General features: G+C 42.3%; 16 protein-coding genes across 17 annotated transcripts; 6 read left to right on the plus strand and 10 right to left on the minus strand.

Annotated features, from left to right (window-relative positions):
• Window positions 1-978: 978 nt before the first annotated feature.
• LOC107185870 (ER membrane protein complex subunit 6) lies at window positions 979-2270 on the plus strand. Its single transcript, XM_015573642.1, has 5 exons — window positions 979-1084; window positions 1370-1530; window positions 1600-1692; window positions 1786-1805; window positions 1924-2270. The coding sequence occupies exons 1-5, from the start codon at window positions 1048-1050 to the stop codon at window positions 1952-1954; spliced, it is 342 nt and encodes a 113-aa protein (XP_015429128.1). The 5' UTR covers window positions 979-1047; the 3' UTR covers window positions 1955-2270.
• A 279-nt stretch (window positions 2271-2549) lies between these two features.
• Window positions 2550-5915, minus strand: LOC107185832 (excitatory amino acid transporter-like). The gene is made up of 10 exons (XM_015573598.1): window positions 5800-5915; window positions 5396-5586; window positions 5236-5323; window positions 4949-5147; window positions 4649-4859; window positions 4103-4384; window positions 3766-3999; window positions 3318-3512; window positions 3111-3245; window positions 2550-3044 (listed from the first exon to the last, which is right to left on the minus strand). Exons 2-10 carry the CDS (start codon window positions 5467-5469, stop codon window positions 2837-2839), a joined length of 1626 nt encoding a protein of 541 aa, XP_015429084.1. The 5' UTR covers window positions 5470-5586; window positions 5800-5915; the 3' UTR covers window positions 2550-2836.
• A 3337-nt stretch (window positions 5916-9252) lies between these two features.
• LOC107185734 (serine-rich adhesin for platelets-like) lies at window positions 9253-11921 on the minus strand. The gene is made up of 4 exons (XM_015573489.1): window positions 11904-11921; window positions 11581-11821; window positions 10135-11277; window positions 9253-9796 (listed from the first exon to the last, which is right to left on the minus strand). Exons 1-4 carry the CDS (start codon window positions 11919-11921, stop codon window positions 9387-9389), a joined length of 1812 nt encoding a protein of 603 aa, XP_015428975.1. The 3' UTR covers window positions 9253-9386.
• Window positions 11922-12135: 214 nt separating this feature from the next.
• Window positions 12136-13771, minus strand: LOC107185912 (putative tRNA (cytidine(32)/guanosine(34)-2'-O)-methyltransferase). Its single transcript, XM_015573688.1, has 5 exons — window positions 13549-13771; window positions 13398-13467; window positions 13116-13315; window positions 12573-12967; window positions 12136-12497 (listed from the first exon to the last, which is right to left on the minus strand). Exons 1-5 carry the CDS (start codon window positions 13667-13669, stop codon window positions 12189-12191), a joined length of 1095 nt encoding a protein of 364 aa, XP_015429174.1. The 5' UTR covers window positions 13670-13771; the 3' UTR covers window positions 12136-12188.
• Window positions 13772-14166: 395 nt separating this feature from the next.
• LOC107185914 (probable U3 small nucleolar RNA-associated protein 11) lies at window positions 14167-15182 on the plus strand. Of its 2 annotated transcripts, none has more exons than XM_015573690.1 (2): window positions 14167-14306; window positions 14404-15182. In XM_015573690.1, the coding sequence occupies exon 2, from the start codon at window positions 14421-14423 to the stop codon at window positions 15180-15182; it is 762 nt and encodes a 253-aa protein (XP_015429176.1). In that variant the 5' UTR covers window positions 14167-14306; window positions 14404-14420. The 2 variants fall into 2 exon arrangements, with proteins under 2 accessions (XP_015429176.1, XP_015429175.1); XM_015573689.1 differs by having other exon boundaries at window positions 14413-15182.
• A 201-nt stretch (window positions 15183-15383) lies between these two features.
• On the minus strand, window positions 15384-16739 carry LOC107185735. Its single transcript, XM_015573490.1, has 5 exons — window positions 16658-16739; window positions 16431-16565; window positions 16233-16319; window positions 16079-16169; window positions 15384-15747 (listed from the first exon to the last, which is right to left on the minus strand). Exons 1-5 carry the CDS (start codon window positions 16737-16739, stop codon window positions 15384-15386), a joined length of 759 nt encoding a protein of 252 aa, XP_015428976.1.
• Window positions 16740-17429: 690 nt separating this feature from the next.
• LOC107185916 lies at window positions 17430-18474 on the minus strand. The gene is made up of 3 exons (XM_015573693.1): window positions 18087-18474; window positions 17688-17836; window positions 17430-17615 (listed from the first exon to the last, which is right to left on the minus strand). The coding sequence occupies exons 1-3, from the start codon at window positions 18472-18474 to the stop codon at window positions 17430-17432; spliced, it is 723 nt and encodes a 240-aa protein (XP_015429179.1).
• A 588-nt stretch (window positions 18475-19062) lies between these two features.
• On the minus strand, window positions 19063-20595 carry LOC107185915. The gene is made up of 3 exons (XM_015573691.1): window positions 20365-20595; window positions 19937-20221; window positions 19063-19430 (listed from the first exon to the last, which is right to left on the minus strand). The coding sequence occupies exons 1-3, from the start codon at window positions 20453-20455 to the stop codon at window positions 19063-19065; spliced, it is 744 nt and encodes a 247-aa protein (XP_015429177.1). The 5' UTR covers window positions 20456-20595.
• Window positions 20596-21387: 792 nt separating this feature from the next.
• LOC107185851 (zinc finger protein hangover-like) lies at window positions 21388-25414 on the minus strand. The gene is given in 5 exon segments (XM_015573622.1): window positions 21388-22489; window positions 22883-23051; window positions 23854-23878; window positions 23943-24205; window positions 25332-25414. Coding segments are annotated over 5 exon segments (1635 nt in total). The 5' UTR covers window positions 25408-25414.
• Window positions 25415-31052: 5638 nt separating this feature from the next.
• Window positions 31053-33776, plus strand: LOC107185898. Its single transcript, XM_015573672.1, has 4 exons — window positions 31053-31125; window positions 31807-32034; window positions 32560-32764; window positions 33281-33776. Exons 1-4 carry the CDS (start codon window positions 31053-31055, stop codon window positions 33774-33776), a joined length of 1002 nt encoding a protein of 333 aa, XP_015429158.1.
• A 2963-nt stretch (window positions 33777-36739) lies between these two features.
• On the minus strand, window positions 36740-62549 carry LOC107185824. The gene is made up of 5 exons (XM_015573591.1): window positions 61286-62549; window positions 38848-39084; window positions 37849-38765; window positions 37473-37755; window positions 36740-36982 (listed from the first exon to the last, which is right to left on the minus strand). Exons 1-5 carry the CDS (start codon window positions 62547-62549, stop codon window positions 36792-36794), a joined length of 2892 nt encoding a protein of 963 aa, XP_015429077.1. The 3' UTR covers window positions 36740-36791.
• An 8724-nt stretch (window positions 62550-71273) lies between these two features.
• Window positions 71274-74759, minus strand: LOC107185736 (glutamate receptor ionotropic, delta-1-like). The gene is made up of 8 exons (XM_015573491.1): window positions 74586-74759; window positions 73660-74205; window positions 72870-73196; window positions 72524-72680; window positions 72126-72334; window positions 71967-72056; window positions 71744-71901; window positions 71274-71670 (listed from the first exon to the last, which is right to left on the minus strand). Exons 1-8 carry the CDS (start codon window positions 74757-74759, stop codon window positions 71274-71276), a joined length of 2058 nt encoding a protein of 685 aa, XP_015428977.1.
• Window positions 74760-82208: 7449 nt separating this feature from the next.
• Window positions 82209-84426, plus strand: LOC107185842 (sequestosome-1). Its single transcript, XM_015573613.1, has 4 exons — window positions 82209-82270; window positions 82603-82791; window positions 82933-83894; window positions 83974-84426. Exons 2-4 carry the CDS (start codon window positions 82617-82619, stop codon window positions 84214-84216), a joined length of 1380 nt encoding a protein of 459 aa, XP_015429099.1. The 5' UTR covers window positions 82209-82270; window positions 82603-82616; the 3' UTR covers window positions 84217-84426.
• A 138-nt stretch (window positions 84427-84564) lies between these two features.
• LOC107185871 (28S ribosomal protein S29, mitochondrial) lies at window positions 84565-86384 on the minus strand. Its single transcript, XM_015573643.1, has 6 exons — window positions 86237-86384; window positions 85755-86078; window positions 85493-85585; window positions 85286-85422; window positions 84880-85227; window positions 84565-84801 (listed from the first exon to the last, which is right to left on the minus strand). The coding sequence occupies exons 1-6, from the start codon at window positions 86253-86255 to the stop codon at window positions 84565-84567; spliced, it is 1158 nt and encodes a 385-aa protein (XP_015429129.1). The 5' UTR covers window positions 86256-86384.
• A 309-nt stretch (window positions 86385-86693) lies between these two features.
• On the plus strand, window positions 86694-88654 carry LOC107185835 (retinoblastoma-binding protein 5 homolog). The gene is made up of 7 exons (XM_015573602.1): window positions 86694-86804; window positions 86878-86903; window positions 86974-87146; window positions 87228-87456; window positions 87528-87983; window positions 88057-88465; window positions 88539-88654. The coding sequence occupies exons 1-7, from the start codon at window positions 86786-86788 to the stop codon at window positions 88622-88624; spliced, it is 1398 nt and encodes a 465-aa protein (XP_015429088.1). The 5' UTR covers window positions 86694-86785; the 3' UTR covers window positions 88625-88654.
• A 612-nt stretch (window positions 88655-89266) lies between these two features.
• On the plus strand, window positions 89267-90575 carry LOC107185887 (seipin). Its single transcript, XM_015573661.1, has 4 exons — window positions 89267-89490; window positions 89628-89773; window positions 89864-90391; window positions 90478-90575. The coding sequence occupies exons 1-4, from the start codon at window positions 89267-89269 to the stop codon at window positions 90573-90575; spliced, it is 996 nt and encodes a 331-aa protein (XP_015429147.1).
• Window positions 90576-141346: the final 50771 nt, after the last annotated feature.

Here is a 141346-nt window from a genome sequence, read left to right on the forward strand (position 1 = left end):
GTAAACCGAAGATAATATCGAGCTAATGGCTGCGAACTTCGAATCTATTTCATAAAACCACGTTCTATATTACATCGAACTAGGATTATTTTAAAAATCGTTATGAGATTCAAAGTGTAAAAATGTCTAGTACTTTGAATATTTTAGAAAATTATTCGAGATAAAGATGTATGGAACTACTGAACATTACTTTAGATTCCTTTTCCTTATTCTGTAAATTCTTTGATTGGAATATGAATGCTGCTGGAAGTATGAACATTTTCACAGGACAGTGATATAAAGGGAACTTTAACACTTTCTTAAGTGTTCGAATGATATTTCGTTATATGTTCCATAATGTCAATAATATTGATTTCCCCGCAAAATCCATAATTATTACAAATGTCAATATAACGAAATATCTTTTATGCGATATTTGTGGTGTAATAAAAATCTGTGTTTCGATTACGTTTTTGATACGTATTACTCAGTTATATATAATAATATAGAATAAAAATATACTGTTAATCCGATATTTGAAAATATACATGCGTTCCTTGTCACTGTTAAACTGTTGTAATAACAATGGAATAATAAAATAATTTACTCAAATGTACATAATAATACATATACATATTCATAAAAACAATATGAAACGCAATAACTTTTTTGTACGCGAAAAAAAACCAATAGGTCCGTCGGGAGTTGAACCTAAGACTCCTTTCTAGATTATACGTCTCCTTTACAGCGAACGGACGGAAGAGAATCCGTTTGCGACCATGGTACTAGTTGAGCTCGAATGGATTTAACGTAGTTCACAAATTCACCGTTCTCATAACGTAGAGGGCAGCAGAAAATCCCTGACTTTTTACACTATCGGTATTTCAGAACATGAGCAGTTATCAACAAAAATTTTAGTTTTGGATTAATATAGATGGCACATTGTGCCGTGTCCTGACAGGAGTAGCCGACAAAACACAGTCATTGTCATTGTATATACGTAATCAACGAATGTTTTGTTAGGTTAAATTATATAAATTGTGCATTTACATTGACAGAAGTACAATAATGTTGGGGAAAATAAAGACAAAGCAAGAGAAAGGAGGTGTGTATTGAAAAAATTAATTTATTTATTACCTCAGTTATGTTTGATACTTCATAGGATCGAATGCTTGTAACTTCTGTTATAGGTTATGGTTTTGTTTAACAATAAGCAATGCTATTGTAACAATCTTGTTACAATAAAGTAGTGAAATTTTAATTAATTTAATAGGATTTGTATTTTTTTCATTTTCTGAATGAAGTGATTTGTTTTTAGTAGTGAACATTCTTCATCTATTCAAGTGATAAATGTAGGCTAGTATGTAATTGACTGCACTTACTTTTGCAGAAATTGTTGCGTATAGTGAAGCAGCTATTGTAAATAATGCTGCTGTTGTGGAGTATTGTAGGATATCAATGGCAGCTTTGTCAGGTGGTACAGCTGGTTTATTAGGATTAACAGGTTTATACGGTTTTGGCTTCTACATTTTTGCAGTATTTGGATTATGGGTAAGAAAATTTAAGAAATAGAATATTGTTGCTTCTGCAATTTGTTAAGTTACTATAACATTTTTGTAGGCAATGCTACTACTAAAAGCTGGCGGTCAAGGGAAAAAATATTTTATAAGCAGACGAAATCTTTTGACGGGTGGATTTTTCGGAGGTCTATTTGTATCCTTTATATTATAAAAAATGCATTTTCCTACCGTATTCTTATTATGGTATACATGTTTTCCTTAATAGAAACAATTTCCCATGCAACAGACATATGTGCTGTTTTGGACGTATCCTTTTTAAAATATTAAAATGCTTGTGTTCAACCACAAACATTGAATGTTATTTGCTTTTCAAATCTATAAGTGTAATATTTATATTCACACATTTTCCTTAATCTATAATCAGATTTTTATATGGTATGGTACATGTATACTGATCCAAAGGATTTCTAGCATTAAGAATATATATTTTTTAACTAAATAAGTATGTCGTTATTTAATTAAATATATCACAAGCAATTCGCGAGTTACTAGCCAGAGTAATAATATTGTTGAAGAAGCACAACGTGATGTATTGTATATGTATGTACATAGGATAAATTCTTTCAAAAATACATCTATTCCACTGTTCCACCTGCCCAATTTCGTTCATTATTACATCTTGTTCAGGATATAAACACTCAAATCGTTACAACGTTATGTCCGTTTATTTTTATGACCACGTACTATGCATACAACAAATAACAAGTTACAGCGCACAAACATTGTAAACAAAATTTATAAAATCCTACATTTTCTTCCTATCGGATAAATCATCCAATGTGTGACAGGACATTTAATTCATTAAATGAACCGATAATATCATATTCGGCCTGTAACAAATTAAACTTATAAATACGTAAATAAGAACACTTGCGTTTCACTTTCTGTACAATAGAATTCTCCATTAATTCATACTGAAAACGGTACAACTTTTATTAGATTGTAAACAGGCGATTAAAAATAGATAACGATATCGCTTTGTACTTGACATGCTCACATTTTTATTGCACTCCGTATATCCGTTGATTACAATACTACTACTGAATCATTAACAACAGTTGTAACGATATCATCGATTAAATTACAATGTATTCGGGTCCCAAAACTTTTTCGGCAGTGAAAGAAGTTTCATCGCTATCAATTTTCTCTCTCCGTAGCAATCATTCAATTCATGGAACGCGGAAGGGGGTAGAGGATGAACACAATTTTTTTTTATGCCGTCGCACCGTTTGAGAAGTTTATAAAAGTCCGCGAAAGAAGGTCGATATCTTTGTGAATCAGATCTTTGTTTCAGAATTTTCTTCGGGAGCAGGTGCGCTGTCGCGTCGACAACTCTCCGAGATGTCCTCTAGTGGTGTTCCCTTTTCGAGACCTTCTAATTTCCGTTCCTGGTCCATTTTGTAGAGCTCGTCTTTGCTTAAATGATAAACTATTCCGGCTCCGTATCCATCGCCCAAAACGTTTATGGGTGTCCTGATACGGTCCCTTCGAATATCAAAGAAAATATTATTTACGAACTATTCGCAATTACAACATGAAAAGTGAACTTACAGTATCCAATCGACAGTAAACAGCAATGAAACGTCGTTAGTCGGTAGTCCCAAGGCTGTGAGTACAATTAACATCGTTATCAAGGCAGCGCTGGGAATACTAGCCGCTCCTATACTCGCTAGGGTCGCTGTAACGCTGTAGAAACGAAGGAGTATGAAAATAAATGACAGCATTAACATCCACGCGTATCACATTCATCATACAAACCTGACTGTTATAACTTCTCCCAATCCTAACGAAATCCCATTCACCTGAGCGATAAAAATCGCGGCAACAGCTTCGTAAAGCGCTGTACCGTCCATATTCACCGTGGCACCAACCGCCACAACAAACCGAGTCACTCTCGGATCGATTTTATTATTTTCTTCAAGACAACGGAAAGTCACTGGCAAAGTTGCGGCGCTAGAATAATCGAGAACGTGTAAACGCACAATCTTTTGTAAGTTTCATTCGTGAGCGGCTGCACTTAATCTATTTTGACCCAGGTTCCCAAAAGGTTCACCTAACTTTCCAATTTACAAATTCAAGTCCGCAGCCGTTTATACAAAGTCTGATAAGAAAAAAAAAATGGATAAATGAACTCAGGCTTCGCTACTTGTGTTATCAGTACAGCTATTTGTCTATTCGAGGGTTAAACACATTCGTCGATCGCTACCTGGACGCTGTTCCCAAGGCTGTCACAAAAGCTTGGATCATACCCCGGAAGTACGCGGCCGGATTTTGGCGAGTCAACAACCAAAATATCGTGGGCAGGATGATTATAGCATGGATTAGCAGACCCAGGATCACTGTGATCATGTACAGAGCCAACATCTGAGCAGTTGCCGCGAAATTGGTGATCGACATTATTTTGCCGGCTATCAGGCACATGATTCCGAACGGGGAGTACCTGCGTGATAACAAGACTTCGAGCCCACATTACTTCGTCGAATTATCGAACAATAGCGGGAAAACTACCAAGCGTGTAATTAAGCCGTGACCCGATCGCTCACCACAGTATAACGATACTGACGAGTTTCATGATTATTTCGTTCAGCACCACGAAGAAGTCGACTATCAGCTTCCCACGTTCACCGATCTGTCCGGCGAGAAGGCCGAACGTGATGCAGAACACTATCATTCCCATCACGTTCATCCCGTCCTTATAGATTAACGTCGGCTCCAGAACGTAATCGCTTTGATTCGCGCTCCCTATGACCAACACTTTCTTCTTTACGTAAGTGGTTTGCGCTTGTTGGAAGCACGCCTGTATCAGGTTCTCCGGCACCATGTTTCTAGAGTATAGTAGTCATCGTTTATTATACTGGACGTTCTCCTCTGTCTTCTGTGCGCAGACAATGGAAATGATACGGTATGATTGTAAATTATAAGATTGACGAAATGGGTCTTGCTGCTTTAACGATTCGGAAAGATATTACTGGTAACCAACGGGAATCACTAAAATATTTTATTTTATTTTTCTCGGCATTGAAAACTTAATAATTTGTAGCTCCCTGGCGATTTTACGATCATACTAGTATCTATTCCACCAACAGTACCTAATGATGTCCATAATAGCGTCCAGGGTGGACACTTTGATGTCATCCGGTCTGTGCACGGGTATGGTAGATTTGATTCTAGGATCGCCAGGATGGATCATCAATACCATCGTGATACCGATTATAGCCGCAATAATAGTCGTTACGGTGTAATACGTTAATGCTCGGACGCCCATTCGACCTGAACTTCTGGCGTCCAGCTGTGCCATTCCTGGAAAATGGTCGGTTCAGTACGAGGAGGCCTGTAAAGAGCAACGTTTCATCCCATCGGAATGAATTTCGCAAACGTTGCATAATCACCGGAGACAAGAGACGAAACAATCAACGGTAATATGAACATCTTCAGCACCCGCATAAGCAGCTCCCCGGGAAAACTGATGAGAGCGATAGACGTGGGTGACGGATTGGCTAATCGACCGAAAAAACCAAGAATAATGCCCATCAACACTCCGATCACGGTGAAGACAAGAAGCATGTTCTCCGTTATCCAATCCACTACCTACAGTTACAATTTATGTACCGTGGTTAACTTGTCGGATACATCTAACTAAAATCATCACTAAAATCTACAATGGACCGCCACTAACAATTTGCAATCTGTCGAGCGGCGTCACCTGATGACGCACTTTGCCCTCGTCCTCGGACGTTATCTTCTCGATGTCGTCGGTACACGACCTGGAAATAGTTCCGCGTAAAAGAAGTGGTAGATACAATAGAAAAGGTTGATCGGAGGATCGCGGATCTCACGTGCGAGGTTCCTTGATCTCCGAAGTGCCCCTGAGGACCGCGACGGCCCCGGATATACGTTGCGAAAACGACATCGCGGTTGCTCCCCGGCGACAGCACCGCTTTAAGAATTCTTGAAGAGCCTCCTTCTGGGCACGAGGATGATCCTGAACCCGTTCTCTATCATCCCGCGGTCTTCACCGCTGCGACATCTGTTTTTACAAACGAAAAAGATCATTGCTGTACAAAACGAAAGCTTGATTTGAACCCTGCGGTTTATTATACGGTCAAGAAAATTACTCTCCGTAAGGAAATTTTGTATACTAAAAAACAAAAACAATTCCAAGGTAATGGACACTAAGACAAATGACAGAGAGTCAACAGGGGAACACCTAAAGGAACAGGTCTCTCGTAGAAGGTCACACCTGGGGATCCGTGGTAATCGAAGCACCGTTCCAGGATCACTGCACTGACACCACGGAATCGTATAACAATCTGAGCGACATCCGTAATCGCGGGATCTTGTCGCGGGTCTTTTACGCGCGATGGACAGCCGAGTGACTACCGTACGATCGAAACCCCGGGACTTGGCTAGGTATCGCGTAGTTACGATCCACCATCGCCGTAGATAATACGCCCCATCCAGGAAGCTGATTAGAGGAGCGGGAGGGAGAGGATTGGCGAACGACGAAAGAGCGAAGGGAGCCGGGGACCTAGAGCGAAAGAGATGGGACGGTTACAGGAAGAGGGCACTCATCACGACAGGTCGCACGGCACTGAATATGTTGAAGGGAGAAAAATGTGTACCGCGCGCGAGAGTCTGTTTCGTAGAAATAGACCCCGTGTCGATTGGATCCACGGCGTCGATTAAATTGCTCTAAATAGGTGACCACGAACCGTTCATCCCTTGACGAGCCCTTCCACGAACGATGAAAGTGTGTCCGAGCGGTCTGTGTTTATTTTATTGTTCTGTTTACGGATGGTGGAGAACCCCTTCTGATGCATAACACTGTCGCTTCTATGGGTATTAAGTAACTCATCGAAATGCGAGGTTAACTGGGGGGGAAATTTTTTAGCATTTACCCAATTAGAAAAGCTTTTATTTTTAGAAAAAAAATCGAAGTTGTATATAACTAGTACAATGGAATTGATTGAAAATTGGAATTAATTTGTACGAAGGTAGTAAATAAGAATATGATATGAATTCACGAACTTTTCAGATGACCCAATGTATTGCAATAAAAGTTGCAAAAAATCTCAGAAAACATATTGTTAGGACATTGTAATCATTTTTATAGGAGAATTTTTATATACCAGTCATTTTGATTGCTTTGGTAGTTCTAGTGTTAATAATTCATTTATTGTTTATGTTCTTCATGTACGACAGGTGTTCTTATACTTATGAGCGTACACGTAACCGTGCATTCTTGTGGCCTAGTTCTTCACCAGTTGCTGCCTCAATTATATGCGTAATTGCTAATCAATACCCTCGTTTGTAGAAACGTACTTCAATTGAATTCCAGATACGTTAAAAGAAATCATTACGTATTAACGAGTTACTGTGTCTCGACCTAAGTACACCCAAGAGTAAAGGCGTAGTTGCGAACGTAAATGGTACACGAAGCAACCGCGTGCGCGTGCCGTTTGGGAAGGCTTGTTCCGTCCAATTAAAGGGAACACTATAATCTGTGTACCATTTGCCTGAAAAATGAGTTACGATTACCCGAAGTAAATCATGTAATCGTGTAAACGAATCTCTCCAGTAAGATGATTTTAACATCTTCGTTACCTTGACCAAGATTGAAAATTCATGGAAACTGTCTCCAGAACGACACGAGTCTGCTGTGGATCGCTTAATAGCGAATTGCACAGTCACGTTAACCACGTAAACCTCTGCTTATCAAATTAATGGACAATAGACCGTGTACGTTCACCTTCGGAATCCGTTGGTAAATCCATAAGTGATGGTGATCTAATTGGATCTCTCTCCTGGACGGGGTTCGTCAGAAATGCGGATCGCAATTGGTACGTTCGCCGCGGATTATTTCGAAAGCGCGCAGGATACAGTCCAATTTGTAGGGCCCCTTTGTATATCCGTTGGGAGGTAACCTAATTCTTCTGGTAATGATGGCTATGAGTGATGACTATATGTAGACTAATATCGGGTTCACCGTAGATCACACATATGAGCAATGAGAGAATACGCTGATTCGCATCTCGATGGGGTGCTTGTGGGTGTTTCATTGAATTCCGTGTCAGAAGAAATGAGTCCACGTGTATACCTACCATTATTCTCGTAACAGAAACTACTAGTAAATTACCAATGTTGGAATAATGGTGGTTCGAAAGGGTTATTCAATTTTAATGAGTGGGTTTTAATCGATCATAACATCGAGGCAAATTTCAAGGTCGCTCATTTTTTTTTTATGCACATGCCCTTTGTACAGGTTGTTATGTAACTGGTGGTACAAACGGGTAAGGAAAATGTAGAAAAGAGAGAATCAAATTTGAAAATTAATCTGGAACGCGTATATTCGCCAGAGTAGTAAGTAGAAACGGAATTCAATGACCAGACGTGCTGGACAAATCCTATTCAATTGCACGCTTATCCAACAGATTTTCAAAGTCAATTTTCTCGTAAATGAAAACATTCCATTTTATATTTTCAATTTATTCTTTCACGTAGAATCACTACCTACGCTGTTATACTACATTACGTGATACCGTGTATATTTCAGAAGACGTCAATAACTAACGGAGAATAATTAAATCAGAGGATAATGCAGCACTCAGAAATTTATCAAATATCGATGTAAACGTTTCTTTAGAAATCCACACGAGTTTGTGAGATGACCTAGTATGTGTTTTAAATCATCACACACTGCAATACAATTCTCCACAGATGTCAAATGCATCCATCAAATGGCTGTGATTTGCGAAAAATAATAAAGATAGCATCGACGTGTGCTTCGAGTTCCAACAGACGCGTAAAACGAAATGGCAGGGTGGGAGAACACACCTTAAGGTATAAAACGTCGCGGAATTGATAGTTGTCTCGAAACCCTTCGTTCGTCTGAATAAGTTTCTCTTGGATCCTGTGTTCTTTTTTTTTTCAATGTGAAAAATGACCGTACCAGATGTTTGGGTCCTTCAATGAAGGTTTAACCGACAAAAACAATTCAACTCGGTAGAGTCAATATTAGAATATTAAGATAATGTTAGATCTAAGCTGAAGAACAGAGATGTCTGGCGAGGGAATTTTGGTTTTTAAAGATTTAGGCTCAGGAAAAAAGTTGTTCGCCGAAGGTCTAATTCTTATATCTTGTCTGTGGCTAAAATGTCAAAACTCGTGCGAGAATTTCGATTACGATAAGGTGAAACGGTTAATTTGCCTGGTGGCGCCATCCGTGGCAAAACACGCAATCTGGTAGACATTAAATTGGCTAATAGCTTGACCATTTTGACATGGATGGCGCCACAGATACTCTTAATAATATTTATTATGTATACGTAAATATATATTAATGTAGACACATCATTATTGATAGATTATTGAAATATTTGATAACACTTTCGCAATTATTCTCGTACACATACATACACACTTCTTATTTCTTCATTTCCTTTAACAATTGTAAAAACAAATTTTTCACTTATATTATAAACAAATATCTATAAATACAATGAAACAGTGCAAATAAACATAAAAACTACGATTAACGAGTACGTAGAGCAGTTCAGAAACACGTACATACAGAATTATATGTTTCAATTTTCTTGTCACTTCCTAATAAAAAACTGACGTCGAAGAATCAGCCTTTAAAAATACTGTTATTTCACATTTTCATTATGTAAGTTCTTACAGTGGATACTGATAGAACTGACGCATGCATATGAATTTCCTAGCTCACTTTTAACAGAACTTGACTTAAAACTAAAACCGGAATTAAAACTTAAACGTGATTTATATCCGGAGGAAGCAGCTGCTGAAAGCTGTAAATACAATTCAGTATCAGTCAGTTTGTGTAGATTGGTGTGCCCTAGAGGGAAGTGGAAGAACCGTGTCGCCAACGGATAACGATCCCTGATGAAAGACTTGAGTCTCCGAGGACACTCCTCTGGGTGACGTAAGTTGACTGTTCCGCATCCGTGCGATCGGTTCTCGGGCCTTTATCCTGTACCATCCACGATGTCTTTTGGCAAGTGGACTTCTAGATTCCAATGAAGAAACCGCCAAATCCATTTGCCTGTGGGACGAGGATGGGCTGTCTAAACTGTCCCTTGTACGCTTCCCAGGTCTCCGCAAAAGCGAAGCCGCGAAGCTCGACATCGGATTAAATGTGTCGGACGTAGACGGCCTTGGAGTAACGTCATCCCTCTGGGAAACTTGCTCCCTTTCACTGTTCCTAGATGTTCCTACACCTGTGGGTGAAGTAATAAGAAATTAGAATGGAAAACTCTTTGAATAGTAGTCGAATGGAAGAAAGATTCTTTGTCGAATTCTGTTTATAGGACTCTCTCTTACAACCACATATTCTTTTTGGTGATTCGTTATTTGCGATATTATCGACAAGGGGGTAATTCTTAATAAAAAAAAAAACATGTCGAATATCTAGAATAATATTTTTGCAAATAGGACTTCGTTTTCAAGACTCTCCCTTTTAGAAAATTAATATTTGTTTCAACGCGAATCATTATCTGGTCGGTTGTACCACCAACGGACGTAATTACATTTCTACAAAAGACAATCATATATTTACCAGAGAAGCTTTTCATAACAGTCTTCACAGCATTAGCGACCGCGTAAAAGAGTCCTCCAGAGCTGGTACTCCCGCTGCTGTTCGACGAGTCCGAGTCTCGCCTAACGGAACCGACTGCATGGTTCGACGTAGTATAGGAATCATGACTCGAGGCACTGCAATAGCTATCGACAGTCGTCACTGAACTGCTGCATGCAGAAGAGGTATGGTTACTGTTCGATAGATTGTTGCCTGAAGTGATACTTTCCAGCTTCTTCAGACCAGAGTTTATAAGTTCAGAAGTCGAAAGGGTGGAATTGTTCTCCACTACAACCATCATCAGTACCCTCGACGTAGCCGAGGCTTGATTAACATTCACGCTACCTCCATCTGGACTACGATTTTCCTTTTGCGAGTTCATCGTGTTCTGTGCGTAGATCTGGATCTGTGAGTTCTCCAGGGACTCCTTCATCTCGGACAGAGTCTCGCATGCCTCGAAGTATTCCTCATTTTCAGTCACGCTGAAGGATCTAGTTTTACAAGGCTCTGATTGAGGCTCATATTGGTCCGAAAATCGTACTTTCTTCAAGGATTCTGATCGTTTCTCGGGTATCTCTGAACTTTTAGAGTCAGGCAATGCTTCACCCTCAACGCCGGTCAACTCCATGTCCTCGATACCGTGATTGTCAACGTAATGTACGTTCGAAGTGTGTATTTCCTGTTCCATCATGATACCCAGTTGTCCAGAATTATTCGTCGGTGAATTGCCCTTATTCTCGCGATTCGTGGACAACGAACGAAACGGCGTTTCCTTGTGAGACGTGGAAGATGGAAAACTCACGTACTTGCTGTTAGAACTGTCTTCTTGGAAGCCGCTGTGCGTTTGATTCTTTAATGACGCGGAATTGGTCTTCGGTGTCTTCAAGGAGAAGTTTGGGACTATTGGTGTCTTGAAATCCAAAGTGTTTTTCTGACCGACCACCATGGGTGTGCTCGTGTTCCTATAGAGTTCTGGAGGTGAGGTCAGTGAATCAAAGTTACCATTATATTCATTATTTATAGATGATTCCTTCCCGTCTGACGTTAACGGCGGTGTCCCCAGTATGGACTTCTGGTCGGACAGTAGTGAATGCCGATGTTGAGACTGCCACCATTTGCACGTGCCTTTGTCGATGTAACATCCAAGAATTAAAAATTATTCAGACCAACGTTTTATTTTTATTACTTTAACAAATGAAAATATTGAACAGACAAAACTACGGCGTTAGTTTATCGTAATCAGCACTTTCGGGTACCGTAAACCCTCATGAATGAACGGATCAATATCATGCTAGTAAAATTTAAAAATTCTTCACTTTCGCGGTAGCTATTGTACAATATCTTTCCTGTCTTTGAACTCTAGAATGCAAAAATTCAATTCATGACTGTGATTTAGGATCACCCTATAGAAAATATGACAATAGTTACCGAACGATTCTAAGTCCTTGCTATGCTTGAATATTTCACCGCACAAATAACAATAAAGAGGTAGATGAGTAATCACTATGTGGTAAAGTAGCGATTTATCCTCGATTGATTGCAACGGTAGTTTGTGAGACGTACAGAGCGGACAGTTCAACGGCCTGTCCGAATGTTTCTTCTTCTCGTGTCGTTCCCGACACTGGACACAACAGAACAACTTCTTACAGACGCAACAAGCTCTGCTTGTCTGTTGAATGTAAAATTTTTACCGCGTTAGAAATTTCCAACGTGTGAAACACTGAAATGGTTGCAAATCTTTTGATAAATACCTCCTCGGCTCGCGTCATGTTCGAACGAGGTCGTCGCAACTGGGACGATTCAATGTTTACTGTTTCATTCTAGTCAACACGAGGTACACGGGGATACTCGTGTACCGAAACAATAAACAAAATGATACTGACACTCATAGAATTTGAATTTTAAACAGAATACCTATACAATTAGACAAGTAGGGGTTTCAAATAATCATGATTTCCGAAAACAAATAGTATATTTACGAAATTTAATAACAAAGTCGTCACTTTTATTGTTCGCTTACAATACGGTGCACTGTTTCATTCATTATCATCATTTGTATTATCAGATAGCGGGGTGGACATTACTTCAGTAAGACCTAATGCATCCTCACTAATAGTTTCTTTATTATCTGAATTTATTATTTTTTCATTTGTCTCCTTCCGTTTTTGCTTCGCTATCTTCTTGAAATCCGATATAGACATTGAGTTTAGATTATCTATTACGACACTGACATCGGATTTTCTGAAATCAGTGTCTCTGTTTTCTAATAAGGACAAAGCTTGCTCGTATGGTGGCGCGATAGGTGTCTGTACTGGTTCATGGTACGTGTACTCCTTTCCTTCATACTGAAAAAAAGTACATATGTACATATCAGTTTGTTTGTATTTTAGGAAAATAATATATAGATTCAAGTATCTCACATCCAGGGGATAGCATGTGTCAGAATCAGGCTGATTAAGATCTCCACAAACAACAAACGGCACAATAACCCTATTAACTCCTGTGAGCTCATTAAAATCATATGGCTTATGTGTCAAGAGAGGATTTAGCATATGTGGCTGGTAGCCCTCAGGTGGTGAATAATCTTTGCACACTACAAAGGCTTCTATGCTTGAATTACGTGAACTACTAGGTTTTGTACAGTAAACATAAGGGAAAAATATTTTTAGTTGAGAATAAAGCAGTGTAACGTCCTTAGCCCTAAATATTTTTGCCACAAATGTACCTCCTTTTCGGAGTATGTGAGTTGTGATATTTAGAGCAGCAAGTAATAACTGTGATTGAATATAGATATCCATGTCATGGAGACCTGTAACTATAATTAAACAAAACATAAATGGCATTACTATTTCTCCATTGAGATAAGGCACATCTTAATTATGTCTGTTCTAAGATTGACAATCTGGTGAATTATTTATATTTTCACATGATCTTCAATCTTAGGGACTTGTGTAGTAAATTACCATCAGGTGCTCCATCACAGACTACCAAATCAGCCTGTTCATTGTCAAAATGTGCAATAATTTGCTCTGCTGTATTGGTATTAGTAATATCCCCTTGTATTTGTATAACTCCTTCCAAAGATGCCATTGCTTGCAAGTCAACAGCAACAATTTTTGGAGCTGTTGCATTTCCAGTCTCTAAGGCCTTCCTATAATTCTCACTGGATATTGAAAAATACAAGGAGTTAAGTACTTTATAAAATATGTACATCATACAGAAATTCCTGAATGTAATATATTCACTTTAGTCTGCGCGATAACACCTGACTCCAGCTTCCAGGTGCTGCACATAAATCCACTGCTTTGTTCACTCCTATTTCAAAGCACAAATAAGATACTGTATTTTAATTTTTCAAAAACATACTGGATAGTCATTACTGCTCACAATACAAACCATCCAAGATGTGACATTCATTGTCTATTTGGAGTAACTTAAATGCACTTCTTGCTCTCCAACCCTCTTCCTTCGCCCGACGATAATATATATCCCGTTTATCCTTTGATGTTTTACCCATTCTTAATCAATTTGTGTACAGTATTTGTTTATCACATTTACAGGTTAGTCAACTTAACATGGCGCTAGTAAAACATCATGTGCCATCATGTGCTCAAGCACAGAGGCCAGCACAGACGAGGTATAGACTAGACTGCGTAGCATGTAGGTCTATTCTTATATCTCGTCTGTGATGAGAGTGCTCACGCCCGGGAATTCGTTGTTCCCGGCAAGTGTTGCACCAAGCGGCAAATTCTGGAATAATAGTCGGAATCTACCAATTTTGGTTCCACGCTACATAACATATACATATATGTATATCGTCTACGGTGACACATATAAAATGGAAATGGGGCGACGTGACCCCAGAAAACATGTGACACTCTCATTCCTATCTGTTTTCAGTTAAAGTAGTTTTACCACGGATGTCGCCACCAGGCCATTTAATTGGTCTTATCTAGTCACTGGTGATCCAAGTGATCTAAATGTTGCATGCGGTCTGACTGAGGTATACGAGTACATACATATATCTACATATGTATAATAGTAATTTGTATATGTGGTTGTTCTTGGCTGTCACGATATTCAGTACAAATTAAACGTCATATTTCTTAACAAGGAGTTTAGTAGTTTTTAATTTAGTATCGTACCGTTTTTAGGTAAGTTATTCTATAATTTGTAAATTCTGTTTACAGGTTGTTTTGAAAGTCTTATATTTTTTGTGCTAACGTTTTTCTTGTTTATATAATTGTGTAGCTCTTTCAGATATAAATATGTCTTCATGGAAGAAAGCTGCAAAAGCAACACAGAAAACTCATAGAGAGAGGCATCAGCCGGAAGCTCGAAAACATTTGGGCCTCTTGGAAAAGAAAAAGGATTATATTGCCAGAGCTCGAGATTATCAAGAAAAGCAACAGACATTAAAACTTCTGCGTAAACGTGCTTTGAATAAGAATCCAGATGAATTTTACTTTCACATGATTAATTCCAAAATTGAGAATGGGGTGCATAGAGAAAAGAACAAGAATGACACATCTACTTTTGAACAGATACAGTTAATGGAGACTCAAGACATGCGTTATGTTGCTCATAAAAGAACCATAGAAGCCAAGAAAATAGACAAACTTCAAAGTCAATTACATATGATTGATGTTGCAAATGAAACTCCAAATAAACACACATTCTTTGTAGATAGTTCAGAAGAAGCTAAAAACTTTGACTTAGCTAAACGATTGGATACCCATCCAGCATTACTTTCCAGACGCACAAACAGACCAAAGCTGAGTAGATTAAAGGATATGAAATTACCAGATATCGATGAAAAAACTTTGAATAAAATTGAACAACAAAAACATATGGCTTACATGGAGCTGCAGAAAAGAATCAACAGAGAACAAGAGTTGACCATTGTGCAACAGAAATTAGAAATGCAAAAGGCACTGAAAGATAAGAAAGTGACAAAACCAAAACTAATCAGTAAAGGTACAAAGAATTCTGCTCCACTGTACAAGTGGAAATACGAAAGGAAGCGATAATTTAATATTTGTATTTCATGTGTCTGTTTAATAAATATTATTTGTATGGAAAGTGAGTGACTTACAAATTGTTTAACTAGTTTTTTGTACACTATACCTAGAATCCTCTTCTAATTAATTAAAGTTCTACAATTGCTTTCAATAACTTGTAATCAATTTAGTTAATTCATGCCTTTACGAATAATTAAGAATAAATATTAATTAATCGATGTCCGCAACCGTTGTAGGTTGGCTTCCTGGTACCGTTATAAATTCTACATCCGATGTCGTTTCTTCGGTTTCCGTTCTAGTCACCGTCATCGTAGTCATCGTCGTTGTCATCATCGTGGTAGTTGTCATTTTCATTGTCGTCATCGTCATCTGACTGCTGGACATTGGCGATGTCATTCCAGTCTTCATTGTCGTGGCTGTTCCTGAAGATCCTCCAGTTGTTCCAGTCATCATTTGAGTGGTACCATTACTCGCTGTCGTTGGAACCTGCGTTGATATACTAACGCAATCGTAATTGATTTGCCATATTTGTTTCTTGGAGTAGATGTCCAGTCGAAGACAAGCCGTAATCGACCTAAAATGAAGTAAAATTTAAGTACCATGAACTGGAGGATGTTTAACATAACAATTGTTTCTGCCCGAACTCTCGGTGAGATTAAACTTATGACTGTTCTAGTCAACGGAAGTCGTAAATCTCCGCTAGGAATTTATTGAACACTTTTAATACGAATTAACGTAATGAGGATATTAGTAATGAATTGAAATAACAGAAACTATAGTCTTGGACAAAATATAGTGTTGGAGGAACTTATTTCTAAAGATACTTATTTCTAAAGATTCTGATGGTAGATAGATGTTTAGGTATAGTAGCGGGACGTTCGAGCATCGCGTAATAACAATGGTACCTGGAAAACTGATTGAGCTCCAAAACGTTTATACACGCTGACGAGAAGAGACATCCTGGTACATTGACGCAAAACTTCAACGGCTTATAATCTGTAAAACAATGGAATCGAGTAAAATAAATCGTATCTTGATATGTACAAAAGTAATTATTACCTGTAACTCTTCTGGTTCTAATACTATTAAAGTTCAACGCCACATCGACCATTATTCCGTTTCCTTGGTAAATAAAATTAACGCAGACTGTATGAAACGATAAAAAGTTTTAAAAAAACATTCCATTTAAGTGATTAAAAGAAGAGGTAACCTTGCAGAAAGAAGAAAGATTACTAGATTACATTTTTACAAACTTACGATTTTTCTCAGATTTAGTGTACAAAATGAGAACACTCTGGCAACAGGAACACGAATAAGTCATTGAACAGGTGCAATACTTTTGAAAGCTTGAGATTGTCTTATAAGCCAGGAACCCTTTCAAAATTGGAGACCCTGTTGCATGTTTAAACGTCGTATTAGTTTAATAGCTTACTATTAAAAAACTTGGGCTGAACATGCAACGCAGTAGATAAGAAAAAACCAACTTTCTTCTCTGATAGCACCAGACCGTTGCAAGAAGAATTGTAAGCAGATTGAAATCAGGACACGGCACACTGTAGAATTCATGCTTAGAATGTTCTAATGCACGTTTTTACTATGGTACACTCGCAACTCGATTACCTGTACAAATCGCATCTCCTATGACTACAGGCAGCCACCATCGAGCATTGGTGTTGCACTAAACAGTATTGTCAGATTTTTTTTCGGGTCGGTGATTTCTGTACAGGATGTACAGGATGGTAATTGAGATATAGTAGAAAAAAACTTTCGAATACATCTGTTCATTTATTTCATTTCCTTCGGGACAGATTGTTCGATATCGTTTGCGGATTGAAAATATTTCACGATATTCTCTTAAAGGTTTCAATTAATCTTCGCCCGGTGAATAATATAGGCCTCGTTCAGATCCTTCTCTGTACATCGTTAATCTTATTGTATAATAAATATATTTATGAACTCACAGTTCACACGTGGGTTCGAATGATCAAAGATAATGTTTCTTTACGTTATATATAAAAAAACTATGGTCACTTCTATCGTGAAAAGAGGAATACGTAAAGGAAGTGACAACAAATTTCATTAGAGAGAAAGTTTTCATTAAACAGACACGAAATTTCTATTATGGATTCAGGTGGACCTTGTAATTGTCATCCATTCTATCATTTCGAAATTATAACAGTTAATAAATAATAAAGTTATCACATTATTCTGTCTGTACAAAAAGTGTGCTGATCACAAACAGATTTTGGTGTTTCCTCAGAAATCAAGTAAATCGTCGTCATCGTCGTCGTCGTCGTCATCGCCGTCGTCGTAATCGTAATCGTCCTGATTCTCATCGTCGTCATCACCTGGCAAGAATTCTACTTGACCTAGTCCACCTCCATCCTCTGGCTTTACTAAAGCCAGGCCATTGGAACCGAATCTGATGCAATCAAATCCGACCTGGACATACCGTGTACACATCGATCATAAAATAAATGAATTCTCATGGTTTATGGGATTTATAAAGTTTACCTTAAACAAGGTGGTGTCTCGGAACTTCCCCTCCATGTTCACGCACAGGTGAATGTTTCTTCCCTGGAAATATATGTTGTAGAATCGAACGCAGGCTCTGACTATTGGCAGCCTTGGCACTGGCACGCATATCGGTCGTGGATTCTTTCCTGAAATACTTTACTTCGTAAACTTCGTTGCTTGACCTTTCCTACCAGCACAAAATCTAACGACGCGAGATCTGAAGATTTCACGTTCATCATACATTTTTTCTTACTTCTATCTCAAAAAATTCTACTAACACAATTTTGTGAATTAAACAATTTCTTTAACTTTCTGAATTAAGGAAATGTACTTACATTGTACGTACATGTGATGTTAATGAGAAAAAAAGGACAACAATCCAAATAATTGACCTACCAGAAATTGTTCTTGTGTACAGAACTCTGTCGTTCATCGCGAATTTCGCGGTGAAGCTGAACTCGTCCGGGTCGTACGTCACGTTAACGCAAGCCTTTTGTTTCAAGGTGTCGAACAGAATTCTGGAGCAGCATCCGCAGACGCCTCCGCCGCATTGACATGGACCTTGCTTGGTGGCGGTGATCTGGGAAGTCGGGTTCACGGTGGCATTGATCGTTTGCCTCAGTAGCTCTCGAAACTCTGCCATGTCCTCCAATTCTTTCTTCGAAAGTTCATCGTTCCCTGAATTCTCCGACCTCTCTTTTGGACCGACGATTCTTTTGTCGATACTTTGATAGGTGTTCTGGACGTAAAGAAAGCTAAAGAAGAACAGCCAAAGAGTCCTCATTGTTCGAACCACGTGTTCAATCTTCACGAGAGGACATCTTCGACGGACGATCGAAACTCGACTGGCCGGTTTACGGATGTCTTTACCCTGACCTCGTTTCACGGAGAAATTTAGGTTTGACTGTAGCTGTTCACCCACATTTAATTTTCTAGTAAATCTTCCGAACAAGCCCGATTAAAACGAGACGAAACGACGCGTTGTGGTTCCCCGGGAGATCGAAAGTAGATTCATTGAACGGACGCGTCCCAGACCGGTTCGTATGAAATACTGTTTATTTATTGAGGTAACATCTTATCTACACTTTCAATATTGAACTTCAATGTTAAATACTAGGTTAACACCGCCGTTATTTGCAAGTTTGATCAGCCTCGAATTGCATACTTTCTACATAACAAACATAATACAACGATCGCTTAATTTAAATATTCAATCTCTAGAATATAATACATGTATAAATATTAATTGTATTAGATAAATAAATATAAATTATTCACTACCATGAATTACGTCAGAATACTTTTTACATATATCGACATTGTATTAGATAATTTAACTAAAGTCTATGCGACGAACAATTCGTCATGGTGATCACAGTTTCAGTTGTCCAATTTGTGCTTCTTCGTCGGGACTCAGCGTCGACGTGTAGTTCACGAAAACCTCGAGATCTTGCTGTTCAAAGTCCACCTCGTCGTACACTTCCGGTTCGCTGGTCACCGTCTGCATTTGAAGAGACATCGTGCTAGTCCCGTTCCCGATATGCGCCCAAGACACTCCATCGACGCCCACTTTCACGCAATTGAAGTGCAGGATCAAGATCGGCGAGCCAATCATGCGCGTTTCTAAGTCGATGCAAGCGTGAAGGTTTCGTCCCTCGGTGTACACATCGAAGAAACGAATGCAGAACTGTATGATAGGCAACTGGGGTAGAGGAACGCACAACGGAGGTGGGTTTTTAGCTGTGAACGATAGTAAAACCACAATGCTAAAGATTGACACGAAACTACACTGCTTGCACAAAAAAAGAACTATTGTTTATCAGATAACACTTTCTGAAGATACTCTTCTTGTTTATTAAACAGTGGATTGATTGAAGTATAGATCGTGAACAGCAATGCAAAGAATTTATTTGTCATTTCTATTAAGGTTTGTGATTTTTAAATGGACCAATGCATGAACAATCCGCTAATTTTCTTGTAAGGTAGTATACGATAGTTCGGAATTAAAATATGATTAGTGAATCGAATGCCGAAGAACAGTTGAAAATATTGTTAATTCGTTCAGTACAATGCCTTTTTCATCGACCTTCTGACACGCTAAAAAACAACTGTACTATTATTATTATTTCTACCTTCTGACACGAATTTGCTATTATATTTAACTCTGGTCCAAGTTCTACTCGTGTATCCATTTCAGAAAACTACCAAAACTTTCTATTTATTCGAAAATGTAAACATTGACTTACTAGACAGAGTATTAGTGTAGATCTCCCTCTCGTTCATGCTCAACACCGTGTTAAGCGTAAACGTGGAGGGATCATAGGTGAATTTAGTGCAGGCTTTACGATTGAAATTGATCACGTTCAGATTCACACCAACGCAACAATTGCATTCCAGGTTCTCGCATTGGCACGGGATACCACGAAACCCGATCCTGAACGACGCAGGATTTCTGCCAGAACCCTCCAATTCCGGCATCAGTCCAACTCCAGTCTCCGGGTCATAGTACGAGGCGTTGAATTTGCCAATATCTGTACATTGTTAAGTGGAATTATCAAGAATAAATGAAGTTATATCGACAATATTTATTGAAGTTAATTCAACCGTTTAAAATTAAGGTTGAAGTTAATTAACCTTTATAATTCTACCTTTTTAAATAGATATGTTTGTTTACCTATGTGATGTTTTTTCTGGTGAAACGTAGCGGTACAGATGGTCCGTGCCCCGAGAAACAAAACGAAAACGTAGAGTAACTTAGCCAACATGATTCTATGTAGAAAAGAAACGTCTGCCACCGGTCGGTCCTGGTCGAAGACTGAAATTGAGGTGAGATTCAACCGCGCCACGATGTCTCCAGCCTCATTAATTATGCATAAACTTTCGCTAGAAAGCAAGTTCGGTTGGACCCTACTGTCCGTACGCGACCGTGGCTCCGAATGCCGTTGCCCAGCGGTGTTTGATGTGGGTTTAGTCTTCTAGATTTTTCTTGAAATTTATTAGAAGTTTCTTCAAAAATTGTAATAAACAGAATACAGAAAACGCGCTATGAATTGAAACCGATTCTGTTGCCTCTAGAAAACAAGTGCAACATTTGAAAAATGTCAGTGTAGAGGTTGTAATAAGATTACTGATTGGCAAATCATCATGTAATTAGTTGATTCGTTTCAAAGGAACTAGTTATTAATCTGTAAAATCTAATCTAATCTCTCTTTGTATAATTTAACCAACACACTCTTATCCTTCCTTTATTCAAATGGCTTCGATGTCCAGAAGTGTGTCCTATATGCGTAGCTGAACAAAACAAACTCTGTGAAAGTACACGTTTATTTGATTCGTTTAATTACAGTTTCAATAAATTAATTAAATAAGTACATATAAATAACTGCCTGTCTTAAATAACATTAAACTAATCAAGCAATACGATATGGCTTATGGTCGCGGACAGTTGTTCGCGGCTTGTCTGATCATTTTCGATTCTCGTCTTTGTATTTTCAACATTCCTTCTATACTTATTGATTGTCATGGAACAAATAGAAGAAAAGAAAAGAAAGTTGTCATCAGTCTCCAATATTCCTTAATCTAGCCGACAGCGACCACGTTATCAAAAAACTCTTTCGTGACGAAAATCTTGTCTAATCGATCGCGATCCAGAGAGTCTCGACTTATCGGCTGACTGGCATTCAGAATCAGCGTGAACTCAGAGCCTCATGACTTTGCTCTGACGACCGCTCCTCGAATGCCTGCTCCTTGCCAAAAGTCCTGTAAGACCAAGCCCATAATCCGAATCATCGTCGTCTACATCAGTCGTGTCGTGATTCTTCTTCACTTTTCCCTTCTTTCCATTCTCCTTCTCATCGTAAACCAGCGCGCTGATCACAGCATCCTCTTCTTCGTCGTCGTCGTCATCTAAATCCTCGATATCTTCAGCTTTCTCACCTTCATCCTCAGCGCTCTCGTGTTCCGTCTCTTCATCTTTCTCATTCTCGTCTTCGTCCACTTCGTCGGTCTCTTTCTCATCATCGTCGTCTTCGAAAAGATCTTCATCGTCGTCATCGTCGTCGTCGTCCAAATCTCCTTCCAGGATATCGTCGTCATCATCATCGTCAACTGGTTTCTTCAAAGGTTTCTTCTTCTCGCCCGTTTCATTTTCGATCGCGTTCAGGCTCGTGCTCGTGATGCTGGGCTTCTTCTTGTTCACTTCCAGTGTCGTCACCTTTTTCGCCGGAGCTTTAGCTGGTTTTGCGTAAGCCAGCACTTTGTTAGATGCCTCAGTGACGATATCTTCAGCTTCGTTAGCTGTCGTGTCGGTGACAGCGAACTCGTCGGTGTCCTCTTCGGCGGTGGCTTCTTCCTGGACATTCAGTGATTGATTGTACTCGTTTTCTTCGTCGTTCTCCTCCCCTACGCTGTTCCCAACGGTGGACGCTTCGTAGGACTCTAGAGGCACCGCGGATGTAGGCTTGGTCAGAAGCGGAATCGTGAACTGAAGAAGAGGCGCGGCTGTGGTGACCTTCGGTTTCTTCGTCGTCGACTCGTCATCGCCAGTTATGATATCTAATAAAGCCCCGAAGCCAAGAACGTCTTCGTCGTCCTCCTCCTCGTCTTCGTCTTCGGCTGAAGAATTTGGCACGGAGTTAGTTAACGGTGAGTTATCGTTGGCCTCATCAGCATCATCGTCGTCATCGTCTTCGTCGGTACCCAGACCAAAAAAGTCGTCGTCGTCATCGTCCTCCGGCGTTTCCGCTTCCACAATCGGGAGGGGCTCTGCTGGGCGCAATTTGAGACCATCTGGACCGAATCTGGAGTAAAGGACGGTGCGTTGAATAAAACACCGTTTAGAAATTTGATCGGTAATCTTCTTTTCTAATAGTACATTTGTACATTATTGCATTTCTAACATTTTAGTCCTGTATTGCTATTGATTTACAAATACCCTTAGACATCCAAATAGTACCAAAGTTGGTGGTCAGATAGTTGAATCACTTGTAATTACTTCGAAAAATTTGAAAAAATAATAATAATGACCTAATATTAACAATGTTGGCTTCCTTTAATTACAAGAAAAAACTAGATATTCGATTCTGTCAGAAAATTCAGTTGGAACTTCTGATCATTTCTTTATGGACGGTATCGAAATTTGGAAACTTTTTCTTCTTACTGCAAATTAACGAAACAACCGATTAATCGTTTACCTGAAACAGCTGACGCGTAAACTGGCTTCCAGTTCCGTCGCTGATTGTAGCTCCAATCCAAGACAGGCTTTGAAGTGGTTCTTGACATCACGTTGAATCGAGTAAATCCTCCCGCAGAATTTCGTGAAACCTCCTGGTAACGGAACGCACACTGGCTTCGGACTCTTCCCTAAAAATCGATTGTATCGTGGTCCTGTTATTAGCCGAACGGATCTGACCTTTTAGAAAACGCATTCCTTCACGTGACCGTTTAATATATGCAGGACTTTCACCTTGACGCGCGAACGATCCGGACGTAAATCGGCTGGACGACGCCTATGCATTACGAATAACTTTGCTCTGACGTAGCAGCCTGTTCCACGATGTTTATGTTATTTTCGAAGAGAAATCGATTTTTTTTCTTCGATAACCTCGAACCTCTCGGCTGATAAAACACGTTCGAATATGTGCACGGGCGTTCGGTGAAAGTGGGACCCGCGCTTTCTGAATTTTGCAGGGGGAGTTTCGAAAGGACCGCTCAACAATTAACACTTAGGCGAGCAACTTTTTCGAGAATACGAGGCATAAAGTCCTAAAGAGACTACGGGACTATGCCCTGAAAATTCTAATCTGATAACTCGGAGATACGTGTTTGAAGCGTTGCTTTATGTAAAAATTGTAAAAAATTTTGCTTTTGATTATCATTACAGATTTTTTTTGTGACCACATGTACGTTCAAGTACAACTTCATATTTTACGTAATTCAACTAAACATCGCTATCACATAGTAATTAGATTTCATTGATCCTGCTTTACATGAAACACTAATATTATTTCTATACGAACAAAATACCACAATTCATTAAATTTTCCAATGTAGCCTCAACGTTTAAAGAGTGAAGAGTACCAGTATCAAATAAAAGAAACTTAAAAATAGCTAAATTGGATTAGTGCAGTTCTACTAATACGATTTACTAAATGACAATATTTACCATTTACGATAGTGCTGGTCAAAATCTATTCTTTTTTTTCTCGAACACAGTTGAGGAAGTATGTAACGCAAGTGTCACGCAACGTACGCTCTCTGATTACAGCTGGCCTGTTATGCTTTCTAATAGCCGCGTTTTATTACCTTCAATTAAATCATAGAACAATTACCTGGCCCCTGTAGCTGCACCAGCGGTATATGGAAGTCCCGGCAGCAATTGCATATGTTCTCGTTGCAGGTGCAGTATCTGTTGACGTTGTCGGCCGCTTGTTTTAACGACAGCGTCGATACTCCAACGTTGCTCTGCTTCAAAGCATTACCATTCCTGATCGATCGCTCCTCGGACTGGTCACGTTCTACAAGAAAATCTCAGGCTCAACATTCTATCACATTTTAACATTTTAAATATTGTGGATGTATAATACGCGTTAAACGAATGGTACTGAGAGAATCTTTAGACGCATGTATGTGCCCGGTAAAATGAGTTAATGTACCTATCTAAATGAAAGTCAGATCATTTAAATAATCTTTACATAATTATTCCTATGAATAAAATTCTTCTGTAGTGATCCTAATTACCAGTCTGGCGGATCTTTACGGAAATTCATATTTCTATAAACGAATTCACAACGACGGTAGGTAAACAGAAATTTATTTCCCCTCTGAATAACTTCGTTCGCTTGAAAGTGAACCGAAAACGTTATTAAGCGTAATGAAAGATTTTTACTTTATTCCATTTTTACCCAACCGTGAGCACTATAAATGCATAAAATCCACAGTCTAGTTATTATGGACTGTGTATCGTTCACGGTGAGCATTCGCTTTAGGGGCATAGAGCATTTAAATACGGGGGTATTTTAGCTTAGAGTGTCATTTTTAGGTTTTTTTGGAATTTTTTTTACAAAGAAATATGCGTGTGTATTAATATTTCAAGAATATTCTCCATTTTTGTTAAGTGAAGGTAATCAGAACTGATTGAAGTGTAAATCAGTATGATCCGAATTTCGGCCATCCTGTTATTTAAAACGAAAAAAAACAAAAATATTCTTGATTAGTATGAGTGTGGTTACAGCGTGAAGTAACTTAACAATTGCGGGATTTTGAAGCTTAAATATCGATTAAGTAGTAGTAAAATGCAATAACAAAAACAATTATGTTGAACGGTCTAGACTAGGACATTCCGTTAACACTCTAACTGCCACAGTGAAAAAAGTCGTACGTGACCAGACACGCTTTATTTCATTTTTAAGTTATAAATCCCCGAATATACGTACGTTTAGTTAATAGAGGCTTATCGTTTTGTTTTAAATTATACTCCAGTATTAATTTAACGCAAAATTTTGTAACGGTATTTAAATAATCTAGCCTCTTTGCAATGTACGTGTCACCCATATTTGGATAAAATGGCAATCAAAGTGTTAAGGGATTTACTCTAGTTAGTATCTTCTAGTATCGAAAAGAATCGAACATTGGATTTCTTACCGATAACTCTGCCGTAAGCAGCAAACGCGACCAGAAGCAGAATCAGCAACAACTCAACAATCGCGGATAGCCGCATTTTCTCGTTCTAGCTGCAACAAAAAGTTCAAGAATACGATTAGTGTCTTCCCTGAATAATTTATATGCGACGGCAAACGTTCATCGTTCCCATCCTATGATCATACGATCCATGGTTTTCCATACAACCATGATTTCGGTATTGTTCAAAGGAACAAGTTTTTGCGTTAAGGCGCGTTGACATTCAACGCGACACGACCGAGCCGGTACCATTTGTCTCGCGAGTTCCAAGCGAACCTAACGAGACACGTTCAACGATCCACTGTCTCGTTGATCCTTGAGAAACTGAACACTGTTTCCGTGACTTGATTCGATCCTATTTCAGAACACTGTAATAAATACTGTCTGTTGTGTATAGGGTGTGTCTTAATTGGATGGTTTTCCTGGAATGGATAGCTAGTCAGACGGAATAACAAGAGAGATGAAGAATGAGAGAGACGAAGGTCGTCGGAGAAGTAATTGGAAAATATAACAGTTTAACTTGCAGAGATTACGTTAACAACATTTCGGAGTTACGTTAATATTAAATAAGACATAAAATGCACGTTACCCTTATTACTGGATAAATTCTAAAAACGCTTCTTACATCGATTTTACATTTTACATCAACACTTCTGTTCTACAACAAAATTATATCGAATGGTTATTACAGTTTCAAAACGTTAGGACGTAACTTCGATGGATATTTACGTTCGTGTCCCGACGATTACCTTTCTTACTTTACTTTACCTGCACAGCACCTCTCCCAAGAAGGCCATTCAATTAAGGGGCACCACGTAGATCTTCCGTACAGTATAATTATAAATACATCGCAGGCTACGTACGTTTAATTATTGGTCAAGGTAAAAAGCACACGAGCAGCCCAGAAATTACTTGAAACAACAGGAAAGCTAACGGAACACAGTGGCGTGTCGCGACAGTGGGTACCGGATGTGGCGAAACTCCGGCGAACAATACGGGCCCCGTGTTACGCTCGTTAACGATAAAGCATCGCGAAACACCGGGGGTGAAACGCGATTGTTCCACGGCCGGACAATCATTTCGAGCAGTGATCACCGCTGAGGAACGAATTTTCGCCTCCGGTTTCGGACGGGGACAACTCACCAGCCGGCTACGCACGAGGTCTTTTGGTGCCTCACCAGTCTCAGTCGGCGACCGGTTGACCTAAATCCCGGTCACGGTCAAAGCCGTCTCTCGAGGTGTTCACCGTTCGACTGGGTACTCTTTGGTAACTCGAGTGCGGAAGCACGTCCTCCAGGTGCACGCTGTACCTATTGTCTTTGCGATCGCGATTATAATGATCACGTTGTCGCGGTGAACCGTGCGTGTGTGTGTGTGTGTGTAGTACGACACGGTACATTTATTTGATCTATCGTTTCCGTTCTGCGATAACAGTACTGATAAACTTCGCGAAAAGTGTACTGCATTGATATCGATTGGGATTATTAAATTGACTAGAGACTGTTAATAATGGAGATCGATGGAAGGACATAGATTATTTCGTGTCGAGAATTTAGAGGTATGTTACAAACTAAAGGTTTAAGGTCGAGGAAACCGGACGAAAAGATTGCGACGGCGATTAAAATGAAACCGTCACCGAAGGGAAAAGGTGGAGATAGGTTGGAGTTTGATGCGTGATTGTTGACTCACCTGTACGGTAAAGAATGAAATCCTAGGTGAGGAAACAAAATGTTATCGGATGACAGACAGCCGATCCTTCGGAAATGAGGTTCTCTCCTCGTCGCACCCTTCCGCTCTTTTTTCCGGCTCTTCGTCTTACGGAGGCCAATGTCTAACTGAAGATGCCGCCCAACTCCCCCCAAAGGTTTCTTTAAAAGTCGGTCAACCCACCACCACCTGCCTCGCTCGACGCTACGATTATTAAGCATTCTAATACGCTCTAGGTAAATAAGACGATTCTCCAGAAGGGGTGGGGAGGGGAGGGGATCACCTGAGAATCCGCGGAGACTTCGGGGACGCGGTTTTCGTTGCTTCGACGACGAAAACGATGCGGAAGTGGCTTTTTTCGTCTCTCCTTCAACTGGTACCAGGGTCAAGTACGTTTGGATAAACTGGTAACCGTCGTTGATCCTCAATGAAAGATTTACTCTCGAGCATTACGACGATGAATCATCTCGCGACGAAAATGCTCAGAGTAACAAGATGGTACAAAATTGAAGGAGGCGAAGATTGCGGTAATCGATTGATATTGTCGTAGAATTAAATGTTGACATTCCTTAACGCGTCGACTGTATATGTGATACAATTTCTCGTTCAGAAATAGAATTATTAGATGTGCCGATGAGTTATCCGTTAATGTGTCAATATAATTCTAAATATAGTGCAATAATTGTTTCTATGGTATCAACTGTAAATTGATGTCTTTTATATGAGAAAATTATATACCGAGAAAAACCTTTTCACGTCACATGATGTAATAGCGGCATACTTAAGTTTGCAACCAATGATGCGTCGATGCTTGTTGTGGTTCTTCAACATGTGTGCGCTTTAAAATCTTCCTAGTTTTTTATATTATATTAAAATTAGCGTTTCGTTGCAATACATATGCACGAAATATGCAAGAAATATTCACGCAATATGGAAAAAGTATGTGTAACATATGTATTATTCAAAATAAAAGATATATTTTTAAAACCATCTAATGACAAAACAAATTCCTGTCCAAGTCCCATGATTTCACTTATTTTTCGATCAAAATACGCATTTGCAAAATAAACATTCTAATAGGTTCGTAATAAAAACAAAATCTAAAAAAAGTTTCTCGAACCTTTTACTATACTGAGTTTTAAACTGTCAGATATACTATAAATGCATAAAATCCACAATCTAGTCATAGCACTTGTATTAATACGTAAAAGTCATAGTGTTCGTGTTCATTCGAGCGCAGAATATACCAGGTCATTTGCATTATTCTTTAACCATGCTTACACGGGTGTAATTAATGAATAATTAGTTGATTGGCGATTTAAAACGGACTCCTTGCCTTATGAGAAATTCTGCAGATAATATTCTGACAGCTAATGCACCGACTTTTGATTACGACTAGTGATTAGCGAGATACGCTTAATTAATACTGAAACACTGGCGCGCTCATTGGATCGTCATAGAAAAACAGGTCGAATCAGGGAATTTAACTTTACTTCGGTCGAGTCGTTTCCTGCCAACCAATTCGTATACACCTCGGTAACAACCGTGTGTTAACTCTTTGAAGCACAGGATTTTACAATAAAAGAAGTACCTAGTTGCACATACATCTTTTTGTATGAAGTGTATCAAAATATTATTCTACTTGAATTATGTTTTATTTTTAGTAATTCCACGATTTAAAGGTGGTATGAATAACGTCCCACTATGCGAGTTGGGTACAAAAAAAAGGTGGTACATTTTTTATACCACTGTGCCTCAAAGAGTTAAAAGTTAATCGTGTTTCTGTTTTACTGTGCCTGTACATTGTTCCGCAGATTTCATACATGTTTATTTTCATTTCTAAACAATGCTACGCATATACACGCCACACAACGCTCGTACACGCCCCAGCACACAAACCCCAATATCCGAGCGCGTCCTCCTAATCACCAGTCCCACTTCGCCGCCAATTTCTACCGTCATAAATTATATCGGCTGTAGGTGTCCGCCGGTGCATCGACAATGAGCGGAACGGAAATTCTTCATTCGTCGGACGTGCAGCTCGCTTTTACGTACACGTTACAATTAACGCCGGGACTTTTCACCGACCTTCAAACTGGTCGTTGGTCCCGGTATGCAACGATTCAAACTAGGTCCGATACCATCGTGCGCGCGTCGATCGCCCCTTAGTCGATCGATCAATCGTATACGTCTTCTATTAACACAGTTCGGCGATTAATTCGACGCGTGTTGTCGTTAATAAAGAGATCATTTCTCAAGCGATCGCCGCCACCGACAACAAACATACGTGTCCAAGATAACATCCTTGAAATCTTCGAGGCAAGAACGGTGTTTTGGTGGTTGAGGAGGAGGGGCCTTTCTCCGGTTAGTGGGTCGAAGAAAGTAGTGGCCGGGAGTGGTTTACCTTGGTTAAACGCTTGCCCGGCAGGATACAGGAACTTCACACAATGGAATTCGAACGTCGAAGGGTCGCGACACAACGCACGAATAAATATTGTCCACGAGGCGCGGTCGTCGTCTCTTCCCTGTGGTGTATTTCGAGGAAACATGGGGTTCACGGTGGTTCGAAACCGTCGGGAGCAGGTAAAACGAGGGAAGATGTGGGTCAGACAGAGGGGCACGACGAGTTTTTTACGTAACGTCACGGGATAATCTGTTTCGAAGTCGATCATCGTTTCGAAACTGTCATTAAATCGGGGGAACAGATTGGAGAACAACGGACCAGGGTTGGAAACGTAGGATCGACCTGGGGGGTTTTAATAAACTGTCGGCTTCTCCGTCTTTGCGCTTCTCGTACCGTGAAAATAACGATCTCGATACAATGTTACACGAAACGACGATACTAATCGGAACCCGGGTAATACGTCTTGACCGCGTGTCCAACCGTAACCATAACGATTCTCTTTGTCCAACCGAGCATACATTCCTTCCCCTTTCGTTCGAACCGTTTTCGTTCCACGACCAAGTTCGACCTGGAAAAAGCGAACGTATACCACTTGAACATCACGGTTCGTCGGGTTGAACGTGATGAAACTATAATTGCTGGGAAATCGCGAGGAAACGAGGAGAATGCTTTCATCATGGCCGGGACGGTGCTAATCACGGCCGAGCATCGATCTCTGGAGAAACGGTATTACTGTTATTACCGGAACATAAACTTTAATAGCGTTTCTCGCGGTTCAAAAACAAACGAAAATAGAAGACACTAAAACCGGATGTTCGTTTTATACCTATATATCCGACAAAAAGAACCTCCGCCTCTTCGGGTTGTTCGAAAAAGCAGACAGACTCCTCGAATTACCGCGTGCAACGAAAATTTTCACTTTTAATCGCTACCGGGAGAGCGCCTCCTCTTGACGGCGAACGAAAGAAACAAGCGGAAACCGCTCGACCGATGAAAATTATCAAAGAAAACGAAGCAAAAGGAAATGCTTTTACTGGCGAGCTATAAACCGGGTGTACGCCGTCGTCAAACACGCGCGAAAGAAAGAACACGGCCGTTGTGTTTTTTTTTTCTCTCTCCAGTCGGGGCCCTACCCCCTCCCCTTCGAAGACCGCAGATGGGACGGTCGCGTAAGTCCTCTCTTGGTACCAGGTTGCCGAAGGAGGTCACCCGGTCACCCAGATGTGGTTCCTTGCCCGTTGTTACCTCCGTACCTCGGCCAATGGCGTGGCACCTCATCGTCGCCGTGGCCAATCCTGTCGCCAGTTTTCGTGCCGACCGCGGACCGATCGCCGATCCGAGACCCGAGCCCGGCTTTTGTGACCAGATTTAAGCTTCTTCCTTGCCGGGCAGGATCTCCAGCCTCTCGGACGGTGGTGTATCCTTTTGACAGTTTACGGACGGTTACTTCCCTTCGGCCCGCGTATTCCATCGACTCCACCGCGAGGATCACGTCAATAGCCAACAGAAAGGAAGGAAAGCTCCGTCCCGTGTTTCGTTGAACGTCGTAGTTCTTGCAGAAGGACACAGAAACGATGGCCGTGAGGTCTACGATCGTGGTGCTGCTGACCACCGTCGTCGTTGTGGTGTCTTCGGCTGGATTTCTCGGTGAGCAGATCACCTTACGCTCCCGTGGAAATAGTTCTTTGCGGTTTTTCTTCGATTACTGACCCGCCGCGAGGACAGTCCATCGGGGGGGACTTGATTCGCGAGGCTGTCAGAGTCGAAGCTCGTCTCCGTGTAAACAAACGGGCGTTATTTGCATACCAATCGTGTGGCCTTGTTCGGTGGGTGGCTACATACGTGTTCGACCGAACTGCACGTAGCGAGCTTCTTGACACGGTCTCTTTCGCGGTATCTTTTTTTTTTTTTTTTCGTTTTATTAACGATCGTTCGTGTTTGCGTGGTTTTCTTAGAAACTTCACGTGCAATGGAGTTCGAGTTCAGAGGTATCAGTGATAGCTCGTTCCAGTAAGGCGAGAAAGTACGGGAGATAGACGTGTCCCTCTGACTCATCGGTCTGACACAGTTATGACCGCGTTTTGTATACCCGTTTTAGAAGACCAGGCCAGGCTTTTCGGAAGATTGACGGCGGACTCGAAGGAAACGGTGTCACGCGGCACGCCAGGGAGAAAACTCTAGAACGTCGTCTTGGACGAGACGGCCGATGGGGAGCACGGCGATTTTTTTTCATTAACTTTCGATCGACGACTTTCGTTTCGTTCCAATTTCTCTTCGCGAGTTTCTCTCACATGCGTCGTTTTTTTTTTTTATTTTCCCTTTGGACAGAGACGCTGCTCTCGTGGGACCTGCCCGACGCCGTTGGCCGATCGTCGACGCCGCAGTCCCAGTGTCTGTGCCAGACGACCAATTGTCTGTGCTGCGTCGACTTGAATCTGACGGCGACCATCGACCTGGGCGGGCCGGCTTGCATCAACGTGAAACAGAAGGAGCAGAACGTCTCTTTGAACTTGAGCTACGGCGACAATCCCGTGCACAATGCCACCATTAAGATTGGTGAGGGATGGTTTTTAACCCGATACCCAATGACGCGACTCGCAAACTTCAACGTGACGGAACTTTCTTTGATCGATATAGATTTTTTTTGTTCAAAGACTGTTTTGATTAGCTTTTAACACGATCAAAGCATTATATACCCTTCATTGGCTAGAATACTTACATTTTTTGATAACACGTTGAATCTCATCATGATTGCCATTAAATTACACGAAGAAACATAAAATTTCTAAGCAGGAACATTTTGCATATTATAAACATAGTTATTAATATTTTAATAATGAAAGTAATGAGTGACCGAAAAAAAGACCTAAACAAATGTATTTTATCATGACACTGCCCCAAGAGTAAATACTGTGGGATTCAACTTGTCAAAAAGCTTCTTTACTGAACTAAAAAATTGTGAGTTAAAAATGCTATCTAAAATATCGGTGGATACTTTTATTATATTTACATCGTCACTGCAAACTTGTTCCGAAAGAGATGTTTAAACTGTCAAAGTAAACTATCGGAATTGTTTCACAGCCGATGCAGCCAACAAACCAACGTGCATGAACCTTCTGTCGGACCTGGCGCAAATATGCGCGAAATTTACGTCGATCAAACAATCCGACGCCGGTTACGACGGGTGTCTGGTGATCGAGCCCGCATTGTTGGGCACACCGCAAGCCACCTACCACATGGGATGCTTCAATTTCAATCAAGTCGTGCGGCAAGTCGAAGTCTCCGCGTGAGTACGATCCCGAAAACGTTATGCGATCAGGGTGCATACGATACGTATCCGTTTACACGGGATGCTTTAACGCTTCTTCATGGATGAAATGTTCCACCCTGTGGTGTTCGACTCTTCGTATCCAGTGGTTCAAACGTTCTAGCAATAATGAACCTAGCATTAACTCTCTAGGCCGTACAATCTTCTAAATTTCAAACATTTGGTTTCTGAATGAGTTTTATTCTAATACAAATGAAAACCCTAGACTCTAATCTACGCAAACAAACTCCTTTTTCACGTTAACGTCTGTAGAAGAGATACAAAAATGTGGTTACTTCACGCGTAGTCTGAGGAGTTGATAATTCTTTACAAGTTAGGCCAAACATGACCTACCATTATACCATTCTATGTACAATAGGGACAGATCAGTTATCTAGAAAATGAAAATCTCAATCCTCTGGATGTTGAAGGTTTAATCTCTATGGTTACGTATATGTTCACTTTAATCCTGCCTAATCTTTTCTCTTCTCGCAGCATCACAGAGACGACAGAGCCCGCCGAGAGCACCGAAGAAGAGGATTCCCTGAACACCGAGGAGCTTATAGCAGCGGTGACCGCAAGTGCGGAGCAAGGCATAGCTCTGTTCTCGCAGTGGCTCGGTCTCAACTTGAACCCGAAATTGAACCTGACTAACAAGAACAATAACCAAGGGACCAACCAACGAGCCGAAGTACCCACGACGTCGAGATCGGCTCGGACTCACTGGGACCAGGACGAGAAGAACGACGAACGTTTCAAACAGTTGTTAAGCGCCCAAGACAACGTTCTGAAAGGTTCAGCGACGATCGGCCGATCGATCGGCGCCGAGACAACATTCGTCTACTCGAAACCCTCTGAACTGTTGTCCGAGAACAGTTCAGGGGAGAAGAGGGTCGAGGAAGTCGTTCCTCAACACCTGGCCGTGGTACCAAAGGAGTCCAGACGTGGTGGCAGAGCGTACAACATTCACCAGCACGTGAACGAAATTTGAAAATGTCCGTTACATTTCGACACGACCGGTCGAGGATGAAAAAATATGTTCGTAGAGTTTAGGGCACCGCACGTAGACTGTATTCCCATGATGTGTTAGGAAGATTTATCTATTATTTTTCTTTGTATCTTTCTCCTTGCTACCATTAATTCGAGATTGTTATTTATTGAACGATATTCACGACTAACCAGGAGAATCTAATAAGCGCTGTGTAGAAATAAAAGTTTCTTCAATTATGAAGCGATCTGTCGTTGGAATACAATGATATTTTAAAACTGTATGTAAAGGTTAACAAAAATATTTTTTATAAGATGATCCACTGATGCGGAGGAATTTTCAAATGAACCGTAACCAGAGATTATCAGATTCTACTGTGGGACTCGGGTGAAAAATTGCACCAATCTAAATAATTAATTCAATGGCAGATCGCTACGTGGATAGAGAGTTCGGGAGTTGTCATTTGTATACTATTTCAAGGAGGCTGGTTAAAAAGTGACCGCTTCAGCTCCGACAGAAGGGTCTCTCACAATTGTAATCGTCTTTCATTTCGTCTTTCCCGACAATTTTTTATATCGATCGGAGATACCAAATCTTCTATAACAATAATTCTATCGCGCAAACTGCAGTCGACTGGGAAGGATGTGGCGTCGCGTTTCCAAGGAAGGGGAACTACGATCACTCGATTCCATTATACGAAATATTTATTTGCATTCGATCCCGCATAGTAAGTAGAAAATACAGTAACATTTCCAAGTCGATCGTATGCGCCTGACGACGTAGCGTCCGCGGCGCTTACACACACGCCTTCACAGCAAAAACAACACGTTAACGTCGTTTCGACAGAATTTCCCAATATTTGAGAATAGAAGCAGTCTGTTTCTCGCGCGTTCACAGGAAAATTTCCAGATCGCCGGGGATCACTTCGATCGGACAGAATGAACTCCGCTGGTCGAACGATCGTTTTCGATTTAACGAGGCAAATCGGAGCCAATCAAGTTCCTTCCGATTGAAACGTCGGATGGGATCATGGTAAATGTATACAGGAACAATTATTGTAATCGCACTGTGTAACGTCGTCGTAACGAGGAAGATTTTAAATAAAACCAAATCAACAGAAAAATGTCCGATCGCTTCGTGTCAAAACCCGGCCCTCTTTCGTTCTTTCGATGAAATGTTTGCACGTTAGTCGATAAAAAAACGCGCGTCGTTGTCGCGCGTTCACTTGGAGCGATTAATTCTAACTTAATTAACGTCACCACGCTCTCGATCCATGGAAGACAAAGAAAGTTGCTGCAACCGCGCTCTTCGTCCGCGATGCTGGGTTCCTCCTCGATGGACGAAAAGTACGCCCGATCGCGATACAACGTTCGGGGAATGAGATTGAAAGAAGTCTCGTTGTTAGAATTAATTCACCCGCGCGAGTCGCGGTATACGTCGAGGAATAATATCGCTGGGAACGCGACAGCTTAAATCTAATTTAATGATCGATCGCTTACGTTGGCTTCCTAACGCCTTCAAAAGTCGATATAAGAAATATATAATTGTATGTATATATATATATATATATATATATATATATATACATAACGCCTTAAAATAAACGCGTCTCGCTCGTTCCGTCGAAATATATATTTATATATATATATACATACATATATATATATATATAGTTCTATTATAGATATGCGTTTTCATCGTTTCCTTCATCTCATCGCAATCGTCTCGTAGTAAAAATATTTTTTGGACTTCATCTTTGGGCGATCATCGTTAAACTCTATGCGTAGTTAAAAAATAATTCGATCCTTAATCGCGACAACTTGGAAAGCTTTGGGCTTCCTGTCACGGTACCCCCTCGTTGGATCGCCAAGCCATTCAGATCGCGGTTTCGTTGCGGCATCGATCCGTCACGAATTGATCATCGGAAAGGGACGGGAAGGGGATTCGTTGATATTCACGCGCGTGTTTTATTCATCCGTACGGTTGTGTCGTTTTATAAAAATAAATCGTCGTCTGCTATAGTCTTCGGAGGTGTTCGTTTCTCTGCTGTCGCCCAAGTCGTTCGATTCGACATCGCGATCGTTTATTAGAATATAGATTATCTTCCACGTGAACAGTTGAAACCCGATAAACATCTGGAAAAATACATCTTTCTTTTCTGTTCTGTTTATGAAAATCGATACGAGAAAGAGTACGAAAGCTATAGATCCTCGAGCGACTCATTTTACTCTAATAGTCATTTGAAAGATTATTGAGAGAGAAGGATTAAAAGTTATCGATATAAATACATCGGTACATCGATTACGAATTACATATACGACATTACATGATTACATCGCGTTTTTGATTCGTTTATAGTTGTTCGAGACATCCGCCCTCGTCGTCGTCTACGCGACGAACATTGAAATCACCAATGAATAAAAATACTTCTATCAAATTGAACCATTGCAATATTACGGTTAACGTTGCTCTCAAGATACAGAAATTTAAATCCCTTTTTTAACTGCATGATAATAATGTCCCGTCTTTAAAATGTCGACGTTACTTCAAACTGATTGGACACGCTACACGCGTAACGCATTGGCACTGAGTCTCCATCGACATTTTCCCATGACCGTTGAAATAAGGGCACTAATTAACGAATTTCAAAGTCACCGTAATGGAAATGAACTCTCTCGATCGTCTTCTATTCAATTCTATGTCGAACACATACTGAAACGCATGCGTCGCAAACGAAACAACCGATAAATGGAAGCATCGTGTGAGACCTGAGTTCTAATCGCAAAATCAACTTGTCGAAGCTAACTCCAGTTCGTCGTGGCCCAAGGCCAACGCAGTCCTGCTCTTATTATTGCCAGCAATAATAGACGATATTGCTCGCAGGTGGATAGCATCTGCGAAGCCACATTTGTCCTTCAAACAATCTAGGACTTATAGGTGTCCGCCTGCAGCATTATGCTGCGGGATCGGCGACAACGCTTTCACACGGGAATGTGGAGAACCAGGAGATCGGACCGTTCACTTGACTTGTTGACGAGGCGCTGGAGGAGCCACAGGCGGTAGGGTTAGGGAATCCCTTTTCTTCTTGTTCACCCGACGACCGACATGCAGAACCACGTCACCGGCTTTCACGGACTTGAACTCGGCGATCGCTTCCGCGTGTGTCATTCCATGAAGGGGTTTCGAGTTTATGGATAAAATTTCGTCCCCTGAAAGAACGTTTCATCAGTTGTTATCTATTATCTCTAACAATGAAATTAATTTAACACATCATGTCGTACTATGGAGAATTTTTTTTAACCCTCGAAGTACACTGGAATGCTTTTTCAAAAAATATAATGAACAACAGAATATAAGTAAATTAAACTGCTTGTTGATTGTTTTTTAGACACTGTGAAATGAAAATTATATAATTAAAATAAATTAAAACTAAGGTTCATTTTATATGATACTCGAAAAAATCTTATCTTAAAACGTGGGTCAAAATATGGATGCATCCGAGAGTTAAATAATCGTTGGTACTTGGCTTGATTATGATCGAACAGTGACCTGCATGTACTTGCAGAAAATAGTGTTATGCACAATGAAACAAAAATATTGATAAATACGAATAAGGTTCGTATTTTGTATGTAACTTATTAATGTCCTTGAACGATCAAGTTAATCTGTACGGATAGAATGAAATTGTATCAGCTGTACCTTCTTTAACAGTACCAAGGTCAGCAGCCTGCCCATTAGGGAAGACCGTCTTCACATAAATCCCCATGTTTCCCCGGGGACTGTCTGTACCGCCGACGATACTGAAACCGAGTCCTTTGTGACCAGGACCCTTGTAGAATCTGGCAGTCAGTATCGTGAATGACGCGCCACCCTTGCCTGGCCTTGGCAGGGTGCAGAATCTCGACTCTTCACCCTCGCCAGCTTCGTCGATGTCTTCGAGTTCGGAGTCGGTGTTCAGGCCTTCGTCCGTGTCTTGTGTGCCCTGCTAATAATGAATTCACATACTAGAATGCGCCCTAAGGATGCAAAAAATGTTCCAAACCCAATAACAGCATACTTATTCAAATCAACTTACTTGCCAAGTCTTCAAACCGGTAGCAGAGGAATTAGGAATATTAGCCACGCTTCTGCTGTTCAGTCTCCTGCTGGTCTTCTTGCCGGGGCTCTTGTCGGCCCCTAAACTGGACGGGCCGTCCTCCTTGTTCACGCAGCCGGATCCAGGCCCGTTCGAATAACTGGTCACCTGTCCGCCGACTTTAAAGTCCGTCACCCTCTTTCTGGGCGTCACCCTGGGTATATGGATCTCGTCGAACGACGGCTCGGACTGATTTCGACCTTTCACGTTCTTCTGGAAATGGACGTTCTCGTACGAATGGTGATCCCTCGTCTCGGAATTGCTCCTCGCTAGATGCCTGTCCGAACTCGGAGTGGTGGTGACTGATGACGTCACGTCCGATCTGTGACCTCGCTGGTAACGGATGTTCTCGTACGAATGTTCGTGGTGTCTGCAGGCGTCACGATTTTCGGAGTTGCTGCGCTGCAACAGACCTCTGGTTCTAGGACAACAGCCTGGGGACGAGCCACTGGCAAACACCACGTTCTCGTAGACGTCTTTGTGGCTGTGATCGTGGCTCACTATGGGTGAACCATAAGTGCTACTGCTCTGCGAGTATGTGAACGTCTTGTTGCTGTTTGTCAACGGGCTGCTACAGTTCGGAGAATTTGGCACGCTGCCCTCGGCCAGGGTCTCTAGGTTGTCGTGGAATGGATAGGGAGGAAGGGACGTGGGCTCGCTGGAATCGTAGCAATTCCCGTCGAAGTTCTGACTGGAGGAGGAGGTTAATGGACTCGGCACGTAGAAGTTCGACGCGTTGTCCTTCTGCGTGAACACCTCGGACACGCTAAGAGCTTTCCTTTTCCGTATTCCAGCGTTTATCTTGCTGAATTTGCTCCGGAGAACGTGCTGAATGTCGGCTATGCCCTTGGTGGTGCCTATGAATCGATCGAGATTCGTTATAATGGATCGGTTTAGTTTTGTCTAGATTTTCAAGTGTTCGTTGTTTAATGGTCTTACCTGGTAGTCTTAAGGAACTAGTCTGCAACAGCTTCTTCGGCGAGTTGCCATCTTGAAGGCTCTTTGCGGCCGGAGAGGATTCCCTGCTAGTCAAATTGGGCCTCACCGCTTGGATAACCGCCTGGGTCGTACCACCTTGTATCAAAGCCTCTTGAGGCTCGGATGTTTCCTGCACGGAACACCTCCTCCTCAGCTTCCTCCATCGTTGGCTGATGCTCTTGTTCCATAGATTTAAATCTGCAGGACACACAGGCAAAAGTGTTCCGTATAAGTACAGGTCACACAGGATATTTCATATCTCCTAACAAGTACAGTACCGTTAAGGGGCTGACTTTGCTAGATATAAAACGTTTTTCAACAGAGGGGGAATAAGGAAAAAAGACAGAAAGAAACGGAGCTTCCAATAGTCGGTTCTAACAACAGGAAACACTTATCTGTTCGTTGAGCGCGGTGGAACGACGTGTGTTGTTATTTACCGAAGATAAAGTCAGGCCTCGAACGAAAGAAGAAGTACAAGAAAAGATGGGTAGATTGCTGTATTAACAACGATACGTGCTATCGTGCAATAAAATCGTTCGAGGGCAAGACGCGTTAAGCGATATCGCGATCTACGAAATATCATCGTATATCGTAATTCGATGTTATATCGAAATGCCGGAACATGTTTGTCGAATTATTACAATTTAATATAGTCTCCATGTTGTTCCTTGGGGATCCACGTGGTCGTGAAAGACGAGGCGCCGATCGAATCCCGTTTTTCTCGCCGCTCCCTCGAAGGGTCGTGGTGGTCCCTCGACTTCCTCTTCCTCCTTGTGTGGTGGTTTCGGTGACCTTGCAGAAGCCACACGCGCATAACCGATTCAACGATGTCTCGTTTTGCCCGAACGACGGAAGAAAGTCTGCGTCTTGAATTATCGATGAAGGCCCGATGACAAACACGGTCACACGGGGGTCACTGAGTTTTCCACGCAACGTTAATTCGGTTCAATTGAATTTGCAACTACGCCTCGGTTTTTCATTGCCGTGTGTATACACCAGACCGTTTTTTCCTCTAGGCGAGACATGCCCGACGAGAAACGTGTCACGGCGACGACAACGGCGAAAAAGCGTGGACGACCACGTCGTTGCCCTCGGCGATTGTTGCGGACGCACTGGGGCGTCGGTGGCGGCTGCTCTCGCCATTATCCGGCGTTACAGTCATCTTGCAAAATGCACTTTCACTTCTCGACGTTGTACATATCTCCGGATGCGCCGGGGCTTCGCGGGGTCTTTTTCGTTCCGCCGCCGGCTGCCGGACGTTGCGCTCTTCCCTCAGATTACGAGGCTTTTTATTGAAACGTTTCGTCTTTTTTTTTGTGAACTCCTTCCTAACGACAAATTGCATCAATGAAAAATATTCTTTTTTCCTTCTGGAATGTTCAAATGCAATTTTCTTCCGATTGAAATGCCGTTGGTCAATGTTTCGCGATGTATCTTTAGATTTCACGGAATCAGATGATGAGATCTCTGTTCAAAGTATCACATTTAATCCTAGTCGATTTGGAGAATCGACATCTGTGCAACCGCCTTGTTCTATTATAATTCGAATCCCCCGTTCGTATTCTACCGTCGACTGGAATTGTTTGAGTAACGGGAATCGTTGTTCATTATCGTTTTCATTGTTGCGGAATAACAGCAGGCCTGCCTGCGGTGTGTCGAGCGAGAGACCCCGATATTTCGGGCGCGGAAACAAACTCCGTCCGTTCGGCGTGTTCGAGTTAATTAAAATTTACCAGCATCGACGAGCTCCATGCAAATCAGTATCGATTGCACGGTGAACACGGGGGGGATATTACCTTGAGCCACAGGTCGACCGAAAGAGCCCGTCAAGGACAATTTCGTGGCGTTCCGCGTCAATCAACGAACGCGCGCTCGTCTTATCCGATCCATCAGCGAAATTGGATTTATCCTTCCTTCTTTCCCCCGCTGTTCCTTCTTTGCCAACCGCCACGTAGTTTTTCTTTTTCTTTTTCACAGCATAAACTTCGAGAGTTTGTATTCGTCTGGACGTAGGATCATTTGCAACTCTAATCGAAACAGCTCCGCGTAGAAGTAAAAGAATCCAACGATGTACGCGAGCATTATCGACAACGATAAAAATTAAGAAAAAAAAAGAAGGAAAAACGATTTTCAAAAATTCGAAAATTCAAACGCGACTACACGACAGTTCGAACGCGACGGTTGAAACCGGGATTTCGGAAACCGGGGAGTCCACACTGTACGCGGTCTCGGAATGAACTGAAAGACTGGAGGTTTACGGTTGGCCGTGTGCGTAAGGCATTACGTGCGTGTGCGTAACACAGTCCACACACGTGTGACGGCTACGTACCTGTGCATACAGGGTGTCGCGCAAGAAACCAACGAACTGTCCCCAACCCCCCACGGAAACTTTTCGTGATACGAATTCCTCGCATAACTACCGAATGACACGCGAGGAATTTCCTTTTCTCGCCGATATCCTTTATGCCCCGGCTGTCAGCCGTCCATGCGTACCCATTCACTGGCGACGCGTCATCCACGAATTTCGGGCAATTACGAGCCCCCGAAATTACTGTCCTCGTAGATTCTTATCTCTCGACACACTCACATAATTTCAGCTGACTGTGAACCAAACATATAGTTAATTTCATCAGAATATAAACGTTTCGAAAAATGTGCACAGTCAATTCCTGTGCAAGGTCCTCTGCTTTCCTGTTGTGTTCGATTAAAATTAGAAGATATTTCGAAAAGTGTTCACAGTCGATTGTTTTTTCAAAAATTCCTGCGCAGGTTCCTCTGCTTTCCTGTTGTGTTCGATTAAAACTAGAAGATATTTCGAAAAGTGTTCACAGTCAATTGTTGTTTTCAAAAATTCCTGCGCAGGTTCCTCTGTTTGTTGTCTTCGATTAGAACTAATTTATTCTACGAGCAACCCGAGTGTAAACATCTAAGAAACTACGATAAGATCCAGTTGGTGAAACTAGCACGAGAATATATTACACTCGATCGTTAAAAGTGCAAGTACCTCCCGCTAAAACGGAAACATCGTCCAAAAAACAGTCCACTTTCAACAGACCACTCTGTGTACATTCACCGAAACAGGCTTTCCAGTGAAACCCCACCGACGGGACCCACAACCGTTTCATTTTATTTCATATTTCACGCATTCCCCGCTCAACTTTTGCCCGCATATCAGGCTCCTCGTCCCCCGCCACGAACCCCGCTCAAACACGACCGTCTGTGTCCTCTCGATCGAGCGTTTTAAAGGAGAACCGACAACGGGGGCCCCGATCGTTGTTTCTTTTTTAATTCTTCCCGGTTCACCGTGTATGTCACCGTCGTAGAGACCGATTGTGTACTGATTGTGGGAACCATACACGCCGCGTGTTGGTGAACGGTCTTCTCTCTTTCTTCCTCTTTGCGTTGCACGCGCGCACAGCCGCGCCTCACGCTCCTCTCACGTTCACGAGGGTAACGACGCACGCGCGTGTGATTGTCTCCGTATGTGTATGGTGTGTGTGTGTGTGTGTGTACCTATTAGTGTGCATCACGGCTGCGTGCACACCCTACATGCAATTCTACTCGTGCGCCTCATGGTCAGGGCGGGACGCATTATTTTCTGCAATAATGCGAATGAGCGTTCTTTGTGCGGGTTGCGCACGAAGGTGGACACGCGTGCGGCCAGGGACCGAGGATTTTCGAGCCAAGCTGCCAATTGCAGAGAGAACAAGAGAGAAAGAAAGACAAAGAATAACGAGTGACAGAGGGTTCAATAATCTGTCCCCCGTATTGCGTATCTCGCCAGGTCCTAGATCGTTTGCACATGATTTTTATAATGGTACGGTTGATTTTCTATAAATCGTTCGTGGGGAATCCCTTGTCGAGATAGGGGTGTGCTTAAGTTGAACCTGAGGGGACGATTTAATAAGGCCCGTTGGATACTTTCGTCGAGATTTACGAGGTCGAATTTAACCCCCTCTCGTTACCGTTCTGTGGTAAACGATCCACCCCTTTTTGCGTGGATCAATCCTCTTCGAAGGAAGAATTAGCTTGGAATGTTTATCTTCGATAGAGATTCTTCTTGGTTAGCCTTGAAACCTCGCTGTGGGATCGTTAGCGTCAGGAGAGGAGACAGTGACGTGGAAGTTTTGCAAACTCCCGTAAGTTGTACGGTAATCTGTGGAATCACCGAAGAGAAGATAGTAGATAATAGAGCGATGTGCGTTGAAAATATTATGATGGTAAATATTTTAATAAAGATATGACCGTGTTGTTCTAGGATTAAGATCTTGGAGTAGGTATGTCAGACCAACCATTGGTCATTTAACGACACGATCACTCGATCTTGGGTGATAGGTTTAATCTGCAATCACTTTAAACCTTCGCGAACCATATAAAGCTATATTCGTTTCAAAGAGAAACGATCAATGTTTCCTCGACATAATGGTCTTGAACCCTCAGGGAATGTTTCTTAACCGGTTCACCAGGATCGGTAATTTAACGCAAAATCAGTTTTCTATCGAGTTATTTTACCAGGGAATGAAAAACACAACGCTGGCAATCGGTGAACGTCGATTTTTCAAGGTTTCGGTTATTGGTGAGTTCGCGGAGACAGAAATCTTCGATAAACGACGTTCGTCGTTCTTGCTCGACCCAGATTCCATTCAGACCTTTCGACCTGCATACTGCGTTACGTCGAATGAGATATCCTTCGCGATTTCACGCGGGATATTCCCAAACGAGGATCGTCCTGAATGGAATGCAAAAACCGCCTGTTGAGTGATTATCGGTGATCTATACTCGTGTCGAAAATGACGCATACCCCGATGCTCGGTCTGGCATTCAGAATCAGCCAGGCGCGGTGTTTATGCGATAAACGTGACGGTTTACATAATAAGCGTACACGGTTTTAATATTCTTTTCTCGAAGAGAAAACAACTACTACAAACAGCACTGTATCAATTCATCTCGTACACTTTTGTCACTTTCTGCATTGCTGCCTTAAAATTTTATAAGAAAGATATAATTAATCTTTTCTATTAAAGATTTTCTTTCTATATTCTTGGCTATGATATTCACTGACATCGAGGACATCGATTTAATAGAAGCGACTACTTTCCGGAAGATAGATACAAAGATACATATTGTGTTGATTATTACTAATTTACTGTTGTCAATGTTAAATAAAATAATTATGCGTAACGAGGAGCTGCGGAGTGACAATAATATGATAAAATTATGATTTTCTCTTTTTTATTATATCATTCTCAGATTGTCATCCGGTAAAATATATGGAGACATTATGGTAAATACAGTAAAGTTACTCGATTGAATTAGATACAATTTTTTCCAGTTTCTCTCTGGTTCAACTGAACATTTTACTGTCGCCTCTGTCGTAATTCCAGATTGGTTTCATTAAATTGTAATTATGGTAATTTAAAATGTATAATCGTTTCATGATGTCGTCTAATGTAGACGAAAGTATTATAATCTCATTGCGACTCGAACTCATGCGATAACCTACTAGGGTCATAGTTGCATTCGAAATTTCGGAATGCAGACTTAACGAGCCGTCCTCCTGCGCGCTAAACTACGCCAGTGATGCGATTGTCACGTAACGACTGTTCGCGAAATGGAAAAACGGAGCAGGTCGAGCAGAGCAGCGGAGAAACAAGGACGCGTGACACGGTGCATCTACCTTTTAACACGTTAAGTAATACAAACGGTTCTAATTAGAGCCGTCGGAGTACTCTAAACTAGTATTTAAAGCAACAAAGAAAATTGTTTGAGAAAGAAAAACAAAAACATACATCTGTAAATGACTGATACACCGAAAAAATCACACAATAAATATAACATGGACCCCTGTAATTAAATATTATACTATAGTTAACAGCAGCGACAATATTCTGCCGCGACGACATCCACTTTCGTCGCGACACAATTAAACAATATAACCGTCTGAGAAAGAATTAAGCGGCTTAATTCACTTAAGGGTCAGACCAGTGGAACGGTGAAAAAAATTGAATATTTTGTCGCATCTTTCAGTACTTTATAGTTGGGGATGAACCTAAAAAATTAAGAAAAATATAACAAACTATATATCTTTCTTGTTAGTGCAAAGTATAAAACAAATCGAGATTATTATACCTGATTTCAAATGGCTACTATTCTTGCAATTTTCATTCTAGAATTTTAGAGTTACGTTCATCGTCCAACTACAAGCATACAATTTATCGAAATACTTGTTTTTTTTTTATTTAACATAATCAGAACGTTCATCACAATGTACGCCAATTGCGGCACTTTTTTTGCAGATTTGAGGACACGTCACGTGGAAAACTGTACGTGTAAATTAATAATAAAAAAAATGCTAATTAATAGTTCAATAATGATTTAATAAATACACGAAAATTTCAAAAGATATGGTTAATTGAGTATTACGCAAATATTTCGCAAAAAATACGCTCGTTTTGGTAGCGTTACACTGATCTAACAGATTAAATTAATTCGCTCCTTAATCTGTCGTGCGAACACATTCTGTTCGAAAATGGTTCGAGACACGTGGACATACGGCGTCTTGTAACCGCGTGTACTTCGCGACTATTTTCGTACCACAATGCCCGTTAATAATGAACTTTCCCCCCATAAATACTCCTACGGTAAAGCGGCGTGAACGGTAAGGAAAAAACAGCGCGGCGGTCTCTAGACGACGCCCGATCGTCGACGATAGGGAACGATTTAAAGACACGTACCACGCGGGCGGCATAAGCACACGTGCGATCGACGGGGAGGGATGTTTGTGGTGTGTTTAGTTGCGCACGATGCCCGGGGATAGCACGTGCGTGAATGCGCGTGAATACGTAGGAGGGAATACGCGAGCGTTCTCTCGCGCTGGTGACTAACTGACACGCTGTGCGTGAGGTCAACACGGGAGAATGTTTCTTCTATTGCTCATTGTGTCTCGGGGCCTTGTGGGACTGTCGCTGTCGTTTCGTGGGTGTCAAACGCTTCTAGAGGTCGTTCGAGACCAGCCAGATAGCTAATTTTCATGTTAATTCGCGTGGTCGTAAGTTCGCTTTTATCTGACCGTGTTTATGTACAACAGCTGTTGCATCTTGGTTGTCGTTCAGGAAACTATGGAACAAACCAAGAGAATCTTTAAAATTAAAAGTAAATTGAAAGTCAATGTACTTTATATTATGTTATCTAAGTTTCGAAGAACATTGTTCGAAAAAAATAATGATAAACCCATGACACGTCGTTAAACGTTCGTCATTAATCCCTGAGATCCTTCGCCATTTTGATCAAGCATAAGAAGGTACGTCGAGGTTTGGTGATACAGCCATCTTATTAAAAAAAAACCATTGAATCATTTATCGGTACGCCAGATACCAAAACTATGTTCTCAAGATACTTGATATTCGATAAATAAACGATACTATTATACATAAACATTACAATAGGATCACCAGCATCGGCGAGTTTGCAGCCCAGAAAGGAAGCATCGACTCTAATGGGCACCGATACGGAGCACGCCCGAGATTAATCTTGTCCGCGGGGATCAAGCTCGACCGTAAATCTATTTAACTGTTTTCCCCGTCCGACATTGTCCGGCGGCGATTAGATTCTGCGAAACAGCGTCGCGGAATGGCCGCCTCGGTAGCGCGGGCATTCTTCTTGCACACGTCAACACGGAACGGAGAGTCGGAGAGTCGTTTATTCAAAAGAAGTGGACGCGTGTGGAGAGCAAGAGCGAGAGTGGACGACAAGGAAGGACGAGAGGGACGGAGCATAAGGAAAATGTTTACGGAGGGGATGACGGTGGGGGTGAAGGGGGGGTCTCGTGTGGACGTGGCGGGAAAGAGAGAAAAGAGGGCTTCCGTAGATAGATACACAGTCGCAGTTGGAAACGCAAATATTCTACTGTGCCTGCGAGGAATGCGTAAACGGTAGAACTGTTTTGCCACAAAGAGAAAGAGAGACAGAATGCTCTTGGTCCTTGGATGCACTGTTGGTAGAGACACCGATGAAAAACCCTGGGCGCTCCTCGACGACGACCGATTAATCGATTTCGACAAAAACCGCGAACACCTTAGCCCCGCCTATGCAATTTTCTTCTTCTTCGTCATCGTCGGAGCAATCATACCCCATGTACGTACACCTCATTTTCAGTTATTCCTCAGCCACGGAGGAGCCGGTGGTCATATGTCTCTCCTTAAACTTCTTTTCACTGGCTGACTAGTTTCGTAATTTGCGCGACCCTTCGTGTTTTTCGCGCCAGACGTTGCGTCTGAAATTACGACAAGGGGGCATTTAGATTGCTTCCGGTTCCATTGATCCCGCGGTCGGAGCTCGACGGAAGTCGCGACAAATTCACGGGACTGTGTTTTCGTTTCACACGGGGCGAATGACATGTATGTATACGCATGCCGTTTTGGAACCGTCATGGACAAAACTTATCGACGGTCGTTACGCGCTTCCTTGTTTGAAACGCGATAGGTGTTAGAAAATAGACCTGGTTGGTTCAATTTACACGGAAAAAGGAACTCTTGGAATAATTTAATTTCAGTATATTTCTTAAGAAATTTACCGTAATGAAAATTCTACGAATCTTTGGGAGTGTGACCTGCATAAAATTGCTGGATAAAATGAGCCCTAAGAGAAATATTGAAACAAGAATATAAGTTATAAATAGATCGTGGATGTTTTACTCGTAATGCAGAAAAAACGAGGAAATTCATTTTAAAAACAGCTATGGTTAATATAATAATGCTATTTAATAGCAAAATAATTATTTATACATAATGTAGAGTATAAGTACATAATTTAATTTACGTAGGAAGTACGATTCGCGATGGTTGCTGAATAACGTTTGTAGGGCACGGTTATGCTCGGAACTATGCGTGTCGGACTATCGGGTGTGTCCGAACCATTCGTTGGATGCCAGATTATCGGAATTCCACTGGACTATTAAATTTTAGTATAATCTTCATTTTTCTACGTTCTGTAAGTCAGGGAACGCTATAAATGCATAACTATTCGCGGTCCGGTTATAAATAAAACCTTCTAGCTTCTAGGTAAATGAAATTGCCAAATCAATGTCAACGACATCGAACTGAATAAAAAGAAATCAATTTACAGGCGCATTGTACGAACGACATGCAGTCTCTCGGCATCGATGTCACCCGTGCAGCGAATTTTGTCACCGGTGTGAATAGTTCGAACCGTGTTCACGGAATAATCGGCTAACTGTACGCAGACAATGGCGGAGGCCACTCGGTACGCATCGTTGACTCCAATTATGCAAGGAGTTCTCAACTTGACGTCGCCGCCGCGGTTACACAGCCTGTGTTTGTGCATAATCAAGCCTCTCTCGAACCTCGTGTCCTCTAATTCGAAGCGTTAACCCCTCGTGACCTCCCACTGGCGTTTCCCATTTTACTCCGGCCGATCTAAACTAATTCGAGGAAAACATTTTACTATCACGTACTTTCATCTTTCCACGTGGAAATATATCTACCTACCACAAACAACATTTAGAATTTGTTATCTGCGGTCAATATCGAAGTGGGACTTACGTATAGGTAATTACCAGAGACGCTCGAAAGCGTTACGTTCGGACGCAAGACGGTGCGGATTTCCGTTCCCTCGCCATTGAACTATTGTTCGTATATGTACGTCGAAAAGGGAACACAACTCTTTTTTTTATTGTTTCCGTGGCGATGTGTGTAATCGGTAGCCCTGCTAATGAGAAAGTAACGACAATCGTGGACCTTATACGCCGGGGTAATAAAATATCCATTATACCCGGTTCGCTGTACGCGTGTGTGTCGCAACGCACCGAAACGACCGCCAGTCAGTACGGACTTTTACGGAAAATTACTGTTCCATCCGTGCCCCCCCACCCCCTTGGTCGACTCGGAATCGCCAGAACGATGAAAACGCATCTTTCTGAAAGTGTACACCGTTCACACATACGAATACAGTGAGTCGCTTGTTTCGTCACGTAACGCTGACATTCGATTGGGGTTGTAGAACCGGTGCGTAGATTCCCGTGTCCAAGCATTTCACGGTTAACTCCAGCGGGCCGTGTTGTAGTATATAAAGAGTGATTCCCTGGCGTCTGGTCGACCGAGCAAAAATTATCCAGCCTTGCGTAACGTCTGGGCCGATCGAATTTACATTGAATCACGCGCGAATGACTCTGCGTGTTCTCCATCGTCGGAGGGTGAGGTAAAAATCAGAAACGGGCCGGTTTTCGTTGTGTCGACCGATAAATCATCCGACGCTGACCTTTGCATCCTAACCTCAGCTGGGGCGATCCGATTGGCCGGGCGACACGCTTTAAAGAATGCACAAATTATGTGCGGGTGCACGGGCGCGTGACGCAAATGCCCGCGAATACCTTGTTCCCTGTTTCCAGGCGAATTATCGCGGCCTTTATAGCCGTGCTTTCTCGGCTGCACCGTTAGAATCGACGCGGTGATATATCGTTTAAATATTTATGAACCACCCCCCCCCCTTATCCGTGTGGCGAGTGTCGCCGGCGAAATGGACGATAGAAGAGGAACTGGAAAAGACACGGAACTGTTCTGGTGGCGCCGCAAGCGATTGTGAGCGTGCAGAAAAACGCGAAACTATTCGAATAGTGATTGTACCTATTTGTAAAATGAAGCCAATTGTTATGAATATTACTTTGTAATATTGCACGACGCTACTGAATTGTACATACATGGCAATTTTCGTCCGGAAAAGAAGGAATGGAATCTTTGTTAATTCACCATTCACTCTGGTAAGTATCTCTTAAGGCCCGTTTACACGTTCAAATAATTTGCGCAAACTGCCTTGTGCATTACACGTTCAGTCCTCCTTGCACAATTGTTTTATATACCTACGTCTAACGAATAACATATATTCAAATACAATAGTATATTCTCATGTAAACACTTTAATAACGATCCCTATAAGTTTTAAGAAAACTTTGGTTTTTATTGTGTCAGATGAGGGGATCCCGAAATTTTATGTATCGCGTTTGGGCACCCGTTTTGTGTTAACGTTACAGTCATTTCTAGTTTTTGCAGTATGTATTGAACAAAATAACATAAAAAATTTTCTTTCGTATCTTAAAATGTATATTAATAAACCCCAGACTGATTGTTTACTGTATGTGTTATAGTTTTCTTTTACCAAAATCCTAGGGAAGCTGTTTTCTTGCAGTGTTTACATGAGAATGTACCCTTAAATAATAAGAAAAGTAATGATAATTCTCTGCCAAGGGCGTTAAACCCCGTTTAAACGTAATGATTTGCTTGTGCAAATGTGAATGCAAAAATCGTGCAACTATAATCTTATTTATCTCTAATCTTACTGCAAATTTATAGTTTTTCGTAATATATCGTAGTTTAGTTCTTGTCTTCAGACTGTGCCATTTCATTACAGATACGAGGTGTCTTTCTATTCCGCTAGCCTACATATGTAGGTACGTATGAATTCATGCGTTTTCAAACAATTTACTGTACAATGCACTCTGTCACCGTTTCAGCTAGAAACCCAGCGGCGTTCTAATACTTTCATGTGGCTACGTACATGTATACGAACCGTAATGCTTTCCGAGTGGTATTATATGATCGTGACGTGATTCAATCAGTCGGAACTCGCCGTTCGCCGTACGCGACCCGTATCCGGTCAACGATCGATCGAACGATCCCGATGGAAACGCGTCGATGCTTGCCAACCGATTACACTACGAACTAGAAAATGGCTAACGGTACTTCGCGGAAACCGCGCGAAATTTCCTCAAGATTCGAACGAGGGTCGCCGGGGATACGTGACTTTCTCGCGAGTCTTACGAAAGCTCGTGGTATTTTTATTAATAAAAGTGAAACCTTTAACGCAGTTCGTTAGCCACACACGCATATACTTAATTCAGCGAGCGATTTGAATTTTACGAGTAAACTGTGCGTTATACTTAAATGACCGTCGACTATCGGATAATAATTTTATACTCGTGTTCACTCGATATGTTCAAGAAACGTGATCGAGTGAAATATCATTCGAATCAGAGACTTTGCTCACGAAATCTTGGTATAATACGTCGGATAATAGCAACCTCGCTCTGTCATTGTTGACCAACAAAAGACCCTCGAATTCTACGCGCTGCTGGCACAAATACGCGCGGAAATGGAGCACGCGATTAAGTAATCATCCGTTTTCCGTTCCGAGCACGTTGAGACGTATGATTTGTTCCGTTGCGTGACGCAGCCGAGGATTCTCTGCAGCCGAATTGTCCTCCCTGTTGTTAGTCCTGATCGACGCCGAACCGACACGCGAGAGACGCCTCGCGCGAGCGCATCTCTCCCCCATGGGAACTTTATTGCCTGGCTTCTCGGAATTCCGTCATTACGTTCCGCCGCCGCGGGAATACCGCCATAAGTAGTAATTTCGGGGGCTGACGACCGCCGAGAATTGAATTACAGGATTATCGTGGCGATTCGTTAGTTTATGGTTGTAATTCGACGCGTGACGTCAAGGCAGGGATGTCTACCGCCATGCGGGACGTGAATTCGACGGTCGGACAAAGAGTTCGTCGTCTCCTTGGAACGTAGAAACTGATCGATGGAGGAACGATGTGGTACAGTGACGGCGAACGTTTATGAAAAGATTGAATGACACCAAAGAGATTGACCGTTCATAATTTTTCAAAGACAGATCTCTGTCCTCGTTCGTTATATTTGTTGCCCAATTTAATGTCCTCGGCATCGCTATATTGTGACGCTGCCATTCTGAATAGGAGCGCTTGAAAGGAAAAAATGTTTTGAATTAATTATACCAATTTTAACCAAGTTTTTAACCAGTAACTAAATAATTTATAAATTTAGATAAAACATATTCCAGCGATCTCGTAGAATTTCTTGTCATCCTTGGATTTCCATTTTAGCAATTTCTAATAGATATCTGCGAGCGGAGGTTTCATATACACTCAGCCTATACTTTCCTATCTGCGTGAAATAATACAAAAAAAGCTTAGAATGATAATATTTACACACAAAGCTTTTCTGCGTGTTTACTTCCTTTTGTTTTCCCCAAGAAGAGCCGCGCAGTCAAAGCTCCATTCATTACCAAGATTACTCGTTATCACAATATAAATACAACTGAATGAGCACAATTTTTGCTACAGTAACAATGACAACAGCGACATACATTGCATTTCGAAACTATGAAACAATAATGAAACTTTGATTTGCGCACACCTACAGTTTCCTATTCGTATCATATCTATATTTATTATTTCTCTTATCATTTTTTTTTTCGTTTTTGAATTAATTTCATTGAACCACTGATATACAACTATAATTGTTTTGGCTAAAAAACTATTCAAACTGCTTCTAGATGAATTTTGTTTTAGACATTTTTCTTGTTGCAAAATACGTATTCTAGCAATCTAAAGGAATAATCATCTGATGGGGCAAAGTCATCTTAATTCGATAGATACTACAAAATTTTCCAGTAGTAGTAGTGTAATTTTTCTACAAGTTTGATAGAACGCAATGACAATGGACTTTGTACTGGTTCATACGGTTCGTTGGTATTTCTCACAGAAAACAAAGAGAACGACGTGTAGCATGTATAGCAAATACATTCCATTCACACCTGGAATATAGTACCTATTCACCAGATCAAACGACTTTTCCTTCATCCAGTAAAAAGACAACGAAGACACTATGCGCGAAACACTACGAACTTTCCGAACAATCCAATAGCTCTAAAATATTGTACTTTGCTTTCACCACATAGGTACCGTATAGATACATTTTCGATTCTCTAACCGTTGTAGCAAAAACAATCTATTAACAGATTCCGTTGATTCTAATTAACATGATTAATCATCTGATTGTCTATCAAAGACTTGAAAAAAAGTTCAGGGAAAGTTTGTAAGATAGAACGGTTGTGCATTATGCGCAACCCGTCCGTTATCCTTTGTGCATTATATATACATATACACATATATATGTACTGCTTTCACAGTTTGAACTGTACACAGAAGGCTAGTGACCCGTTACTAAATCACACGGCATGAATAGAATTACGCGAGTCGCGACTATTCAAACCAAGCCGTGACGATTTTTTTTCACGCCGTTGCTGGGACGCGACGCGATGCGGTCATCGTAGGATAGTATTGCCAGATAATATTTTTTTCGTTGATAGCAACTCTTTCCTACGGAACGGAGCGCGATAAGACAGGCGCCTATTGGCGCACTGCGTTAGCCGAGCGATGCGCAGCATTTCAGTTTACTCCGTTCGAATTTAAAGGGAACGAAATATCTATTCGCAAAAAATTCGCTAAAAATTACTGATGGTGAACGATGACATCATGGAAGAAAATCCCTAAAATTAATAACAATTTTTTCATCTGTCCATTTCTACTGAAATGAAATTATAAGTTTCAAATTTTTAATCGCTTGAGCTAAATAATCGTATGAGATTAGAATGAAATGAAAAAGTGGGAATTTTCTTTCAATTTTCCATTGTTTTCCCTCGAGAAACACGAAGCGTACACTGCCCAGAGTACTTTCTACAGAAAAAACGTAGCAAAGAAAAGGAACAAGTTTTATCCACGTTGATTATTTTCATGAAATCCACAAGTTCATCTATCTATTACTCTTAACACGTTCGCTGCCACCAGAAAATCATGAAGAACGTGTCACGTTCCATCGATTTATATTCTCATTCAAACATACACGCACGCACACACCGTCTCCGCGTTCAAATGAGTTATTCAACTTTCATTATTTCAATTACCTTCAACTTTCAGCTTTGATATCTCCTGACCCGTGATGTCGCAGCCGATCAACACGAGAAAATCACCCGTCGACACACTGTCAACGCTTGGCAATGAACATGTTCAGTGATCTTAAAGTAAAAGATGCCGCTTTTCCATCTTCTTTCGTTGAGGAAAAATAGCGACAAAGCTGAAGAAATGGTCGTTGGACTCCGTTTAAGTATTTCTTTGCGTATGTATACGATTTTCGTGAAAACCACAAGCGCTCGAAAGCACGCGGGTCGCCGTTGAATACCCGCGGAAACAAACTACCCGCTTCGTCGGGAGGGGGAATCGAAGAGCAGAATCACGTTCAACAAAGCGAGCTCGTTCGATCGATTGACTTGACATTATCGCGTATCGCGTGTGTATAAATAGCGGTAACTGGGGATAAAGGGCTGTTATCTCGCGAAGCCTCGAACAAAAGTCAATGATTCCGTCAGAAATCCTGTTCCAAGAGCCTCTCCTCTATGAAGATCGTGTTACGGAGCCACCATAAAATTCCAAACGGATCCCGTTCCATGGAAACTTAAATCTTTCCTGCCCCCTTCCGTTCCAACGCATTTCCAACCTAATTTCCCGTGTTTCCCGAACCGACAGCAGTATAAGTCAAAAGCGGCCCAAACCAAAAGTCCCCGGGGGCGTGAGAAAGTTTCCCCTCCCGAAAAATAATGGAGTCCTGTGTGGACGTCGTTCCTAAGCACGCAGACGCGCGTATACAGTTCGAGTGCCCGTAATTAAGTGCATAACGAGGCTTGTTTACACCGAACCCCGGTCCTCGTAATCTCCAGAGCCGCTTAGTCTGCAGTTTTAATCGGACTCTTCTCGGAACGGAATTTATGGCACGCCCCGATGGTGTACAATAGCAACGACGTTGCATCTCTCGGTGGTGCGCGCCTTCGATGGAATCTTCGACGTTCGGTCACGATCGCCCGTAATAACCGGCAACTGTTTTGGAGCGGAGACCTCATTAGAATGTAAGATAGTCGTATGAATAACGGTTCGAGACGTCTGGCAGATTTTATATACACACGGTTTAGAATATGTACATATTCTGAATTTGTCCCCGTGTTAACGTGAGTTCGTTAGTCGTTTAACCCTAGATTACTAAACTATTATTAACTCTGAGTATTATAAATATGTGCAACGTACGTTTTTATTTCAATAAAAATAATTTTTTTTTTTAATATTACGTGTTCTCGTTCAGTAGTAATTTTTATGGATATTATCGTATCGTATTCAATGGTACAATAGAATTTTGATTATATTGGAGCACCCATTATTATCGGAACGCTCTGTTAACCGAACGTGCTTTCATCGGAACGTTCTACTGTCCAGACAATCTGTTTCGGATTTTTGCTGTATTTCACATGATGACATGTTTATCGATGCATGACAATAATATTCTCTATGGTAGTTTAACTATGTAGTAACGAAGTAGTGAACGAATCCAGCGACACTGACGATGAAGACGTGCCTCCCCATTTTGAAGCATTCATGACTCTCGAAACAGATGGTTCGAAGGGGAATGCAAGTCTAAAGAAGTATGTGTGTCAAAAAATTGATGCAATTTAGCGGTTAAAAACATATGGGACCCATAAACTTTTATATAAGGTGTACTTTTTTTACTCATTTCACCCGATAAAAGATATTCTATTATCCGAAAATTCTGTTACCTGAACACTTTTATCTTCCTATTAGTTCCGATAATCGGAGTTCTACTATATACAATTTTCAATTACACGTTAAAGTAAGTGGAATAGTTTTGGTAAATACTGTTAGAGTTTAACGGTGAAACACTCACACAGAAAATAAAATGGAATTTCTTTCAACGGCATACTTCTTGCGCGATGATGCAAAGCCTCGTGCAAAACGTATGACGTTAAAAAAAAACAGTTTATCATACATCCTTGTTATTCCGTTAGTCATTTCTTCGTGTAACATTTTATCGGTGAACTTGTATCAAACTAGTTAACAATTAATCGTCGACAAAGGAGGAAACAGAAACCGTGTAACTTCGCAGCTTAATTGATTCGGTCATTAAAAAAATTACTTTTCATGTGCACGAATCTATCCGCGACAGCAAAATAATCGAAATTCAACGTTAATGTTGAAAAAACTAGTCCTGCAAATATTTAGTAAAAAAACCGTATTATAAATTAGAACCTCCTGTATCCCAACACTCATTATCCGAATACCCTAAGATTCGAACGTTCTGTTATCCGAACAGAGTCGTTCCCAGCAGCAGGTGTCTTCCCCTGTTGCAAAATTGTAGTGTTTACATACGACGATAACATACATATACTGTTCGATCAAATTCTGTTCAAACCGAATGTTTCGACTCAAAATTTCTATAATATAGCAGCTAAGAAGATACGGGATACACAAATATGTACACAAACTGTCAATATTCTTGATTTCTTTTTAAATAAATGAAGTTTAGTATCAGAAAATTGATCGTTGTATTATCCGAAAATTCCATTATCCGAACCCTTATGTTCCCCTGTTAGTTCGTATACGGAGGCTCTAATATACTTTAACACGTTCACCGCTGCGTCGATCACCAGTGACTGACAGAAAACTTTCCGTTCGCACCACGCCGGTCATCGGTGACCGACACGGAACACGAATTCAAATATAACACAATACCGTTGACGTGAATGGAAAGTCCGTGGAAAGAACGTGTGAAACGAGGATCGCGAATTTCCAGACTCTGCGAGTCTCCTTCAACTTGGAACGGTCTCATTCACCGGGTTCCGCGAGTCAGGTAAACACGGTTACACGCGTCCAGGGTGAAAATGTCAGGTATTTACCACGCGATCGCCCCCAAGTTTCTCTCACCTTTCCACGAGCATGTATGCGGTGCTGCTGCGCCTCTTTCACCGAACGTCGAGCCGCGCGCAATAAATATTCTTTCGTGACAAGACACATACGGGCGAATTACATCGGGAACCCCCCCCCCCCTTATCGATTGGTATCGGTTGACGGTTGCACGGTTTAACAACGATGCTCCGAATGCCGGCAATAATTCCGTCCTCCCCCTCCCCTCTAATGAACTGGTTCGATCGAACGTTGCGACACGAGTGTGCAGCCTTAAAAGGCTCAAAGAAAAAAAAAGGAAAAGAAACGAGTCGACCGTTTAATCGAGTCGACGAGATGACTCAATTGGGACCGGTAATTCGCTCGGGATGGAGTGGGGGCAGGAGAATCCAATTCGCGATTACCCGGTCGGAGCGAGGTTTTATCGTCCCGTGGACACCTTACGTAAAATCTCGTCAAGTTTCACCTTCTTGGCGCCCGTAAAGGTCTCATCGCACGAACCGATCCCCCCGTGTTTATACCCTTTTTATCGAGCAAAAGGAAATCTCTCACCTTTGTTGTCACAGACGTCGCAGAATACCATCGCCGTGGGGAAGAACTGGCTCGCGTGTGCATCCGACCGCGTGGTTACGCCTGAACTGAGAGACACTTTGCCCCGGAGGAACGCCGCCGCAACCGCGCCGGTTCGTCGTCGTAGGTTGACAAACGCCGGGGGACGAAAGAGGAAGACGACGACGGAGGAACACGCCGCGTGTGCGTATCGACCGAGTTCGATAACGCGTAAACTCGAAGCTGGGTGGAGGACCGCGTGGTCACGAGAAGGACAGGATTCAAGAGTGGGGAGGGTAGAGGGAGGAAAGAAAAGTCGAGGGAAAAGAGAGAAGAAAGATTAGGCGACTGGCGGTCGCGAAGACGAAACCGCAGAATGTTTCTTCGTGGAAAAGGATGAAAAAGAAGCTGGAGGAAATAGGAGAAGAACTATATCGAGGGATGGATAGGGGGAGGAAATTGGCGCGAGTTTCACGAAGGACGATCGACTCCGATAGTCTTCTGAAGCGTTGGGCGCGCGGTTTGACAGCTAGATTTGCACTGGGGAAGCAACATCGGCCAAATACACGCCGGACTCTCTCAACGGGGACACGGATGGGTCTGCTGCGGGGCTGTTGGAGGGGGGGGGGTGGCGAGGGGAATCCTACGTTTCATTGTACGCACACCATGGCCCACCATGGTGGGGCAGGAAGGACGCCAGATCAATATTAGGGCGTAGACTCAAGGGCAAGGGCCGTCAACGCCTATGTGTATATATGTATGTATACCTATACCGCACCATGGTAAGCTCGTGGTAAGGAAAACCTTGGATGTTCCTTTTTTTTTTTTTTTTTTTTTTTTTTACGTGCGTCGGTGGAATCCTTATCGTGGTCGCGTAGCTATTGTGTTTCGAAGTTATCTGCAGGCCTTCCGGTCGCCGATCGTGGAGGACAATTTGTAATCTTCGCACGGCATCGCGCCGGGTAACTATGTGGCTTTTTCGCATCGCGATTCGCGTTTCACCGAGCGATTGCGTTATTGAGTAGAAATTTCTGTTTAACCTTCGACCAGCATTCTATATAGAGAAATGTCATGTTAAAATATGTTATGTGTGTAACGGCAAAAAAGTAGAAAGAAACTTGGTTAGCAGTTCTTGGTTTCTGGAAAAACCTTGAAAATTAATGCATTGATGTCTCTATTCATGTACTGATCCTGTTTGTCATTAATGCATTGTGTTCACTGTACAAATTACAACGGGGTTCGATTTACGTTACAATTTAACTATCAAAATAAGTTAGTTTCGTTTACCCATTAACCACCAGAGATGAGTAAATTCATTACCTAGATAAATAGTTTCGAATAACGAGTAAAAGATAAAAAAATATTATTTCGTCAGTTTTAACGAATTAAATGTGGAAATTCCAACATTTATAAGGGAACAATATTTCTTCTTGAATGAATAAACACTTGGCAAACAATAATTTTATTACCTGTTTAAATGTGAGGATAACGATATTAGATACTGCTGCTTTTCACTATGTATTATTCGAATAAAATTGGGCCCAACTATGTTAACAGCTGCATAAGTGAAACAGACCACTAAAACTAGATACATAACTCGCGAACCGTGCGGTAATGTGTTAATGTATCTGAACATTAAGTAGCGGTTGCAACTAAAACGGTTGAGAAGGAATCCACGAAAGGCAATCGAACTATCCGTACACTTTACAATACCGTTTTCTATTCGCGTCGTGCATTCCGAACGAGGGAAGGTTCTCCGAATCGGGCGAACGATTCGAACCGGAGGAGAACCTTCGGAACGGAGACCGTGGAAAACCGGGTAATGTCGTTTCTTTTCATACGGTTCTAAGAGCGTGGACGTTTCATAAATATTTAACGCTCCTCGCGTTCCCCCGTGATGATCGTGACGCAAGATGAAATGTACGCAAGACCCGTTCAACGATTAACACAACCATTTTTCTTTTTCTGCGGAACAATTTTTCTCGGATCCCCTGCGGCCTGGGCGAATCGAAAGTCTGAGTAACAGCGACCAACGAGATTCACAACGCAAAAAGCGGATTTGGGTGGGCAATCAAGCCGATCGCGTGTCATTGGACTTTTAATAAACGCGACGGTCGTTTGGGCAAGCGCGAATACGTATAATTCGACATCCACGAAGCTTTCCCTTGGATATTCGGGCGAACAGGATGTCCCTGAGAGTGTGCAACCATGTACCCGGAGAGTGCAACCATGTTCCTTGTATTCGGTGATGCATGGGGGCTGAAATGTTGCAGTACAGTTTACACTCGCTACGTGATACCTTGAGATGTTTCGCAGAAATATTGCACGTGATAACAGAGTTAGACAGAATTTTATTCGAATATGTATCTACGATCGTCATCCTGACTTTTAACTACTTAATTGGATTAAATAAATATCTACTCGTTCAAAAGTGGGTGTTACTTTATTATGACAATTGTAATTTTCACGTTTAATCAATTTAAAATGTTGAAAAGCTTCTTGTATCACTTTGTTTGTTATTCAAAATTCTTTATGCAGTTAATGAACTTGTCGATCATTGCTTGATTACATTTTACGATACAATAAATCGTACCGATTGAAAAAATTAATTTAGATTTTAAAAATTAATTTTCCTCCTCGAAACCATTCAACTCTTATCTGAAATGATTTCGGTTTCGAAGATATTGGCGAGGATCGGTTTAAATGACTCACCTCCTGTATAGGATTAAATTTTAATTCTTTTAGACTGATCATCGGAGCGGACGTGTTTCCTTATTATTAGTTCGGATAATCTGCGTCCCATTGTAAATAATATTTCACCGCGATCCTTTAATTAAATTTGATTTCATAATACCGCACATAAAATTACGATTTTTCCATCGTTATCACTATAAAGGAACGGGCCCGGTCTCTTTTATCGTTCCTTTTTCGATGGCCGATCTCACGGCCCAGATATCTTCCCCTTTTCCTTTCGGTGCTACGAGTGTGCTTGAAACTGTAACGCGATAACATTTTTTCGTGGAGGTAATATACCCAGAGCGAGGATAAACGTTTTCGTGCACCTATCTGATTACGTGGCACGCACGGATAGGTAAGCAAAGATAGAGTAAATCCACGTGTAAAGTGATAAACGCGTAGATAAGAATTACTGCCAGCCGAAAGAAAAAGGAAAAAAGACCAGACGAGTAAACCCAGGCGTTCGTCGTAGTCCAGGACTTTCATCGCGGGTTTCAAGGTGAACGATCGCGATCGACGTGGAGAGAAATTAGATGGCTCCGTGAGTGGCGACGGTGGCGTGAGAATCGAGAAAATCGGCTCCGACTACCGTTCAAACCGCTGTATGCGTCATGCTAGAATAATCTACGAGACTGTACGTAAATTCGAGATTTCCGTAGAGAAAACTTCACCTATCGAAGATCACGGAGCCTAAGTGGCGAGAAACGATCGTCCAATAAACCAAAATAACCAGAGAGAAGAGTCGCAGTTCACGCTCGATCTCGTCTGGATAAAAATCGAAGAGGCCATCGTGTGTGCGTCTGTATATACCTCCGGCTAAATCCATATGTCGGGACATATGTTAGGGGACACGCTACCCTGACCTGCGCCAGTAGCACGACTGAGAGAGGGGATCGTCGAAAAGTCTAAAAATAGGGGTGGCCTTAGGGCAAGGGGGATTAATGGTCACCGTCGGTTGTAATTTTAAACACCTCGGCAAACGTTGCTAATCCAATTCTACCGGCTTATGAAACGCACCCTTTAAACCGACCGACAGAAAGAAAGACAGAGAGAGCCCTCGCGTCGCCGGGGGGGTCATCGAAATGGCCAGCAGAAATTCCAATAAATCTCACTTAACGCCGGCCCGGGGCCCGGTGTGTGCGTTAATCAGCGTTTTACACGCACGTGAACGCTCTTAGTTGGAGCATTGAGACATCATTTTCTGTGGGCCGAATGGAATCCCTGCGTAGTCGTGATTCGAACGGTAATTAAAATTTCGGGCTCGTGCACCATCTCGGTTGGATACCCCGTTTCATGTCGCCGGATGGGAATTAATTGGTCAGCTTTTCGAGATTCAAAATTTACATTTACAGATTTTCGTAATCCGTTCGTGGGATACCCGTAGGATCAGACTGTTTACCATGCAATTGAGCCATCCAACTTCCCCAATCCCGTACCTTCCTCCCTATTCGAGAATGTCTACCATCTGCCGTACGAACATTTGGGTACGCTCACCTTTTTTCTGATCCTCGCTATCCGAATGAAGCTCGACGTCGTACCAGTGGCTTCTAGATCGTCCCCGTTCGTGCAAATCGGTTTTCAGTTCGGCCAGTTGCTTGTCGGATTCCTTCAGTAATCCGTCCAGGATATCCGGCCTGTCGAGCTCCTTCGTTCTCGTTCTCGTGTTCTCCTCGAGAATCGTAGAATTCGTGTACTCCTCCCGATTGGGCGATGACTCAACGCCGTCTCCGACGTTCCCGAAGTTTTCCTCGATGCGATCGTTTTTATCGCGATCGTCGCCGAGTCCATTTACGTCGCAGCCAGGTCTGTTCTTCGATTCCTTTCGTTTCCGAACCGGTGGACGTGGGTGCGATTCCTCCGTCTGTTTTTTCTCTTTCCCCGGCTGTTTGGCGTCCGCGACACTTCTCTGCGACGACACTTTGCCCGACACCCTGCCGTTCGTTTCCTTCGTTGTTTTATTCGGAGTGACGTTCTTGGGGTTGTTCTGACGATCCTTCAGCGACTCCCGGTTACCGCGGGACGCCTCGAGCAGCTTCTGCGCCAGTAATCTCGTTCTATTAATTTCCGCGGCCGGTTTCTTTTCCTGCCTCTCGAACTCGTTCCGTCTATCCGCTCGCTTCTCGGCCGACTTCATCACCGACCGCGGCGAACAGTCTGGTGTCTGGAACATCTGCTGTATCTTCATTATGTCCGATCGAATTTTCGCCGAACTCGATATCTCAGTCTTCCTGTTCGGGCTGGAGAGCTTTGTGTCAGTCTTCGCCGAAGTTCTAGAACACCTTTGAGCCGGTGGTGTATTTCTTAATCGTTCTAAATCCTTCAAATCGGCCAGCATCGAACTCGACGTCCTACCGGTTCTCGGGGAGCTATCCACAGCGATGGTCCTCGGTCGATCTCTTTCTTTTCGGCCGATTTTCTCCATCGGTATCAGGGCCGGATCAACGAACACAGTGTCACGTATCTGACTGATATTACGGAGTCTCGGAGCTCCGACCTTTAAGCCGGTGGTCCTCATAATCACCTTCTCCACGGACTCGATGTCCCTTTCACGGTCCAAACGTCTTTCTTCGATCAATTTCGCTCGTTGAACGTCGATCGTCGGCACAAACGGACCGTGATACATCGGGCTGTTGATGGACGACGCGGGTCGCTCGTTCGACACACGATTGCTCGGCCTACTAGTACGCAACGGCGATATCCTGACCAGCCTGGGCGCATCCCGTGGATCGTCCGTCTGCAAGCTGCCTCTGTACACCATGTTCGTGGTTCCTGTTAACTAACTGGCGATCCGGTTTTCACGATCATCGGGAGGCCATATCTTCTCTCTCTCTCGTGTGTCTCCCGCCCTGAAAAACAGAGATTCCGTCTATTAATGGAAGCCTAGTGGTGCCTGGTGGTGTGTGCCACTGCCGTATCCCTACTTAAAGGCATATTTAAAGCGTCAGGCCACGGATACGTAGATCACCGTCTTCCGTTTCCCGTGGCAGCAGGAGGGGGAAGTATCCTAGAGCGTACGCGGATCGACAGATTCGTTCACGTTTCTCTCGATCATAACTGGAAATGAATTCTCACAGCGTGTGGCCTGCCGTCAGAGTGCAGTAGAACAGAAAACGTTTTATTCGAATCGTTCGATTGATCGAATGCACAGCTAAATCTATCGGAACTAACGAACTACTCTTGCATCCAAAGTCCTACACAATCGAGCCTTCGAGGAGTCCATATAAACGGATCAGCACCGTGTAGGTATTGCAAAGCTTCGTGATCGTTGAGATCTCAATCGGCATCGAATCGATCAACATCGATCGACTCGAATGGAAATCGACGAGCAAGATACGACTGGTAATATCGGCGTGGGGTTTCCTCCACGGTTTGGCTCGCGTAACCGTTAATCGACGTAAATTACAATCGAGAAAGAGAGAGATAGGGAGTGAGAGAAGCCAACCAGTATACTACTCGTGGCGAAGGCTGCGTCTCAAGAGTCAGTGGGTGTCACCATGTAGGCAGTGACCCGGCCATCTTGCGACACGTACACGATCGGCATGTAGGTGTCCCGGAGAGCCAATGCGACACAGTCCGTTTCCAATGCATATCTTGCTGTAGAAGTTTAATCGGTCTTAACTCGCGCATTCTAATTATACACGCGAGATGGGATGTCGGGGGTGACAGTTGACGAACGAACGAACGGCCCGTAAATGGACGCCGGGATCGATCGCATGGAACGGCTCGTTGCGTTCGTTCGTTCCATTGGAATCGATCGGCTGCCTTCTGTCCATCGAACCATCGATCGCTGTAATTGTTATGCCGTGGATATATCCGACTATACGGATCCGTTATATAACGCGTTCTGCGTTCTGTCTTCCATCCAAGCGGCTGGCAATCATCCGTCGATTCCGAGTCCATATTACCGTTCGATCTCGAAGCTGCCTGGACATCGGCAGCCTCGACGACATGTTATAGTTTGTAAGTAATGTACGATCTTGCGGTTACTGGTCGAAAGACAAGCTAACGAGCAACAACAACTACACCGTATCCCATCGATCGCAAATGACATCGTGTGCACTCGAAACTGCCAAAGAACGTATAATACCTGTTCTGCGGTTTACGATCCAAGAGAGAAGCTACGTCCCAGGTATTTGGATACGCAGGTATCAGGGAATAACGACGAACATTGTAATGTTTAATCAACCATTTGCGGTTTTGCAATCGTCGAGTGAAATCTCGTCGGATCTGGAAGCATTTTCTTCCGTCGAATCGAGGGAAATTTCGCGGGAACATGACACGCAAAACAACGGGGCCCTTTTCTCTCGCTTCGAAATTTGCGTAACGTTACACGCTGGATCCCCCCCCGGTTCCGTTCACGGTAACTTATCACGACCCCGCTTTTGCCGGTCTGTTCAGCCATTGGTCACGGTAGAAGAGAGGTAGATACACGGCCTGTATACAGTTCTGTGCACCTATTTTTCGCGCAAGCTTTCCGACTTAAACCGCGTGTCCAAGATACATGTTCACTCGACAGGGAGAGAAAGGACCTCGTGTCACCGTTTTCGTCGATGCGATCGCCTGTTCAGGCACGGAATTGTGTATGGTATTGTGTGCACACACGAGAGGAAACCATAATAATTTACGTACCGTTTCCGGCGTGGACAGAGAGGCGGGTTCACGATAAGAGGACGCTCGGTTTAGAACGCGACTCGAGCAACAACGATGCTACTGATCGCCAGCGACTACAAGTATCTTCGAAATCTCGGCCTGGTTCCGCTGGAATATCTTTCACTCGTCCCGGTTCGTCGTGGAATTCTAATCACGGAAATTGTTCTACGCCCGTAGCTAGTCTCTTGTTAGCTCTGCAACAAAAAAGGTTCATGCATTTTCCATTAAAAGAATGCCTTGCGCGCGCGCGTGGTTTATTTCTTCGCGGGACACGCATCCGTTCCCTTTCCCGTTCCTCCTTCTCTCTCTTTCTCTCTGTCTGTCTCTCCTTTTCCCTTTTGCGGTGTTTTCGTGGATCGTTTCGCAGGCTCCTGAGCTTCACGGTTTGCTAGGCGTACGTTCGAACGAACCGAACTGGAAACACAGAATTATTAGCTCTGTTCCCATCGCGAGGCGGTTACGTAACGATTTTCCCTTGGATTTCAGAGTTTTTCCATTAACAATTAGAAATTAATTGGCCGTGTATCGAGCCGGGTAACCACGCCCCCTGCCCCTCGATACCAAGACCGCATAATTGCTTGCTTGTATTCGAATAACCCTTTCATACTTTCCATGTGTTTTATCGTGGATCGGGAAGATCCCTCGGTATACATATTTATGCTGTGAACTTAGCGGATCCGCTTCCTTCGACTAGTGACAGCTAGTCCGCGTAGAGTAAACTAGACCGATCCCATGCACAAGAAGGATGGGAACCGTCATGCAGCCCAATGCAGGCCGTGAAACATTCTATTTTTACACGCTCGCTCGTTGATAATGTCCCAAGGCTTCCCCGTAATGAATGCCGATTTCTGCCTGTCTTGTCAAGAAGAGAACGAACGATTTCGATGGGAACTGGAATCGCATGCTGTCACGCGTAAGATCGTTCAAAAGCCTGAACCGTGTTGTTCCAGATCGCGAGACGACATCGTTGATAAGAACGAAACGCGTGCGCGCCTTCTGTCTCGATGAACCCCACACGAAGTACCCAACTGACACAAGGCGAAGTTTATATCTATCTGTGAATGAAACTCACCCAAATGGTTCGATCCCACGCGAACAGCTGCGCCGTAGACAACCCCTGATCCAGCTAGCCCCAACGAACGGGGCAGATGCCCTGATACAACCGCGGTAGATTCGAAACCGAAACGCTTGGACGGGACTGATTATCACATTATCACTTCGCGGTAACTGATCACGGAACATCCATCTGGTCACAGGAACAGAGTTGTCTGTCGTTTGTGCTTTTTTCACCAGCCTAATGCAATGTATACCTCGAATGAAGCACGCACGCGATCCCCTAGGGAGCTGTTAACTTCCAGTGTACACACAAGCTGGTATCCTTCGATCTTCTGCGATCCTGGTGATCACCGATGGATACGCATAAGTCCACACACGGGTCGAGACGCAGGCACCGACAGCACCAAGTTCCCTCGTGCCGTAAGGAGCACTGAATGGGTTTGCCAGCGACGAAACGTAATCGCGTTTACGGGCCAGCTGTAGGTACGCCACTCTTTTCCTTTCCTTTCTGTGCGAGCCAGTCGAGTATACCGGAGGATCCCCACTACGTGCACGCGTTGAGCACGAGCGTATACACCCACGCGACACCCGGTATACGTAGGCAGTGAACGCGGATGGCATTGAGGAGGAACAGGGAGGCCAGATGCCCGCCAACTGTCAAATCTTCTTGCCTGTCTTTCGGGGGACCCGCGAAATCGGTGCCGTGCATTTTTCTCGATCCTTGGGTGAATGAACTTTCAGGAAAATGGACCAACATCCAGACCTGAGTTATTGGATTTTTGAGGTCGGAATAAGTATTTCTCTTTGACATTCAGAAATCTTGTTCTTTACGTTCAGTTTTAATTAAATTTAATTTAATTTAATTTAATTCAGTTTTAACTGTAAGTGAACTTTTTTCAGTTACGTAACTGATCGCTGTTCGATAGTATAATTAATTATCACTTGTTTAAAGATTTTCCTCGCAGAAGTTGGGTAGTTAGCCACGAACGGTAACGTGTTCCTGAAATATGGAATATTAAAGTAGCTTGTATATCACAGAGTACAATTATAAACGGAGGATACTCGAGCAGAAATCTCACGCGGTCGTCGATCCATGTTCGTCGCTGTTGATCGCTCGGCACGCAATTTCCATCTACTTACCCGTAACCGCGGTGACGTCTTCTATTGAACGTTACCGGTGAACCGTGTTTCACAAGCGCCACGGTTTGCCAATGTAAACGCTAATACCCACCCACGGTTGCCGAACAGGGTAATAAGCTTCTCGGTAGTCGGGTCCGTGGATTTACGAGACAAGCGGATCAACGAAGCTGTTTCTTCACCGTCAATTTCTCGATAAAATCATTCCCAAAGCCCTCGGGATCTACCGGTGCGTTGCCTCTGCGCTTGTGTTTTTTCGTCTGAAAGACTGAAGATTCAGTGTGAAACCACGTATTGTTAACACAACACTAACGTGTAGAATGTCGCTAGAAAAATATAAATCTTAATTTCCCTCACCTGAAATATTATCCATAGGTTGTTATTACAGCTAGTCAAGCACATCAGCTATCGAACAACAGCTTCATTTCTCGGTCGGCCTCCTCGGAAAATGTTCCCCGTCACCGTGCATCATTGTCTCCTCCCTTAACAATACTCATTATTGGCGAGGATTATTGTTTCCTGGTTCGCAATCGTTCGAACTGTCATTGTTACCGGTCGGTGTAAGTCGTACAGCCAGTCTAGCCGGTACAAAGCGCGATAATAATGGCATTCTGGACAAGCCCAGAGATGACACAACCTGTCAGCAATGACTGTCACGTGGTACCGCTGCTAAGCAAACGATCGCAGAATCCTTTAAAATGGGATACCGTTCTAAGATCGATTGTCCGTGGAATGCATTTCGATAAACCGAAGGCGGTCTCGATACGAAGAGCAAAATGGACGTGGCGGCAACGGTGTCTTCTGTATACACGGGTTATACATATACGCAACAAGTGTCGACGTCGCCGAGTTGTTGCCTCGAGTCCTCTGTCGCTTTTAATTAATACCTCCCAACATGCGTCGTCATATCGATGACGATCCATTCCCGTCGAAGCGCACTCCCGTCCAAGGTTATCCGGTTTATTTCGCCGACGATGAAAAGAAGAAACAAGAAAAAGGGGGATCGATGATTGCTCTGGTTCACGGACTGGATCGTCCAGGCTCGCTCGAGATTAACGTCTCGCGGCTAATCAAGCCCTCTTTCGCGCGGAAAATCACCGCGATCTCGTTTCTCGATAATACGTTCGCGGTATTCCGTTGATATAGCGCCGGTGCAAATACCATCGAAACGGTGAATACAACACATCGACCGATCGTGTCTACTTTTGACAGGCCAAAGGATCCAGCGCACGTCTCAAAGATTTCTCTCGGGTATAATACCTGAGTTTGACTGCTGAGGGATTGAAACGTGAGCGCGTGCTGCTTTTTTCTAATGAGGCAAAGGTCACTTCCGGTCATACCGAAAAGCGGAAACGCAGCGCGTGCTCGTCCGTATCCTGCCACGGTGCCGGCGTGTTAGCAACTTATGCTCGCACGGTAGGCTACCTTCGCTGCAGGATACACCTAGTCAAAAGTAAATTTACTTTATCTTTACTCACATTAACTTATTACTAAACACGAAAGATTTGTTCCATGTAGTATTGTTTCCTTCGGACCCTTTCGTATTACGAACCTCAGTCGAAAATAGAAGAAAACATTGCCCTAAAAATTCAGACTTTCATGATATAAAAATTTCTTTATTTAGCTACTATTTGAATAAAATACATACTAAATTTTAATTCTGGACTAATGTTGATTCGTTTTTTTTTTTCGTGGATTAAAGAAAGAGAAGATTTCGGCTTCAGGAGCTGCAAGTTGTATTCTTATTTTTTGGGTAGATTATATTCGGCAAAAAGGCAGACTTAGGAACTTTATTTTTGTAACTCGTTAGCATATACGTGGATGAGTCATCGGGGGACAGAGTATGTATATTTGACGGATTCGAAGGCACGAACGAATCTGTGGAGAGCAATTCAGACAAAGGAAAGCGAAAGTGGTGAAAGGTAAATTGTTTAGTAATAAGAATTGTGAATAGCTTTTTTGTGTATGAAAGTGCTTACTCTTCTTCCTTGCACGGCTTGTCTGGCATCGTTTTAAACAGGTCTCATAAGACACCTTTGAAATGATTCTCGACGTATGATCGTATTAGGTTGGTTAAATAGTTCGTGTATTTTTTGTGACAGTTGTCTTCAGACGCTCGGAAACGTAACTAACTTTAATCAAAATCTCGTAAACACACGGGTATTTGATAGTTAATATTTAACTGTACATTTTAACTATAAAGTTTAAAGTTTGGGTTTATTTTATAATTTTGGTATAATTTTAAAGATGAACATCTAAACGAGCATTTTCAGCATATTTTACTGTTCTATTTCAAGAAAGGAAAACATACGACGCAAACATCTAAAAAGTTATGCAAAGTGCACGGATAGAATGCGTATGGTTTGCGAATTTTTGTTCCGAGAATTTTTCGCTTCGACATGTTCCACGGCCAAGTAAAGAGTTCGATCGACAACAATCTTCGTTACATAACGCGGAAAATTGCACAAATATTCCAAGTAAAATATTTAAGGGAATCTAAACATTCTGTTCGAAAACGTTAAATTAGACACAATGAGGGTACAAACAATTTTATTGCAACGTACACAAACAAATTTCACACATTTGTCAAAATGCTCGTTTCGTCCGGAATGACGAATGGGACGAAAGAATTCGAATGAAACGCAAGAACAGGATTTTTCTCAAAGCGAATAATGAATAATACACACGTCGCATCGAACGTCTCTATTCTGACGGGACTAAGAGATGTCAGAAAATGAACGAGGTCCTCGAGTTTTCGCCACACCAAACAATAAGATGCTGCTTGATTCACGTGGGAAGATAGTTACGTGGGCGAATTTCTGCCGAAAAGGTCGTAGGTCAACCGTTACGTACTAATCAACGTGTCTTCGGCTCTAACACGATCAGCAGACGATTGCATTTATTACGCAAAAATTGTGTATTTACATTATAGAATGTCATTAGTCAACCCTCTTAACGATATTTAATTAGACGGGACGTTAAATAGAGACCGGTGCAACCGAGACGGTAATTAGTTCACCTGCAAAAATAAATAAAAGAATTGCATAAAATAAATTTGTTTAGAGAAAGCTTGATTTTTGAGAGAATTGAGTTATAAATTACAATTCTAACGTGTATTTGACAGTTAATCACGGGCGATAGTCACGTTTTCGAGAATAATTACGTCCAAAGTTCAAGGTTCGCGGCGTCAGGACCTCATTTTCAATTTATTCTTGAACACGCCAGCGCTTTGTTCTCGATTGAACTCGGTTCGCGCTCTACAAGACACGCTGCACAATGAAAACAATAGTCGTTATTTGTTGCAACAATGCTCGCTCCGCCCTTGCTTTCGGCGTCCAATAATTCGCAAACATTGCGAAGTATCGTAAATTCTGGTTGCAATCTTCGAATGCCCTTTCGTGAATAAAGCCACTCGAGGTCTAATCGGAGCAGGGACGAACGTAAAAGGAAAAAATAAGAAACTCGTGACCGAAAAATGTTCATTGAGTCCCGGCCATGGAACGTTCGCGGGGAGAAACGATATGCGGAAATTTGCAACTGATTACTCGCGGTCTGACGATGTTACCGTGGCGTGAAGTGAAAGCGATTTCATGCGAAGAACGGGGATACATAACGAATTAACAAGCCTGGCCTGTTGATCGGCAGCGAACTCGTGCGCGCGTTATTGTCAAAAAGCTTTTTCCTTGCACGTATGTATGCAGAGTTGTAGAGGAAGTTTACTCAATTTGGACCATCGCCTAGATTGGACCACTACTGCAATTGTTTCCGACGTTTTTTGACTTGCGTACCACTTGGCAGACAATTTCTCTAAATTGTACCCTCTAATATTAGAAAAATAGTTTTCATTTATATACCTGCTATTCTATCAATTTATTCTTCTCACGTACCCCTAAAACACCAAGCAGGTACACCTGAGGGTACGCGTACCCCAGGTTGGGAACCTCTGCACTACTGTAACTTATCATATGTATGCAATTTGCGCCTTGTGATAGATAATATATGTATGATAGTAATGATTGCATTAACTAACTTTGTATGCAGGGTGGAAAACGTAACGTGATCAGTTTAGGTTATTCTACTGCTAGCTGTTCGATCGAAATTTTGTTGGCTAGTATAATATGATTCACGGAGAACTGTAAGATGATTGTACCAAATTGTTTGTCAACCTTTTTTCCCAGAGATTTCAACGTCACCTACAGTTTCTTTTATAGATAAACCTATCATGTTTTACAAGGAAAAAAATTATTTATTATTAAAGAAGTTATTGTAACAAAATTATAGGTTCGTCTATAAAAAATTCAAAGTGACCTTGAAAACTCTTGGAAAAGGGTTGACCACAAATTTGGTACAATCATCTTAAAGCTCTCCTTGAATCATGTTATATTGGCCAAACAAATTTTTGGATCTAACACCTAGCTGTAGAATAATTTAAGCCGATCGCGTTTCGTGGCCCACCCTGTGTAAGCAACACATGTTTCCTATCATATGGTGAAAATTTCTTACTCGTGACAGGTTACAGTAATGGTCCAACCTAGGCGATGGTACAAATTCGGCAACCTTCTCCTATGGAATGCGTGAGAACCTCGACGCAATCAGCTAGTATGACGTGTTCATGTATGAAGTAATCATTGTAACCTATTTATTCCCTGATCCCCGATAAGCGCACAAAACGTTCGTGCAATTTATCAGCCACCGTTACGACGGCTGATCCCAGCTCGTTCGATGTACGTTTCTCACGGGATTTCCAATTTATCTCCGCCATTCCGTTCGGCTTCCACCAGTGTTTCGTTCGCGTCTCCTTTAGTTTCCGAACGAACCGCCAACTTTCGCCGCGTCTGCTGTACCAAACGTTGTAATACATCTTCTCGAGGATTAATATCAGGCATCCGAAGACTATACCGCCCGCCAGTATAGCCAGGATCGGCGCGATACCGCCCAAGGTGACAACGGGATACCCTTTATCGTACGTTGTAGTCAGTTCCGCGAACGTCTTTCTCAGTTTCATCAACACCCCGTTGTCTTTGAACCGTTGCAATCTGAAAATAACGAATCTAGCACAGGCAGAAAAGTCAATCGAATTGTAGGGAATGAATTCTGTACATTATTTACTCGTAATTCATGAGTCCTGTATAAGGGCTGCCCTTTCTCAAAGCGATCGCTAAACTGTCGATCTTGTTGGCTTCTATGTACGCGACTTCGCAAGGCGTGTGGCCTATGGCATCCTTGATCACCTCGGTTACGTAAAAGCCCACCTTTCCGGAACAGACCTACGGTAGAATGGAAATATTGCCGAAGATTGAAAATTTCAATGAAATATCCATGTAGGCGTCACCTGATGAAAGCCATCCGACGCCGTCAACGGTAAATCCTGCTTGTTCTTCAACAGCCTCTTCAGCCTCGATGACACACTGTCGTTGGCCGACTGAAATCAGACTTGTTTAGTGTGTCTATCACCGTCGATCGGTGTACTAGGTCCAACTGTCGAGCTTACAACTATCATATCGTAGTCCGCGCTGTTTTTGAAAACGATTAACCTATAAGATCCATGGTACGCGAATTCTTCCAGAGTGGTGAACGGTAGGCTGATCGTGGAGACGGTTAAGAAGCTGATCAACGAGGCGGAGTACGCGGACATAATGATTAACGCTAACGCGAAAATCGACATGAAAGCAAATCTCAGAGACGATTCGTCAGGAAAGTCTGAAATAAAATTGAATCTTGTTTAAACGTCATTCGGATAGTTTGGCATTTAAAGCTATTAAACAAAAACATCTTTATATATATATTAAACGGCGAACATGAATACAAATATTCAACGCTTTTTCAAATGTACCAAATCCGTGCATATAATATTATTTTAAGTTTCGTCGACAGCCACGTCGTCAGTACCTGACATGCCCTGCTGGCAGAAAATCCCCCAAACGCTTATGTAATTGTCCAGAATGATCTGCATCGCAATACGACATCTCGTCTTCATAAGAGTCAGAATTATTGGGGCGGTTAGGATGATGCACACTATCCCCGTCCAAATGTCTCTGTTGAACGCCTGGGCACAGAAATATCGGCGTGACGGACGAGTCGGTGAAACGTGAAATAAACACGACGCGTGCGAACGTAATTATCCTTTGCCACGGGTAGAAACATTTCACACCGGTCTGGCATCGATTTTTCCCTGGACAAAGGAAGGTGTCCGCGAGCTTGTCGATAAACAACGTTATTAAAATAACAACGAAACCTTGAAGTAGGAGGACCACTGTACAGATGAACTGTCGGGCTTCTTGAAATACACTCTGTTCCGCGACAGTATTAACGGCAACGTGAAGTCCACCACGTCCAGCCGATGGTTGGTTATGCTGAATTCAGCGACCCCGATGTCGACCACATGCGAGACCACCTCGCCTATCACGCCTGTCCAGCTTTGTGTCTCTTCGTTCCAGTTGCCGTACGCGGTCATAGCGTGCACCACTTCCAGCGTGAAGTTCAGCGATTTGCTAAGCTCGTGGACCACTGCGCCAAGAAACTGCGTGAAGACGCCATCCTTCATCGCGACGAACGTGGACTCCTTGAACACGTTAGAATCGTAAATTGAACCTACAACCTACAATCCGTTGAATCTTTCACTACCACCCTTTAAAACTCGACTTATACCACACTGCTAAAGACCTACTGTCGTCTTAAAAATTTAGTAAATCATTAGTAAATAAATAAAGATATTTGACGTTCCGTTGCATGGGAAATGTTCAACAAACATCACGGTATTTACCAACGAGCCGGAATATTTAACTGTCTCGCCTATAAAATTTTCTATTAGAATTTTTTAACTCCCCACTGGGATATGTATGTCCCATTGGTAGTGAAAGGGTTAAAACGCTCCGTCGTTGTTATTTCGATAAATCACCGTGAAAATTGTGAACCGTTTGAAGAAATTATTACTCCCGTAAATCATTCGCCGTTTCTGATTCGATTCGGTTATCATGATATTCAAGAAAATTTATTCCAACCGCTGGCAATTCTCGTGCACCTACCTCGACGTACGCTGTACGCAGAACTTCTCCGTACAAGTTGTTCCTCCTTGTGTACAAGCTGTTTTCCATTTTCGAGCGGAATCTCTGGCCACGCTTCCAAACAGCCAAATCAGAGACCCTGGTGCGATTGTCCTGTAACGCGTACCATTCCGTCAGAACCGGCTGATCGTAACAGAGCACCAGCATCTCGGTGTTGAAGATCAGATTGAACGGGTTCCCAATTGGGTTCCGACAGAAACCCTTCATCGGATTCTCTCGATACGGCAGGAACATCACGAACCAGACGGGAAAAGAGATATCGATCTGTCTGGTCACCTTCCCGAACTCGCTCATGGTCTCATTTGCTGTGAGAAGGACGACATACAACGGACGCGCGGTACGACCTTGGTATTTCTTGGTTTCACGGGGAACGTCGGAAAAGCTGACGATCATGGTCATGATGCCACCGCGGGAGAACGATCGGGACCATATTTGCGTAACCGTTGTCTCATTGAAATCTGAAACAATAATTATTTGGAAATATGATCGGTTTTTTTGAGTATAAGTCTCCATTTCCAAAAGAACGGGTTAAAAAAAATTCGAAAATAGATTTATGCCAATTTAGAAAATAAATGGTCAAAAACTATTATAATTATAAAAAAGCACCACTCTATTCATAATTTAATACACTGTTTGGCATAACTATAGAACCACCCTAAGATTTTCAATCCCTTCTTATCCTCCCTTTTTCAATGGAATATAATCTTTTTTTGCAGAGACGTTATTTCGCAACACGATTTCAGATATGGCATACCTGGTTCGTTTTTATTTTAACCACAATACATAAGAATTGAATATTCTAGGGTGATTGTATAGTTATGCGAAACAGTGTACCATCGACAGTGTGAGCGATAATAGAGTTCGTCAAATATATTTTCAAAGAGTACGAACTTACCGCTAGATCGGTTGGAATGCACGATCATGATGCAGGACGTTCCATAATAGTTGTGAATATCCGTAATCAGTAGAATGTAATTATAACTGTCATTTACATCCATGGAAAATGCAGCAATGGACAAGATCAGTAGGACACCGATATCGCGGTAATAGAACCGTGCCATCTCGTTCGAGGAGGCGACATTTATTCGTTGAATAGCTTAAAATTATCCGAAATCATTTCATCCCTACTCAGAGCCAAACATCGAAATTATCCGTATTGTTCGTTTTCACTGACAGTTCATCGAACGGACCGCAAAATTCCAACAATTGCGAACCTCGTCGCAATTCTTTTCCCTCTCGCGATTCCAGACCGCTTCTAACGATGACTGGCTAAAGTGAAAAAAAAAAATCCCCCGGGCAAACCGTGACGCGACGGACGTTCGAATTTATCGAATCTGTGGATCTAGAAGCGAAGGCAGTGGCTCATTACGAGCGGAACACAACGTCCCACATTAGCCGCTACCAAGCGCAACCATACAGGTTATGGCACAAATCGTACAAAGATTAGCACCGATAAGAATGTGTACGCGCGTGTTTATATCAGAAAATAAATCGCAGTTCGTTAACGTTTTCTTCGTTCGTTTCAGTAGATTTCACGGCGACAAATAGAATGATTTTGATGAATTCCGCATCGTGCGTTTCAGGGGGAGAAAATAATAGACTCGAGGATGGAGGGGATTCAATCGTAACTGGACACGACTGAAATCACGCGCCTAATTAAACACATTTATTTGAAAACTAACGAATTGGACAATTTTATAGTGCACACGTGCATGTCCCTTCGTGCGTGCTGAAATTGATACTGACGATCTGTGAAGCACAAAAATAGACTGACTATTGACTGTGACGGTGATCAGAATCTTGGACGTTTATAGTTATGGAAACATATCTCTACGGTCAGTGTTACGAGCGCAACTATAACGGCGCATATGAAGGCCATTAGAACGGATACGATGTTGCCGAATTCAACCGGCTGAAACGCGGGTTCCTGCCTGAAAACTTCTCGGTTTATGTAACGATTCAACACGCCGGTGCTCAGTAATTTTTGAAGGCTGCAACGAAACATAATTTTTTTTCATGGAATCGTTTACTTTGAACGTGGAATATAGTATTGTTCTGGTGGATACAGACTGGTAATTGAAAACAGGCGTGTACTGATTATCCTTCGTCAAGATCATAGACATACTCTCCATTCGGCCGACGTAAATACTGAAGACAGTGCACGGTATATAAACATCTGCCGATCTCTTTTGCACATGATGACCGAAAGCGGTGTAAAACGCCAACTTGTTGTCGTTGCAGATCTACAAACATTCGAATCCAACGTTTATGCAATTCCGTGCTGTTCTGTTCAAAGCGAATAACATTAAACACCCTCTTAAGGTCAAACCTACACTCTTAAATCCGGTTATCATATCCATCGGTTGACTGTCCTCCGATTTCATTAATTTCTGCATGTTATTCGAGAGATGATCGTTCGAAGACTGAAAATACAATTAGATTTCGTTCTCATGGTTACCTGAATGCTTCTCCATTTTGCAACCCTTGAGAAAGTCGGTTCTGTTTAATGCGCATAGTTTCGCCAAGGTTATCTTCGTGTTTTTATTACATAGCATGGGTACATAATTTTCGGACCATAAATCATCGTTGTCATCGATGTTCTACGAGAACTTATCACTATATAAAAATTGCTCTTTGAATCATTTTCTAAAAAATTACTCAAATAAAATCCAAGTCTAATGTATATGAAAAATTACTATGTTCTGCTCCTGTACATAAAACTGTAGGTGTTTTAATTTTTGATCGAATTTATCTTAAACAAGTTTATCGCACGCCGCCCCTTTGTAACATATTGTAATGTTATCGGAATTGAAAGCAAAACACCCTTTCCACACGGCCGTTTCCAGTTATGTCATTTCGATTCATCGTGTTACACTGTTCAACGCCCGTGACGTGAATTCATTTACTCGGTGAGCAAAAGTGAAAGCATATCATGTCAAAATTTTCTGTTATCGGACAAACTTACGAAAGCCATGTGGTATTCCGCGGATCCTTTTATCGCGATTACCCTATACGTGCCGTCTTTTAAAAACTCGTCGACTGTCCTGAACGGTGCGTCTACAATGCGAGCTGTCATAAAGCACGTCAATGACGCAGAGTAAGTGGAGGATATCACTAAAGCTAAGATGAATACGCTGAAATACGCTAGCTTCAGTGACGAGTTCCGTGGAAATTCTGAAAAAGAACAACCGTGATGAAATCCCCAGCGAACGCTTCGTAACGAAAACCTTGAATGCAAAATATAAACGAAAAAGTAACGCGTTCACATATGCATGTATCTACATTATATGAAAAATGTATCCTGATTAAATATAAACAAGGTTGAAACTTTTTAGAAATTTGAAATAGTGTATATGTACCGACGATTTCTAAAACTCTAAAAGTGTTTATCGATTAACAAACCATTATCAGCCGATATTTCGCCGGGCCAATTCATTCTCTTGACGAAGGGACAATAATTTTTACGAAAGCAAACAACACAAATGGGCATACAATATAAAAACCTATTAATTTACCTGTCAAACCTTGGAGGCAAACGATACCCCATACTCGAAGACATTCTTCGTACATGACCTGTGTTATAGGCAATGAATTTACCCAGCGCCTCATAAAAGACGTAATAATCTGGGCGACAAATAGTAAACCAATTAGGGAGATCCAGACTGTGGGAGTGAAGCACTGTTGGAGAGGAATTCTAAATATTACAGGACGTCAATGCTCGATTAATTAAACGACCAGTGGCAGATTCAGAGTGGGCGATGGTGGTGTTTGTCTCCCTCCCCCTAATATTTGTAAAAGATGGTTCCAAAAGATGTACATATGTATTAAAGACATTTTTTATGAAAATTTGAATTTTTCAGCAATCTTTAAATTTCAACTAATACTGAATTTAACTATTATTTTTCTACTATCAAACAAAAAATGATCCGATTCGCATTGGTCTACCCTACTTTTACACATTTCGCCACCCGTCTCCCCCCAAAGAAAGGTTCTCGGATCCGCCACTGTAAAAGGACAAACACATATAAATAAATCTATGTCGTACCTTGAAGTAAGCGAACCACTTGACAGCGAATATCGCTGGTTGCTTGTAAAACAAATTCTGCCGAACAGTCAATAAGGGAACCGTGAAATCAACGTAATCGAGCCGGTCGTTTGTCATCGAAAAGTCGCATACACCGATGTCCGCCTTCCCCGTAACCACTGAACGCATCGCTCCGCTCCAACTTTTTGTTGTTTCGTTGAAGTTCCCGTATTCGATTTCCTCGGCCACGATTTCAATAGTGAAGTTCAAAGCATGCTCCAGCTCTCTCATGATTTTTCCGAAATATCCGTACACTTCCTTATCGTATACTTTGAGCAATATCGAGGTCTATAGATGAAAGTGAATTTTTTTCATAAAAAGACCTTCTAAAAGAACTTTCTACCAAACTTTTACTCTATTATCTCTAAACGCTGCGTAAGAAGACGAAATGTTTAAAAATTACGTATCTTCGAAATAATGAATAATGAAAAATAAAGTAGTAAAGTGGCAGAATTTAAAATACCCTCAGTGATCTGAAATCTGGAGAGTGAAACTAAATCGTTGATCATAGTGCTATCGATTACAACATGAGAAAACAAGTGCTCTATTAGCACCGTAACCGGCATGTCACCCAAATGTGGGTATGTGGGTGACACGTAAATTCTAACGAGGCTGTATTATTTAAACACCGTTACAAAATTTTGCGTAAAATAAAATCGCAATATAATTTAAAACAAGATCAGCAACCTCTATTAACTAAACGCATATATTTTTAACCATTTACAATGTCTTAAAAAACGAAGTAAAGTATGTCTGGCTACGTACGGCCGATTCCACTGTGGCAAGCTACGTGTTACCATGAACGGTAGAAGATTTCCCAAGACAATTTTCTTTTTTATTTGATTATATATACCGAATTTTGATTGCATTTCTAAGGAACTCTTACTTGAACGGTGACTCCTCGCAGAACGATGCCCTTCAAATCATTCCTTCTCTCGTACAGGCTCAAGTTCGTGAATAACTCTATGCTCTGTGGCGAATTCACGTCCCACTTACCCAGCTTGAATATCTCTGTGCTTTTTCGATCCACGGAATACCATTCGTATAAAACATTATCCCCGGGACACATTACCAACATTTTAGTATTGAACGCCAGATGAAACGGATTTCCGGATGGTCTGTAACAATAATCGTGCAATGCGTTTTCCGGCGTTGGTAAGAACACGACAAACCACGCGGGGCAGGACATTTTGAAGTTTTTCGTGATCTTCGAGAACTCGTTGTACGCGTGCGGTCCAGGTATCAGGACGACGATGAGCGGTCGTACCATGCTGCCGCAATTTTTAGATAAGGCGTTCATGTTTTCGAACGTGATACTCGAGATGGCAATGTGGTTTTTTTGAAGGAGACGGGTCCATGTGTGCGTTAAGTGTCTTACTACGAACACTGAACGACATAAGAATGCAATTAGGAGAAATTATATATGTATATGATAGTTTAAATAAGATTAATAAGAGCAAGGGATCGTAATGAAATAATTATTAATTCGTACCATCGAAATCTTTATGATCGTTGACCGGCTGTACGAAAACAATGGCGTGTGCGAAATAGTACTTGCGAATGGTTTTTAACAATGGTATGTATCCCACCTCCTTGATAGGCATATCTGCCACTGACAAATAGATACCGAAAGAAACAAAATACAGATACGTCAGAAGTCTCATTTTATACGAGCCTTTCCACGTTCTCTTATTGTAAGAGCTGTTACCGAACGTCGCACCACGGTCTCGAGCGCAAATGACTGAATTTCCGTAAGTGTAGAGAAGCACTTTTATGGTGGATAATTCGAGCGTATGCAGGGACGAACATAAAATATTGAAGACACGCTCGTGTAATACTCTTTATCCCGATAACGTATGCCCCTTAAAATACGACACTAGACGAACGCGATGGTAATCGAATATTAAATGGAATTTAATAATGTCATGGTAATGCAGAAAACGGTAAGTTGGTTGATAATTTATAGAATGCACGGGAGATATGGAGCATAGCAAAATAGCTTGAGAAGATAATAGATTACAATAATAACGCGCACTTGACGGCCTCGTTGAAAAACTTAATTATGGTGTTGCGTACGAAAACATTTATGCGAATGTTCGTGAAAACATTTCTGGTATCGGAATATCCTGCAAGTACATAATTCGTTTCGGAAAGCCCCTTGGTTGATCGAACCTGCGGATCCGAGTCTGACACGTCTATCGCACAGAAAATACATTCCAATATGCAGTAACCTGATATAAACGATCGCATCGATCTACATTCCATTAGAAAATTACTACCAGACTTTTACTTTTTTCTGACGTTGAACGATTGCGCGTAAGCGGAGAGCATCGTTATTTTTACGCGTTCACGTTATAATGACCACGATATTTTACATAATGATCGCAGCTAAAGAACGGGTTTTTCAATTATATATCTACGTGCGTTCTTGTCGATTTCATAGAACTGAATTACGTTAAATGTAGAGCGAGTTAAATGTGTTCCGATGAAACGACATTGTATAAATACGTGATATTTAATGTTACCCTTCGTCTAATTCAAACACATTATATAAAGAAGAATGCTCAGAACACTGCGCTTCCATAATAATTTAAACGTAATTATATTCAATAAAACTCCGCGATAATACTCAAATTCGTTATCCAACAAAATGTGTTCGAGCATGTAAAGCGCTATAAGTAGACTGCGGATTGTATGCATTTGTATTCTAGCACATAAGGTTAATAGAATAAAGAAATTATAATAAATAATAATAAAATTTTTCTTAATAAATTTTTTTATCGCGTTATTAGATAAAAAAAGACGAATAAAAAGAGAACGTGTAAAAAGTAACATTATTGAAGTGTCCATTAACGATATTATTGATTTAGAATAAGTTATAGTTTTGTTATAGATGAGTCAAAAAATATATACGTACTTTCGTGACTACAGATGTCTGTAGTCACTGGTATCGTATTCATACTTTAAACCGTAGTATCGGATATTTTGATTCCCGCCATATCATATTAGATATACGTACATAATATAAATGGAATATATAATGCTCCATTTGTGCCAATAATACTCAGAATTTATGCTTTATCGGTAACGTCGGGTATTAACAATGAAATGGTAAGGACTTTAGAGAGGAGCCTTGAGAGCATGTGACAAAAAATTACATTTCATGTAGGTCTATTCTATATCTCGTCTGTGATGATAAATTTATCAAAAATGTATCAAAAATAATACAAGAACGTACTTTACGTCTACACGAAGCAGGAAGAATGACGAACGAAAACTATGTTCAGCGCTTAAGTAACGCTATCCCCACTCACTACGTAAAACGTCATACATACATATATGTATACATACATATGTCAACGGCGTGTCCCACCACAAACACTGGAATGTTAGAGAAAAAGGTCAAGCAGTTAACAGTCTTGTTATCATATTAGAATTTAAATATTAATATTTAATGAGTTATCTCATAGTAACTTTGTCATACATATTTTACTGCGAGTGTATACATATATCGTAATCCATGAATACACGTAACAAACAATATAAAAGTGAAACTGTTAACGATTCTGTTATTAAATATTACGACGCAGTTGATATTCTTACTAATTATTAAATATTTACGTAAGACGACTAACTGGTCATTTAAATATATTTATACAAATTAATTAAGAGTGTCAACTATTAATAGGTCTATAACATTTGTATTGTGATTCTAGATCTTTCGCTGGAATACATACGTATATACATATGTATGTATGTATCTACACATTTGTAAGTGTATATTAATCGGTTAACAAGTTTTAACATTATAATAAGTTATGACAAAATCTACTTTCCAAAATATTACTATACTTAACGCTTAATTTTTCGGCATTTAGATAAAATTATTTTATAATATCGATTGTAAAAAATAAAGAACTCTGAAAGCTATAAAGACATATGTATGTGTTTTCTTGAAGAGTGCATCCCTTATTACCACTAGTAATTACAATAAAATATCGTTTGAATTATAAACATGACAATAAATAACTAAAACGTGATAAAACACATCAAGGGCAATCCTATCATATGATGCAACAATGCTTGTTTGCATGATGATTTAAAGTTAGTGGTGTATATCGTGAATCATCGATCTTACACATAGAGGCCACGGGATCATCTGTCCAATTTCGCATTTCATTCAAAAATGGCGCCGCTTTGGGTATTGGAAAGTTTGTCATTAGTGCGTGTAAAATGAATTTTATAGGTATACAAGACAATTGTCTCTCAACAAGAGACGATCGAGATAATGTAAAAAAGCATTGTAGCTGGTAAAATGTAGAAAGAAATTCAATTGAAACCATATTTCCAGAAAGCGCCATTTTGTGTTGACTACGCAGAACGAGTCTGACGTGTGTAGGTATCGTTACCTATAAAAGAGTCATAACAGAATCGTCAGGACATACGGAAGCAGAATTTTGAAAGAAGAACAATTGTGACTCCGTGCTGGTTAGTGCTACTATTATATTCGATAAAACTTTACGATTGCACCTTACAAAAACTATAATTCTTAGTGTAAGCAGTAGAACGCGATAATTTACATTTTTGTTTGGGTTAATATGAAAATTGGAAAAAGAAATCGACCGATCGGGTATCAGCCCCGAAAACGAATCCGAGTGTTTCATTTTCCGAGCGATTGTTTCAACCAACTAAATTATTTGGACCGCTGACGGTTCTTTTCGTAATTCATACACATATGTCATATGACATATGTAATCCAAACAAATATGGCTACTGGGCTGTACCGTTTACATTAAGATGTCAATTTCTTTATTATGTAGATTTGGTTGTTAAAATGGTTTGGAGTAAAGATGTTAAAGTGTCCTTACAAAATAATGATGGTTCCATAAAAGAAATTCGGAGATTTATTTATAACGACCTTATGGTAGTAACTTTTGACGATGTTTATAAGAAGATAAGAAGTTTATTTCCCGAACTGCATAACAAGGACTTCATAATATTATGGATAGGTAATTTTTTTTCTATACAATAACTACGTCACTTTGCTTATTATAATAAAGAAGGCATCATGAAAATTTGTATGCTTTAATTGAAAATTTAATTTTCTAATAATATCAGTAAGTTTTTTAATCAAAATTTTGAATTTTCAGATGATGAGAATGATAAAATTACAGTGGCAAGCAATGATGAATTTGCTAGTGTTAAAAAAACAATTGATAAGAAGTTCATAGAAATTCTTCGGCTGTACATACAGGTACCTAATGAAAATAAAAAAGTATCACCTCCTAAGGAGGAAGGAGTGTTTCATTTCAATATAGCATGTGATGGATGTAATAGTGATATATTAGGATTTCGATACAAATGTATACAATGTGACAATTTTGATCTGTGTTCACAATGTGAAGCTTTAAATCTACACGCAGATCATTGGATGATACGTATGCCGCGAGAATTAGAATGGTCATCTCATCATGGCCGAGCTTTGCTGCATCATATAAGAAAATTTATCAGAAGAAGTGAAACACGTTTACGTAAAGACAATCTGAATGAGTGCCCAATGAGAAGATGCCATGAACCATCTGCAAATAATCCTAATCTATTTTCTTTATTCGATAAGTTTGTACCATACTTCAATGGTTCCAATGACAGAAAGACAGAAGCAAATGCTGATGATGCAGGTGCTTCTAAAGAAGCACCAGCACAAGAAGATAAGGAGAACGTGAAAACCCAACAAGTATTTAAACTTTTAAAAAAAGATATTACACAATTTCTAGATCCATTTGGAATAAACATTGACATTCAAATTGACGATAACAACACAAATGTACCTCAAACAGATGAACAAAAAAAAGAAGAAAAATCAAAAGAAAATGTGTCGAATGTAACAAATGTAGATCCTTCTAAACAATTTCCAAAAGAAAGTAGAAAGTCGACTGATTCTATTGATGATAACACATGTGAGTCTGATGCTACATCAGCTGTACATCAAGATACAACTACTCCAAAGACTTTACCAACAGACGAATGGACAATTGTAGATAAAAGTGATGCTTCTGACATCAGTTCTTCATCTTCAGTTTCATCCAGTTTAAGTAAGATGCCTGAAACTCAAGTAAGTCACAGAAAAGTAATTTACAATAATAAATATTAAATGTATAGAATTTTAATAATTACACCCTGTATCTTATTAGGTTTCTTCATCTGAATTGGCATCTCCAACAGCACCAAAAGAAGATTCATCACGTCAGAAAATTTATCCTGAATTACCAAAAGAGGAAAGAGTATTTCATCCCGATCCAGTAATTCATAATGCTCTCCAAACTATGATATTAATGGGATTTTCAAACAATGGAGGGATACTAACTTCTTTGTTAGAAACTGAAGGTGGGAACATCAATAAAGTTTTGGATATACTTCAATCTGGACAGCAGTAAACACAGATTTCAAAACTTATAATATACATATATAGTAGTTCATATATAGTTGATTTTGAATACATGTATAAATATTGTAACCTCTCAGAAGTATATTTTATTTGCAAAATTGAAATAGATAATCCTATATATCACCATTTGTAGTATTAATTAATATAGGTTGTAGTTACAGATCAACATTCCTTCTAAATTACTGTATCATTTAAATCAATAAAGTACATAATAATACATTCTTTGTTGTTCACTATATGACCAAAAATTCGTAGGAAAAATAATGAAATAATCACATTACAGTAATAAGTATAAAAGGAACCCTTTCAACTTTCGTAACAACCACTTTTATTTATTTTATAAAGGTTTACAATAATGCCAAAGGTCATATGGATTCCTATTTGACAGTAATTCTAATTCCTTGACCCCTTCTGGAGTGATCTCTCTAATCCATTTTCTATCTTTATAATATTCTATAATGGTATTAAATTCATCCTGAGTGTAATTTTCAATACTAATTGGAAGGAAAGGATCTAAAAGTTCAAATCCTTCTTTGCCAAGTAAATACTTTGGATATATAGATTCTCTATTATACTAGAAACAGAAACAGTTGATGATAAGTATTCTGAACAGTAGTATACCTTATGTGTTACATGACAATTGCCTGTATACCTTAACTGCTCTTGTATCCACTGATAGTATAGCCGCACCATTACACCAATCCTGATTTACAGCACTCAAAAGTGATTTTGTTAGTGATATCGTTTTGGGTGGTACATGCACCTTGTTTTCATCACGAATTGATGTATAATCAGCAGTCAATGCATTAAAACCAGTCATAACAGTCAACACTTTGCATTTGCCAGCTATACTAGCTCCCTTAAGTTCATTCACCAAAGCATCAATAACTCCGCAGGCAAATTTAAGTCGATGTATCCCAAAATCAATAAGATTAGAAAGTGATTCTCCACACTTTGTACTTTCTCGTGCACTCCATGTATAATCCTTAGAAACTTCCAACTGCAAAACAATTATTTTAATTACATGTAACACTGAAAATTATATTGTGTTTACTTACATGAAGTTCTTTAAATACTGGCGCATTTAAATTTTTGAAATATTTTAACCATGTTCCTGCATGAATAGTTAAGTCTATTTTATCTGGTTCCAATGGGGAATTTGCAATTTCTTTTGGAAATCTAAACCAAGTATTAACTAAAAATATGAAACAGAACAATATTATGCAGGTGATATAAATATACATTGCTAAAACTCTGCTTGTTACCTGATGGTACATGAAGAACAATGAACTTTTTTGCAAGACCATAGTGAATTAAATGCAATATGGTTGATGTTTTTCCTACACCGTCTCTACCATCTAACCATTACAATTGTAATAAAAATATAGTTGTATATATATTTCATTAATCCTCTCTGGATGAGAATTCAATAAAATGTATTTAGCAATGCTCTTTATTTGGCAGCATTTGCTATTAGGTTGCATACTACATAATCTCAAATTATGATTAAAAAGTTAAAAAGGATACATATAACATATTTATTTATAGGTCTTGTGTAATCTGTCTGTTCAAGATATGATATTATTTCAACTGCAGGTTTCCTAATTAAAATACCAAATTCTGCAAAAATCTTTATTTGTTGCTTCCATTCATTTGGTATATTGTTTTGTAATACTTGGTGATCCTCAAATGGTACTGTATATATTCGACCCAAGTGACTTTCAGTATGATTTGGAGGATACGTTTCAAAGGTACGGAAGGGCTCAATTTCAGTATTCTGAAGTTTTGTTGCAGTTGCTGTAGTATATGTTCGTCGTCCACTAGTAAGGCATATTCGTCTGAGTAATGAATCTAACAGAGTAAGAGATTCATAAGAATAATAACATATAACGAAAATGTTTCAAACGGTTTATGATAGCATGTGATAATTAAAAATATAGAGTGAAAAGTAAATTAACCTAACGTCTATAACACTTTACATTCAACTATATAAATAAAAAAAAGCGTACAGGTACAAACTGACATCATGTTGTCTATAATATCACAAGTAATATTATTTGAGTTTCTTTCTTATTTAAACAGTTTTAAAACATGTTCATTAAACGCACAGCAATTGCAGACAATACGCAACAAACTTAATATACGTATTTTACTGCATAGTTTGTGCCAGTTGTGCACTTACAATATTACCACGGTTACCATTTCAATCGATTGTATAAGATGTCCCTATTTACAAATATTTATGATTAATATGTATAACTTTACTTAAGTTTGTATAATAATTTAATTCACAGTCTAAATTAAATTGAATTAATCCTCTTAATAATACTTATAAGTATTATCAGGTACTATATATGCAAGTAAGAATCTAGTAATGTTTACTTTGCATTCGGCACACCTAGAAGCATACCATCAGCGACAAAGATTGACGCACGGATTACTCCGAAGTTATTCGTGAATTGACGTTAGGAATGGTTAGGAACATGTTGGCGGCAGATTGCAGGTTAACGAATACATAACACTGCCAGAAAACAATAACTTTAGCAAGTCAAATAAAAATGAATTTAGAATTATTAGGTAAGATTTCATAAATATTTATTTGAAAGCATAGTAAAACTGTTATAATTTTACTGAAGTTTCGCTTTTTCAGAATCGTTTGGACAGAATTATCCAGAGGTAAGATGCATCTATTAGAATGCATTGTGCATTTTTAATTTACTAACGTTACAATGTTTATAATTATTAGGAATTTGATGGTACATTAGACTGTATATCATTAGCGGTAACTTGTACCTTCAACAAGAGGGGAACTCTTCTTGCTGTTGGGTGTAACGATGGTAGAATTGTCATTTGGGATTTTTTAACACGAGGTGTTGCAAAAATCATTAGTGCACATGTACATCCAGTATGCTCATTAAGGTAAATTATTTAAAATCAGAATATACAATCATATCATTAAGTACACTTTAATACTATGTTACTAATATTTTCTTCAAATAGTTGGTCTAGGAATGGGCATAAATTATTAAGTGCCTCTACAGACAATAATGTTTGCATATGGGATGTTTTATCAGGGGAATGTGATCAAAAATACAGATTTCCTTCACCTATATTAAAAGTACAATTTCATCCAAGAAATCTTAACAAATTCTTAGTATGTCCAATGAGACATGCAGCAGTAATGGTTGATGTTGAGGGTTCACATAGAGTTATACCTCTTGATGATGATGTATGTACATATGTATATGTAATATAACTGTGTAATACTTTCAACATTTATTTACAATAGTTTTATTGCAGAGTGATTTAAATATAGTAGCATCTTTTGATCGACGTGGAGATTATGTATATACTGGAAATGCTCGTGGTAGAATTCTAGTCCTTGATGCAGAATCTCTAACTGTAAAAGCATCATATAAAATATCACAAGGCACTGCAAGTAATACAGCTGTAAAAAGTATTGAATTTGCAAGGCGAGGTTCCTGTTTTTTAGTAAATACATCAGATAGAGTAATTCGAGTGTACGATAGTACAGAAGTATTAGCATGTGGTAAAGATGGTGAACCTGAACCAATACAAAAATTACAAGACCTTGTGAACAAAACTATGTGGAAAAAATGTTGCTTTTCTGGAGATGGAGAGTATGTATGTGCTGGATCCGCAAGACAACATGCTTTATATGTGTGGGAGAAGAGTATTGGAAATCTAGTAAAAATTTTACATGGAACTAAGGGAGAATTATTACTTGATGTTGTGGTAAATAAGTAACTTTTATTTCATTAACATAAAATGGTCCATAAATTAACTACAAAAAATCACTTTGATATAGTGGCATCCTGTGAGACCAATTATTGCTTCTATATCATCTGGTGTAGTTTCTATTTGGGCACAAAATCAAGTTGAGAATTGGTCTGCATTTGCGCCAGATTTTAAGGAATTGGATGAAAATGTTGAGTATGAAGAAAGGGAGAGTGAATTTGATTTGAGCGATGAAGATAAGTCTGTAGTCCAAGGTGAAGAAGCCCAGGATGAAGAGATTGAAGTAGATGTTGCATCTATTGATAGAGTTGCTGCTTTTTGTAGCTCTGATGAGGAAATGGAAGATATTGGTTCACTGCAATTTTTACCAATATCACCAGATGTAGAAGATTCAGAAGATAATCAAACAACGCCTCATGAACCACCTATGAAAAAGCATCGTTCTCATGATATTAATTTGCAGGGAGCACCTGTAGATGGTAATGTTTGAAACAGAAAATTCTGACGCAATAGTTAGTTTATTCAATTTATTATCAATACTTTTGTTTCTAGAAACTCATCCATTATTGAATAAAGGAAAAGATAAACCAACAACTAAAAAAGGAAGGCCACGATTGGAGCACAGAAAGGGGAAATAATTCAGAATGTATTCTTTGTACATTCTTAGTATCAGCAACTATATTATAATGTACAGATTGTTTAAAAATACTTTAAACATATTATCAATTCTGGTAATATTTTATAATTGTAATATATATCATAAAATGTTTACTACTTCCTATGGAATGTACCTTACATATTATTACATGCATCATTTGTGCATCAATGTGTTTTGATATTGAATAGCTGTATGAGAAATTATGCTGTACATGTTAACATAGATAAAAATTTTCAATTTCATATCCATCTTATAAATAAAAAGGCATACTTACTCTAAATTAAAGTATTTTCTATTCTAAATGATTATTATTTACGTAAATTTTACGGGATTGTTAAATAGACTGATGAAAAAAATTAATAAAATATATTTTTTTCAAACATCTAGAAAAGTACCTAACATTATTGTTCCATGCACTATCATTGTGGTAACGTTGTTATTGCCACGTGACCTGCGAAATGTGATTCAGTTAACCTATACTTTAGTACCAAATAATTTAAAAAGAAAACTAATTGATTGATAAATGATTTATCTTATCTCATGTAACAATTCCTGAAAGCGCAATTAAAATTGCGCAGTGATCAGACCAACTTCTTCCTCAAAGTGAATTAAATCGTCTGCAATGTTGACGTCGAGGTTATTGGAACAAGTAAATAAAAAATGGTTTAGCGTTCAGAAGAAAACGACAAGAGGTGTACAGTCTGCCAGAGATGTAATATTAAGTGGTGGAATTATTATCATTAGCGGAGTCCTTATTGTTTGGTTATCAGTTTTCCTCTACACTGCATTCTACTATGCATACATGCCGAGTATGTCCTATATACGCCCGGTGCATCTACAATTCAAGTGAGCTTATCACTTGTACGTTAGTTAAGTAGAAAGATTCGGCATATAATAGATCATACTGCTTTCTGTGTTTTATATAATCTCATAAAGTATATGTTATATGTAAATGTTGATTAAATTGTCCTTTATTATTACAGGTCATGCAATGAACAGAAAGGAATTTGTAGCTTCCCATCAGCATATGTACAGTTAACAAACAAGCAACAACTTCTTATGGTTGGACAACCATATAAAGTGAATCTGCATTTAGAAATGCCAGAATCGCCAGCCAATAAAGAACTTGGTAATATATATTTATTATAAAACTTCATTTTTTAAACAAATATAAAACTATAATCACTTATTTGTATTCTAATTTCTATTTTTTGTGTAGGTATGTTTATGGTTTGTGCACAACTACACAGCAGAGATGGTTTCCTTGTGGAGCATGCATGTAGATCTGCTATGATGCATTATCGCAGTACATTGCTACATGCACTTACAACTTTTACATTTTCACCTATGATGATTTTTGGTACTACAGAAGAAAAGCAAAATGTAGTTTTAGAATTATTTGGTAATTTCGAAGAAGATCAGAGCCATCCAGTTACAGTAATATACATTGAAATACAGTCAAGACATATTGAATTTTATTCAGCAACAGTTATGATAAATGCTCACTTATCTGGTTTACGTTATCTTATGTTTCATTGGCCGATTTTGTCTGCTATTGTTGGAATCGGTACAAATTTGTTTTTCATAGCTCTTGTCTGCACTCTTTCTTACCTTCACTTTACAACTTATGAAGATACTGGAGACGATAGTTTTATTTATGAAGAAGAAAAGAAAACAGAAGAAAAAGATGAACATGAAAAGAATTCTACTACAGATGAAGGAAAGGAACGTAAAAATAGTCAAGATCGTAGGTTACTCTTTTTCATTTTCATTAATAAAGTTTTGCATATTTATCACTATAGAATCACTATTAAAGTATTTCATTTTTTCTAGAACCATCTGATTCATCATCAGAAGAGAATTTTGCATTACCAGATTTTCTTGAGACTGAAGGTGAATCTCAGTCTTCACATATTGAACTATTGAAGTAATTTACTGTGCATTCCAATAGATATACGAAAATATGAATAATTTTTAACCAAAATAAGTAAATAATAAGAAAGTATGTCACGCAACTAATGTTCAAGAAGATAGATGTTTTCCACAAAGAAAGAAGTAATACTTAGTACGCAATTTTCTACTATATGCTTAGACTTTTCTATAGATAAATATACTACGGTATATAAACATATCATAAGAATATTTATTTTTTTATATTAAGATACTTTGATATCTCCTTGAATTGTACTATAAACAACTGAATCTTATCTATAATAAAATAACTTGCAAAAGTTATATATTTGATAAATCTATCATGTATGTTATAAGCATATAAGCCTAAGTTTCACTTACAAAATTTTATTTTATATGAAAAGTCGTCTACAACCTGAGTTGTCTGTTAATTATACGATTTATTTATTATAAAATTAAAGAATAAAATTCAACTTGAAAGGTGGATTTGCATTATCTAATGAAGGAATGTCCTTTTTTAATGTACATTGTGTCGTATTTCTCAGATCAACTAGAGATATTACCAACGAGGTCTGGGTTAAAATTAATGAACATTTTGCCCATTTTGTCTTAATTAATTGTAATCCAGATGAAAGTCATTACTACTTACGGCGAAACGTATATTTGTGAGTGTATTATGCACATACACATACATATATGTAGGTAGGTTCTAGTTTCTCGTGCCGTAATACAGAGAGGAAGTGTGCTTGGTACCCAATGACTCGGCATGCGGTTCCAGTATTCCAAGTTGCAACTTTTCATAACAAACAAAATTATTAACAACTCGTGGTTTTATGTTGATTTTTACGCATTAACTGACGTGTAAAAGATTTATGGAAAGATGCCTTAAGCTGTTTTATGATAGACTCGAAATTTATTTTTTCGCGCTTAAATCGACAGCGCCATCTGCTGAAGTAAAAGAAAATCAGAATCGATTTAAAACGATATTTCGAATATCGTTTTCAACGGTTTTACGTGAGCACCTTAATTGTTGCTGTACGTACATTATTTTCCAACAACAACTGTAACAAAATATAATAGGTATGTATATTAAGAATTGTAATACAATATCTTCGGAAAACATATTTTTGTTAAATTCCATAGAATTATTCTGAAACAACATGAAATCATTTTCAAAGGTACATTATCTTTACAATCGGAGGGCGTAGCAGTTAGGTTCCAGATGTACATATACCCACTTGAATTTCATCTAACTAAGGAACTGAAAATTTTGTAGACATTCGTGAGTATCGTAAATAATATACCACTTATAAATATACTGTAATATCAGATAGCACATGACGCCTTGAAGACGGTTTAATGGCACCTTAGACCTAAATTAGCCGTAATTGGGCGTCATGTGTTATTTGGGATATTTATTTCGATTATATGAAGACCTTGATTTTAAACCTTTCTCGTCACAAGGTTAGAGGAAGGGTAGGGAAGAATTACAAAATGAATAATCTTAATAAACACAACTATTGACATTAAATATGTTATTCTCTAGCATTATACGGCTAGTATACATTCATACAATGTTATCTTCACAACAACAAAACCTTTTCAATACCTATAGGAATACCATATAACAATGTTTCTATTCAGTTGTTATTTTTATTTATGTCTACTTCAAAGTATGATATAAGATGATTTTATCCTTTTACGAAGATAGGTTTTGGGAATGGTCAGATTTATAAAACATGTATGTTCGTACATGTACGTAATCCACTAGTACTGAAGGTCTAGAATAAAATCTTTCCAAAAGAAGACTATGCTGTCGAAAAGAAATATGAGTATTACATACTCTATTAACATGTCTGTTTGTCACTTATTGCTTCTATTTAGTTTAACCTCGAAAGTGCGTTCGTTCGATTAATTATATAAGTCAATTTTTTTCAGAAACGAAGTAATAAAGTAAGAACTAAAAAGATTTATTCTGCATTTTTTATTACGTAGATGTAAGGACCACAGTGAGTGTTTCTTGTTCCAAGTGGTCTTGTAGAAAAAGAGTCGAACTGAATTCAATGTCAATGGAAAATCAATTTGTGAGTCCCGATGTTCTTACGTTTCTGGACATTCGACGAGACTCGCTTTCATTTTGGTGGAGTTAGAGAACAGTCTCAGGAGTTTCGTACCGTAGCGACGTCACGAAAGTGCGTTTAATATGTCCCTGGCTGTATAGCGAGTGTTGGCACGTTAAAAACAGAAAAAAAAACAAGAATGACGGACATATGTATATACCGAGAGAAATCTTGCGCATGTAAGTGTCGGATGGGAAAGAGGAGCAGAAAGGGGCTGGGCGCATCTTATGCATTCGTAGGCGCAAGCCGCGTACACACGATGCATAAATACTACGGGGAACCGGTTCCCAGCGTTATCCCAGGCACCGCGCCGTCGCTGCGGTGGGTTAAAAAGGGGGAAGCTCAAAGGAGCAGCACGAATTCGTGGGGTCGCCTTGTGTTTCTCTTGGCTCGTTACTCGAGATTCAGACAGGTGTGCGAGTCTGTCTTTTTCTCTCTCCTCTCATTTCCTCTGTCTCTCCATTACTCTGTTCTCTGAATCTTCTCGAGGGTTCTCGATTCACTTCAAACGAGCGTGTTCTCCGACGCATATACGCGGAGAAGCGAAATTGCGTCAGCTCGATCCGATGCAGGACGAGCAACGTGACGGACAACATTGAAAACCAGATCGATTGATTAACGAAATTGTAGATCACATACGCATACTTTGGAATAGAAATGCAAACCAGCTGTGAACGCGATTTTCCGAATTCAACGATTTTATCGTACCAATCGTGTGCCTTGCCTATTTCACGAAGTTAATCGTGTGATCTTAATGCATTATTCGTCCGACCTGATGACGTTTGTGATAGCTTAAGTACTTCCCCCTGCATAGCCGCACGTGGAGTCTAACGTCAGGCGGTATCGATGCTGCGAATTAAAAGTAGAAACTATTGTCGACGTTCGTCGAATTTTATATATTTCATTCATATTATTCATTCAGATGTTGCGTTTCTTAAGACTCACCTTACGTAGGTTTCAATATTTTCACTGAAAATCACGAAATTGACAAGTCGCACACTCATTCGTGCTATTGTAATTTACAGAGTCGACAGGATCAACACAGACTAATTCTCATCGCTGGCCGAATATACCGAACGAAGTGTCGAACGATTGGACTATGTATTGCTGCGCCGCGTGGAAAAACTGTGATTTATGCTTGGCCATACTGGACTACACTGACGGTCTCTAACGGCTCGCTCCTTCACCATCGGCGAATCGGTATGTGTCACCACATTTTTATACGCTTCGATAAATTGCGTGTGAACCTACAATGAGCTTTTATTATCACATGGTTAATATGTATGTACCTATACGCAATTATTCTATACACGCGTTTCGTTTCCTCTATCCACGTATTCTAGAAACTTTCGAATATACATTCTTGATATAGACTATTCGAAAATTAATCGTGGATCACTTAATCATTATTTTATTTGATTGAAATTGAGAAAACGATCACTGCACACGTTCTCGCTCGTCCAACGTCTGTTTTTGTTCCACAGTTTTAATCGCATGCTGTTGATTTCATAAACATTTTCACATACATATGCATCCCCGATCCTTAATTCAATTTTTCAATGCTGAAAAACTGATCTAAATGCAAATTCGAACATTTCCACGCTTGAAGCGTATTTTTTCTCTGCAAATGAACTACCGGTTCAAACCGCGGCTGGCATTTCCACGGGAAAATTTATCGTCCACGGGAGACGGAAGATACAAGGGCGAGTTCGGAGGTTTTTTCATTGGCACGGCGTTTCTTTTACAAAATTCCTAACGTTCCGCTAATTACCAAACAACGCTGTTTATAGTTTTACTACTGCCTGACCGTTTATAGACATTGTCAAGCACCTGTCGAATCGGCAAACACTCGTGACTTATTTAATACGCAATGAGAAAGGCATTACTCGTTTATTGGGTTTTCGTATTGTTCGTACACGTTGCGTATCCTCTGTTCTGCTCTCGACTGTAATTTAATACGATAATATTGCTAATGACACGGTACTAGAAACGGCTATTCAATCGTGGATACGCTTGATATAATGCATTAATTGATACATTTACTGGAAGGAGTCAGGTATAGTCAGCAAATAGTTACGGACCATTGAGGAATTATCTCCTACATCATTTGTCCTGTTTGATTTTCTGTCACTAATTGGATTTGATATTATAGTAGTGATTTTAGTAAAACGGGAAAAATGGTCAGTTGATCTGATTATTGACCATGGACAGTTTTCATTTTCTTGGTTTAACCTAAAAAAAATGACAATCTTATGGATTAATTATTTTACTCTAGGACTCCACTGATATTACTGTTTACATCCGAAGCGACGATTCATCTCGATTGTGCTCCGGTTAATTAGTATAATTTCTCACCGAGGAAAAATATCTGTCAACGATGGCAGTTTGAGTTTAATACATTAAATACAGCTTTCACGACGGGCTAATTGACTTTTCAAAAATCGAAGCTTCACGATCACCGCGAGAAGACCTGATTACCCCCGTCAATGTTAAATTTTGCCGCGCGTGCGCGCACTGACGTTTCCAATTACTGAATGCGCGATCCGCCCACCGAAATTACAAATTTTATAATTTGTTGGACGCGAGACGTGTAAACGGCTTTATAATCGAATCAATATTTAATAGGATGCTCGTGCATGGGGTTGCGAACAACGTAATTAAATATACTCTACCTTTCAACTCATTACCAGACTGTGGATGTTTATGCAAATGCATATTTCTATAGAAAATAGGTAAAGTAATCTGACCTGGACAGAATTTGTTATTAGAGGGTTCTGAAGATATGTTGTTTATCTAGCACAATACGTATGTTTTGCGTATTGCATACTCTTTGCATATTTTGTGTATATTTCTTGCACACTTCATACATATGCAATGCAACGAAACGTTACTTTTCATATAATATCTAAAACTAGTAAGATTTTTTTTTGTATTGCCGGTTTTATGAACACCCCGTACACATCCTTTTTTCTCACGAACCATTTTTTCTTCTTTAGAACGATTTCGTTCGAAAGAACGACACATCGTTGCGTGAATTATTACTTTTCTTTTGTAACTTTTGTATTTCATCGCTTTGAACGGCTGTGTTTATTGCCTCTATGTCGACATAATTTCGCGGAACGAATCTACATCTGATGGATGGTGTCGATGAAAATTATATTTAAGTGGTACGCGCGACAATTGGGGTTCGTAAATCTCGTTGCACGCCGTAGAAGTAGTTACGGCACGTCCCGGGACCGAGCATCCCTCGATAGGAAGAAGATCTCCTCTGCGGTGATAATTCGATTTTCTTGCCGGCGCGGCGGGTGATTGTAGCGCAAACGAGAGACACATTCGAGCAACACGAACGTGAAACAGTTCAAAGACATTCTCGCAGTGACCGTGGCCGCAAAAATTCCGTCGAAGAACCGCGAAGAAGCGTATAATATGTACCTACACTTCGTTGCCATTCGTCCCCCAGCCTGAATTTTCACTTTTAGCCCTCTTTTCCTTTATTAACCCTCGTTTAAACGAGGGTGATTAAATCAGAGCGCTGGAATACGTCGAGGTGGATACAATAATTAACGGCCATTAATTCGACCGTGCCAGCACGTGTTTTAATTGAGGCAGTCGCGGCGAAAGTTATATCGTCGGAACCGACGAGCGACGAGCGTCCGATTTCAGGAGAGGGACGATAAGCCCCAGCGCGAAAACAGAAGTGATAATTCGCATTATCATTTTTATCCTCATTACGGACTACCGACGTTGAACGATTCAGCAATTAAATCGCCACTGTAAGCTATCCGCGTAGATCGATGTTATCTGGTCCGGTGTCGTTTCACCGGATTGGGGCGAATTTTCATCAGGGTACAATTTTAAATTCTACAGCGGTCTAATCGATAACCAGCAGTCGTATTATCGCCCCTTTTATTCGAATCGATAACAAAGAATCGTGGTTATTTTTACGTTGTGGCAATATACGGACACGTACATAAATGTATTATATTCGTGGCATAATGAAGGCGTGTCGAGACGCAAAAAGCAGAAGCTTCCCTGTGAATTGTGTTTCACCGCGGTAACACCACTGTCGCGATAATTCAATGAGTCTCGTAATGTGTTTAGCGGGCACGGGCTTTCTGAAATGGTTACGCAAGTTTGCTATACAAAGGTATCTCCCCCAGCTTAGGATGGGTCGTTCGAGGGCCGGTTACCAACAGGGTTTACGGGGTCTGGTAATTTTAAGAAATTCAATCCGTTGGCAATTGGCCACCAAGCGCGAAAATCTCGTTCGCTTAACCGTCACGAAATGAAACCCAAACGAATCTAATAAAGCCGTCGGGACGTTTCTTGGGGTCCATATTGCGCCAGATTTCTTCGGTTCTTGCTATCCCTTCTTGGTCAAGTTTCTACGGGCCGGTTGTGGTCGCATTGGTAGAGATCTTTCACTGCGGTGAATCAACTTCTTAGAACTGACTCGACGAAACAATTACATTCAATATGTTGTATAGCTTATCTCGTATTGGTGGGATTCCAAAAATGTCGAATCTACATGGCCTGGTTTAGAGGATTTTCAAATTCGTGATAGTGTAATTGTAGGTTCCGTAGATATTGGTGGATTTTTAAGATTAAAGGGTACCAACAGGTCTCTGGTGGTTTTGGGGTCGCGTGGGTACCCAAAGGTGTTTCAGATACTTTGGAAGTTTTAAGGCCACCGAAAGGTTCGAGGAGATTTTGGTATCTAAGCGGTTGCATGATCTACAAGAGGTTTCGAAGATTCCCAAGGTGCCTTACGCGATCAAAGGGTTTCGAAGGTTTAGGGTGCACCGTTGAATTTCATAGATCTCAAAATCCTTAGACTATAGGAGTCTTAGGAGTCGAGGTGGTCTGCCGAAGCTAAAGGATTTCGGGGGGTCTAGGCCCCGAAGATCTAAAATGTTCGACCAAAATCCTTCTACTCTTGACTGTCATAACAGTCTTGCAACCCTTTGAAGTCTCTTCTGATATCCCTGGATTCTTCGTATATTTTTGTAGTTAATTCTTTTTCCTGAAAACAATTTTGACGTTGTTCTATATATTCTATTAAGTTCGTGTTCCAAAGTGATACCGAAGTGACTTTACTCCGAACAATTTGTGTATACCCAGCGATCGTTTATGAATGGTTGGGTTCTCGGAGCAAGTAAACATTCCTTTGATCGTTTCCTTGTAAATTAAGAACGCGCTGTGGGAGACCGCCGCCAACCCTGGGCGTACAGGAAACCGGGTAAAAGGAGAGTTTCTCTGTTGCGCAATTCGAGTAACCCCTATCTGAAACTGCGAAGTGTTCCGCTTTCAAATTGCTCTGCGGCGCAGATACTTCGGGAACGGGCTATTCGAAGCGTTTGGCTTCGACGGCGGTGCGACGATGGTCGTTGAAAAATAAAAGAGCCGACGCCGAAAGCGATCTCGGCTGTCACGCGATTCCGAGGGACGTTCCGCGGATGGAATTTTACTGTATTCCGGCCGTACCGAATTATCGAGCGCCGTGCCTTGTAACACGTTTCGCTACAACGTAGCAGCTTTGATATGCAAAATACCTTGGCCGAATAACGAAAAAGTTATTTCACTTGTGCCACAGAAGAAACTCCGTGTTCGCGTTTATTCGCACGCCTCGCGCGATACTTGGGCACAGCGGTTAAACAGGCATATTTATTCATAAAAACAGATAAGAGTCTTCGCCTTTCAGACGGTAACAATTCGATCCACTTTTCTGTTACACCATAAACGAGATCGTCGTTAACAATCACGTTATTTCCTGCACTTCTTGACTATTAACGTCAGCTGGATCCATTCTCATTTTCTTACGGCAGAAATATGAATATCTTTGTTTTGCATGACTATCGCGAACCTTGGGAGAGGATTTTATAGCCGAACTCTGGCTCACCCTTCCGGTCATTAAACTCCTTGTTAATATAATCATTATTAGTGAAGTCGTCAAGTTTCCAAGGAGCGAATCCGTTTATCTCGGTTCCCCCTGTTAGCCCTCGGTATTTTTGCTACGGGAAAGGGAGAGAGAGAGAGAGTGCACTGTGAACACGTCCCGGGAAAAATTTATATTACATCCATGCTCGTCGTTTGATCGTGCTAACGCGACAGCGGTGCGTGAATGTCCGTCACATGATGTAATTGCTCGAACAACAGGTGTTTTCGGTCGGTAAACTCGTAAAGATAATTTTTTTTTAGCAAACGGCACGCTTATGGGAGTAGGCTAGTTGCCTCTATCGTGGATCCTCGTTCTGTTTATCGGCAAACGAACTTGAACTACTCTTTATCAACAACGTTAGCCACCCTACATGGTTGGAACTACGGGCAAAAAAGGAAACTACGTTTCAACTTGCAGTCGATTTTACTAGCGCATTGAAATCACGCGATTGGGCCCGCTAGTCGGCTCGGTTTAACATGTTGAACATTTTCACACGATAACGAACGGCCTACAGCGATTAATATCAGACGATATATATAGGTATATAACCGTATCTCGTGCGACGATTCACTTTGTACTTCTAATCAGTCCACCTGCGAACGCGCAGCTGAACAAGTGGACGCCGGTGGTCGCCTCTGTTAAGGGTCGATGCACACGTTATGCCCGTCCACTTTAGTACCTTACGTCCCCACCGCGTGAACCTCTGCCCGTTGCCGTTCCCGTTTTGCTCGTGTTACACATGATTCTGCTGGAAAGACGTTGTAGCAATTTATTCCGTGAGCTACATAATCGCGACTATACGCGATGGCTTTTGCACGATTGTTCCCCTCCGCCTAGCCAGTGTATATACGCGCTTGAAGGATAAGTAAATCCACATTCCTATCGGGCACTCGTAACCGCCCCCCCCCTCCGTACATACCGGTTCCAGTCTCGAGTCTCAAGAAATTCGAAATAAAACTCCGCGAAACTGATACACGCGTTTCTGATCGAAGGTCTACTAGCCACCGCCAATAACCGTGATAAACATCCGTCGAGGAACACGCGTCGTAGCCGTCATTCGTGTGCTTCGACGAATTTATCTATGTGTGACGATCGTAATCAGGTCGTAAAACACGTATCGCGGGTTCCTGAAATTTTAGCGTTTCATTTGATGGCACTTCACTGTACGCCATCGGCCACGCAACTTTATAGAGTCCCGAACCTTCATCCATTAACTTCCAGTATTGCAACGGTGCAATACTCATTTTAACCCTTCAACGCCCACCGTAACGTATACGGTACATCTAGAAAAGTAGAAAATTATATTTCCAGTGATTTTGTCGTAAAAATACAGATGAGAAATAATTTTTTCTCTTTTTTTGTTTTTTTTAGAAATAAAGAAAAACATTTTTTTAAATTAGTTGGTTTAATATTGTTGAGAAATTCAAGTATTCCCTCTAAAAATAAATTTGTACGCAATGAAGAAAAAATAGGTCGGCTTAATATCGATATTTTCCACTTCAAAATAACAAGATACAACATATACATATATCAGTCTCATAATTTTGAGGTACGTAACGATTTAAGGGTTAAGGGGTGAATTTTCCGGCCGAGTCCGCCGTACGATATGCTAGCCCGGCTACACGTTAGAGGGCGGACCGAAGCGATGCGGTTGACAAAGTTTCGATTCACCGTCAGCGAGAGGTTAGACGACACGGTTGAACTTGCAATAAAGTGTACGGACAATATTTCCGCGGGTGCGTGCGAGGTATCAGGGTGAAATTTACGATACATCCCGGCCCTGTCGTCGACACACCGATCGGAGTGACGTTAAACCGGTCGCGTTTTAATATTTACAGGCACCGATCCTTTTCAGCCTCGGTGCAGAATTGAAACGCCGCCCCGGCTACGCGGCTGGAACGAATCGCTTCGATGCGTAACGCTCCGGCCGCTGTTGTAAATAAATGACCGCTACCGGGGAACATTAGCTTCTGGAATAGAAAAAGCATCAGTTCCATAGGCGTCGTTATTGGAACGCATTTTAAAGGATCTAGTCCGGTAGTCGAGGATTCTTGTATAGTTTACCACTAATAGTGGCTCGTTTTAACGGATCGTAACATGATCCTGAAGCTCTCGGAGCGATATCGTTTTACTCGTGTGAGAGCTTTCCTTAAATTGTTCTCACATTACGAGTTTTTGTAACTGCTTTTCTGATCGTTTTATTAGATCCGTTTCTATTCAATGCATACTTTATTTGTGGTACACACTGGGTGTGTTGAAAATCGTGGTACAAGTGGTCGGGTGGCGATGCTACATGCAACAATAAGTCGAAAAAGAAGAACAACATTTTTTCATTTAAGGCTTCGTTTTCGAGGAAATTGAGTTTGAAAATTCATCTAAATCACGCGCATCTGTGCGTTGGCAATAAGTAGAAATAGCCTGCTATGAACGGACACATTAGCCAAGTCCTATTCTATTGCACGTGTATCCAACAAATTTTCAAATTCGATTGTCTCGAAAACCAAGCATCACCCGAAAAAATTTATTGTTTCTTTTCAGATTATTTTTGCATGTAGAATCCAGCCTATATATCTTATTGGTTCACTCAATACGTTAAAAATTTAATTCATTATTAACGTATCGACTGAATTCTTATTTTATCATTAACATAGATTAATTACGTTATACATTCGATAGAGAGACAATTGTTTGCACAATGGCAGCGATGACAGATTCCGATAACCGATATTCGTCCAGCAACAGTTCAGTTTTTGTGATTGGATTGCATTACCGGATCCCATTGCAAAATTTATTAGCTTTCACTTTGTCTTCGCCGTTCCTTCAGACTCAATTTTGCAGTAACTTCATTACTCATAGTGATATAATTAGAAAAGTTTGAATTCACATTAAAGCTTGATTTACACTAGCGGTCTGGGTTTGGCGACGTCAAATCAAAATCTGTTGCATCACTTGGCTGTTTGGAGCTAAGTTGGCCAAGAACGGAACGAATAAAGGCTGATCTTTGCTAAATCGATGCCCAAGCCCTGTTTAAATTAACGATGGTAATACCATAATTCTAAGGATGTTATTCTGTGAATGATATGATGTTTAATTAATTTACTGTCTATTCGATCTTATCGGCGTATAATTACCGTACCGTATAATCAATCTTGGGGAATTTACCGCGAGCTTTAGAAATCTCGAGACAACACAGACACGTGGGAACCGCTGTTTATGAATTACCTACGAGCATTGACACACCCGAATCCTTAGTGACACGACGATGATTCTATGCTACCCTCCCCAAAGACCGTTAATATTTCCTTAAGGGTCTCATTAAGAGCTTGCAAAATCGACGTTACATCGTTAAGCAAGAGCATTTCAAATGATGTCGCGGTTTGTGGAGTGTTAAGCTTCCTCGCGACAATCGAAACGACGAATGAATATTGGAATCGTTCCGTAGACACCACGACGTTACGCCAATGACAAACAACGAAGAGAACAGCGCTGTGTAACATTCGTTCGATTATTTAAATGATCATTCAGCTGAATAGATAAATCGATTAAGAAAATGTTTTCAACTCGACATGTACCTGGACGCAAATTGAATATCACACCGATGGCCATACGTGTTTCGCGAGCTTGTAAACGAATCCACGTCATTCCATGAGATAGGGGGAACGATTAATTGTCTATGCATGGAATCACCCGAGGCACATAGCCGTCTAACGACACCGTTCAATTACACGATATTACAACGTCTTGAGCCGTTAATGCCTGTGATTAGCGATTCGGGTGTCTCGATCGGGACGTAAAGGTGGGTCGTGTCCTTCGTCAAGGATATCCCTTGCGATTGTCTTTGTTGCCGTATGGAAGACAGAATCGGGGGGGATTAATCGCGCGAGCGCGCAACCTTAATTACCGGACAACCGGACGGATTCTTCGAGTTCGATTTTACGAGGATTGAAATACGCTGCTGTCCAGGTCAGATCATCGACCGTAATGAGGGACGACGATTTTGTCGCGAGGAGCGCGGTTGCTGTCGAGTCAATAGCACGGCAGAATGCGCTCGCATTGCGCGCATACATGGGACCCATAAACTGGCCTGGTTGCTTTCCACGCCTTGATATCCACGACGGAACCACGAGCAACTAGGATGACCACGGTGGCGTTATGGTCCTTGGTGCTCCCGCGGAGGAATCTTCCAACGATTCGATCGAAGAAACAGGGCGAAACTCCCCTCCCCTCCCTCATCCCTCCTGACATACCTCGTTAACCGGTGGAACTGTTTTGTTCGATTCTGCCTGAGGCTCGCGATTGAGACGCGCCGCGTCGTTCTACGAGAGACGGTTTTTGCCAGGAATTTTCCGACCGAACGAACGCGAATCGAAAGACAGGGCCGAGAGCTCGCGTTGAACACGACACTGAACGAGAAACATCGGCCTCGGATATTGCCTCGCGATAGAACGTCAGCTCACCCACCCTCTTTCCTCTCGTTCTTTACCTTGTGAAAATCGATGAATCGGAGCGCCTCAGAATGCGAAACGAGATTAAAAATACTTTAAGTTACCCGCGCATCGCGGCGGAGCGACGTCCCTTCAAGGAAACCGTGATTCAAGAAGAAACGATGCGCGAGGAGAACGATCAAGGGGAAGCGCCCGCCTCGAATGTCTTCTCGGAGACGTCGTTTCGTTGCGTCGACAGTGAATTCCGGCGAACACCTGGATTGAATGTTCTTACCAACGCCTTTCACGACGAAAGGATGGTGAGGAAAAATACTACTCGACGGGCCACGGAACCCAAACGCAATCCTCTATAGCTCGACCTCTGTCTTTCATCATACACATTCCCATGCAAAAACGTCTCCCGGTGTTTTTCTTCGTGGTCGTCCACGCCGCTGGCGTGTCCTCCAGCTCCTACGGGGTTCGTCGTGTTGCGGAAAACGAAGGGGGGGGGGGAGAGTAAAGAACCGGAGCCAGAGTCACTCGTAAAAGCAGGCTCGTCATCGTGATCGTCGGCGAACAGTGTTTTCTAAGCCTTCGGACCTGGTGAGAGACTGGTACCGCCCAAGTCCTAGCTTCTGCACGGTCCAAGTTGATAGACACTGGCGCGTAAGCGTGGCCCCGGATTCCTGAACCGGTTTTGGAACGACCACGGGTGAGCCACCATCTTATGGCAGTCGATTTCTGTCTCTCCACCCATCGCGGAACCCGCTCTCCCCACCCAGGGCCCACCTGAAGCCACACGACAGGTGCCAGCGGCGTACGCAGGCCGAAGAACGAAGACGGCCGCCTTTTATATTTATAGTCCCCACGGGGACTACGGGGCCCAACCGTGTATTTTCGCTCGTAAGATTAGGCGGAACAATGGGGAGAGCGGGAGTAATCCGAAAAATGTGGGAGCATCCAAGGGAGCAGGGAGGTACCCTAACGATCCACAGAGATCGGGCGGGAACCTGTTTCTGTTTAGATTGCCGCACTGCTGCTGCTGTTGCTGCTTATTGGTTCGCAAACTCAGTGGTTCTTGTTGTAACACGATTCCTGAAACTGCTCGTTAAACCTGACTGTTTACCTTGGGAACGCACCTTGGATGTAGGTGAAGGGAATGTTGCCGAGCGTAGGGCTGGACCTAAGATCGAGATAGAACCAATGTAGTTGGTTGTAAAGTATTCGATAACCAGACCCGAAGAGAATTCCTGGCGGTGGGAATTAGGTAAACCAAGAGGGGATCGGTTCTGATCTGAAACGCGCAATAGGGATACAAAAAGGACCCTCGAACTTTTAAGCAAGAACCTGTTTCTGCACGGATTGGCGCGGGGCGATTCTGTGCGTACGTTCGTTTATTGGCGTGTGGTGGCGATTGGAACCGGAATTCTGATTCGCTTGGCTGTCGATTGTTTATTCCATACAGTGAAGTCGAATGTAGGTAAAGAAGCCCGAGGTGGTCGTATCAGGTGCAACAATCTTGTGCCTCGCGGAACGAAAAAGTATCGGGTTGCAGGATTGTACGGCCAGTTTTGGGTCAGTGGTTCTTAAGCTGGAACGACACGACGCAACTGGTCAGGTAGAAACAACTCGGAAACTTGGATTGCTCGCACACTGGCTGGGAATTTGAAAATGATTTATGAATATACATATATTTGGATATATTATCGGACCGTATATTGCAGGTGGTCTTAATTTCGAATTGGAGAGTGGTTCGACCAAACTTTCGCTTGGTTCCCCTCAGGTATGTTAGTATCGACTTACATTCGGAAGAGTTCAACGGAGAACCCGCTGCGATATTAAATTCGAGAGGGGCAGCGTATAATAACAAGCACCTAATAAAGATGAAAGATAGGAAGGTATCCCATAATTCATGGGCTTTTTTTCCACGTTGTTATGAAATCACGTATGAATTAATTATGAACTTCTGGACGAGGAAAGATCAAAGGGAAGCAACATGCTAACTCAGGAGCCTCAGTTTGCTTTTCGACGTTATTAAATGCATCGTGTTTAATTAACAAAATCGCTGAAATTCCTGTATATTTTAACGGTGTTGTTTAATTAATGGATATTATTAAGGTTCGGGCACGAGTGTTATACAGTAATAAATATTATTATAGAAATCAAATTGATGAAAATTGTAGAGATGTTTCGATAGTCCTAATTGCACATTAGCGTAGTCGTTCTTTCGATCATAGACAGAAGCCATAACCAATACCACTCGAAAGGTAAAGACGCTACTGTCGCCTCTAATTAAGCTTCTGGACTAAAAGCTCGACCACGTTAAATCGCGACATGGATCGATTGATCTAATAGTTCGGAACAAGGTTACGTTCGCGGTATTGTAATTATCGACAGACCAAAGCCTGGTTCTCATGAAAGCCCGTAGTCTGTAGATGCTCCTCAATTTCAAGCAGCTTTGAAGATCACCAGCGGCTCTTAATTTTACAGTCAATAGAAATCGAATTCCTCGAACCACGCTAACAACAACGTGCCTTTCTTTTTATCTTTGGCGAATCAATTAGACGAGAGATTGATTCGTAATGTCGTAGAGGGCAGGCGGATCGAGGACTGTCTTCCCAGCCGAAGTGGAAGTAAACTTCGAGCCCAGGGAGAGAGGAGGATCTTGCACGAAGCAAAAAGAATCATTTTCTCCGACGGCAGAAACTGATCCACGGGGATGATCCGACCATCGGGCCGAAAGCTTCCAGAAGAAAGTTTCGCGCAAGAAGAAGCTCAGTCAACGATGGTCGAGCGGGGATGATCGAGTTACAAGGGCGAGGCCTCTTAACCAGCGAGACCTCGGCACCGTCATTCAACGGATATACAGCAGAGTAAACGTTTATTTAGAAGATATCATCTCCACCTTTCCCGGGTCGAGTAGACCGTCTTTACCGTGTCGCGGAGGGTCTTCCAGCCGCCAACATAATCTGCGCGAAAGTGTTTACCCGGGGAAAGCGCGATCGCAGATTTCATCTAATCTCAAGATGTATTCGTGACTGCTTCCCCGTCTAGTTTTACGGAACAATCGTGACCCTCCTGGAGGATTTCGGGAAATGAACAGAACATGCGACGAGAATATGGAACTGCTCTACTTCAAAATATCGTGATTCTGAATATTGTATTGTCTTCCTCCTTATTATTATTATTAGACACAGCTTTGAATATCCTCTCATTGTCTGCATGGATTAATGTTTGCGTATTCACGAGCTATTCATCGCGATTTAATTAATTGGAGTCCCATAAAAGATAAGTTTTTCTGTCGGTAATCTCTAGTGGTCGGATATTAGTATTCTCATGTGATATATCATGATAATTAATCGACGTCGTTTTCCAGTTACTTTTGTAGTTAGCAGTTAACGCGTCATAACGAGCTCTGAATATATCCAAGAAGCATCCCCTTCATAATTCATTTCACCAGTAGACCAGGCTAATCAGGGATGGCAAAGCACGTGCTTCGTCAAAATTATTTATTTATTGCGCGCCTGTGTTCACCTCAATCCGCCCGGCTAAAGGGGTTAATATCCTTGGGAAATTGGAATGTATTATTTAGTGTGCAGCCAGCGACATAATTAAAATCCATCCCCCGTTCAACCGGGTGAGTAGTGATTGAAACGAAATTTTGCCACGCTCGGTCCTTGGATCTCTGGGACCGCCAGACGAATGGAAAGATCCTGTCCATCGAATTCTATCCTTGATCTTATCCAGGGCTTCCATAGCGATCTCGTCTTCTCTCGCGTCGAAACGGCTCGGAACTCTCGCCCCGTTTCGCGCGCATTCCATGAATGATCGGGGGCCAAAGTATCCATTTCACAGGCCGAACGGGCTAATATTCTTGGAAAATTGGAATATTATTTAATGAACGGCTCTCGACCGAATGAGATTTTACGTTGCATAACACTGCAATTCCGCAGCTCCTGTATTCACGGGGCGCGCGTTGCTGCATAATTGACAGCGCGCGGGATGCACGTACAACAATGCACATCAATTTCAAACAATTGAAAATTAATTCGACGCGTGTCGGCGCGCAGGCGGCCGCGACCGGCGATCCCTTTGCCCCAGAAGTTTATTAAACGCTGTTGCATTTTAAAGGTTTTTCGTCATAATGCATACTTGAAGTGTCTCTTGCCTCGTTTCCGCGATTATCAATGCGACGACAATAGAGCTCGATTAAAACATTAAATAACTCATCGATGGGACTCCTGTCGTTAAATGCGGATCAGTCCTGTCACCACGGATTTATTGGCATCGATTTTCCTACGTGCACGAGATAAATTTTCATGAAATGCGACAAATTTACCCAGTCTATTACCAGGGGCGAGTGTATGGATCTGTTTTGTACCGAAGGCACGATGTTAAGCGTAGGTACCGGGGAACGATTCCCCGTTGAAATCGGTTCCTCCTCTCGGCGTGGGAATGCATCGGGAAATTTGCTTAACGGCAGCTGCAACTGGAGCCCGACCGAGGAGAAGGCCCCCAGGCTAGCCCGAGACGATTCCTCTTGACCGTGCTCAGGACTCACTGGCGAATAGGTAGGTATCAAGAGACATTGTTCGCTGGCGAAGCGAGAAAATCGAAGGAAACGGCCGCGCAAGGTTGATACACAGGAGTCAAAAGGAGAAACGGTAAGGGCGTGGAAGAAACGAGGAGCGAGAGAAAACAGACGTGCGCGTGCACGGTCGGCCAGGGTGGGAACGACGATAAGAGGAGGAGGAGGAGCAGGAGGAGGAAGAAGAAGAAGAAGAGGAATAGGTGGACGAAGAAGAAGTGGTAGTATAATGTCCCGGACGTAAAGCGGGCAAGGAAACAGCGGCTGTGCTCGGCTTCGGCTCAATTAAATGATCGTCTTCTGCTCGAGGGTCTCGGTAGAGGCACCAGCCATTAATTTCGAAACATGGGGAACAAAGGGTCTACCTCGGAAATATTCTTTTTTCCCCTTTATTCTCTTCCCCTCGCTCGGCTATCCCTACCTCCCCCTGTCTCACTCCCTTTCTCCTTGGACCACCTCCTTCTTACAGCCTCCACCTTTTACCATCCCGACCTGCCGCCAAGACGAGCGAGAGGAGGCTAACGAGCAGGACAAAGACGGGATTCGGTGTATCTCGGTTGGTGGAAGGTGAAGGAGGGAGAAGAAGAAGGCAGCAAACGCCGCAACCTGCTCAGCCTGAGGCTACGTTTCTCTTTTCCTGCGGTAGCAAGAGCCTCTATCAAGCCACGCTTCTTTCTGCTTCCTTCTCCCTCCTGTGGCCAATGTCTCCGTTCACTTGTACCACTTGTATCTGTTCGTCTTGCTTCTCCTCCTGCTCCCCGATTGTCCTCTCTTTCTCGTTTCACCTTCGTGTTCGACGTCTCATTGCAACACGACGCGCCCGTGCGTATGTGTGTGGGTAAAGTTGCCCTCACAGTCGCGCATTAATATTCCAGCAAAAGTACGAAGGGTCGCCTAGGCGTGGCCAGGGGTGTCTAGCAGAACCGTGCTAGGCCACTGCGTAAACTTTTTCTTCTCGTTTTCTCTTTCCATTGCCTTGCTCCTGTTCACTCGGCACCTCCACCGCCCTTTCGTTGCTGCACAGCCTTTTGCTCTCGTTTCGACGCCTAAGACAAATCGAACTGGATCAGGTGGTAGCTCCCGAGTCTGAATCAGAATTTTCCGTATGGACGACCAAGGACGTGTCACTGGTTTCATTCGATTCAGTGCACAACGGTGTCTCTTAGAGAACGGACACCCAGACGAGCGGAGTTTCGACGGGACAGATCGAATAATCGACTATCTATTCCCCGTGGTCGAGACGCCATTAACCGAGCCCTGGCTCATTCAAGTAGCCAATGAACTTTTTCTTCCCGTCTCTTCATCCCGTTACGTCTTCACAGGGGTGGGCACGATGTAGAAGGAAAGGCTCGCAATCTGGGGATTTTATCTCGAACAGCGGCTAATGAGAGGTTTCACGTAGGTGTTCCGTTGCCCCGAGGTAGACAGGCTATTACTATATTATGTCGAACTTTTAAGCTTGATACAGGACATTAAGGGGCAGGATGTAATTTAGGATTTGCGACGGTCCGTTTCGGCTGTTTGCAGAGAATATCCTGGGAGAAACGTATTAGAAGCTTTCCCCGATTCTCGTCTCGTCGTTACGATCTCTTCCCTGTTTTTTCATCGCAGTTATGCCGTGTTTGGTCCGGATGCATAATATCCGTCAGACATTCGTTCGCTACAATGTAATGAACGCATCCACGAACCTTCTATTAGAAGGTAGTCGCGCGTTCGCTTCCGCAAGTTTTTCTGTTTTTTTTTTCGTTGAACAAGCTCGAACGGGACGCTAAGATGAATCCACCGACGTTGCTTTAATTAATCACCTCGAGGTATCTTTGTTTTCGCCAAACGAACCGCGGGTGGAAAGTTCGCCAGCACAGCGGAAAAATTTCCGCATAGACCGAGGGCAGCTGGTAGTAGAACGTTCCTGAAATATTCAGGGAACACGGCGGAGTTCAGAAGGGGTTTTGCGTTACGTTTTCACGACTTACGTGTCCGGTTGTTCCTTCTCCGACCCGTCTGCTCGCTACCTCGTATTTATCGTTGAGGTTACGACGCCGACACGGTATACAAGTTAACTTTAAATTAAAGTCTCCCTTAAAACCAAGGAAAACGCCGGTTAAACTCGTTCCACGACCGTAAAAACGAATCGGGGGCCCAGGCGTTGTGTTTCTTCGACGTATATGTATACCCGTTCGGCCGATGATATATTTCTTGCGTGTCCAGTGTGTGATGTGGCCCGATACTCTGGTGCCCCTGGTGTAGCGAACTCGATTAAATATTCGAACATGCGGTAGAACCACCTTTCTTCGAGGTCTATCAGTTTTACGCTAACATGCATGCAGCGCTTCACCTTTACCTTCTTCGATACAGGGAGTTTCTTGCTAGTCGAAACCTATACTTCGAGGAGTCGATATCGAACAATATGTTCGTGGATGTTACCCCGTTTGTAGTGAAAAGTGGTCTGTTTATAACCCAGGCGACGCTCAGAATGCCGTGCACGGTTAACACTGGTTCGCCGTTTCGATCGATGATTCAGCGTTAACATGTTGATTACACTGCTCTCGGTTCGCGTGGAACGCTGCGGAAGAAGCTACAGACTTCGAATGTTCATTAAGTCACGTACGAATCGAATGCAACCGACCGCATTAATTGTGTTAACCCGATATCGACACGCCAATTAGAGACCAGCACGCAACTTACACGCTGGTTTGCGTGGAAATTGCACGTTCGCTTAGCACTCGATTAACCGCATTGCTATGTAGGTAGGTACATACGGGACAGTGGCGGGTGTACCATTACAGATGGGTGGGTATAGGCGCCAACCTCGTCTCCTCGGGGAAATTCTCTGAAAACACCGAGTTTATGCTTGCGGTCAGAAAATATCTAATACCGTGTTTCCTATGCCGACGTATCCTTTCTGATGATTTCATCTTCCGCCGTTTTATATTATGTACAGCTAACGGGGTGGCGGTCCGCGGTAGCTATCGGTTTTAATTAAATTTTTGTCCGTTATACGATGGGAACGGTTTTTACACGTAGAACCGCCCGATATTAACCGTACGTTCTTCTCGCGTAACCCCCATCCTCGTGTCCATACAATCTTCCAGACCGCAGACGTCGTTTCGCACGACATCCACCCGGGGGAACCAAGGTGCCGTAGCGAATTAGTCGTCCCCAACATACGTCCACATACACACACACAAAAAAGGAAAAGGAAAATAATTATCTTGTTTGATCGCGGATGATGACCTCTCGACGAGGGCATGCGACTGAAAGTAACGGATGGATGTCGCGATAGGGACGACACAAAAGTATACGGGGTGTTGACAAAAAATTGTGCCTAAGACTGTAGGTGCTTTTAGTACTCACCGAGTAGAAGAACAAATGTCTAATCAATATAAGCCCTAAAATCAATTCTTACGGTGAAAAATACAGACGTTTATTGTCACATTTGTTACGAGATGTGCGATATATCTTCCTTCCATTTCAATACTAAACTCACTGCGAATCAGAGATCGATGTAAATTTTCAAATATTCCTTCTGTATCTCGTATTGCCTGGTGTAATACAACCTTGAATTAATGTGCTTCTAAGACAATGTATTTGTTTATTAGATTTCAGAACCTATGTTGATTAGATATTCGATTATTTCTATCAGTTCGTGCTATAAGCCCCTAAGGTCCTAGACCCTTCTTCTTACGAACACCCTGTATATACCGTAACGGTGACGGTGGGAAGGAAGTTTACGACCAGCTTGAACAACGCAGCTTATGGCTGTGTCGAGACATAAATGAAATTATGTACAGGCGTACAACAGTTATCAACTGGACCGTGCGGGAATGGCTCTTTAACGCGAGTGGAGGCGAAAGATGCCACTCCGGTGAATATCTCCATCGATTCAGTGAATTCGGTTATCTCAATTTCTGTGGGTCGCTCTGTTTTCCCGAGTTTCAAAAAAAAAAAACAAAAAAAAAAGAAGGAAGGGAGACCAAACCCAAGAGAGCGCAAACGATGGCTGTGAAGAGGATAGAAAGAGATAGACAGGTCGGAAACAAATGTGATTCGCCCGGACGGGCAATTTACAGCTCGAAGAATATGGCCTGGCGTGTAAACCGCATTGAAATTCACGGCGGGCACGGAACTGTACCGGGGGGTTGAACTATGGGCAAGCTGTTGCAACTTGCTGTTTTCTCTCCAACCCCCGGCCGCCACGGTTCCCCCCTCTCCTTCCTCTCCTCTTCGTTCGTGCTATCGTCCACGTCCTGTCTCCGTCTGGTTGCCATTTAATTCCCGACGTACGGCTCCCTTCGGCATCCATTTAAAATCCCCGGGTGGTGGAACTATCAGGTGGTCCGCGTTCATACGCGTGGAATTCCAAACCCCGGCCCGGAAAGACGCTACCGGAAATCGTTTATACGCCTGCCCCGTACGTACGCGCGAAGGGAACGACGGCTTTCATGGAACGGGGCAGGCTTGTATAAAACACCATATAAAATTTCTATTCGTCACGGATCCGCGTATTGCCGCGATTTAACCTGCATCTCGCTTATCTGATAGAGAAAACGATGATGGAGCGGACAAGTATAAGAACAGTATAAACAGAGCTATGGAGTGTTCGCCCCGTGAAGTTGTGCTTTTTAAAGTTTGTGTGCAATTTCCAGTTTGAAGGATACACACGGTGAGGGAGAGAATTATATGAACGTTTTATTCGGGGAACAGTAAACTCCACGGTAAACACTGTTTTGAAACAGGCATTTGACCGGGAAAAATTGTAGTTTGCTTTAAACGTGAATATGGAGTATTGAGAACATGGAAGATTATTAAAGATTACAATTTTTTTAAATTATTTCTTAAATTGTTTAATTAAAAAGAACAATGATTTAGGAATTGTAATATTATATCGAAACGTCTGATGAGTTCTTCCTTATAGTTCATATAATGATAGATAGTCCACGGATAATGTTGAATAGTCAAGCAACAGGCAATGTTATACTACGGACTGTCCGCGAACTTCAAAATTAAATTATAAAAAAAATTGCAAAAGGTAGCACATAATTTCCAAAAAAAAACTAAAGAACTGTATCAATCCATATTGTATTACTAAAAAAACTGAGCTACATGTAGTCTAAAAATTTGATATTTTTAAGTACGTTTACTCTGAAATGTCACCAAATTCTTTTAATGTTTCTATTGCAAAACTAAAGTATGTACCTTCCTATTAATATCATTCTTTACAAGAGGAAGAAATATCATCTGCCGAATAGATATTCTTAAAGACGGTGGAGATTACTGCTCACATATTACCCTATTCAAACAATTTTCATAGCTAAATAACACTCTAATTAAAGATCCTTAGAGATTTAAGAAATTAAAGAAACCGAGAATTAAGTAATAGAAAATTATGAAAATTATAGGTTTTCACGACCAGACGGTTGTTTTCAATCACCGTGCGTGCGATCCTCATGTGCACGAATGTGTCTTGCTACGACTGTACTTCGACCACTTGTTTCCTCGTTGATCACGGGCGGATCGAGATCGAATCGCACGGTCCGCTGAGCGCGTCCACGCGATCTTACTGTTCAAGGAAATCGATGCTTGCCCACAAGGGAACACGCTTCAACCTCTTAGAAGATTCTAGTTGTTTCAACTGCGCCTTCGAACACAGTCCACGATGCTCGTTTCCCTCAATCGACCGCGACGTATTCCACGGTTATTTCCAATCACGTCCCCTTTACCCCGCTGCGCGCCAGCAAATAGTCTTAATTATCCGCGAAGATTCGAAGGTGTGCTCCGCCTTCCACAGCCGGTAAGCCAGCTAAAGCGGATACAATTCCGCGATACACGTACGTTTATAAATGAAACGCACCAATAATCCTCGGTCGAGAGTAACAAACGACGTAGTGATCGTTTCGAGCGATCCAGCAGCCCCGTGGGTCCCGTGTAATTACGACGGCGGGGTGTATTATTATTAATCATCGTTAAATTCAGCTTAGTCGTGCTCCTAATTCTGTAGGTCCCGTTAACTGGAGGGCCGCCGCGAGGTGCAAAAGCGCATCCACGATCTTCTCGCGTTTATTCCCATGTTGATGCATCGACGATAGAGGATGTTATATAGAGAGTTCGCGAGCCGTGTGTGCAAGGAGAAAATTCCGTCCCGGTATACCCAGACGAACGGGTTAAGTATAATGCGAGAAACGCGCCACTGGTGCGCGTACATACGTACATACATCCATATATATGTATTTCGTACGCCCAGCACGGCATCGACTTCTTCGTAATTTTCTGCGATACAAGCGTATCCTCTCTCCCCGGCTGATGCGTTAAGGGGGAAACCTGGTACCCTTTCAAATCGAGCAGGTGGCTCGGTGTGGGCCCCCGGTTTATATTTTGACGATTAGTTCTGGACCGAGCTCCTTCGAAGCGCAGTGAGGTTGCTGTTCCCCCACTCTTATATCTACCTGTTCCTTTCCCTTCGAACAGGGCCGCGTGTACTACCGGGCGAAACTCGCAGACGATACCAACGGAGGCTGATGTTATTCTCGCCGGGGAAGAGAGAAAGTCAAACACGATTCTCCCTTCGCCTCTATATTCCCGTGCCCTCGGTATTGTTCATCGTCGAATTTCATTCGGGATGGATACTGAAACTTTTACTGCGGCGAACGATAGCTGGAATACGCGAAGGGGATTGATATCGACAGGCTGAAGTGCAACCCGTCGGACAAACCGGTAACCGTTTATACGCCCGTGGTGCCTGCACGCCCCTTGCATAAACATACCCGCGCAATAATATTTTACGTGGCTTAAGTCGTAAAGAATGTTTTTTTACGGTCGGCCGTTTTTCGCGCTGTTTCGCACTCGAGGCTGACAGAAGTTCGTTAATGGCTACACTAATTCTCGACGTCAATGCCTATCGTTCTTAACGGCTTGTCCTTGTGACGGGTTCCTTCGTTACACAGGAAGCCCATTCGGGGGATCGTGTAAAAAAAGAAAATGCCAACAGCTGCGTTTAGCGAGTTTTAGCGAAAGTCTCGAATATACCACTCACAAATGTTCTTTCGAAACAACGATTTTAACGTTAATTTTTTGCTGCAAAAGATGTATATTATATGCCTTGGAAAAATTGCCTACTATACATATATTACTATATACTACTATATACTATGTAGTATATTACGCTCATAAATAGCATTCTACATGATAAACTGAGATGAAAATCAAGTATGACAAAATTGCGTTTGGGGCTCCGTTTCTGAGTTATTAATTTTTGAATATGGAGTGAAATACGTCTGACGCGGCGACTTATTCTACTTGAGAGGCGCGCTCGTCAACTGTTTCACTAGTTGGTTACAATGACTCCTTTTTACTTCATTCGTTAAACTCAACTAGGTTATCCATCGAGCCCGTGTATCAGCTGGGAATCGGTTGTTCAAGTAGTATAACCTATATTGATGATCAGTGAAACTAATAAATGAAATAAAATCAAGTAGAATAACCCGTCGCGCCAGAAGTGTTTTACTCGTATTTTGCTTGGATTTTCAACAATTAACAACTCAGAAACGATGCCTTGAACGTAATTCCGCCATTCTTGTTTATCCTCAATACAACACATTCATTATTTTCTAAATTGGCATAGTATACAATTGAAATAGCGTTTTACTAACTGATACGTTAGTAGTGAACCGTAGTTGAAGGGTTAACGTAGAGATGTCTTGGCGACAGGGAGAGACCACGTTCGAGTTGTATCGATGTTTCCAGAGCGGTGATCTGAGAAGTCAGTGATCCGATCCTGGAAATAAAGACGGGCAGTCGCCTCTGTGGCTGTGGTAATACCGAGCGACGACGTTCCTGCACAATGCATGCACTTGCCGTCGGGGAAAGGTAGACGGCCCCGACCTTGATGCGCGTGGTTCTCGCGTGCCCGAAGCTTTACGAACGGCCACGAAGCCGACCGAAGTCGGATAGGCGAGAGAGTGCACCTCTATGCACGAAGAAAAGTGGTCCCGGCCAGGCGGCTAAGGGCTCTCCATGGTTCCCTCCCTTCACCCCCTTACGTTCCTCTCTGTCCGTCCTTCGGTTCGTCTACTTTTTCTACCCTATATCGCTTCACCGCGTCGTCCCACCACAATTCCCCCCGCTCCTTTCCCCGGGACCGTCGATTCTTGCCCAGCTCGCAGGTAAAGGGGAGTTGCTCGTGCCTGAAGCTTCACGGAAGCTGGAACGGCTATCGGAGCACACGATAGTCGGTGGAGCTGGACTAGCCGGCTAGGATGGGACCGGTATTTCAACTTAACCGGCCAGTCATCCGGACCGGCAGTGCCGCTCAACCGTGGCAACGTTTCCCGTTGGCAACTCGGGAGAATTATGTCCCCGTAGTACCCATCCGACGTAGGCTACTCTTTCGTTTCAAATTGCCCTGGGTACCACAGGGCGGGCTTAGCGTTTTCCTACGGTTTTTCAAACAGGATACCTTTCCTGCCACTCCGTTCGCCTCTCGTTACGCCGACTTCCGTTGTTAATTACCTTGTCGTGTTCACCCCGCGAACTTCTCAGGTGTTTGTCGTATCGGCCTGGAGGACACGACTTTGGGAATTTGTCGGGAGGGACTCGTTTCGCGTCACCGAGCGTGCGATACCCTCGAAGTTCGTTCTGGTAATTGTTTCACGAGACTCATTGATGTTCGCGAGCAACCACATAACCCGATTGTTCGAATGATCCTTCGATGCCTTCCAATGAGACGAAGAAACATCCCGAAGGCGATGCTACCTGGGAATTTTTCTACCAATTTCTCACCAGCGAATCGATTGACGGGCACGAAAGTTTCGTCAACTCGTGACCACGTCGTAAATCTGTTCGTGAAACGGGAGGAAAGGTTAAGGGACAAGAGGAATGAGAAGACGAAAGGGAATCGGTCCAGGGCACTGGCAAGAGAAGGAAGATACGTGGTGGACTGGGAAAACGACGCCAGTATACCCTCCAGAAAGTAGTTGAGAGCTTAGACACCTGATATTGACAGGGCTGAGATACCTTATCGCGACGTGATCGTACGTTACGTTTTCCTGGCCGAATATCGGGGATCGTTCGAATGAAATTTCTTTCTCTTACCTTGGAACCTGATCTGGGACACTCGATGAGAAATCCTATCTTGACCTCCATCTTCGCTTTTTGTCTATTTATGGAACCACCGTTTCAATTTCATCGATTAGACGATAATTTTCTTTCTTAATTTCTTGCAATATATCGACGTCCAATTAACGTCGATAGCTTCTTGTACTTGGATTATAAAGCCTTTGTTATTGTATCGAGAAACGAAGAGGAATACCGTGACGTTTACGGAGTGATTCGATCAAAAGCACACCAATCTTATGCTGCCCGGCTGACTTTTCTTTTGACACCGGTTGCCTCTGGCAGACTTCAACTTTTTTTCTTGTATTCCGTCAATAATTGACGCGGTTTCCTTTGAAGGATTTCCAGCCTCGCGCTGATTATAAGTGGAAAGATGTCGTTTCGTTACGCCGATCTGTTTTATCTCCACTGGCCGAACCTCGCAGCATCGTCTTACAAGAAACGCTCGAGCTCGACTCCCCACCCCCTCCCTTCCACTTCACCCCTTCCCGCTTTTTTTTTCCAAGACAGCCGTGTAATTTAATGCGTTTTATCTATTATCGCCGGCGGGACCGATTTTTAGCGTTCCTGGGCAGTTAACGGACTAGGACATTTTGTAGGTACCCGGGGATGATAATTTTCTCGGTCCGTGCGCAGACAAACATTATAATCGACCCGAGAACGATCCCGGCCCGCGGTATGCAAAACGGTTCGAAGGCTAGCTTGGTCGAGTAATCTTCAAGTTGGCGAATCATAAATTACCGACGTTGGTTACAGGGTTTTGTGCTCCTATTTGCTTTATCTATCCGGAACCAGAAACTAAACACTCCACGTTGTTTTCAGCTGGAGGAGCTTGTAAAAGGATAGCGTTTTAAACGTTTCGTCGTGGGATAAGGAGGCGTTGAATTTGCATCTCGAAACTCTTCATAACGGTTCAATTTCAGTTCGTGCCCTGCATACTTTCGTTCTCTGGACGAATGAAATTGCTTCCGAATACAACCGTGACGTTAATTAAACAGGTCGAGGAAACGAGAGTTGTCAATTAAGAAATCATCGCAGTACATACCTCGTTAATTTAAACTGTCTCCGTCAAGCGAAGTACTGGTTACGAACGTGAGCTACGAAGATTTCTTGGAAGAAATAATTTTTTTCTTCTAAACCAAGGAAACATTAAGAAAATATCGTTTACCCTAATTAAAACGTTGTTCAAAATGGGGTCCATCAGTTGCAATACACTAGTGGACGGTTAAGAAACGACTGCCTACTTCTATTTATGACATCTGCACTGATAGTTAAGCATGTAAACAAATTTACGATCGAACAGTAGAGTAATCCAAGCTGATCAGGTTTCGTGGCCCACTCTGTATACAGGATGTTCCAAAAAGGGTCTGAGACTTTAGTGGCTTATAGTACTCATCGAGTGGAGTAAAAAATGTCTAATCAACATAGGTCCTAAAATAAAGCCATTCTAAAATAAATACAAATAAAGAATTTTCTTCTCGACTTATACTTTCTTTTTCGAAGTGTTATAATATGGTTATGGTACAGCTTCGTTAGTCACTAGTGACCCAGGCATCAGAACGTCGGGATTGAAAGACTAGGATGAATGACGGTATCGTCTGTCCTTTATCTGTCCACGAAAAAATAATCAATGTTGTCAACGCGGAAGAAACTAGATCTATGGGAATGGTGGAGGGCAATAACGTTCACTGACCTTGATTCTAAGCGTGCCAGAAACTATCGACGCGACCGGTGTATGTATCGCGACAGAGGAGGAAGGAAGGTCGGTTGAAAGGACGTTCGTGCCTCGAAGAAGAGGGCTCGAAACGAGTTGCTCTATTTGTCCAAGCACAACCGAAAGGATGCCGAGCGCGCTGTCCTTCGGAAAAGTTAGCCCCGAGCAAGCGACAGTAATACTTTAATAGGCCTGGTGCACGCGATCCGCTCGGCCGACTCTCGTCCCTGGTACGTTGTGTGTGTGTGTGTATGTGTGTATACACGACATGCACAAGCGTCGTTGATTGCAACTGTTGCATCCAGGGCTGCTGTAACCGCAGCAGTGGAGTGTGCAGGTATATCTTACAAGAAGAGTCACTCCGAAAATGCGTTTAGATTCTGGTTGAGCTTTTGTATTGCGACAGGGCTTAAACCAATAAAGCTAATTGCATTATGTAGTTTTGGGTGCGAATGATCAATAATTTATGAGGTATTTAATGCTGGAACCTTTGGAAGCTCTTTGGCTGTGGTGTATGTAGCTACTCGAGAATACTCAAAATTAACTATGTATTACGTACAAGGATGCTAGGTACTGTCTACTTGAATAGCCTTGTTATTTTTCCTTATATCTGGTTTAACCAAATGGAACTTTCTTTCATCTGAGAAAAATTATACTTTTTCTCCGATCTGTCGAATCGAAGTAGTTTTGTTCAAGTGAACATCATTCCACATTTAATTAACGACAGTGAACATATTTATTGATATACTAAGTAACATGTTTATAAGTATTATAAAAAGCAGTTAGCTATATAAATACTGCTTCATTAGCCAGCAATCAGGATGACCGTCCTGAGTCCTTATGAGGACACCACGTGTAATTATTCTCAGTTCGAATTGCGAATAATAAAATAAGCTATTCATATTGTAGATCATTTTATAAAGAATAATATCTCCAAATTTGAAGTTAATCAGATGTATAGTTTCGGAGATGTGCTGCTTGGCAGCTGACAAGGTCCTGCCAGACTCGATAGTAGACAATGTTATCTAACCCTCTCATTTTGTGATTCTGAATAATAACCAATGTATGAAAATACAGCTAAAAGGTTGTCTAACATCCCTTACAAACATTCCAATGTTTCATTCAATAATTACCCTAGAAAAGAAGTAGCAAACTTACCTACTTTTTGTTTAACCCTACAAAGTGATGTGTCCTGTTAAGGTTGCATCACACTGGCTACAAAGTTGCAACACAGCTGCAGCCCAGGATACTTACAAAGTTTCTCAGAAGATCACCGCGATAGGAATGTCGATCGGTCTTCCATCTTGGACAAACGATTTTCTTTTCTTGCGTGGTCGGACGATATTACCAGCAGCTGTCGCGCGTCGCGATCCATCGCGTACTCGTGGTACCAGTTGGTGATTTTAATTATTACTCGATCGCTGGATCATACCGCATGCCGTGGCACGCTTTCTGCCGTATAACCGTGATTTCATTCAGCTGGTCTTCCCTACGATTCGAAAACTTTCTACGACTAGGCCATTGAGAAACCCTGGCCTGCGAACGATACTGAGTCTGACTACTTCTTGGTAAAATTGCTCGTAGACGAGTTTCTTGCGTGATGGGGGATTACGGTGGAGTTTTAGCTTCTTAAAGGGAACAAAGGAGACTTCCAGACTTCCAAAATCGATATATAGGGTAACTGTATTTAATACCGCCTATTATGTAATAACGCCACTCCTAATGTCTCTCGAAGAAAATATTAAAGTTTGTTAGTAATGAACTACACTACATATGTAGTAGCCAAGCATGATTAGGAAGACACGAAATTTGTTAAGCTACAGAGCTAAACTTTCTTTGCTCAGTATTTAAACGTGTTCGTCTAAAAAAATAATATGTATTGTTACAATAAAGATATTTCTTTAAACATACTACCATTGAAACAAGTTTGACAAAAGGCCTAAAAAATATTCATATTGTTAGAAATAGTAAATACACATATAAACATAACTTTAAAAGTTGATAAATATATGAATTAATATTTTCAGATAGGCAGATAGATTATGTGCATTTTTCCACGATTCTGATTTTTGCCTGTCTTCTTTTTCTCCAATTTTGATTAGATACAAAAATATCAATTACCCTTGATTTAAGAACGATTTGAATTTGGGTTGACGATATTAGATAAGCTTACCCTACTGATATAAAGAACCGTACTGTCCTCAGATTTTCTGTGTTTATCTGTATCTGTCGGCTTTAAAACGTAATATACTAGACTGAGGATTTTATGCATGTCTAACCTACACGGCTCTGTAAAATACAATAAACGACAAAACTTTCAGTTTCCATTACTCGAATCAGATGCCACTATTCTTCTATTTTATTCTTAGCCTAAGAAGATACTTAAAGGATGGAAGAAATTCCTACTTTTATTCTTGTCTCGATAAACTATTTTACAGAACGTCATTTTGTACAACAATTAGCTGTCTACAAATATGGAATTATCACTTAAAGAATACGCATCGCAATTCTAATCAAAGGTCCCTGGAAATGTTCACTCATTTATATTGCCGTCTCTTAGAATATCTAATAATAATTTCCAATCCGAGAGCGGATGACGCAATTTCGAGCTGTTCAATCTTTCTATTTACAGCGATCCATTTAGGAACATTTATTATTACTAGGGCATAATCGTGATTGTGCAGAATTGCCAGACGTAATCCATGAATTTGTAACCATTCGAAGAATATCGAACGCCAGTACTTAGAAATGCAGGGCAGCAGCAAGAAGTTTCACAAATAAAAGGATAGTGGTGGCGGGTTTACGTCTTCGCTTTGGGTGCGTCGTTCGTCCAAAAAACACACGGTATACGCGCAGTAAGCATGCAAAGATAACATCCTTAATGCGACTAGCAGCAAGATGTGCTTTAAAAGCGGACAGAGGCGTTACAGAGTACACAGACACGTAGCTTTTTCCAGCGTCGAAACGAGACCGCAAAACACAGATTGCCGACTGTCGTGAGGATTACTGCTGGGGCGTGCTGCTGTGCCCCATGGAATTTCGAATGATTCCCCAAGTAGTCGAGCGGTTAATCACACGGTATGAATACCGGCGTGACGATGACTGGTGAACTCTTGTAAACGCGGGGCGACACGTAACAAGGCCTTCGCATTTCTAATTGTACGAACAAGGGGGGAGACGCCTTGTGGCGATAACATCGCAACATCATTGAAGCGACCATTCTGCGCCCGGTAGTTTCAACTGTAACAGGAATAGCCTTTTCTACCGTTACAAGTGTCTCGGTCGTGACTCATCTGAAACCGTAACGCGTCGGTTACTAACGTGCGCTCGCGGCTCCTATTCAAGCATCTTTTTATCATTAGAGGGGGATAAATCTTGAAGAGAGAACGAGAAAAAGTGTTCTCTTTTTGTCTTCGTGACTGAGCATTTTACATGTCGTACATCTGGGGACGAACGTGAAGAATATGAAACTGGCAAAACGATCGATCGTTACTTGTTATCCGGTTCTTTGCATGTAGTAGTCTATCGGGTGTCCTCTAATTTACAGGTGAACCGTGTGATTTGAATGTTACACGATCTCGTGTCAACGCCACGCCGTCAACTCTTAACGGGAACTTCTCCAATTACGGAATCTCGAGGTCTGCGAATTATGGCCAGAAAACATGTCGTTCAAGTTTTTCCGAGGATGAACGCGTCTCTCCCCCGCGCCCCCTCTTCTTCGCCTCCCCCGCAGCTGACATCTTTTCCCAGGAAGTTACGAACTTTGTAACATTGGTCGAAATATAACTTCTCCTCCGCGCGTTATGTGTCACTCGCGTGAATGCATGCTCGAGACAGAGAGAGAGAGTCCACCCCAGCCCCGTTTTGTGCACCTATGTACTTACGTGTAGGTGCATGCACGGAGCTTCCAGCTCGAAAGTGCTCTCCTGAGAATATGAAAGTTTAATGCCCCAAAGATAGGGTCAACTTGGAAGTTTAATGACGTTTTATCCACGTCTATAGTCATCCGCCCGGAAATTTGTCTGCCTCGTGTGGTCCAGACACAGTTCGAGTAACGATTCACGTATTCTCGATTAGCCAGATCAAATTGTATTGGCCCGGTAATACGGTGACGTGAAAAGCTTCGTGAGTATAGAAATCGTATAATATCGATTGGTCCGGTATCAAGTGAGTATCCAGAATCGCTCGAAAATTTCATCGAGAGCCATCCAGTGTATTTTCAAACAGAACGCTCGCGTACATACGGGTACAGGTGAAGAATTTTCAAAATTTCAATGGGACTTCCATTACGTATATTGCGTGTGGCGTTCGATTTTTAATTTCCGTTGCGTGTCGATTAATGACGATGTCCGAAAAGAAGGAACGGAGGCTCGCGAACGCGAGGGTTAAAATCGTCTCGAAATGATGGAAGTTCGTCACGCGTATTGCTGGTCCCATTTTTTTCCCCCTGTAACAATCGCAATTTCGTCGTGTAAGTTCAAAGATAAACAGGGAGCGGAACAAGTAATGAGATGCTCACAGGCATGTTGCACGGGAGGCACTGACACATTAACGTTTTCCATCCGGCGACGAGGAACATTAATTTTTCCTGGAGAAGGGGGGAGGGTTCCGAAAGCGGTACTACGGTACGCTCGCGGCTCATTCGTTGGCAAGAGGCAGACGTGACGGGGACAATGCGTGGGGATTGTGAGGGGAAAAGGTTACGAAACTCCTGTCGGCGAATTTCGAAAGTTTCATACCTCATATAGGACGGGCGGGGAGGGGGGCGGGGAGGAGTAGCATGTCGCCGTGCGTTTTCGACTTGGAACAGCCATTTCCAGGTGTATTTCGGTTACATAATTGAATTTTACCTCGGCGATAATGCTGACAGCAGTTCTCTTGTCGTTCGAATTTCGGTGATTTTATCAATTCACGGGATGAAAACCTGGTGATCGTGGAATTTAGATTTTTACGGAATGGAATGCTGAACTGTTACAGGTTCGTTACGTGCGGTTTCAATTGATTTGAGGGGAACGTTTGATATTTTCCAAAAAATTGAATGGTCGTTGATTTTTACTGAACAGTAGAATTTATTTACCGGTTTACTGGGTGGTGGATGTTGAAATTCCTTTCACGTGTACGTCGAATAAGCGGATCGAGTCACGTAAGTGGGGTCTCGCTCTACTCGTGCCCTCGTGTAAAGGGTTTAATTGCGAGGCACTGGTTGACGAACAACGAAACAGAGCGAATTCACGGCCAGGTTCTTTGAACGCACTTTTGTGAAGAGAACGCGTAATTACGTTTCGAGGCGTGATAATTGAACCATTTTCGTCGTCGATTTTCTTTATACCCGCCCGAAGATGTCGAACATAAGTGGAACAGAACTAACGCGTGTCGTTGAGTTTCAGACGAGTTGATACATAGTTTAAACTGTAATATAACTTCCCTTCGCACGACGAGTTAGGAATGTAATACGTACCGGTGGTTTATATTGAGATTGTGTTCTCGTCGAGGAAATTTTCATTAATTTAGTGGAATAACGACGTCATCGTGGCGAATTCCGAATTCATCTATTGCACTCGATATTTACAGAAGCTCGTAGTAATATCTCAATTCGTGGCGTGTACATATACAGTAAAAATTTAACGCAGACTGCAATTAAGTTAATGACATTATGAATAGGTTCGTATGTTTGTTTCTCGTTCAGAGAAATTTCCCGCATGATAATTGCGTCCGGTCGGTCGCTGGTTAAAGGGACAAGAAGACAGTCCGTGCTCGAGGGGGAAGCACGGAAAGAAAACGCCACGCAATCCGTGGAAACGTCCTATTATACGCGGTCCGAATTCGTCCACGCGGTTACACGCTCGATATCGCATGGCGTCGTTGGTAATAGCGAGCAATTATCCGTGCAATGAAGGAAAGACCGCTCGTGAATTATCCTCGCACGCGAACACGTTTCACAGTTCGAATTTGGTCGGTGGGCACATACATATAGGGTGTAACAAAAGTGTTGTAGGTCCCTGAAATGTGTCACTCGTCAGGTGATTTGGAACAAGTTTTTCCTTAGCAAAAATGTTATCGGAAGCTTCGTTAATATCTCGTTAACAAAGCCTCGGATAACATTTTTGCTCAAGGAAAAACTTGTTCCAAATCTCTTCACGAGTGACCCATTTCAGGGACCTACAACACTTTTGTTACACCTTGTATAACTATAATCCAGGTGTCTTTTCGTAATTGTCCTTTAGCCTCCTATGTACCGCCAAACGTTGACACGAATAACAATTGTAGCGCAACGTCTAAACGCGGAGTGCTTTAACTCTGCGAAGTGTGGTAGTAAGAAATACATCCCACATTTTCAACTGAATATAAAAATCGCGGTTTACATTTCTGTATTTAGTTGAACATTATGGTACATTTTTCTTACCACCACGCTTCAAAGAGTTAACGCGGCGAAACCGACCGGCGATAGTATCCCGTCTGGTACCGAGGAGAAATGCAAATTTGTTTAAAGCCACAAGCACAAACGTTCGTCGGCCCGGTCGGGATCAGCGAAATGTAAACTGAAACCGGGTGAACCGCCAACAAGGTTTTTTCCATCGTCGACTGTAACGTTGAGTATAACGTGTTTTCGGTAATTATACACCGGTTGTGCGTAATTAAGTTATGACGTTACCAGTCGGGTCGATTTCAATGATACCATTGTTCTCGAGGCTAATTATCGTTACACGATCTCCTTCGGTTTGACTTTCGAATGCCAGGTCGTGCGGTGAACACGCGAAAAAAGGATATTATCGTTTACCACGGCGGCACGTGCATGGCGGTAGTGTCTAGGAGCCACCGTTTACGGAAGCGCACTAATTTCAATGAAATTTTACATCCCCCACTCGGCCTCGGGCATTTGAATTTTAATCAGTTAATACGACGGAACCCGTGTTTGTTAGATATAATAACGCGGAAAAGCGGGAGCACCTATAGCAATCCTGGCCGCCTGTTATTAACGGTGGATGTCTTTGAAAATGGACTCACGAATCGCCCTTTGGGGGAGGGGGCGGGGGTGGGTCCTGAAACGGCCTCGAGGAGGGATTTAAACGTGCCCGGTTTAAATGAAATCGCGCTGGATGTAGTTAAACGATATTACGTCTGATATACACCGAATATAATGGAGAGAACTGCAGACATTACGGATCCAACAATGTTCTCTTAATTTCCAGAGGGCGAAGCTTAATAGTTCATAGTTACAGATTAAAGGCCGAGTGCCAGCGCTCGCGCGCAAGGGCTGACGCCCGCGTGCAGTATCTCGCACAGCAACGGTCGAGAGAGCACACGATTGCAGGAAGTGTATTATAGTTACGTGAACACAATTGCGCGAACGGAAACGTTCTCGGTTCCATCGATCATCCTCAAGACACTTAGTAATTAAAAGCGCGACGGCCGCGCCGTTTTAAGTGCACGTGATCCTCGGTTTTCCACCTGTGCCACCCCGGGGACAAATAATTTTTCAACGTCCCCAATTTATTTCGACTTCCACCCGGCGGGAGAGGCTTTTATTCGCGATCTTACTTCCGTTCAAACAGACCCCCTTCCCTGCGATTAATTGTCAGCCAGCGTTGCCGCGTCACGGGAATCAGTTCCAACGCAATGCGGTCGGATTGCAACGGGAAAGAAATTGATTCAAAGCAAACTTTTCCTCGTACATCATCTCGATCGTAACTTGTCTCCCGCAGATTCCGTCGTCTCCGTTCTAACGAGTTGGTCTTCTCTCTTCCGTTCGTCACTTCAAAGAAAACCTTTTCCGTTCACGGTTTTTGCGAGGCTACAAATTTCTATGATTACCGACGGGGATGACTACAGACAGACAAAGAAAAACCTCGGCGTGATTCCCCGTTTCTTACCGAAACCGCTCGCTTCTGCGATAATTCCGTCTGAAACGGTAATATCGTCGCGTTTCTTCTCACTTCCCGTTAAACTAATCGCGAGTACGCCGTGGCTCAGTGAACTAATTCAGATTACACAGGGAACCGCCGCGTTCCTCGTCAACGTTAGTCCCTGTAAATATATCGTGCCGGGTTGCGCGAGTCCGTCAGTCTCGTTTCACCCCGTAAACTCTCGTGATCGCCCGTGGCGGCTGGGGTTCCTAATACAACGTAGCAGCTCATAAGGCTATTAGCCCCGTCCTTTCAAGGAGACCGAGGTCTTTTCTGCAGCCGAGTCTCTTTAGATTTAAGATCCATCCCTCCGCTCTGTTCCCCTCTCCACCCCCTCGCCGCCCCCAGAAAGTTTCCTCTTTTCGCTGTCCTCTTAAAAGGCGCCCGTAATCGTGAATAAATTAACAACGGACATACTTTAGCGAATACCTCTGTAAGGGACATTACCTGGGAGGGAACACGGCGTGCTTGTCTAATCTATGCAAATGAACGACGAATATATTCGAGCATTAATATCACCTTGGGGGTGGTCGGGGGGAGGTGTAAGTCTCGTCAACTTTTCATACCTGCGCGCATTAAGGCGACTACTCGCGGAATTAAACGATCCCGGACGGTACTCGCGAGTATTAAATATTTAAGCTCAATTCGCTATCTTAACGTTGCGCGTCGCGATCAATTAGTCACCGAACTTATCCACCGAACATCGGACAGTAGGACATATGTACACTAAAGACAGCTGGACTTGGTATTATCCCGAATGACGTACGTACGTACGTACTCGACAAAACACAACAATGCAAATAGCATTAACGCGATGATAAACAAGTATAATGAACAGAGAGGAAACGTTCGTGCGTATAGCACGTTGATCCTGGTGGGCACAGCCAGCATCGTTGCCGGGCACGCTAGAGATAAGGCCTCGTCAACTTCAAGCTCTCCACCCCTCCCGAACTGCTCCAGGCGGATCCACTGGCAATCCTGGGGCGTCATGAAACCAGTCGTGATCGTATACATACAATATTCAAGCGCCGTTTGTGAGCGTATTGTCTGCATTTCTTCTCCGTCGTCGAATCTACCACACAGCTATGACATTTGTTCACTGTCGTTTTATCTATTCGACATTTTATTTTCTTACCGCGCGCCATTACGCGTAATAGCGCAATTTGCGTAATAGCCAGGCTCGGCGGTTTCCGTCGTCGTTCGGCCACGCTCGGCCACGCGAGCAACACGCGATCGCCGACCCGGCTGGACCAGTCCGTGATCATCCAGGTGGGTCTGGTGGGGAGGGAGCGAGCGCAACCGGCCCGGTCTCCTACCTGCGTGCGATCCACGCTCGCCGGTATATTTGTGTGTGTCCTCTCTGTGTGTACGTGTCTGCCGCTACGTTTTTTTTACCGCGAGCTGCCGGAGAAACCGGGAGAACGAGGGCCCGACGATGAGGACGCGGATGGTAGCAAGCAGGACAGAGAGCTGTTCTCGAAGATGCCGGGAGGCTTGACCCCGCCAAGAATCTCGCATCTGCTCTCTCGTCCTCTCTGTTACTCCATCAGCTGCTTGCTTCCTCTCCTGCTCCCTGTTATATCTCTGCTACCCCTCTGCCCGTCTCTCCGCTTTAATCTGCTTTGATCTCCTCATCCTCCTTCTCCACCTCCTCGTTCTCCCCGTCTCTCTCTCTCTCTCTCTGTCTCCCGTCCCCCTTTCGCCCCCTTTCTCAACCTGGCGCTGCTCAGGGACTAATTTACCGACTCCGGAGTCGGTTCTACCTGCCAGCTTCGCAACGTCCACGGATACGGGAACAACGTGGTACTTGCACGCCGATGTGTCGGTGTTTCATGGGGGAAGATGGGGGCACTGGGAGGGTGGAGCTTGGATTTATGTCTCGGAGAACTTGTAAGGTCGAAGGTGGGAACTCTCGCGATGCTCTTTGGTAAGATTTGTTGGCGTTTTGAGTGCGAAACACGCTGTGTATGCGCGCGCTCGCGATATCTCCCTTAATAACACCCTCTCGCCACGAGTATTCTTCAATCTCCCCCTAAAGATAAGTCTGCTGATGTGTTCCTGCATCGCGATCCGGTGGATTTTAATTAGATGAATCGAGATCATCTGTACCGAAAACTGTCTGTACGAGACCGTATACTGGGTGATTCAAAGAAAATGTCCTTCCATTCGAGATTCTGCGTATCACTTGTCCTCTTCGTCTAGTGTCTCGGTGAGACCGCAAACGAGCGCCAAAACGGGGGATACCAGGACCGAAAAGGAAAAAGGTGGAGGAGACACGAGACGGCGCGGCCGCCGCACTATTCACGAATGGTTGTATGTGCGTCTCTTGGCGCTCTGGAACTGAATAAGCGCCGCGACGACGGAAGGGAGCTTCTCTTTAATTCATTAAAACTTTACGCATGACATTTTAGATATTTATCTCGGCGACCCCTTTTATCCCGTCGTAACTTCGCGTACTTTCAGTCTGCCTCAGATACTCGACTACACTTTTATTCCTACACCCGTGGCGTCTCTTCCTTTTTCTTTATCCCTACTGTGGCCCCCTTATTCCATCTCTTCCCCTCTCCACACCTCCTTCTTTCTTGCGTTTTACTCTTATTCTTATCCTCTTCTTTTCTCGTTTTTTCTCCCCTTTAGTTCCCCTCTCACCATTCCTCGTCGCTGCTACTCTTCGCTGCTACTCTTCCTATCATCTCGTTGCTTTCCCTCCTTAGCTACCCGTCTCCCTTCACCGCTTCTTCATCGCGCTACCATCCTGTAGCATCGAACGATCGGCCAACTGCACCGTGGCGTTTATTGTTTCCCAACGACAGAGGATACACCTGGACTGACTTCGCGAGAGGCGTGTATACAACACAATCGTCGATTCGTTTGTCACGTCCGAGGCCAGGAGCCGACGCGAAGCCACGAAGTAGACAAGAAAGTTCAACGCTTCCGAGCGTGAACTCGTGAAATATTCACGGTGAAGTTTCGAACTTCCCTCTCTCTAACCATGCGGTCCCTCCGTACAGGTGGCCGTGCGTTACAAGTCCGAAAATTCGAGAAAAACGAAGAAAACGTGATGGGGCAATTTCCATGGATCCTCGGGTCCTCTTTCTCCGGGGCAAAGCGAAGTCAATTTTCAATACTTCGAGCTGGCAAGCGAGCGAGCGTGCCGGTTCGATCGTCCGATTTAAATTCAAATTGCCAGCTGATATTGTTGGCAACGAAAACGAATTTGTCCCGGTGCTTTTTTCGCCCGTCCCCCTTTTGCCTTCGCTCGGCTCCTTTTGCCCCGTCGATATTTACAGTTTCCCTCCGCGAAGCAGGGGATACGGCTCTGAAATCGTTTCCACGAGCATATATACCCACAATCGACGATTCGTTTGTACGACGTCGGGATTTCGTCGTGGCGGGGTGTGCATCGCGGGAGAAAGAAAAGGGAATTCTTTCCGAACGACGTATCGCCAGGAACCGCGACATCTATACGCGTTTTTCAAACTTTTCTACTGATTGCAATCTGAAATCTTTTCGTCGATGTTTCATTGCCATCGTTAGATCCTTCCATGAATTCTATTATGAACGTAGACAGAGAGGAATTTTGAGTTTTAAACATGCTTCTATCCTGACAGTGTTCGTAATAAAATGTACAGTTGGTCATTTTCAGTTTTTCATTGAGCTTAGCAGCTAGTGTTAGAGCACTTAGTTGATGATTTTTTTTAATTTCGCCAATAATAAGACGCCTGGCATGAACGCACGGAATCTTCAGTCTGCCTTGAAGCTTGGAATCGATCCTATCTTCGTTTCGATATCTTTTGACAATCTACCACATGGTACCCTTGGCTACCTTTAAAAGACGTGCTATTTTCCGTGTCGACTTTTTCTTTTTGCGTAGCGAAACACTACTAATTGTCGCATTTCGAAAGATGTATTCCTATTTTTGCGACCTATCTTGCGACAGATTCGAAATAAAATTAAAAAATATTCAGTTCCTAACATTTTCGAACGACGTCTCAACGTTATGTTTGTGAGTACTCCCTCCCGAGTGTTTGGGAATTAAGATTAACATAAGAAATGCCTTAAACATAACATTCCTTAAACAAGATTGTAATTCTAGAGTGAAATGAAAATGACTAATAAGGCTGGCGCATAACTTTATTTTCGATTCGTAATTACCTTTGTACATCATTAATTCGCCTGATGAAGTCTGGCGCTCAAAATGGCCGCCGTGTATCTCAACTGCACCGTGCTCGCGTCTTATTACCGATCCCGTACACGTATTTAACGTACAAATTGGCATCATTTCGCATTGGTCCTTGGCTTTATGTCTATATGAATACATTCGAAAGATCGGTTTATCTCGTTGGACCCCGTTTGGTTCTTTAAATCCTTCCTTTACCCAGGTAAACTGAACATACACGTTGCGTTGAACGATATTCGATTCGCTGGAACCGAGCCTCTAAACGAAGGACGAACGAGTTTCTTAGCCATAACCTGCTGTTATGCTCCCGTCGAGGGTTTAGCCGGTTTTGCAGGTTGAAATTGGCTAGCCGTACGTATTATGGTCTCGTTATGCTGCTCCTTTTGCGGTAATCCGGTTGCCGGTTCGAAATTCGAGCTATGGATATGGAGCCATAGAGACTTCAGGAAAACCTGGCCAGTTCTTCGATAATAACACGTTTGCACCTCCGCTCACATTTCATCGAGAGTTTGGGGTCCGATATCCTGAAAAAAAAAAGAAACAAAATTAAGGACCTGTCGCGTTCAGAATCCTTAAATACCTCCCCGCCTGTCCTCAATCATTACCTCGATCCCGTATCGAATTCAATTTCGACTATAGGGCACGGCAATTGCGGTGTTTTATTAGCCAGACTAATGATCGTGCCAGTATTTGTACCATCTATCATTACGACGCGTTTCTTTTGCATATAGGTACCTACGCGGGGTATGTTCCGTTCGAGAGAAACGTCCGTATGGTTTCGGAAACTTCTGATCGGTTAAACGACGGTAGAATTGTATACATCGGGGTAACAGGTTCGAACAATATACGAGCAGAAATCTGCTTAATAATTACACGGGTTGGTCGACATACAACGTTTCCCCGTTAATATCCGGCCTTTGATTGAAATTATGACGAGAGATCAATGCGAATCGATTAAGGAAACAAACGTACGTTTAGGGGAACGGGATAACGCATGCAGGGGAATCGATGATATTTCTACACGATCGTCATAGATTACGTGTATATACGCGGACCTCCGATTTCGGATAGCTTGGTAAAATTAATAGTTGTACCTGGCTCGTTATTCGCGAAATAGGTTCTGTCACGCCGAATTCAAGCGTCATCGAGCAATGTTTAGCGAGTTTGATTAACCCAATTTCAATCGACACAGTTCCGTTTACCGTTTTAATTCTCTTCTCTCTTTCTCTCTCTTCGTGGATACCCATGAAATGCTGCGAATATGCATAGGTAGCGGCAGAAAGCAGCGGGCCTAAACTCGTGTTTACATTTGAACGATACTTTTGTAGCATGTAGAATGGAATGACCCAGACGGTATACCCCTCCGCGGAAATGTCTTTTAATACTAATTGGATCTAGCAGGTGTGTGCTCGCGGTAAAAGAATTGGATTACGCGAGGTGAACGCCTTGCACGGTGTCTCGGTTCAGGGACTGGAAACGCGATTTCGTTTCCGGTTGCCCATCTCGATCAATTTTCATACATGTATCGCGGGGACCAGGATGAACCCTGCTCGTAATAAGACCGGACGTAAAAGTTTCGAGCAGCCTATGGAACGTGCGTTCAGACGTTTATACCGGGTTGCATTCAGGCGTCGCGTCGCGGTTTCTCCACCCCAACCGTTCCGCCTATGAAACAGCGTGCATTCAGACTAATCGGCCTAAAAGCATTTCAAGAGTGACTCATCGTCATTGCGACTTTCGCGAGCGTTTCGCTGGAAATAAGGGGAATAGGGAACGCAGAAAGGAAAATAAACACGGACGGGCCGGTACAAAGTTCGACTGTACGCCGGCTTTCCGCGAGCAGTGCGTCCGCGGGAAAGCTGAAAAACGTTTGAGGAACGCTTGCTCCCCCTCTCGCGACAGGTACCGTATCCCCGCGATGTATAATAATAAATCAGCGTTTCATTGATTCGCTCGGTTACGCACCGCTATTCGGTTAATTATCTCTTTCCACATACTTACCGGTGAACGTGGAGAACCCATTTTCATTCGATGGGAGACGTCAAAGTGTTCAAGTGTCTCTATTCCGACGAAAATGTAAATATCCTCGTTTATGGGAATTTCAGCTGAGTGTGATAGGTAGATTCATGGGCGTAGCCAAGGGGGAGGGGCAGGACGGAGAAAAGTGGCTTTTGCCCCAATTTACAAGACAAAAAATTGGATTTTGACCCCCCTCCCTCCCTTCCCGGAGTTATAAAATTTTTGCGTAATATTTAATATTGCAGTATAATTTGAAACACGACCAACAGCCTCTATTAATAAAACGTATACATTTTCAAGGATTTATGACTTTAAAAACAAAATAAAGTATGTCTGGCTAGGTACAACTTTTTTCACTGTGGCAGTCGATGTGTTAATATTTTTGCCCTCCCCTGACTGATAACCTAGCTACGCCCATGGCTAGATTGCGGTTCGTGATGCATTTGTGGTGTAGATTTACATAGGAAAAAATAGTAGTGTACTGCTTTAACCCTCGTGGAGCGTTCGATATACTATTGGGTTATTATTCTTTGAATTAAATTTAGCCTGAATTGATATCATTGACACATTTTTCTCTTAAGAAATGATGTTATTCTGTCATGTGTCGGTAAATTTAGCTGAAACTGCGTGACTTTTATTTTAAAGAAATTAAAAATTTAACTATATATCTCCTCGTTATATTAATTTTTTACCACTGTGTCACTTTAACACCGAGAGACAAATTAAGTTGGAAAAATGAGGGACGGATAAGGGTTAAAAGGGGACCAGATTCCAAGCGTGTTAGGGAAATTTCCCACCTTCATTGTTGCCCATGATCTTCAACCATACGAGGGAACTGTTTTTACGATTCATAGTCCCTCTAGACAATCGCGTGCAGACAAAAGTCGCGTGCAAAAGCGTCGAAGTTTGTCCCGTGTACGGTCCCCAACAGAACTGTTTTACGACGTTTCGTTGAAAATGAAGAGATCACCGCGGGCGTAGGACAGAAAGCCGACCTGTAATTTTCCCCGGCCGACCCGGTTTCTTGGAAATAATCAGGAATGTGTATTCGTTCGAACAAACGATCAGGGGCGCGTATCTCGTCGCCAGGTGTCCCCTCGATCCCACGACAGTGATCAGATTCGACTGAACAGGGGACTAACCCACAGGTAAAAGGCGTTCGCCACTTTCTTTTAATCTTGTCGTCCGGTTCGTGAGACCCAGCGATGTCCTGTGAAAATGTTCTTATTCCCCGCTGTACCGAGCGTGCTGGGAAAGGTAACTATGCGACTATGTCTCGCATACCGAATCGCGACTGCGCCGGTTTTCCACACGGATGTGTAACGATTGCGGTGGAGTAGCGACCGTACATACAGTTATTCGAGCGTTCGCCGTACATTGGCTTAGTCCAGGTACGGATGGCACCGTTACACGCCTGGAAAATGGACTTTTCCTTATTCCCTTAAACGGGACGCTCTGTTGCTCGTGGACCGCTATCCTTTGTCACGGAACCCCCATTACATATTCTCGTACACGCGGAGAATCGATAGCGCGTGGCCCTTATGGCAGTCGCGAGCATATAACGATACAGCAAATTTACAATTCCAATATTCACCGTGAGTCTGTACTGTTTCTTATAGTTTATTTCTAATCTTCGCGAACGACGTTCGTTTTTGATAAATAATCGAGCTCCCCCAGTTCAAAAGTGTCCAGCCGGGTGTATTCGAGTTCTAAATACCGGGGAGAGATCACTCGAGGTTGGTGAATATAATAAACGGGGTCGGTCAATAAACAACGCTGTGTTACTTCCGTGGACTTAGCGGGGAAAACGCTGCAATTTACTCGCCACTTCCCCTCCCCCTCCCCACTTCCACTCCTCCCCTGGACTTAATTCGCCCGGATTACCATTCATTTAAACGTTTAGATTATTTCGCCTCCAGCCGGCGCGCGGACTCGGGATCTTTAATACAGCGAGGCGAGCAGCGTTTATTGTTTCTATTATTTCAAAAATAAGCTGATTCTTCCGCGATTTAATAGCCTTCGTAATCCCGAACGTCTATAACTACCGAGGGGTGGTGTCGTTCGGTTGAACGAGAATAGAATTAAAACACTCGGGAAAACTTTTAGCGAGACAGTCGCCCGTTTCACTGGCGCGGTGATGGCGTATTAAACGCGCGAACAACAAAAATGAAACGTCTCTCTGTCTCCGAAACAATTACCCGCCCGATATCATAAATCCGTTCGTAACCGCCGAATTCTGTCTGTGTTAATCGTTCCGTCGCGCAGTTTCCTTTCGTCATCCCCTCCTATTTCAAAGCCCCTCTTTTGATAGAATATGGGGCCGTGCTGAAATTCGTAGGAATACTGATAACGCGGCGGCGAATCGCGAAGGAAAATTTTCTTCTCGGTCCGTTGATACGTGGATTGCTTTCGTAACCACGGTAAATTCGTAGGGAACATTTGCATTAAGATTTACATAATCAGCGTACGTACATTTACCCGGATTCAATTCGAGGCCAGACAATTTCGGCGATATTCCACGTAGCACGTGGCAAGGGGAGGGGGATCCGCGAATCAAGGGACGGAGAGAATACGGGACACGGTAAAAATTACCGCGCGGAATTCGCACGGATTACCAAGACTTCCGGTCCCCGGTAAACGAACCCCGCTAGAGTGGACTGATCTGCCGGAGATCCGTATGCGCGTGGCGTTGCATTTCATTAAAACGAAGGTACCCCGCGAATGAGCTCTCCCGCGCAAAAAGAAAGTCGGAGATGGAACGGGGTACGAGGCCGCAGACGCGGAAGGAGCGTGTCCACGTTGGTCCAATTACCTCGCTCTCATGAAATTCACGGGGCCATCCTCGTTAACAAAGCCCGCCTCCCCCTTTCTCTCTCTTTCCCGCCCTTTCTCCGCGGAGCATAATAAATTTCAATGTTTTGCTCTCCCACATAATTATAATTTGAAAACTTTTTCTATTTCGTTAGGGACTGTAAATTAATATCACCCTCGCATGTACAACCTTTGCTGGCTTTTCGCCTTTCTTCCCAGTGCTGTTGTCACGTCTCGACTAACGGGTTTCGATAATTTTATATTTGCCGGTTAACAAGGTGTCCACACTGACCGGACAACTTTCGGCGCACAGCGATGAAAGTTGTCTGTCGACTGTTTCACCACTGTTCACTTTCGTTGGGGTACTTGTGGCTGGTGATCTCAGTGATATCGTATCGATACTGTTGGTTTTAGCTCGCGAATTATGATACCGTATTGAATAGTGTCCAAATATGGATGTATGAAATTTAATCGATACTCGTTTGATACTGTTCGACGAACAACTTCTTGACTTATAATATTGTTTAATCTACTTTGTGTATCATATATCTCTATTGATCATCTGTTCATTTGGCACTCAACGAAAATAGGTTTTCATGAGTATCGCACGGCTGCAAGAAGCTGGGCGGAGTTTGTTCATCGGTCGCGAAGGCTGGATTTCGTCCCCACACATTTAGCCTCCTGAGCGTGTCCCAACGGTATTTATTCGAGAACTTAATTATTCCCGTAGTTACGTACGAAATTCCATGCGCGACATAGATTTACATCGCGACGCACGCTCGAAAACTTCTTCCCCCTGCCCCCAAAAGATGACAACTCGAAGTTCTTGCATCGGCGACGAAACGCCCCGCGGAAATGTATATTGTCGAAAGTTCATGGGAAGTCGACCTATCGACCCCTTTTTCTCTTCCACCGCGTACACGCGAGCGGTTTTCGCAGTCGCGACCAGAAGTTATCGCGCCGCGACAGGAAAGGCAACAGGGGATGAGGAGGGTTTACAGGTTTGAATATTCATGAACAGGCAGAAGGGTGGGGGGAGTGAACCGACGGAGAAATGTATAACATTCGCGAAACGCTGGGTCGTAGATCCCGCGAACGATTGTTTCGATACTCTTTATTCCGTCCGCGGTAGATCGTATTTCAAATAACGAAATTCTTCTTTTATCGAGTGCCCCGACCCGGAAAGGGGAGTAAAAGTCGAGTCGGAGGCGAGGCGGACATCGATTTTTCAGTTGGTATCTTGGCTAACGTTACACGCGATTCCACTCGGCGTCGGGAGATATCGTGCTGCCGCCAGAAATGCACCGAGATACAGATTTAAATATTCATAAACCGTGAAAAATGAAGGAATATACTATTTATTATCCGCTTACACTTACCGTGTACTCAGGCCGGTGCTGCGCGTGTTTTACACCGACCTGCTTCTCCTATTAACTAACATCTGAAAGCATCTCGACGTTAGGAAAACTCTCCTCGTCGAGAAACCTCGCCTGGCCGAGAAAGAGAGAGATAGGACGAAACTGTTAGTCGTGTTTTAAAGAATTCACTTCGAAATCCTTTTGTTCTCTCGAAGGCGTGTCTCGCGTGTTAAAGGGGACGCAAAGCGGTCGTCGTGCCGTTGAGAAATCGACTCGTCCTGTCTTTCTTCGTACGTGTCTGAACCCTCGCGAGGGGAGACACGACGGCCGCTTAGTTGCTGCAAATCGTTCGAAATTCCGAGTGATTAAGTAACACGTTAACAGCAACGGTCGATTTCACTGCAAAAGAAAACAGAGAGCGGCGGTGAACGTTGCTGAGTAAACGAAGACGGACCGTCTTCGCCGGGCGCCTTTTCTTTTCTCTCCTCTTGAAAAGGCAAGACCAGATGCGGCCCGTTAGAGTACGTCATTATCGAAGCTCATAGACGAATTGGCCAGACTTTCTCGCGAGTGAACACAGCCGCAGAAATTGATAGTGTAAACGATCATAAAATGCGTTGCTCAGAAGTCCAGCGAGATGGCACAGGGGAATAAACATAGAATACATAGACTGCGCGTACGCCTGGGCCAGCATCCTAACCGTAGAAAAAGAAGGGTTGCTTTCGGAGGAATTGCTTTCTCTTTCTAATATAGCTGAGTCAACCACTAAAAACACAAAGAGATGGCAAGTACTCCGAAAGATATCTACCTCTTTCTAAACATGAGACGCCCGTTTTCCGAGAGATGTGCAGTCTATTCTTAGAGGCAAAATGGGCCCTTTGTTCGTATCGCCTGAAGTCGTTCGTTACGCGGTGCTGTATGGTCTGATTGATCGATGTCACCGTGTCGGTCAATGAAGACAATACGTTAGCCCAATAGCCTTAGCGCGTTAGGGGTATTTAACCCAATCGCGTTAGAGAAGGTGGACTTAGGGGGGTGTAATCAATCAAACTCGCGTACCCATCGCTGGACATCTTCTGAGCACAGCACTTTACTGGTACGAGCAACTAAACGCGTTAAAGGCGATCCAGACGAGAAAATCGCGAAAATCCTGTTTTCGCCAAGTTGCATCGCGGGTTCAGCAATCGGCCTCGAAGATCTACGGTTGTAGTGGATGGAGGAGCCCGAACGTTCCGTTTGCCGAGGGTATGTACGAAGCGTCGAACTTTCCCTGGAAGTTTGAAATTCAAGCGGCGAAAGAAACTGCGCAACGACGACTACGGGCAAGTTTTAACGGGCCTTTGTGTTCTTCAAAAGCATCCGAGGAATTCGTTAGCCCGTCGCCCGCTTCCAGCCGTCGCCCTCCTGCGAGAACTCGCTGGGAATGATCCTGCGCGCCAGATTCCGCGCTTGGATACCCGGAGGAATGTTCGAGTGGCGCGAAATAAAATTACGTAATCGCGGGTGGAGGCGTAGGGGGCTGTTTGCGATGCGGGGTCGTAGCAGGATGGGGAAAGAAAGTTTTGGAAGAATGTTCGTTGGCCCGTTTGCCGTCCTACTGATTCCCGATAATGTCCACGGCAGAAAGAGAGAGAGAGAGAGAAGGGAGATTCTCGTGCTCTCCGCCCAGCTTAATTGACCGTGGCGAGTCAATGACTGTTCGGGGCTGGCGATCCAGCGGTCTCCGTACGGTCCTCTATTGGATATGGAATTCGCGCGGCCATCGGTACGACGTCGTTACCCGTGGAGACAATTTCAGTTACACCGAGATGAAAGCGGCGCGGAAAGTGTAGCAACCGAGTGGGTAATAAAAGTCTCGTGAAACCGTGGGGGTATCTCTTCCCTTCGTCGGATATCCCGTTCGCTTCGCCGTCCTTGGGTCGACGGTTATACGCGTTTATTCTCCCACTACTACGTTTCTTACCCTCCTTCTACCCTCCTCCGCGTTTCGCAGTTAAGCAGCTTACTTTCAATACCAGAAACTGGAAACCTGCACGGTGGGAAGATTCTACGATTGGACTCCGTACCCTGTATCCCCGGTCCTCTAGCCCAGGACTGTCTTCCATCCTGTCTATCCGCGAACTCGATCTGTCCCCTATCCCGTTTCACCGTAGTCGATCTTCTGTCCCTCGTATCCTTTCCTATCTTTCCTCGTCGCAAATCTAGCGATTCTCAGCGGATATTCTCTTTTCCTCCCGTTCGTCGATGTCACTTATTTCAAGTGCTGTCTCTGCGCTCCCGGTGCTACCCGCGTATCAAACTTTCGATGGACCCGTTTTTATCCATCTATCGCGTTCCCAGGCGAGCACCCCGTGATAAATCGTTCATCTCGGAAACGTCCTCGATGTCGCGTAAATCCCATCGTCCTCCTGTCGTTCCACCAGTTCCTTTAATCCTCCTCGCCTTTTCTTCGACGTCGTGGTCGCGCGACGAGCACGCTACCATTTAGGGCGAGCACTCAATTAGAAACCGATCGATGTATCGCCGCGTTAACTTTCGCCGGGCATCGAGCCCAATTAACCACGGTTTTCCCTGGGTTTCTTTCGGTTTACGTGACCAGACGACACGGCGCCCTCGGGCGCGTTTGATATACATGTGTCTCTTACTTGTTGCGTCTTCCACGGGCACGTAGTGGTAGTAACGCATCGATTCTCATAGTCCAGAAAATATGCCGAGATTCGAGCGTCGACGTTCGTTTTTTTTTTTTACGCAGTCGCGATATCAACGACACGTTTTCTTCGTTCTTCCGTGTCTGCTGCCTTCTCTTATTTTCCCTTTTTTTCCACGTTCTTATTATGCTCGTCGAGAAAGTTTACGACACTGTTACACGGGACCCTCCGGGCAAGTCACCTACAACGTATTGCTTGCCAGCGGACATGAGGACAAATTGTTCCGGGCGGCGTTGGTTTTTGTCCACTCGCGGCAACTTCGTATATTTTTCCAGTGGAATATGAAGTTTCACGCGTCGTTAAAGCAAACACGTTCCAGTAGTTTCTCGTCAACTATTTAGCGAAACTGGAATGAAGGTCGAGCAAAATAAACAGTTTATTCTTGATGTAACGAGCTTTCTCGGCTGTGCGGAAATGAGGAACGACGACAGCCTCTCGTTCTCGATTCAGCTCGAATGTTCGAGTCGTTAATTATAATGATCGTTCGAATTACACGGAACAACTACGTGATGGTCGTTGGGTGGAAGAGCAAATTCCCCTTTCACGATCTTATTCCGCGTTTACGACGGGACTGTAAATATTTTTAACCGCTACTCGAAGACGCTTGGAAAATTTCGCCTGTATCTCCAATTCCACCGGTGGAATAGAAAAAACCCTGGGAAAAATCGATAAGGCGATTCGAGAAAAACCTTGAATTTTATCCGAGCCATTCGACCTATACGAGATACTACTATCGAGGCGTTGAATTCTTGGCACACGGAATAGCGAACAATGCTGCATAACTGCTCTGGCTACACGATTCGATAAACAACAACAATATATAGTCCCTGGCATATGGGATTGTTCGAACGAAGTGACCAACGAGTTGGAACTAATACAGGTGCGAAACATTCGCCAGCTTAGAGTTGCAGAAAGTTCGGGGAACACTGTAGCTCGAGAATACAGGATTTCAGCATTCCATTAACCGATTCTGAATCTGTAACCAATTTTCCTGGTCAATAGGAGGATCTAATTATATTGCAATTAACGTCCAGTAACTCGAAGCGAATCGCTCTCGAGAAGCGTGGAAGACATATCTCAAGGTCTTCGCGCCATGCCTCGAAGTTCAACTCCTCCCGCTCATAAATCAGCGAATTGAAAGTGTCAAAGCGAGTTATATTAATGCTACCGTCGCGTATTCCGCCCCGAGTCCGTTGTCCCCGTCGAGACACGATTCTTTCGCGAACAATAACGATCCAGGCGGAATTACCGGCAGCGGGCGCGATTATCATCGAGGTATACAGCCCTGGCATAAATCATCTCCGGCGCGATGTGGCATGCCATCCGCGTGGTCGATTAACACGACCATTAATGCGGCAATTAGAACACGATCGCTGTTATCCGGACACGTTGGAGTTAACGCGTCAAAGCCGCCTGTTGGAGACTTTTTCCTTTTCCTGCCGTACACGCGATGGCGCATGTGCGCACTGGGTGCTCCGTAACGTGTGTTATTAACCTGTGAGAAAACGATGCGATTACACGGTCGATCGGTTACCTAGACGTGAACTCAAAAAAACTATTATAAATAGATGAAAGTAATGGTTCCCCGGTTGTGCAAGGGCCACCGAGGTTCATTAGTGACCACCGTAGACCACTTCGAGTCTCCACAAGGGATACTAACGACATGCTGAGGCTGTCTTGATGGTTAACAAGAACGCATTTAGCTCCTCCCCGTGGCCTCAAAGGGGAATACTGACCTCTTTAGGGAACTACCAAGAAGCCCTGTAAGGATTATTGACACCTTTCAAGAACTTATGTGAGTTGACTAGGGTTATCTGCTTTATTCAATGCTTATTGCTTGTCCCGATGTGTAAGTGATCCAGGAGGTATCGATACACAATCTAACCATCGACTATACCCATTTTCTTGACAACCATATC

The sequence above is a fragment of the Dufourea novaeangliae genome, unplaced genomic scaffold, assembly GCF_001272555.1.
Source record: "Dufourea novaeangliae isolate 0120121106 unplaced genomic scaffold, ASM127255v1 scaffold56, whole genome shotgun sequence".
Classification (NCBI taxonomy): domain Eukaryota; kingdom Metazoa; phylum Arthropoda; class Insecta; order Hymenoptera; family Halictidae; genus Dufourea; species Dufourea novaeangliae.

Bases quoted from the DNA above. Each gene is read 5' to 3' on its own strand.
- LOC107185870 (XM_015573642.1), top strand. From the start codon at position 1,048: ATGTTGGGGAAAATAAAGACAAAGCAAGAGAAAGGAG. The intron at 1,085-1,369 runs GTGTGTATTGAA...TTACTTTTGCAG, and splicing joins GACAAAGCAAGAGAAAGGAG to AAATTGTTGCGTATAGTGAA. The intron at 1,531-1,599 runs GTAAGAAAATTT...ACATTTTTGTAG, and splicing joins TTGCAGTATTTGGATTATGG to GCAATGCTACTACTAAAAGC.
- LOC107185832 (XM_015573598.1), bottom strand. From the start codon at position 5,469: ATGTCGTTTTCGCAACGTATATCCGGGGCCGTCGCGGTCCTCAGGGGC. The intron at 4,385-4,648 runs GTACTGTTGGTG...ACTATACTCTAG, and splicing joins GCTATTATGGACATCATTAG to AAACATGGTGCCGGAGAACC. The intron at 3,045-3,110 runs GTAAGTTCACTT...TGATATTCGAAG, and splicing joins TTTACTGTCGATTGGATACT to GGACCGTATCAGGACACCCA.
- LOC107185734 (XM_015573489.1), bottom strand. The intron at 11,278-11,580 runs GTAACTATTGTC...ACATCGACAAAG, and splicing joins CAAGGACTTAGAATCGTTCG to GCACGTGCAAATGGTGGCAG. The intron at 9,797-10,134 runs GTAAATATATGA...CTTCACCCACAG, and splicing joins TGTTATGAAAAGCTTCTCTG to GTGTAGGAACATCTAGGAAC.
- LOC107185912 (XM_015573688.1), bottom strand. From the start codon at position 13,669: ATGGGTAAAACATCAAAGGATAAACGGGATATATATTATCGTCGGGCG. The intron at 13,468-13,548 runs GTTTGTATTGTG...GCTTTGAAATAG, and splicing joins TGAATGTCACATCTTGGATG to GAGTGAACAAAGCAGTGGAT. The intron at 12,498-12,572 runs GTGAGATACTTG...ACTTTTTTTCAG, and splicing joins ACACATGCTATCCCCTGGAT to TATGAAGGAAAGGAGTACAC.
- LOC107185914 (XM_015573690.1), top strand. From the start codon at position 14,421: ATGTCTTCATGGAAGAAAGCTGCAAAAGCAACACAGAAAACTCATAGA.
- LOC107185735 (XM_015573490.1), bottom strand. From the start codon at position 16,739: ATGAATTCTACAGTGTGCCGTGTCCTGATTTCAATCTGCTTACAATTC. The intron at 16,320-16,430 runs GTAAGTTTGTAA...CGTTTCATACAG, and splicing joins CACTAAATCTGAGAAAAATC to TCTGCGTTAATTTTATTTAC. The intron at 16,170-16,232 runs GTAATAATTACT...ATTGTTTTACAG, and splicing joins TAGAACCAGAAGAGTTACAG to ATTATAAGCCGTTGAAGTTT.
- LOC107185916 (XM_015573693.1), bottom strand. From the start codon at position 18,474: ATGAGGACTCTTTGGCTGTTCTTCTTTAGCTTTCTTTACGTCCAGAAC. The intron at 17,837-18,086 runs GTAGGTCAATTA...AAAGTATTTCAG, and splicing joins GTACACAAGAACAATTTCTG to GAAAGAATCCACGACCGATA. The intron at 17,616-17,687 runs GTAAACTTTATA...CGGTATGTCCAG, and splicing joins GAGACACCACCTTGTTTAAG to GTCGGATTTGATTGCATCAG.
- LOC107185915 (XM_015573691.1), bottom strand. From the start codon at position 20,455: ATGTTGGCTAAGTTACTCTACGTTTTCGTTTTGTTTCTCGGGGCACGG. The intron at 20,222-20,364 runs GTAAACAAACAT...AACAATGTACAG, and splicing joins CCAGAAAAAACATCACATAG to ATATTGGCAAATTCAACGCC. The intron at 19,431-19,936 runs GTAAGTCAATGT...TATCGTTCACAG, and splicing joins CTACACTAATACTCTGTCTA to CTAAAAACCCACCTCCGTTG.
- LOC107185898 (XM_015573672.1), top strand. From the start codon at position 31,053: ATGGCCGTGAGGTCTACGATCGTGGTGCTGCTGACCACCGTCGTCGTT. The intron at 31,126-31,806 runs GTGAGCAGATCA...CCCTTTGGACAG, and splicing joins GTCTTCGGCTGGATTTCTCG to AGACGCTGCTCTCGTGGGAC. The intron at 32,035-32,559 runs GTGAGGGATGGT...ATTGTTTCACAG, and splicing joins CAATGCCACCATTAAGATTG to CCGATGCAGCCAACAAACCA.
- LOC107185824 (XM_015573591.1), bottom strand. From the start codon at position 62,549: ATGGTGTACAGAGGCAGCTTGCAGACGGACGATCCACGGGATGCGCCC. The intron at 39,085-61,285 runs GTGAGCGTACCC...TGTGTCCTGCAG, and splicing joins TAGCGAGGATCAGAAAAAAG to ATTTAAATCTATGGAACAAG. The intron at 37,756-37,848 runs GTAAGTTGATTT...CATTATTAGCAG, and splicing joins CCGGTTTGAAGACTTGGCAA to GGCACACAAGACACGGACGA.
- LOC107185736 (XM_015573491.1), bottom strand. From the start codon at position 74,759: ATGGCACGGTTCTATTACCGCGATATCGGTGTCCTACTGATCTTGTCC. The intron at 74,206-74,585 runs GTACTCTTTGAA...TTGGAAATGGAG, and splicing joins ACCGATCTAGCGGTAAGTTC to ACTTATACTCAAAAAAACCG. The intron at 72,681-72,869 runs GTTTCGTTGTTA...TTCTGTGCCCAG, and splicing joins AGTGGTCCTCCTACTTCAAG to GCGTTCAACAGAGACATTTG.
- LOC107185842 (XM_015573613.1), top strand. From the start codon at position 82,617: ATGGTTTGGAGTAAAGATGTTAAAGTGTCCTTACAAAATAATGATGGT. The intron at 82,792-82,932 runs GTAATTTTTTTT...TTGAATTTTCAG, and splicing joins CTTCATAATATTATGGATAG to ATGATGAGAATGATAAAATT. The intron at 83,895-83,973 runs GTAAGTCACAGA...GTATCTTATTAG, and splicing joins GTAAGATGCCTGAAACTCAA to GTTTCTTCATCTGAATTGGC.
- LOC107185871 (XM_015573643.1), bottom strand. The intron at 85,586-85,754 runs GTATCCTTTTTA...TGTAATGGTTAG, and splicing joins TATAAATAAATATGTTATAT to ATGGTAGAGACGGTGTAGGA. The intron at 85,228-85,285 runs GTAAGTAAACAC...ATTGTTTTGCAG, and splicing joins CAGTATTTAAAGAACTTCAT to TTGGAAGTTTCTAAGGATTA.
- LOC107185835 (XM_015573602.1), top strand. The intron at 87,147-87,227 runs GTAAATTATTTA...TTCTTCAAATAG, and splicing joins CATCCAGTATGCTCATTAAG to TTGGTCTAGGAATGGGCATA. The intron at 87,984-88,056 runs GTAAATAAGTAA...ACTTTGATATAG, and splicing joins AATTATTACTTGATGTTGTG to TGGCATCCTGTGAGACCAAT.
- LOC107185887 (XM_015573661.1), top strand. From the start codon at position 89,267: ATGTTGACGTCGAGGTTATTGGAACAAGTAAATAAAAAATGGTTTAGC. The intron at 89,491-89,627 runs GTGAGCTTATCA...TTATTATTACAG, and splicing joins CCGGTGCATCTACAATTCAA to GTCATGCAATGAACAGAAAG. The intron at 90,392-90,477 runs GTAGGTTACTCT...CATTTTTTCTAG, and splicing joins ACGTAAAAATAGTCAAGATC to AACCATCTGATTCATCATCA.